At 44.4% G+C, this 117,263-nt stretch overlaps 1 protein-coding gene across 1 annotated transcript; it reads right to left on the bottom strand.

Annotated features, from left to right (window-relative positions):
* Positions 1–2,605: 2,605 nt before the first annotated feature.
* On the bottom strand, positions 2,606–48,558 carry NOLC1 (nucleolar and coiled-body phosphoprotein 1). Its single transcript, XM_040320409.1, has 15 exons — positions 48,365–48,558; positions 43,404–43,459; positions 37,746–37,867; positions 35,908–36,014; positions 34,096–34,261; positions 33,050–33,153; positions 29,627–29,804; positions 27,858–27,983; positions 27,345–27,608; positions 26,750–26,929; positions 24,822–24,938; positions 15,844–16,416; positions 13,609–13,712; positions 8,090–8,179; positions 2,606–3,348 (listed from the first exon to the last, which is right to left on the bottom strand). The coding sequence occupies exons 1-15, from the start codon at positions 48,473–48,475 to the stop codon at positions 3,190–3,192; spliced, it is 2,457 nt and encodes an 818-aa protein (XP_040176343.1). The 5' UTR covers positions 48,476–48,558; the 3' UTR covers positions 2,606–3,189.
* Positions 48,559–117,263: the final 68,705 nt, after the last annotated feature.

Raw genomic sequence — 117,263 nt, forward strand, 5'->3', positions numbered from 1 at the left:
AAATGCTGATCTCAACCAGGCAGGCCTTACTGCTACACGGGCAAGCAACAAAATCCTGATTAAACCAAAATTCTTTGGCATATAAGAATATGCAGCGCCAACCACTCTCAACACCTGTTCTGGTAGCATAGAGACCTTCAGCTGAAGGATGTCCATACCTTCCAACTTTTGGACTTCAGAATGAGGGACACTCGACCAAGGAGGTGATCTGAGCTGTGGGAAAATGTTGGTGTGGCCAAACGTACCAGTAGGAGGGGTTGAGTGTGGTTAAAAAAAATGTGGTCTTCCTTGTACCTATATGGGGGGCAGCAGAGCAGGGTCACAAGGACAGGGGGTCAATAGTGCAGGGTACAGCAGAATGGAGGACAGGAGTCAGTAGGGCAGGGTAGAGGGGTCAGCAGCCATTCCTCCGCCTAGCAAAAATTCCCCTCCCTGCCAAATTGACCATTCCTGGCCAAATAGCGCCCCCTTCCACCTCAACCCAAATACAAATGATTCTCATACTAGCACAATAGTGGATCAGTTTGTACACTGTATGATTACCATCTCCCATCCACATTTTAAGGACATAGATGGTGCTAATCAGTGTACAAACCAATCTATGGATCCGGTGTTACCTGCCATATCGGGGAATCACTGGAATGACACTAGCGGGATAGCACAGCCTGAATTACCAGGACCCCCCCCCCCCCCCCATAGATTTGGCCATGCCATGACTCCTCGCAGCCTCCCCTCCTGTCCGTGTACAGGAAAGCATCACAGCCAGGGAAGAGGCAGGTCACTCTACAGTGCACCGTGTATGTATGAGGTAGCCGGCATCCCTCACCACTGACTGCCTGTCAAATATACAGACACCCTGCATGTGTTACTAGTGCATGCTAGCAGATAAGCCAATGGATCAAAGGGCTGGAACTTGTTCCGGTACTGGGCTTTACTCTGGGACAAAGCCTTGATTCACTGTTAAATCAAAGGACAGTCCTGGCGAATTCGGGACGATTGGTATACATTGTCTCCTCAAAGCATAATTCCACACATACCCTTGTCAGTAATAATGGAATGCAATCAGTTACCCGACGGGAAGAAATTCCTACTCCAGAAGTTGCATATTGTCATCACCACCTGGGTACCTTTTTATCTAAATCCTGCTATGGACATGAATGCTTAGAGCTTCATGAATAATAGCTGATCATTTTAATCCCCCTGCCAGTGGTAGGTGGTTTGTCTCATTCATGTAAACTGATACTTTGCTACAGCATGTGAAAAACAAAAAGACTTGCTGGCTAGATCCCCAAATGTAGATAGATGAAAGGAACCCTAAAAACTAATCTAATACAGCAATTACATCTAAGAATTGCTAAGTTGCAATATAATTCTGCTTTGGGTCAAGGGCAGCAGAAGCTGTGCATAGTGACCAGTCATCTTCTGGGTTTTATTGTTAAAGCTTACTTGAACAAGCTGAAGATTGGTTACAATGCATAACTGCATCATATTCTGTATGCCACAGTTTTAGTAGATCCCCCCCCCCCCCAAGCTTGAGTGTTGTGCAGGCCTTCTTCAGAGTAGACGTTCATGTGAGCTTTTGCTCTCTCTCTGGTGTCCAGCTTAGCCAATACCCTGGGGCTACTCCTGGAGTACAATGTGGAATATAGGGTAGTTATGTAGAGAAGTACAAAGCAACCCAGGTGTAGACCTCCTCTATTAAAGTCCTTGTGGCGGGAGGGAGCATCCCCTCCAGGTGGAGAAGGGGGAGTAAATTGGTGCCATGTAATGCCTTGTCATCCAGCTGTGTTTAAAGCCGAGTGGTTGCATTTCAGCACCAAGTTTGAAAAGTTTACACTGCAAAATGAATACATTCCAAACATAGTAACATACAGACTGTCTACAACACTGGACTCTACATAGGATCCACAGTGGTCGTTTGTGTCTAGAGGGATAAACCGCTGTCCTAGACCTGTATGGTACCCTGCAGCTGACTACATGTATTGCATAAAGTGCCATGGTGAGCGGCTGTGCAGGATCCAATACCCAAAGCAACATTACAGGTTGCCCCAGGGTTTTTACAAAGGCTGCTCTGATCCAGATGCATTACTTTTACTGTAGTATTAGAAGACAATGAAGAGTTATTTGAAGAATTTAAAGATTTAAAAAAAAAATAGTTAAACTAAAATGTATTTCTCTGTAAGAGAAGAGGTTTATCATCTTGGGACACTAGAAAATGCCTAAGACTTCCCAGAGTAGGGCTATAGGGTAGATGCCCAGGAAGTTTGTCCTCAAAAGCTTTGACAGTCACCTGACGATACAAGCCAAGAACCCCTGTGTCCTGTACAATTAAAGAAAAAAAAAACCTCACAAACTTTTTTCACAGTTGTTTGAGGTATCACAACTCAGCCCATCTCAAGCCAGCACCTTTGTGTACATTGTTAATAAAAAAAAATTAAAAATCAGAATGCTGCTTTGGTCTATTTGGCTAAAACAAAAATTGGCAATACCGTGCAAAGTACATCCGGCTCTCACATAGAGATGAAAGGCATAGAGGTGTACAGACGGGCAGATATGGGCACAGCAGATTTACTAGAAGAAATAAAGCACAACCGCAATTAAGAAATAAATAGAGAGGTCAATACTTTGACTTTACTGGTGCTCAAGCAACAGAGCAAATCAGAACACTGATCTGCTTCATATACTTAATCTGGGTCAAAGACATAAGTACAGTATCCAGTGATTGTAGATCAGCAAGAAGAATTTTCAAAAAGGTTTACAATGGCAGCTACCATACTTCCTCCGAACAAGTCACCTTTAATATAAAAAGTAGTATCAAAGGACATTCATTATCTATACCGACTACGTTTACGCCATCTGACAGGTCCACTTTAAAGATGGTTAACCTCTTTTGAATCTAAACATCAGAACAAAATGTTTAAAAATCAAGTTGTAAAAACAAGGCAATTTAAATCTCAATATCTGCAAAAAGAAAAACAAAGCATTTTCCTAAAACATAATTTTTTCTTGAATGACAAAAAAAAATTCTGTTTTTCTTAGAGATACACAGAAAATTATCATTCGGTCATCGACAACTCCCGGGCAGATAAACGTCCATGCTGACGAACTTAAGAACTGGACAAAAAGTTCTAAAGTTCAGGCATTTGGAAAGAAGTTCACGGTTTGAAAAATAAAAAATAATAATAATGTTCATTCACTGTCAAACTTTATGGAGTTCACAGTTGTAGAAATGGCACCACCGCAATAACTTCCTCGCTTTTTCTTAGTCTTTTCATGACGGAAAGATTTTCCTTTAGTGAATTTTAAAACATTATTGGCTCTCTCGCCCCAGTCTCCTTGTGATCCTCTCTGGAATAGAAATAAAAAATATAAATATAAAAAAATAAAAGTGCAAAATTCATTGCATAACATTTGAAAACTTAAAAAGGGTCATTAAGGGTTGACACAAACATTTACATCCAGAAAACAAAATGTTCAGCCTTTTCAATACCAGTACACATTTGTGGACATCTGACCATCACACATATACAAGCTTATTGGGCATCATTTATAAAACCATGGGCATCAATAGAGAGTTGATCCCTCTTTGCAGTTATAACCGCTTCCCCTATTCTAGGGGGGTTTTGCCACAAGATTTTCGCCTATGGCTGGGTTAATGTGTGCCCAGCCTAAAGAGCATTTGTGAGGTCAAGTACTGATGTTGGACAAAAAGACTGGCTCATAATCAACATTCCAATTCATCCCCAAAAGTGTTCATTGCGGTTGAAGTCAGGGCTCTTTGCAAGCCATTTGGGTTCTTCTGCACCAAACTGTCTTTGTGGACCTGACTTTTTGCACCTGGCCAGTTGCAGTTGATCCTGGGACAAAAAAAAGACATTCTCCAAAATGTCTATGCATGATGTATAAATACTTAACTGGAAAAAAACGATTGCAATTTGTAGGGGTGTCCCACAAGCTAATGGACACACAGTAGGTGTGTTGGTCTGGTGTCCACAAACTATTGCCCTTGTGGTGTACATGCAAAAAAGATCAGCTTGATGTAAATCATATCAAGGTCTAAGTTTTAAAAACCTATTATATAGTTCTACAAAAACATGAGACCATCCACATATACTACCCATGTAGAATTAGACGAAAATATAGAAACATCTACGTATACTTATTTTTGTTTCCTGCTTTACTGCTTGCACTTCCAATACAAGCCTAAGTAGGCCGACTCAAAAACAATGCCGTTTCTGTGTGGCCGATCTCTTAAGACCACAGAGGGCCAGCACTGGACCACTGATCTGTACACTTACAAAAACTAGGAAGAGCAAGCATGAAAATGGAAATTAGAATTTACTTTAAAGTATTACTAAACCCAGGACTCTGCATTCACCATATCTGGTCTCCTTTAGAACAGCAATTGTTTTAAATATAAACTGCTAAACACCTTTTCACATCAGCAGTGTATATAGCAGTCTTGTGACTATCAGTGTCCAGCTGATCACTGATAGTCTGGACAGTGCTAATTGGTCCTGTGCTGATCACATGCACCCTCAAAAGGAAAAACAAACCTCCAACAATACACCAAACTGAGCATGTACAGAGTGACTCCATAGACTGTACTATCAAGAAATGGGACTGCGGAAGGAGGAGAGTATCAGAGGAGACAGGATCAAACAGCCTTTTTACATAACGTGGATTAACCCCTTAGGTGCCACAGTAAGTTTAACAAGCATGCTTTACTGCATATACAGACTGATTTTACCGTTCTGGGTTTAGTAACACTTTAAAAAAAAAAAAAAACTTAAATATTTATTATGCCAAATAGGTTTACTATGTGTACACAATAAAAGGGTTATTTAGCACCCTCTTTATAAGTTCATGATTTTCTCCATATAGTTAGCTTAGGGGAAAGATGTTCAATTTCAGACCATCACATAAAAAAAAACACCCAATTGTGACTGGAGGTGAACTGCAGGTTATATGCAACCTTCATATTAGGGAAAGGACTTTATACAGGGGCCCATTCACATTTATGTGTTGCAGTAATGCATGACTGTGCCATGCAGTGTTCTACATGTATATCTAAAAAATTAAATAAAAATTCTGTGCTTCAGCCTAGGTTCACACTGACAGTGGGATTGAAATTGTGCGAGTTCAGATTTCATTCCAGCACGTCAGTCTGACTTCAGGGGCAATTTTTAGAGACATCTGTGCAGGTTCCTCAAAAGAATTAAAGAAAAAAAAAAAAAAAAAACACACGCTCTCCAAAGTCACCAAAAGTAGTACAGAAACTACTTTTGGGAATCAGTGCAGCGTCAGCACCAATTCAGGCGGTGCCAATTTGACATATCAAATCGCATCAATGTGAACCTAGGCTTAAGATGTGCTGCATCCAAGTCATAATGAACCAATGTCAGTGTGGTTACCCAACTGCTTAACAGAACTCTGCCCATCTCCTACTCATCTGTCTCTCCATTATTAATTGATCTTTCCTACCAAAACAATTCTCGTACGTGTTTATGTCAATAGGAATGGCCCCATCAGCAGTTGATCCTGGAATTTTGGAAGCCTGGTGACATCACATGCAGGGCCGGTGCAAGGATTTTTGCCAACTCAGGCAAAGGTGCATTTTGCCGCCCCCCCCCGGCACGCACACGCTCACACACACACACACACACCATGCAGCGGTGGTGGTGGCAGCGGTGGTATTAAGGGGGGTGGCACTGGCAGCGGTGGTGTTGAGGGGGGGGGGGGGGGGGAGCAGTGGTATTGAAGGGGGGTGTCAGCAGTAGTGGGTGGATGGGATGATCAGTAAGAGGCAGAGGTGGTGAAGGTTGGAATCGATTGCACTAGCAATTTGTCACTTACTTAGTTCAGGCAATCGATTCCTCCTCCGAATTCTAGGGATGCCTTTTCCTCATGGATTGCCAGGAGAGAGCTCCTCCCCCTTCACCTGATTGGTGTCAGCTGACTTTTTTTTCAGTGACCGCCCTTGCCTCCCTACATTCTCTCTGGATAGGAGCGGTCCACGAGCACTGTCTCAGCTCTGCCTTCTCTCCTCAGTCCCCTCATCCTCAACACTATCAGCGGACAAACCCCCCCCCCCCTCCTCCTGCGGCAGAGCTAACTGGCAGGCTCCTCATGCTGGCAGATGGACGGGCTGGGGGGGGGGGGTCCGAGGGCACCTCACACTGACTCGTCCTGGCTCCTTCAGATGCCGCCCACAGCAGCAACCGGGCCCACAGACACACTCTACCGGGCGGGCGACTGTCCCGGTCAATATTCCACCCTGTTCCCTGGCGGCAGGCAAGTACCCATGTTGCCTTGCACTAGTGCCAGCCCTAATCACATGAGTAATAAGGCCTCATGCACACAGAGCTTATTTTTCTTTTTAGGCTTGTAAACACACTGATGTTAGCCTATGTGGCCACACACAGGCGTATGTGAAGAGGAGAGTTTACAGGCAGAAAAAGAAAGCACCAAAGGCGCATTCTGAGAGGAGCCTTTGAGCACAAAAATGCAGGTACATGTCTAAACACTTGTTGAAATGTATTTCAATGACTACAATTATAGATCACCACCAGTAAAATGCATTTAAGCTCAAACACTAAACGCACACATTGTAACATGAGGCTTTTTTTTTCCTGCCAAATTCTGGCAAAAATGCTGCCTATTTTCATAAGTCTCAGTGCACGAGGTTCCTTGCTACAGGAAGATGATAAAATGACTAAGCATGCTCTAGAAATGTTTTTAAAATGGTGCCATTCAGGCTGTGCGCTGACCTGCATTTTTGTACAGTCAGTTAAGCTGTGTTGAAAGGAAATATAATTCTGTACGTTAAAGATCTGACTAGACAATCTAACAATAGCTAAATGTATCTAAGCCTCCCGTTCACATGTCAAATCACGTCATATTGGAGCCCATCGCCAGAAATAAGAGTGCCCCAATTGTTGCGGCGCAACACCGATTTCCAAAAGTAGTTACTGCACTACTTTTGGTGACTTCTGGGGCGATTTCAACAAACATCTGTGCATTAACCTGCACAGATGTCTTAAGTCATCCCCAAAGTCAGACTAAACTGTGGCTTTGAAAATCGTACGAGTTCAGATGAAGCCACACAATTTCAAAGTCGTGTTCAGTGTGAACAGGGGCTACATCTGCTTTAAAGCAGGAAAATGTTTTTTGGTAGGCATCAAAGTTGTTTGCACAACTCCTGTATTTAAGTGCAGAAGTATAAACTAAATGCAGGAATATAGCCCAAGAATACAAAATGCAAATTCCGGTCATTGGAGAAAATTCCCCACAGTCAACTGCGGGTTTCATGCAAAATGCATAAAAAACGCACTACATGCTTTTCTGCAGTGTGTACATTGAAGTCTATTGAACCCATTAAAGAAAGAAAAAAAAAAAAACCTGCGTTGCATTTAAAAAAAAAAGTCCCTGACCCTTGCCAAAATGCAGCAGCTGGGAAGAGAGAAGGAAAAAAAAAAAAAAAAAAAAAAGCGTAGATGTGAATGTGTCCTGAAGGAAAACCACATTAAATGGTTTGTAGTTTCTGCTAAACGCAGTAAAAAACACATTGTATGAACCAGGCCTAAATGCCTCCGCTATTTAGGGCCAGTTCCCACTGGTGTGATGTCCGACATCAGATGCGATTTGCACCGCACTGTAAATCACATGCGATCTCTGTGCGATGCGATTTTAGCCATACAGCTTTCATGGCTGAATTTGCATTGCATTCGGACCAAACTCACACAGGACCTTTTTCTGGTCCACAGCAGACTTGGATTGCATGGGTGATCCGATATGCAAACTGATTTTTTTTTTTGGGGGGGGGGGGGTCATTAACTTTTAATTGACTCTCCCAGCAGTTACCATAGGGCAGTGTGAACTGCCACCAGGAGACGTGATGCAGGAACCAGCAGTGGATTCGCAGGGTTCCCGCACCGCTGCAGTGTGAACTAAGCCTTACAGACCCAACAGTCTGCTAGGATGAATGTTCAAATATAAGAACGCAGCAAATGAAATACCATGTGGGAAGAGCAGAACTATTTTGTGCCACAAAGCACCTTCCTTGTAAATGCTACACACTGTACTTTACCTTTGCTTCAAATGAATTATTACAAACTCGAGGGTCAACTTCAACTTCCTCTTCAACTACTCTTCGGAATGGAACATTTTTCTGACCATCCTATATCGTATCAAAAACAAAAATTCAAATATAAAAACAGGAAATACATTAGCAGTCACTTTCAAGGTTACCTTTAAATTCCAGAAATATCAAATGGCACAGAAGTATTTAGAAACACTAAAAATAGTTCAAGTGACATTTTAAGGAGAATGCAGTCTCATCGTAGTAGTGTAGGTATAGTAAGTAGCAACAATTAATCCAGAGAGCCACGTAGACACATTCCAGAAAGATCGCACAAAGCAGCATGAGAAGGGCTATGCATTGCTTTTCCACAAAGCTTACCAGCCGCAGGACATTTGTGAAGGACCCACTTAATGCCCCAACCATAAGGTTTTCATATAGGGAATGGCAAGAAGCCTGCATGTTTTTATTTTTCCACACACAGTAATGAAGATTCTGCATTCTATAAGACGGGAAAAGTCTCCAACTGAAACAGTGCAGTAACTTTTCTTTATTAAATACGATCAATGTAAATGTTACTGTTAATGGGCGTTCTCTTGGGGTTTAAAGCAGAACCAAGTTGCCTCTAATGGGGACTTATCTATGCCCGACTTACTGTTCTTGTACAAATTTTAGTCTCCTTTACCCCAGATACTACACACAAAACTCTTCTTCCAGTTCAGTCACTGAGTGCCGGCTCTCATACAGTAAAAGGATCTCGTCATTCGCCCATTCACAAAAAGCCATATACTCTTCACAGAAGCAAGGCACTGTTTAACCACTTAAGGACCAAGCCTCTGAGATTTGGCATTTATAAGTTAAAAACATTTTTTTTTGCTAGAAAATTGTATATGTTGGAACCCTCAAACACCCTAGAAAATAAAATGGCTGGTGTTGCAATACTTTGTCACACCGTATTTGCGCAGCTTGTTGAATGGCGACAAACTTTTACCCTTAAAAATATCTCCAGAGGCAACGTTAAAAAAAAAAAAAAAAAAAAAATTCTACAGGTTGCACATTTGGAGTTACAAGAGGGTGTCTAGGGCTAGAATTATTGCTCTCGCTCTACCGATCGTGGCGATACCTCACGTGTTTGAACAGTTATCATATGTGGGCGCTGATCGTGTATGCGTTTGCTTCTGCACGCAAGTTCAACGGGACAGGTCGAATTTATAAAAAAAAAAAAAAAATTGTGTCACCTTTATTCCTTTTACAAGGAATGTAAATATGCCTTGTAATGGGAAAAAAAGCATTACAGGACCTCTTAAATGTGAGATATGTGGTCAAAAAGACCTCAGAACTTATTTACACTTAAATGCAATAAAAAAAAATTGAAAGATAATTTTTTTTAATACATCTTTAAAGCGGAAGTAAACCCATCTATTTGATAGTTTAAAAAAAACAGTTAAAGGAGTGGTTCACCCTAAAAACTACTTTTTTTTATTACAATGGCCCCCCACATTACAATACGATTAAGGCTGCTATTATTTTTTTGAAGCTGTACATACCTTTGTACAGCATATTCACCCGTTGCGAGTCCCGCGGGAGTGGGCGTTCCTCACATGTCTGTGATTGACATTTTGACCAAAAACGAGCTCCCCCCGTCGCGTAAGCCGCGTCACGATTGGTGAAAGGAGCCGAACGGCGATGCGCATGCGCAGTATAGCGCCGACTCGCCTCCTTTCGCCAACCGTGACGCGGCTTACGCGACGGGGGGAGCTCGTTTTTGGTCAAAATGTCAGACATGTGAGGAACGCCCACTCCCGCGGGACTCGCAACGGGTGAATATGCTGTACAAAAGGTATGTACAGCTTCAAAAAAATAATAATAGCCTTAATCGTATTGTAATGTGGGGGGCCATTGTAATAAAAAAAAAGTAGTTTTTAGGGTGAACCACCCCTTTAACATTCCCGGCATGCCGGAAATGCTAGATGTCACATTTGCTTGTGCTCTCATCCAAACTGTCAAACCATCCAATGGCTGGTTTCATAACTGATCACATGTGCATCATTGTGGCAGTTGCAGATTAAACAGAGGCCAAGATGGCAGCTTCCTTGGCTGAAAACAATAGGAGGGTTTGCTTCCACTTTAAGCGCTGCGGACGGAAGGGATGTTTTGACGTCGCTCCCGCCCTGCAATGGTATGGAGACAAGTGGGGGCCATTTTACCCTCCATACCAAGCTAGGGAGAGGACCCAATCGCTTCTGCCGCTACCGACAGCGCCGGAGGGCACTGGAGAGCGACCCTCTCCGTCAGCCGATAAGTGATTTTGTGGCAAATCCACCGCAGAGACCACTTTTATCTAAAAGCGCACACTGAAGAGGATAGACCCGGTTTAGGCAGCTAGCTGTTACCATAACAATGATATCCTTCTTCATAGAACTGTCGTATAACGACGGCGGGCAGTCCGGAAGTGGTTAAACAGACAAGTGGAGAGGCAGGTAAACCCAGGGCCGATCCGCCCTATAGGCTCACTATGCAAGCCGCTTAGGGCCCCGCAAAGCTGCGAAGGGCCCCCCAAATTACTAGAGGCCCCGCCTGTTGAGAAGTCATTTTCGCCCCCTCACCCCGCTTCTCAACTCGCTGGCTGCATGGGAGAAGAGGTAAGAAGTCAGCACCCCCTGCTTCTCAATTTAATGCAAGATGTCATTTCCGACAGCAGAACACCCCCTCCCCTCGCATCTCAACTTTCTTTAATGTGACATGTCACTGTCGTCAGCGCCCCCCGCTTCTCATTTTTAATGTGCCATGTCATTTTGCTTAGGGCCCCAGGGAGGTCAGGATCGGCACTGGGTAAACCACAGGATATCCCCTTGTTCATTCACAGAGTGCTTTATAATCTGAAAATACAAGGCTGTATGTGAACAAGGAAGGGGAGAGGACAGGACAAGTGAATGATAGATATTACTGCCTTTACTGTGCGAGTGTCACACTCAGTCACAGTGCCGAGGGGGGGTGTTAGATGCAGTGACTGGGATGAATGAAATTAAGATATGTTCACTAAAACGCAGCAAGCTGCGCATAGGACTGTTGTCATAATAGGCAACCTATTTGATTTGTGCCTAGTTCCACTTTAATGTCATACGTATTGGTTTTTGCCACTCTGAATTCCATAAGGTTTCTGCATTTTCTTTAAATTCTGCTCTCTATGCGTTAAACTGACCTAAAAGGTGTAAAAATTCAGTACATGCATTTCAGTACCAACAACTGAAGGGATATTGTCAGAATCATACAGTTGTTTGTTTTATCTTCACTCGAAAGATTGAAAAAAAAAAAAAAAAAAATGGTAACTACATACATGTAATATAGTGAAAAGGACAAAAAACAAAAAAAAGAAATAAAAAATCCGGACGTAGGTAGCATAATCGAAACCCTTAGCCTAATATTTGTTTTATAAATATATCCCCATTTTCTTTGCTGGACATGTTTTTCTTGGCTTTAAAATGAAAAATACCTATTTTGGCAATGTTATTATAGGAAGTACGCCATCTAGTGCCCAATTTGAATATTTACACACTTAAGGAGTTGTAAAGGAAAAAGTTTTCACCTTAATGCATTCTATGCATGCTGCCGTCAAGCACATCCAGTGACGCGGCGCGCCGAGGCAGAGTGATACAGTGAGCGGCTATGGCCGCTCGATGTATATCACGAGAGTGCGCCCGCACGGACTACACACAATGCGAGCTCTCTCGCATGAATGTGTGTAGTTCGAGCGGGGAGGACCAGAGACAGCCGCCTGGGGACCCCAGAAGACGTGGATCGGGGGCCACTGTGTGCAAAACGAACTGCACAGTGGAGGCAAGTAGAACATGTTTGTTATTTTAAACAAAAACATTTTTTCCTTTAGTGACCCTTAAAATCAATGAAAAACCATTTGTCCAGGACACAAAATAGCCTAATGTCTTTTGCCCAGTCACACAACAAAATATACATGGATGTTCACTGGGAAAATTATGAAGCTTTTTTTTTATATAAATAAATTTTTTAGATCAAAGGGGCTCCTGAAAATGGCTACTGGTTCACTTCTGCAGTTCCTAGGCCCTGGAGGAAAAGCAACAAGGATGCACTTTGATCTTCAAGGATCTCCACGTGAAACAATGATCACATTTCTTATGAAATCTTAGAAGATGAAAATGAAATACATAAATCTCATAACATGTCGCAAAACTTACCAGTTCTTAAATGTAGTGGCGGCTTCGGCTTTATTATTATTATGGCCTTTGGTTCCTTTACTTTTCACCTAGTAACTCTGCCAGTAACACTTCCTGTTCTAGGGCGACAACTCGCTTTACTGTATCCATGGAGTAGCAGTATTGTCACCCAGGGACAGGACAAAAAAAAAAACCCACACACCTCTCGCTCTTATGCATATAGGAAGTGCTCTATGGCAGTAATCTCCAAACTGCGACCCTTTGCTTGCCTTTATCTAGCCCTTGGAGCGCCATTCCTCCCACTGACACCAACAACGGGGCACCATTCCTCCTACTGACACCAGTGATGGGGCACCATTCCTCCCACTGACACCAGTGATGGGGCATTATTTTGCCTACCACCGACGGGACACTATTCTGCCTACCCACCTCAACAATGGTGCATTTTTTCTACTTCCACTGGCCACAGTCCGGCCCCCAAACACAAAGACACACTTTGCCATTGAAAAGATTTAGGGAGCTACAAGGTAATGTGGTATGCTAATGGCCATCCACCATACTTGCTGCACCCCCAAAATTGCAAAAAAAAAAAAAAAAAAATCCCTAAATAGCTTCCTTTACCTTAGTGCAGTCCTCCTTTACTTACCTCAATCTTCGATTTTGCTTTTAAATGTCCTTATTTCTTTTGAGAAATGCTCACTTCCTGTTCTTCTGTCTAACTCACCACCGTAATGCAAGGCTTTCTTCCTGGTGTGGAGAAAGCCTCTTGAGGGGGGGGGGGGGGGGGGGAGGCAGGCAAGAGTGTCAGGACACCCACTAACACAGCTCCTTTCTCTATCTGCAAAGTAGAGTGCGTCCTGACTTACCTGCTCACCCCCTCAAAAGGCTTTCTCCACACCAGGTAGAAAGCCTTGCATTACTGTGTGTAATTTCAGACAGAAGAACAGGAAGTGAGGGTTTCTCAGAAGAAATAAGGACATTTAAAAGCAAAATGGAAGGATGAGGCAAGTGAAGGAGGACTGCACTAAGGTAAAGGAAGCTATTTAGGGGGGGGGGGGGGGAATTCCTTTACAACCCCTTTAATTGTGTTAATTTATCCAAACCTATGCTTTTATAGTTACAACTAGCAGAACACCATTCATTCCAGTCACATTTAAGCGTGCCCATGACTGCATCAAAAACACAATGAAGACCATGTACACAATTGTAGGTTTTATTCAATGGCTACAGCAACATGGTAAAAATAAAACCTTTAATATAAAGGTGTATACATTCATCTCCCAAAGTCCACACTCATGATGGTAGTCAATCTTCTGTTGATTGCCCTCATTTTCTCACCTTCTTGTTAGCCTTGGGGAACGTGTTTGGAGTTTTCACGTGAATGCTCTTATTGTCTGGTGTCAGCCCCTGATCACCTTCCCTTTTCCTTTTTCCAGAATTACCTGAAAACATGTGAAGTATTGTTATAGGAATGCCACAATTCGCACAATGCTACTAAATTGTTTAGACTTTTTGTAGCTGCAAACTATTTCAAGTAGAACTAAAAGGCAAAACGTTTTTTCAATTTAGAGTAATGGAAGTTTATAACCCACTTTTTTTGCCCATTTATGTCCCATTTGGGAGATTTCCCTTTACTTCTTGCCTTATACTCAAAAGGTCAGGTGGGAGGGAATTACCCAAAAATGGTGTCCCTATTGGAAGATTTCCCCTTCATTACTGTTCTGGGGATAACCCCAAAACTTGGGATTTTCTTTCACTTTTGGGTGCTCGTTTATGAAGCAGTGAACAGCGGTGGTCCAGAGAATCGCCACCGATCACAGTCCATAAATGGTTTATGAACCAAAGACAATCCGGGTAGAACATGTTCTCCCGCTGATCATCTCTGCACACTGAGAATCCTCAACAGACACAGAAAAGGCCAGTTTATGAAGCTTTTCACTGGCAATTCAGAATTCACCCTCCCTGATTCACCAGCTCAGAGGTGGAGAATCGGGGGAGTGAAGAGAAATGCTGGAGGATCCGAGGAGGGAAAAAGGGATTATTAACTTCCTTCTACCGCAATCAGAACCCGGCCAATGCTTTTTTTTTTTTTTTTAGTTTAACTACTTGAAGACCAGGCCTATTCTGACACTTCTCACATGCTTTTTTTTTTTAAATTACTTTTTTTACGTAAAGCAGTATTTGCACAGCAGTTTTTCCAAACGCAATTTAAAAAAAATATATATATAATATCCGATTGTTTGGTAAAATATAAAAAAGTTATGCCATGTAAATAGATACCAAAGAGGTCACACTTTAAAACTGTGCATGCCCGTGGAATAGCGACAAACTATATAAATTATATTATCCATAGGCAATGCCTTTACAAATCACCACTTTAGATTTACACAGGTGGTCTGGTGCTAGAATTATTGCTCGATTCTTATAAAGGCATATAAAACATCCCTTAAGATAGAAATAGGCTGTGACTAGACCTCTTTACAGAAAGATCTGGGGTCTATTGGTCCCCCTCCCACCGCATGTAAAAGCAATCAGCCATTTTGATGCAGCTGCAGACATCATCCCAGTATAACCAAAGTTGGGCAACGCACCAGTACGTTGCCTGGCATTAAAGCGGGGGTTCACCCAAAAAAAAAAAAATTCTAAGATAACATCCAGCATACTAACGACATGTAAAGTATGCTGATGTTTTTTTTTTTCTCCGTACATACCGTGTAAATGTTATTTTCGCCGGGCTTCCGGGGTTCTGATTACTGCGGGACTGGGTGTTCCTATCGAAAGCTTAGCTGACTGACGTTCGGTGAAAATCTTCCCATGTCACATACACCGCGCGTCACCAGTTTTCCGTTAATGGCCGACCTGCGAGCCGGGCTAAATAGCGCCTGCGCAGTCAGCTCTACACGGCGGGCGCAGGCGCCGTATAGCAGGTCGGCTATTTACGGAAAACTGGTGATGAGCGGTGTATGCGACATGGGAAGATTTTTACCAGACGTCAATCAGCTAAGCTTTCAATAGGAACGCCTAGTCCCGCAGTAATCAGAACCCAGAAGCCCGGTGAAAACAACAATTACATGTACGGAGAAAAAAATAAATAAAAAATACCAGCATACTTTACATGTCGTTAGCATGCTGGATGTAATCTTAGAAAACATTTTTTGGGTGAACCCCCGCTTTAAGTGGTTAAAAAAGTGGAGTTGTGCCCTGTTATTTGGATAGTTTAACGTGGGTATATTTAACCCATACTACTAAAAAAAAAAAGTAACGGCAAAAAGAATTGGCACACACTTATATATATATATATATATAATTTTTTTATCAAAGAAAAACAGGGCATATATTTGTGTGTTTTTGCATTAGGATTTTTCAAAAACTGCTACACAAATACCATGTGATATAAAAAAAATTGCAATGCTCGCCATTTTATTCTCTAGGGTCTCTGCTAAATATATATATCTATATTTTGGGGTTCCACATACATTTCTAGCAAGAAATAGTTAGTTACTTGCAAACAAAAAGTGACAGAAAAAAAAGACTTGGTCCTTAAGTGGGAAATACTATTAGAAACTGACATACCATTCACATTGACTTCTTCCTCACTGGAGGAGCTTTCCTCTGAACTCTCTTCACCCTTCTTGGCTGAAGGTTTTGGTGTGGACTTTGCACTCTTGGGAGTGGTGGCGGGTTTAGCTGCTGATGGGGACTTTGAGGTAGCAGATTTCTTAGATGTATCCTCTTCTGAGCTGCTCTCTTCAGAGCTACTTTCTTTTTTCTTTGGGACGGACTTGACTCCATTTTTCACAGCTGCTTGTTTAGGTTTTTCTTCTTCATCGCTGGAGTCTGATGAAGAGCTACTACTGGCTTTTGTTTTATTCACAGGAACTGGTTTCTTGGCAGATGGTGCAGCTGCCGGTGACTTAACCGTTTTAGTGTTTTTTTCCTCTTCGCTGCTTGAGTCAGAATCGGAGCTGCTGCTCTGTTTAGCTACCTTGTTTTTAACTGCTCCTGTAGACTTGGGGGTCAAAGCTTTAGTTGGTGTCTTTTTAGCAGCCTCCACCTGCTTGCCCGATGCCGGTTTTGCTGCAGCAGCTTGTTTTGGAGTGGGCTTACTGGCAGCCTTCTTAGTGGAATCTTCCTCACTGTCAGAGTCTGGGGGAATAAAAGACATAATGAGAAAACAGATCAGGTAAACAATTGAGCCTCATGCACACTGCATGTTTTTACAGCAGTTTTTTTTTCTGCAGCCAGTAAAATCCCCAGCATGTTATGTGTCCATGCACACATAGGCTGTAATCAGCGTTTTTTGGCAGAGGCATTTTCTGGCTTGAACCAGCGAGTTTTAAGGAAGAGTTTTTCAGCTGTAAAAATAGGATTTTTGTACTCACCGTAAAATCCATTTCTCTGAGTTCATAGACGGACACAGCATTCTTTGACATTAGGGTTATATCCGCTTTCACTAGGAGAGTTTAGGCAGAAAAAAAGCACTTAAAGTGTTAAAACAAGCCTCAGTGCAGCTCCTCCCAGGGGGCGTGGCCCCCCGATATAACCCACACCCTGCTCTAGCAGCCTCAGTTCGTAACAAGCAGTACAAACAAAGGAGGGGGGGGGTGCTGTGTCCGTCTATGAACTCAGAGAAATGGATTTTACGGTGAGTACAAAAATCCTATTTTCTCTTTCGTTCATAGACGGACACAGCATTCTTTGACATTAGGGACGTCCCAAAGCAGTGTCAAAAAAATTAGAGGGGTGGGAAAACAACACAGCAAAACAGGTTACATCCCAAACGAAACCGGAGTTACTCAACGGAGAAACTCCTAGCATAAAACGCCGCCTGTAACATCTGCGGCCAAAGGAGGCATCAGAAGATGCACACACATCCACCTCGTAAGACCTTGAAAAAGTGTGGATCAACGACCAGGTCGCTGCCATATACCCCTGTAACACAGAGGCATGATGCCAGAAAAAACCCAAGAGGCTCCGATCGCCCTGGTCGAATGCGCCGTAACCCAAAAGGGAGGCGCCAGCCCCTTCAGGGCATAGGCCTGAAGCACAAACCATCGGATCCACCCAGAAAAGGTGGCCGACGAGACTACCAGGCCCCCTTGTAGGACCAGCCAGCGACACGAACAGTGAGTCCGACTTCCGGAACGGAATCATAGCAGATAAGTACACTCGTAGGGCCCGAATCACATACAGAGGATGTAAAGAGGCCGCCTCCTTGCCTTTCGGCCGAGGACATAAGGATGTAAGAACAATGTCCACATCAACGTGAAAAGCCGAAAACGACCTTGGGGAGAAAAGACGGCTGCGGCCGCAGCACCATCTCATCCTCATGGATGACCCAGTAGGGAGCCTTGCAACACAAGGCTGCCAGAACAGACAGACACTCGTCTGATCGCAGTAATTTGCTACCAGAAAAATTACAGTGGAGATGCCCACACTGAACCATGGCCAGGTGACAACGCAGACCTTCCTGGGCTTGAACCCAGAGACAAATGCATGAAGGGCAGGTACTCTAGCGCCGAGCTAAACCTGCTCCCTTTTTGTGACAGTCAAAAAAAAAAAACAAAAAAAAAAAAAAACTCCCGAATGTCCACAAAGGGAGCATCCAGAAGAACCGAAAGGACTAAATTCAAGCCCCATGGGGGTAGTGGAGGGGCCACATGCCAGACCCCCAGACCAGACGTACGCACCAAGGAGTGCGACGCCAAGGCGCAATGAAAGTAACCGCCGGAGCAGAAAAACTGACTCCTAACTGTACTGAAGGCGAGAGCCTGATCCACTCCCAGCTGTAAAAAACAGCAGAATCCTGGACACCACGTATGTACGAGAGTGCCATTTCATCTCCTCACGCACAGAGATGCAGGCCCTCCACATAGGATGTAAAATCCTACGTGAGGTAGACTTCCGTGCAGGCAGCACGGTAGAGACCACCGAGCCCAATAGGCCTCGGACCTTCAGCCCCAGGCTCCCAACAGCCACGCCGCTAAGCCAGTGGCTGTAAAAACAGGGTGGAAAATCGGACCCTGTAACAGAAGATCAACCCCCAGGGGAAGACGCTAGGGGGCGTCTGCCACAAGACGCACCAGGTCCGCGTACCAGGAACGACGCGGCCAATCTGGGGCAATCAGGATTGACAGAATTCCATCGGCTTCCACTCTGCGCAGCAGGCGAGGAAGAAGCTACCGAGGAGGGAAGGTTTAAAGTAGGCGACAGTGACCCCAAGGAGCCACCAACGCACCTGACGCGTCAGCCCACGGGTCCCTTGACCAGGCCAAAACATGGCACCTTCCGGTTGAGGCGGGACGCTAGCAGGTCCACGCCTGGAGTGCCCCACTTTCGGCACAGACACTGAAAACCCCTATGGGTGGAGAGACCACTCTCCTTGGTCTAATGCAGTCCGACTTAGGAGTCGGCTCGCCAATTCTGTACTCCCGGAATGTACGCGGCCGATAGAGCCGGAAACGGACCTTGCGGCCCACCGAAGGATGTGCGCGACCTCGTCGCTGCAACAGAACTGTGTGCCTCCCTGATGGTCGACATACGCCACAGCGTTGTCGGACAGGGTCCCGAATGGTCGGCCCTGTAGATCCAGGGACCACCAGGCAAGGCAAAGCTTGATCCAGAACACCGCTTGGTAGGTGGGGACTCCACCGGAGTCCAGCGCCCCAGGGCTGACTGGGGTCCCAAAAACCCCTCCCCAACCGGAGAGGCTGGCCTCCGCCGCGACCACTGTCCAGTGACATGGCAGAAAACGACTTCCCGGCCCGAAGCACCGGAAACGTCAGCCACCACACCAGGGACCAGTTGACACAACTGAACCTGGTAATCCAGAGATGACGGAAGCTTGTCTGACAGCAGTTCCCTCTGTAGCACCCTGGTGTGGAATTGGGCATACGGAACCGCCTCGAAAGAGGCCACCGTCAGACCCAGAACCCTCATGCAGAATCGCAGAGATGACCACTACTAGGTCGACAACTGCTGCTCAGCAGATTGCAGAGCCTGAATCCTTTCCGTTAGGAGAAAAAAACTCCCGCCCCGGCGGAATCCAGGACTAGTCCCAGGAATTCCAGTCCCTGAGACGGGACCAACACTGACTTCTGGACAAAACAGAAGTCAGCCAAACTCTTGGAGAGTCTGACATGTGACAGACACGGCTCCACTAATTCAGAGCTCGAAGAAGCGTGTGGGAGAATTTCGTACAGACATCCCACAATAACAAACCCCCGCTGCCACAGCCGGGCCAGTATCGGGATGAGCACCTCGGTGAAAACCTGTGGTGTCGACACCAAGCCGAGCGGGAGGGCCACAAAATGAAAATGGTCCTCCCTGACCGCAAAGCCCAGAATATCTGGTGCTTTGAGCATATGGGAACATGCAGGTATGCGTTCATGACATCCAAAGACGCCAGAAAAAAAAAACCCCATCCTGAAATTTTGCACTTTGACAAAAAACAAACAAGGGCCTGAGGCCCAGGATTGGACGGACCCCGTCCTCCTTGGGGGACTACAAAAACAGATTGGAGAAAAAAACCCCGAGCCTGTTCCACGAGGGAACTGGCACAATCACTCCCCTGACCAGAAGATCCTGGACAGCCCCTGACAGAGCCACCCAGCGAGCCAGAGGATGGAGGGGAAAAAAAAAAAAAAAAAAAAAACCTGTCTGGTAGACAAGAGAGAAAACCAATCTCGTACCCAGATGAAACTACTCCGCAACCCCAACGGTCAGAGAGGAGAGACCTCAATCGAGCCGCGAATTCGCAGAGCCAGCCCCCCACCCCAGATGTGAGTGGAGGCAAACCTCCAAACGGAAGCAGGCTTGCGGCACCAGGGGCGCCTGTGTCCTCAGTGGACGTCCTAGCTCCCTGAAAATTTTTTCCTGCCGCACTTGGCGGGCGAAAACAAAACCGCATGGGGAATAGTAAATGAGGGCCCTTGCCTACAGTGAGGCACCCAGCCTTTGGACAGATGGCGGGAGCAGAGTGCTCACACCGCCCGTGGCATCTTTTATGATGACAATCAGAGACACCCCTGCGTACACCCCCACAGGGCAATACCACCAGGGACTACAGAAAAGACCGTCCGCAGACCAACCCCCAGCCATACAAGGCAGGGCAGAAAACATGGCGCAGGCGGAGGCCCTGGATAGCAAGGGGAGCATATACAGGGTCGACACACAGACAAATATCTGACCTAGTACCAACTAGTCGGTCAGGACCACGCAGGTCACAGAAGCATTCTGCGCCTCCAGCTCCCCGTCCGGGAAATGTCTGAGACACCAGAGTCCCGGCCAAAACCGGACTCACCGCCGCCCCCCCCCCCGCTATGAATATGGGGGTGACCATGGTGTGTCTGCCCGGTTACGAACTGGGGACCTTTCGCGTGTGTCCACAGCACCCCCATCAGCAGGGTCCCCAAAAGCGGGAGCCCCTTCCACAGGTAACGTGGCAGCCGTGTATCAAAACAAGCTACCCAGCAGGGGGGGGGGGGGGGGGGGACAGACCGCAAAGTATTTTGTACCCTGCGACTGAACCCAATCCTTGCACAACATATTCCATACATGGAAGCAAGGAAAAAACACATATTGCGATGCGGGGCAGCACGGAACCCAAAAGGGACTGACACCACCGCCTAATCCACCATAGCTTTGGTAACCCGCACCGCAGTGTCAACAGCCCCAACAACAGCACCATCAAGTGCTGACCCTGAAACAGGGCCATCCTCACAGTCCAAGTGGACTTCAGCCAGCAGCTACTGACAAAAAAACGGAACCAGAGCCGGACGCCTCAGCGAGGCCTGATTCCCTGTCAGAGAAAATAATAACATCCCAGAGGGAGGCAGAGGGGGGAATGAATTATAACTCCCACATTCCTCCAACACCCCCATCCTGACCCAAACGCCCCAGGGACTGCCAGCACAGCATCCCTGGAGGCTGCAGGAATAGGGACACCAAGGGTTAACATCCCCTAGTACTGGCAGGCTCCACAGGACATCCCCTCAGCCGCCACAGAGAACAGGGAAACCCCCCCCAAAGGACTCACCGTCCGACCAGACCGCCGCTGCCGAGAGCCAAAAACGCTGCCTGTGCTGCGCCATTCAAAGGAAAGAATGCAGAGCCGTACGCGCCGTCATCCTAGGCACAAGAGCTGTTCAAGATGGCCGCCGATATGTCTGCGGGCTCCGAGAAAATGGCCGCCGCAATTACAACTGCGCCATATAACACCGCCGTCAGCGGCAAAATGGCGCCCGAAAACGGCGTTTTTTTCAAAAAAACACACAGCCAAGCCCAGTGACACACGCAGTACACAGGCCCACAGGACCCCCTCCGCACATATGTGGCACATAAAAACACAGCACCCACAGCAGTAGCAGCCCCCAGGTCAGACTGAGCCCCCCAAGCGGGGCCCCCACCTCACGGCCATCACCCAGAAACTGGGAAGGAGGGAGAGGAAAAAAGGGAGAGAGGAAAGCAGGGCAAACCCTCAGTCGACCTCCCCAGGGGAAAATTCCAGCCAGACCACTTACCTGAGCAAGAGGCCACTACTTACCCGTCCTGCGACTACCCGGCTGAAGGTATCCCAGACAGATCCAACGTCCGCTAAACGGCATGGCTGTCGGCCAGACACACTGTGACAAGGCCATAAAAGACCGGTCATATGTGTGCCCTAGAACCGAAGTTCCCCGGCCGCCCCTGGAGCAATGGGGCCTGTCGTGGACGTCCCAAAGCTGAGCTGAGGGCCGGCACACGCTCGATGGCCGAACCTGGGGGGACTACAAGAGTCGAGGACCCAGCCTGTCACCCAGTCGGCTGTTGATAGAAGAATCACAGGATTCCAAAAATGCAGGAACAAAATAATAAAAAGCGAGAAAATCGCAAGAAAAAAATCTCCAGAGTACAGGAACTCCAGAGTGCCTGACTCTCCTGACGGTTAGGCAGGAAAAAACTGAGGCTGCTAGAGCAGGGTGTGGGTTATATCGGGGGGGGGCCACGCCCCCTGGGAGGAGCTGCACTGAGGCTTGTTTTAAGACTTTAAGTGCTTTTTTTCTGCCTAAACTCTCCTAGTGAAAGCGGATATAACCCTAATGTCAAAGAATGCTGTGTCCGTCTATGAACGAAAGAGAAAACGCTCTAACTCTGATAAAAGCTTAAAAAAAAAAAAAAAAAAAAAAAGGAGACAAATTGTATTTGGGTACTAGACCGTGCAAGCGTCAGTTGAAGTAACGCAGTGCCTCATAACTGCCAGAAGATTTTTCACCTTAATGCAAAGGACGCACTAGGGTAAACAAACACAAGGGTTTACAACCCCTTTAACCACTAAAGACCCAGACCTTTATGCAGGTAAAGGACCTGGCCAGTTTTTGCGATTCGGCACTGCGGCGCTTTAACCGACAATTGTGCGGTCGTGCGATGTGGCTCCCAAACAAAATTGGCGTCCTTTTTTCCCCCACAAATAGAGTTTTCTTTTAGTGGTATTTGATCACCTCTGCGGTTTTTATTTTTTGCGCTATAAACAAAAATAGAGCGACAATTTTGAAAAAAAAAATGCAATATTTTTTTACTTTTTGCTATAATAAATATCCCCCAAAAATATATATTAAAAAAACGACTTTTTTCCCCCCCTCAGTTTAGGCCGATACGTATTCTATTTTTGGTAAAAAAAATAAGCGTTTATCAATTGCTTTGCGCAAAATTTATAGCGTTTACAAAATAGGAGATAGTTTATTGCATTTTTAATAATTATTTTATTCTTACTACTAATGGCGGCAATCGGCTTTTTTTTTCGTGACTGACATTATGGAGGACACATTGGACAATTTTGACACATTTTTGGGACCATTGTCATTTTCACAGCAAAAAAATATATAAAAATGCATGGTTTACTGTGAAAATGACAATTGCGGTTTAGGAGTTAACCACTAGGGGCGCTGTAGGGGTTACGTGTGACCTCATATGTTTTTCCAACTGTAGGGGGGCAGGGCTGGACGTGTGATGTCATTAATCGTGTTTCCCTATATTAGGGAACACACGATCAATGAAGCTGCCACTGTGAAGAACGGGGAAGCCGAGTTTACACACAGCTCTCCCCGTTCTTCAGCTCCGGGGACCGATCGCGGGACTCCGGCGGCGATTGGGTCCGCGGGTCACGGAGCTTCGGAACGGGTCGACTGGGCACTAAGAGGACGTACAGGTACGTGCTTGTGCCCAGCCCTGCCATTCTGCCGACGTACATCTGCAGGAGGCGGTCCTTAAGTGGTTAAACATTTCTCTACAAATTTGTTATTTATGGCATTAAGGTTTGAACATGCACTACAGACCAGGGTAATATTTGACGTCAAATTTAAATTTAGTTTTAGTCATACTCTTGACTAAAATGCCATTTCAGTTTTAGTCGACTAATATAGTATCAATTTACTCAACGAAATCAACACCTACAGACTGGTGATCCTAAAAAAGATAAAAATATAAAAATTCTCATGCAGTCACCCATTAACCACTGTGGTGTTGGCGGCTCATTGTTAGCCACTTGCCGTCGCCGCACCGTCATATTACGTCCACAAGGTGGCTCTCCTAGGCGAGACCACGTAAATGGACGTCCTGCCTTTTAGCCGCCACTAGGGACTCCCGTGCGTGTGCCCGGCGGGCGCGATCGCCGCCGGGCACATGCGATCGCTCGGTACAGAGCGGGGAACGGGAGCTGTGTGTGTAAACACACAGCTCTCGTTCCTGTCAGCAGGGGAAATGCTGATTTTCTGTTCATACAATGTATGAACAGAAGATCAGTGTTTCCCCTAGTGAGGCCACCCCCCCCCCCCACAGTAAGAACACACCCAGGCATACTTAACCCCTTCCCCGCCCCCTAGTGTTAACCCCTTCACTGCCAGTGGCATTTTTATAGTAATCTAATGCATTTTTATAGCACTGATCGCTATAAAAATGCCAATGGTCCCAAAAATGTGTCAAAAATGTCCGAAGTGTCCGCCATGATGTCGCAATACCGAAAAAAAAATCGCTGATCGCCGCCATTACTAGTAAAAAAAAAATATTAATAAAAATGCCATAAAAATACCCCCTATTTTGTAAACGCTATAACTTTTGCACAAAACAATCAATAAACGCTTATTGCGATTTTTTTTTACGAAAAATATGTAGAAGAATACGTATCGGCCTAAACTGAGGAAAAAAAATGTTTTTTTATATATTTTTGGGGGATATTTATTACAGCAAAAAGTAAAAAATATTCATTTTTTTCAAAATTGTCGTTCTATTTTTGTTTATAGCGCAAAAAATAAAAAACGCAGAGGTGATCAAATACCACCAAAAGAAAGCTCTATTTGTGGGAAAAAAAGGACGCCAATTTTGTTTGGGAGCCACGTCGCACGACCGCGCAATTGTCTGTTAAAGCGACGCAGTCCCGAATCGCAAAAAGTACTCTGGTCTTTGGGCAGCAATATGGTCCGGGGGGTAAGTGGTTAAGGAGCCAGATTAAATTCTGACAAATCGGGATAGGTTAGTATAAAAGGGATTCTGATATTCTTGATTTAATCCCAACATACCAGAACTGCTGCTGTCCTTTTTGGTGGCGGGGGCTGCTTTTGCAGCAGGCTTTGAAGGTGGAGTTTTCACTGCTGGTTTAGCTGGTGTCTTTTTCTCCTCTTCATCATCACTGGAGTCTGCATGGAGAATAGAAAGTTTTTTTGTATAACCACCACAGTACATTAAAGCGGGGGTTCACCCAAAAAAAAAAAAATTCTAACATTACATTGAGCCGAGTTGTGAGAATGACATTATGCTGACCTTTTTAATTTTATTGCCGTACATACCGTTTTATCTATATTTTCACCGCGGCTTCCGGGTATATAAACTGCGGGACTGGGCGTTCCTATTCACATGCCAATTGATTGACATGCTTCCGACCGGTGCATACAGCGCGTCACGAGTTGCCGGACTGTGAGTCGGCTCTATACGGCGCCTGCGCACCGACGTTCGGCTTCTTTCTTGCTTCCGACCGGCTGTATGAGCCGGTCGGAAGCATGTCAATCAATTAGCATGTGAATAGGAACGCCCAGTGTGGTCTTTGGCCCTATTCACACCTAGCTTTGCGCTATAGCGTTAAAAAATAGCGCCTGCAATCCGTCCTCAAACAGCTGCTCCATTGTCTCCAGTGTGAAAGCCAAGAGGGCTTTTACACTGGAGCATTGTGCTAGCAAGACAGTAAAAAAAGTCCTGCAAGCCACATCTTTGGAGCGGTGTATACACCGCTGCTGCCCATTGAAATCAATGGGACAGCACCGCTATACTGCCCACAATGCGCTGTTTGAGCAGTGCATTGCGGGCGGTTTTAACCCTTTGTCTGCCACTAGCGGGGGGGGGGGGGGTAAAACCGCCCTGCTACCAGCCGAAATGCGCCGCAAATCCGCCCATAGCGTCGGCGGTAAAAATAGCGGAGTATTACCGCCGACACTGAGCGGCTCAGTGTGAAAGAAGTCTAAAAGCTAGAATGCCAAACATTCTATTCTAGCTGCCAGAGTTAACGCTAGATCCAATTAGGCAAACCCTGTAAGAAACATTCCATCCAAGTAAAGAACATACCACTGATATGAAGTGCAGAGGAGGAATACATTGTAAGGGAGGGGCAGACAAAAAAAAAAAAAAAGTTTATATTGTGTTTGTGTACACAAATTCATTTTAGAGCCGGTTCACACTGGGGCGACCTGGGATCCGACTTCAAGTCACGCGGTCGAGAAAATGAATGGAAGTGAATGGGAGCAGTCTTAGTCCCCATTCACACCTAGGCGTTTTGTCGCCTGTAGTGTGACGCCGCTGCCGCCAGAGGGCTGGAAACACATTGCCCTCTATGGACATGGTTCACATCTCCACGCCGAACGCCTGCCGCCTGAAAAAAGGTCCCGGACCTTTTTCAGGCGGCTTTCGGGAACCATCTCCATAGAGGGGCACATCTAGGCGGACAATCGCGGTACAAAACGCCGCGATTTCGTCCACCTAGATGTGAATGGAGCCTCAATGTACACTACTGAAGTCGCTCCGACTTCAGAAAAGATTTCTGTACTACTTCAACCCGACCTGTACCCATTGATTTCAATGGAAGTCGCCTCCAAGTCGGATCCTCAGTCACAGTGAGGAAACTTTACAGGAAGTCGCCCCAGTGTGAACCTGTTCTAAGGCAAGCTCCTCTCTCCCACAGGGGAACTCCACGCCAAATTTTAAATAAAAAAACTGGCATGGGTTTCCCTCCAGGAGCATACCAGGCCTTTAGGTCTGGTATGGATTTCAAGGGGAACCCCCTATGTTGAAAAAAACGCTGTGGGGGGGGTCCCCCCAAATGCATACCAGAGACTTATCCGAGCACGCAGACTGGCCGGTCAGGAAAGGGGGTGGGGACGGGCGAGCGCCCCCCCCCCCTCCTGAACCGTACCAGGCGGCATGCCCTCAACATGGGGGGGTGCGCCACACACAATCTTACCAGAACTGTCAGAACTACTGGCATCCTTTTTGGCTGCAGCAGCAGCTTTGGGAGTTTTGGATGGCGTCTCTTTCGCAGCAGCAGCTTTGGCTGGCGTCACTTTGGCAGCAGGTTTTGCTGGTGGCGTTTTTGCTGTGGGCTTAGCCGGGGCCTTTTTCACCTCTTCATCATCACTTGAGCCTGGGTAAAAAAAAAAAAAAAAAGTTACTACATTACATTCTGTTCACTTTATGAAAGCCTTAGGTGTTTAGATACTGAAGTTGAATGCCAAACTTTTTGCCACATACATGCAATAGGTCCTGTGCACAACAGCACTTTAACCCATACCTGGTAAAATCCAGCACACATGAGAAATTCCTTATTGGCTCAGTACAGACAAGTTGTTTACTGACATGATCTACAGTTTTAGACATAAGCTGCAAAACATTTTACAGCTAAATTACTGAGCATTTAGTCTAAACTGCAAGTTGGGAACAGATTGACAAATGATTTCCAGTGTTTTGTATTTCTTAGTAATCAGTGTTCAGTTTTTGTGTAACATCAGCACCATTTGTTTAGCAATGTGATAAGATACTTTGAGTCTGATGCCACTCACCAGAGCTGTCAGAAGAGCTGGAATCCTTTTTTGCTTGCACAGATTTAACAGCACCCTTAGCAGGTACAGTTTTTTTCACTGTAGTAGTCTTGCCAGCTGGTGTTTTCACTACTGGTTTAGCGGTCTCATCTTCATCATCACTAGAGTCTGAATCACTGGACTCTGCCTTGGCTTTATTTGCAACAGGTTTAGATAATGCAGGGGACTTGGCTTTATTTGCAACAGGTTTAGATAATGCAGGCGCCTTTCCTGGAGTGGTCATGGCTACGAATAGAATAAAAAAAAATGTTTTAAATAAAGTACAGATCATACAATAAGAAAGGAAAATTTAGCTGGGAAGAGTGCTTGCAATGATTTAGACAATTCTAGTCAACACACACACACACACAGTGCCTGCCACCTGTAGGCAGCAAGTCTTGCCAGTCAATCAAAAAATGTGTTATTATATGGGCGTGTAGCAACCAAATGAAACAGACAGGTAACTGATTAAATCCATGGAACAAAGAAAAATACCTTTCTTTGCTGACTGTTCCTCCTCACTATCTGAGGAATCACTGCTGCTTTCTGCCTTCTTAGCTTTTGCCTTGGGAGTAGCTTCTTTCTTGTGGAATGCAGGCGGAGGTACAGCACTGTATGCACCTACAAATTGTTACACAGCAATAAGTGATTTCCATGCTGAACACAAGAATCACACGTACCTTGTCATAATAGTCACATATAATCTAGCTATAACTATCCAGCAATACAGCTGAATGCTGCAAATCCTGTTTTTACAAACATTTTAGAAGCTAAATGTTTGTGTGACATGGGAGATGCATGCATGTAACTTTCTCTACACTGCAGGTTTACAGCTTATTTTGTGCAGGGGGGTAATGACTAAAGTGATATACTTTATCAATTGTTCCCACAAAAGACTGTGCGTCAACACCAGTCCACTGAAGCCACTAATCTTCATTGCCCAGCCAGTCATAGCTCTTATGTCACCATGCACAATGCAACACCAGCTGTCCCATATTGGATGTGAAGATGCAGAGGATTAACCCACAACCTAGTATGTAGGAGCACATTGGTTGCATGGGTAGCAAGAAATAAGTATATGGCCTTATCCTCTAGGCAAAATGAGTAGTTAACCACTTAAGGACAGAGGTGTTTTTCAGATTTGATGTTTACAAGACAGTTTTTTTTGCTAGAAAATTACTTAAAACCCCCAAACATTATATATATATTTTAACACCCTAGAGAATAAAATAGCGGTCATTGCAATACTTTTCGTCACACCGTATTTGGGCAGCGGTCTTGCAAGCGCACTTTGAGAAAAAAAAAAAAAACACTTTTGAATTAAAAAATAAGACAATAAATTTGGCCCAATTTTTTTATATATTGTGAAAGATAATGTTACGCCGCGTAAAATGATACCCAACATGTCACGCTTAAAAATTGCGCCCGCTCGTGGCATGACGTCAAAATGCACTAGCTTTTGACCCTTAAAAATCTCGATAGGCGGCGTTTAAAAAATTCTATAGGTTTCATTTTTTGAGCTACAGAGGTCTAGTGCTAGAATTATTGCTCTCGCTCTAACGATCGCGGCGATACCTCACTTGTGTGGTTTGAACACAGTTTTCATATGTGGGCACCACTCGCGTATGCGAGCACGTCGGGGCGCTTAAAAATTTTTTTTTTTGTTTTATTTTTTACACCGAAATAAAAAAAATGTATCACTTTTATTCCTATTACAAGGAATGTACACATCCCTTGTAATAGAAAAAAGTATGACAGGTCCTCTTAAATATGAGATCTGGGGTCAAAAGCTAGTGCATTGTTGGTTCACTTACATTTTCCTTCGACTTCCCTTCCAAATTTTTTTTAATTTGTTTTCTTTGTCTGAATTTCTCATTTCTTTTCTTGTTCCTCCTCAGTAAGGTTTTCAGTAAGCTGTTCTAAATGACTTTCCACCGCTCAGATGATGGTGGAAAGCTTACCGAGGACAAACAGGAAGTGAGAAATTCAAACAAAGAAAAAAAAAAAATTTTAGAAAGGAAATCGAAGGAAAAGGTAAGTGAACCAACAATGCACTAGCTTAAAGGAACCAATTTAGAAAATAAAAGATGAACCATTACAACCCCTTTAACCCTTTCAGTTAAAAAAAGGGGGGGGGGAGCTTTCTTATACCCCGGGTTTCAACGTAGCTCACAAGCCCTGAACAGTATTGTACAAAAAATGGTGTGTGCATTTTTTTTTTTGCTTTGACATCTAAGCAGTCATCATAGGCCATAATTTCTCACCTTGCTTTGGTTTAGGTTTTGCTGCAGGTTTCTCATCCTCAGAACTGTCTGAAGAGTCATCACTGCTGGAGCCTTTTTTCTTGCTGCCTGCCACCTTCACTGCAGGTTTGGACACTGCAGGGGATTTCACTGCAGGAGCAGGAGCAGCAGCAGCTTTGGCAGGAGTTTTTATAACGGACTGCAAAATAAATTTTAAACAAGTTACATTTTTATTAAGCCACACCAAGCATAGTGGTTACAATAAACTTGAACTGAAATATACATCTACCGATTATGACCTTTGCTTCTGAAAATGTTAACTGGTGGCCTTTTAAGTTTAAGCCGATTGTTAATGACTATAGACATAAATCTGGAAAAGCAACGCATTCAGTAGTGCCAAATTCACTCCTAATCTGCAATGCTTGCTTCAAGTTAGTCACTCGGTATACAAATTTTTGTAGAAGCATGTCAGAGCAATCAACGTCCCTCAGTAAAGTTTTAAGTCATCTTACACTGTGCAGCCTAAAAACCTCAGTGTTTTCAGGCATACAAGCATATTTTTAAACACTGAACTAAATGCAGACCACATTTATGCATGTTCTTAAGTGCATGAAATGGAAACTGACTTACCAGTAAATCCCATATCTTGGAGGACAAAACATCCCCAAGTGCATCCTCATAACTCCACCCACCGCATACGACTCCAGTAATTTAGCTAGCAAAAAGGGGGAGGTGGAACTTGTGTCCTGTACTCCAAGATAGGAAATTTGATTAACCACTAAATTCCCTATTATCTTAACCATACAGTACAGCAAGTAACAGACCATGGAATGAACCCAAGTAATAAACAGGTCAGCAACATCACAAACAGGCCCACAAAACAGTAAACGGACCCATAACAAAAGATTCTAACTAGCACTTGTAGTTAGAAATTTGCATTAGCAGAGGCCTGAAGATGGCAATCTTGCAAAACTGAAAACGGATGCTTGATACTGGAAAACCCAAAAAAACACCAGATCTGGTGAAATGAACCCTGACAGGAAAGGAAGGAACCAGTTCCTTGAAGGCATAAGCTCTGGAAATGAAATGTTCCGACCACATACCGGCAGTGCAGTAAAATCTCATCGATGTGTTTTGGGGTAGGATTCAAGGGGAAGAGGGACAATATCCATACCGAGATGAAACTACCACCTTGTGAAAGAAGGAGGGTCTGGATTTCAGGATCACCTTGTCCTCATGCAAGGCAAGAAAGGCTTTTTACAAGAAAAAGCCACCAACTCAAAGAGACACCTAAAAAAGGAGGTAGAAGCCACTGAAAAGGCCACCTTAAACCCAAGATCCTCAAATGGGATAAATGATAAGGGAGGTTTTTGAACAACCGTTACGTACCAGATTCAGATCCCAGGGAGACAGGAAGTCAGAACAAGGAGAATGCATAGCCAAAAGGTTTCTGGAATAGAATGGACAAAGCAGAAATCTGCAGATACTGGTTCAGACCAAGCTGGGAGGAGGAGGGCCAGTTTCTGAGAAATAAAATATTTTTGGGGTTGAGGTGCCTGCTCTTGCAGCAACCAAAGAAGGCCATCGAGATGCAACAGTAGATACGATAAGGGGTAGATTTTTCCACCTTGGGCAAGGTGGGAATGAGGGTCAACAATGACCCTATTCTTTCAAATCTGGGTTTCAAACAGGTGGAACAGAGGGTCGCATGACAGGAGGTCTGGCCTGTGTGGAAGGCTTGTCCACCAGGAGTCTGTATATCAAGTTCTCCTGGGCCAATTTGGAGTGACTAGGATCACCAGAATCCAGTCTTACTATATCTTGTGCAGCAGTCGAGGAAGAATCTTCACTGGAGGGAATGCATACACTAGTCTGAATGTGAATAATACCTGGCCAATATGTCCAGTTTCTTGTTGGCTCTGTAGCCTGCAATGTCCACATCTGATGATCTCCTTTACTGACAATCAGTAAGATCTCAGGGTGGAGGGACTACTCCACTAATTCCAGGCATAGATTTTTTTTAATCAAAGTCCCCTTGCCACGTTTCCACTCCTGGCATGTAGACAGTTGTATTGTGGTTGAGCACCATGGAGGAGATCAGGTTTGCTATAAAGGTTGTGTTTGGAACAGAGAAAAGGGAACCACCTCAAGAAAGAAGACCACCATGAGGCCCAGAACACTCAAACAGAAGAGTTGAGGGGTGCCCGTTTGACCAGAGAGGCCAACAGTTGGACCTCCGAGAACAGAGAAGCAACCTTTTTCCTGGTGAAGAAAAATTTTGGCCTGGATTATTTCCAAGATTAGCCCCCACAACTTCATAAAAAAGGGGTGCAGGGCAGTGTTCTAGAAGTTAATTAGCCATCCGAAAGTTTGAAGAGACTGGATTGTCTTTTGAATGTTGAAGGAAAGGAGCCTGGTTGAGTAATCTCAGTAATGGAGTAATCTCAGGTAGGTTGTCAAGGTATTACATGATAGATCTTAGCAGGGTCAGGAGTGGAGCAAGCACTTTTAGGGCGATTCCTAGTGTAGTGGAGAAGCCGAACGGCAAGGCAAAAAAAGTGTAGAAAGCAATGGTGTAAGGAAAACATGGGATTGTGAGGACAGGCATCTTGAAAGTCCACTGATGCCAGAAATCCCCCTGAACAGAGAAGCGATAACAGATCATGCAAACTACATGTACATTGAATCAAGGAGTGGAGATAGAATTTCTATTTTGTAGCCAAGGGAAAGGACAGACTGAACGCAGAGGTCTGGGATGTCCGACAGGTCCGAGGCTTGCAACAAAAAGGATGGATTAGCCTTTGAGAGAAAAGGTAGTAGCAGCTGTAGCATACTTAACGTGTGCCCTAAACAAACTTTACAGGTCAGTTTGCTGCTGTTGGGTCTGGTTCCCAAGACATACATCATGGGCAACCAATCTAGAAACTTAATGACCCCTAAAACAATGAATAAGCAGTTGGATCTTAATAAGCGTCAGTTGGTGTAGTGAAGTAAAGAATGTTAAGAAAACTGGGGTTGTTCCCAGCAAAGAACACATGCGCACACATCCAAGGCTGTTCACTTCACTGGGTTTATGTCAGGGTTTACATCCACTTTAAAACACCTTAGAAGCAATCAAGCGACTGTAGCTGCCAAATCTCTTCTAAAATAGAAAAAATTATTTGCGACGTTTGCTTATATACCAATACCGCCACTTCTGCAGTAGTTAAAATCAGATTTAAAAAAAAACACCACACTTGTTAGCCACTTTTGCAAGATTGACCAAACAGATGAAAGCAATATAGCACGAACAAATTATACATTCATGTTTGCAATCAAAAGTCGGTCAAAAATAGCTAAACTTGCTAGAAATGCGTCTTGTGTATAGAAAAATTAGAGCCAATGTGGACCTGTTACGGATGCAAACTGCTGATTAATAGGGGGGGGAAAAAAGCACCATTCTACCTTTGCCGCTGCACTGTCATCCGACTCTTCACTGCTACTAGTATCCGATTTCCGTGTTTTTGCTGCTGGAGTTGTTTTTGCTGCTGGAGTTGTTTTTGCTGTAGCTGAAAAAGGAAAAACATTTTAAAAGATAAAAGAAAAGAAAAGTGAAATAGCCACCCCCATGAAAGAACTTTCTGAAAAACATTAATACATTTCTTTAGCTATATATGCACCGTCTAATGCCTTTACGGTACCAGCCAACTCCTGGCTACTGCAAATTATTCTTTGCATTAATTTGTCCTAAAAGCGATAGTCTATTTTTAAAACATGTTATACTAACCTGCTCTGTGCAGTGGTTTTGCATAGAGCATCCTGCCCCCTTTCTCCTGTTGAGTGCCCCCACAGTGTCTGTTAAATAAAAAAGCAGTCAATCTGTACTTTATATCAGTGTCTCCCGACGCTCACGCAACTCCAGCTGACGTCAACCGGGGAGGAGAAAGCAGAGAAGTCACGTGAGCGCCAAGAGACGCTCTGATAAGGTATAGATCCACAGCTTTTTTTATACAACACAGGCACAATGTTATTTTAAAGAGGGGATGGTATGTTTCTATTGTAGTTATGATGGCAGCAGGAGGGGAGAGCTGGGGAGTGGACAGAGCCGACAGGGAGGGTGGAAGGGAAGCAGAGGAGAGCTGCAAATGATGGAGGCACAGAAACAGACTACGTGTCAGGGCTCAGCAGCCATGATAAACCCGTAGTCAGTTTACAGGAGGAGGGCAGGATCAGATAGAAAGGGGCCAAACTACACACCACAAGCACTGTGCCATTATTCATTCTTTAAGGGAACAGAACTTATTTTTTTATTTTTAGGGTAACACTTTAAAAGCAGTCACATGAAAATGTACTTAACACCCAAATATTTTCTGAACTTGCTCAGCATTCCAACTATTTACATTCCAATACTGCCCCCACTACAGTGCATGTGATGGCAGGAGTAAAAGGGTTAAGGAACAGTTTTCACAGGTACGGTCACACTTGTAGGAAAAAAAATTATAATTTCTTACATGGCTGTGCTGGGGACTTTGCCACAGGGGACTTGGCAGGAAGAGCCTGTTTTTTCTTGGGAGGTTCATCTTCTGAACTGCTGGAGTCTGAACTTGAATCTTTTGCCGCTTTCTTTTGAGGTGGAGCCTTCACATTTGCCACCTTTGCCAGGGGTGTAGTCTTTTGCTGTGTGAAGATAAAATTAAATAAGCTTAAGTGCACAACATCAGTGTATAATAATGCTACCATACAAGCAGATTAAAACATAAGTACCGTATATACTCGAGTATAAGCCGACCCGAATACAAGCCGATGCACCTAATTTTACTACAAAAAAAAAAAAAAAAAAACTGGGAAAACTTACTAACTCGAGTAGAAGCCTAGGGTGTCCATCTGCATGTCTCACTGTGTCCATCACTAGATTTACATTTAACATGGGAGTATATAGAAGTGTTGCCCGGCTTTGAGGGGAGGGGGAAAAAAAAAAAAAAACGTAGGTCCCCAGACAGCAAACTTTGCACACTTGTAGAGGAGAACTGGGGCTATATGTGTGCCAAGTTTCGGGTCCAGGGGACACATGACCGGCCGGTTCCGGGTACCCAAATTTCAGGAGATCAGGCACAAAATGGTGACTCTAGTATAAGCCGTGGGGGGGGGGGGGGGGGAGTCATTTTCAGTGTTTACTTCCTCCTCAACTGAACAAGCTGTAGTTAGAAGTGGATTGGCTTTCATGCACAGCTGCATCAGATTCTTAATGCTCAAGTTTTAGTAAATCTCCCCCCAAGGGTCCATTCACACTTCGGCACTGCAGTACTTTAAAGGGGTTGTAAAAAGGTACAATTTTTTCCCCTAAATAGCTTCCTTTACCTTAGTGCAGTCCCCCTTCACTTACCTCATCCTTCCATTTTGCTTTTACATGTCCTTATTTCTTCTGAGAAATCCTCACTTCCTGTTCTTCGGTCTGTAACTCCACACAGTAATGCGAGGCTATCTCCCTGGTGTGGCGTGTCGTGCTTGCCCCCTCCCTTGGACTACAGGAGAGTCAGGATGCTCTCTACGTTGCAGATAAAGGAGCTGTGTGTTAGTGGGTGTCCTGACTCTCCTGTAGTCCAAGGGAGGGGGCGAGCACCGACACTCCACACCAGGGAGAAAGCCTCGCATTACTGTGTGAAGTTACAGACAGAAGAACAGGAAGTGAGGATTTCTCAGAAGAAATAAGGACATTTAAAAGCGAAGGATGAGGCAAGTGAAGGAGGACTGCAGTAAAGGTAAAATGAAGCCATTTAGGAAAAAAACAAAAATTATATATATATATATATATATATATATATATATATATATATATATATATATATATATATATATATATATATATATAACCTTTACAACCCCTTTAAAATACACACTGGGGTTGATTTACTAAAAACTTGTGTTAAAAAAAAAAAATCTGGTGCAACTGTGCATGGTAACCAATCAGCTTTTAACGTCGGCTTGTTCATATAAGCTTTGACAAAAAAAAAAAAACCAGACAAACCTGGAAGTTGATTGGTTTCTATGCAGAGCTGCATCAGATTTTGTAAATTAACCTTAGTGTCTTAGTGTGTTAATGCAGCTCATTTAATATGAATGGGTTTCCGATGCACCACAATGCAGGCCAAAATGGACTTGACTAATTTTTCCATGCCAGGGGCACCAAAAGTGCACAGTGCGGTGTGAGCGAGTTGCCTACTACCAGCTCAATGAGAAAAAAAAAAAAAAAGAAGGAGGTAGAAGACTGCATTTAAACCCCCTAGTCCCATGCAGTAACGGCTCATTAAAGAAAAGCTTCTTACAGGAAGTGGATTTTTGGTTTCCTCTTCAGAGTCAGAATCTTCACTGCTGCTTTCAGCTTTCTTTTTTGCAGGCACTTTAGTCACTGGCTTTTTGGCTGCTGCCGGTACTAAAAAAAACAAAAAAACAAAAATTAGCAAAAAAAAAAAAAATAATAATATATATACACACATAAATCACATTTAGTAAATCCATCCTATACATTAACCACTTCCATACAGGGCACTTACGCACCTTCCCGCCCAAGCCAATTTTCAGCACTGTCACACTTTGAATGGCAATTGCGCGGTCATGCTACACTGTACCCAAACAAAATTGGCGTCCTTTTTTCCCCACAAATAGAGCTATTCTTTGGTGGTATTTGATCACCTCTGCCATTTTTTTTTGTGCAACAACTAGTTTATTTTTTTTCTGTTCATTTTTTTGTAAATAAGTAAGTTTTCTCTTTCAATTACGGGCACTCATGGGCACCGATGAGATGGCACTGATGGACATCGATGAGGTGGCACCGATTGGCGGCGCTGGTATGCTGTACTGATGGGCACTCATGGGCGGCACCGATGGGCACTCATGGGCGGCACCGATGGGCACTCATGGGCGGCACCGATGGGCACTCATGGGCGGCACCGATGGGCACTCATGGGCGGCACCGATGGGCACTCATGGGCGGCACCGATGGGCACTCATGGGCGGCACCGATGGGCACTCATGGGCGGCACCGATGGGCACTCATGGGCGGCACCGATGGGCACTCATGGGCGGCACCGATGGGCACTCATGGGCGGCACCGATGGGCACTCATGGGCGGCACCGATGGGCACTCATGGGCGGCACCGATGGGCACTCATGGGCGGCACCGATGGGCACTCATGGGCGGCACCGATGGGCACTCGTGTGCCAATCAGTGCCTATTTGTGGGCACTGATAGGCTTTTTTTTTTTTTTTTTTTTTAAGGTTTTTTTTAATGCCCAGAGAGACTTTACCGAGATCGGTGTTGCGGGGTGTCAGACTGACACCCTGCAACAACGATCGCCGCGATGCGCGCCCCCGGGGGCGCGCAGCGACTCAGAATCCTGAGGACGTCACAACGTCCAGTCAGGATTCTACAACCACTTTGCCGACGTCAATATGTCATTGGCGGGCGGCAAGTGGTTAACATCTCACCATGTTTTGTGGGATGTGCGTATGCATCTATGTGGCCTCACGAAAGTGGATCTGTGAGGCCGCATATATGCACTACAGCGTTTGTGTTGGGATCACACTGCATAGCGCGCTTTCAGTACAGAGACAAACTATTTTTTTTTATTCAATTTGCAGATTTTTTCCATAGTCACATACGGCACACCTCCCTAGTACTTTAAGAAAGAGTTTTTGAAGGATAGGAAACCAACTAAACCCTGCATATATCATGGTCACACTGGAATTACACGTCTTCTCTAAGGTCCCTTTCACACCTGCGGACCATATGTCTGCCTTTTCATCCATCCGTTTACAGATAATAAAAAAAGGGGGGGGGGGGGGACATGCCTGTATCCCTATGGGATGAACATCCGCTGACACTAGGGTCCGCTATGCTCGGATTCTGCAGATGGGGAAAATCCTATTTTTCCATCCGTCAACGAATCGGATTAACACGCACAGACGGTCCGTGTTCATCCGATCCCCCTATAGGGGAGAGCGGAGATCTGACAGGGTGGTCCCTGTCCCGTCATCTGCCGTCTCAGCAGGGGTTAATGGGGCAGATCATCACGGATCCGTCCAGTGTGAAAGGGCCCTTAATGACACATACTACTCATTCATACTTGCTTTTGTTACCATTTCTCTATATATAAAAGCATACTTGTTTTTTTAGCAGGTGGCTCTTCATCTTCACTAGAACTGTCTTCACTGCTGGATTCCTTAGCAGGCTTTTTAGTGGGCAGGCTATTAGCAAGCAGTTTCCTTTTCTTAGGAGCAGGGGATCTGAATGCAAGGGTGGAAAAGACATTAAAAAATATACAATACATGTAGCCAAGAAATTGCATATTGGAAAGACACCATTAAGACTAGGCACTGGATAGCTCCAAAAGTTCCCTGGGTAAAGGCAAGATTTTCTAGGTCTATAATCTAATTATAGGATGGATGGTGAGTATTTATATCTGAGTGTTTTAGACATCGAACCTCTTTAAACACTTCAGCCCCAGAAGGATTTACCCCCTTAATGACCAGGCCATTTTGTGAGATATGGCACTGCTTCGCTTTAACTGACAATTGCGCTGTCATGCGACGTCAGACAGATTATTAGAACCAGAATACAAGTCTTATATACAGTTAAAGAGGAGGTCCTTACCTCCTCCTACTCATATTACTCTAGCAATACATCTGTAACCAGAAACAAACATGAGCTAATTAACCAATCCCTTAAAGCAGCTGATGTGACTCCCTAACTACAATTGCAGGGTCAATTAGCACAGACAATGGGTGAAAGTCTTAGAAGTTATACTAGACTCATTTACATTATGACAGACAGGTGGCTGGAGTTTACATTAGCATCTAACAGTATGCGTCCCAACATTATGAATCAGTCACTTTCGAATATGGCATATACACATGGTTCCCAGAGTCTGTGTGTCTTGGGGGGGACATGGACCCGAATCCAAAGTAACACCACCTCAAGGGTCCCCCAGGCATACAGCCCGAAAAGAGCACCATTGCCCCAAACGTCGGGCCCATGATCGGTAGGCAAGAGGTTAGCATTCAGTCCTAGAGGTCGACCGATATGGTTTTTTTTCTGGCCGATGCCAATATTTGGAAACCGGGGCGGTCGATGGCCGATATATGATGCCGATTTTTGCGGACGATATCTCTCCCCCCCACCCACCATCTCATAAAATCTAACAGTTAAAAAATAAAAGCGTGATGCCAGGCATCGCATGCGATTTGCACCACATTGGAGAGCACATCACATCGCATTCGCACCAAGATGGTGCAGGACCCTTTTTTGGTCCACACTGAAATCAGATCGCATTCACACCCATCCAATCCGATTCCTGCACCATGTCATCATTTGCACACTGATCTGGGAGTGTTCGCTTTACATTGACAGCTGCAGTGGTTCTCAGATCTCAGTGTGAACCACTGTGCGATTCAGGTGCGATGTGGGACCTGCACTGAATTTGCACGGTTCTCGCATCGCACTAGTGTGAACCGCGCTATAAATCTGACTGCCCATAGGAGTAGAGTGGGGCTGTGTCTGCTCAGCAGAAACTGAGCAGACAAGGGCTTGTCATCCGCCTGCACTCGGCAGACCTCTCTAGTCTAGAGACCCCATGGTGTACATTCAGCAGCTGCAGGCTGCATATTCAGAGAACAGACCGTCACATAGAATGAGGCATCTAATCCATGCCCTACCTTCCACGGAGGATTGTCATACATGCCATTCCAGAACCTGTACCTGCTGGTCCCGCCCCCTGGTTTGTGCGAGGCAGCAGCTGAAATTCACAGTGCACAGGGCTGTGCTGCTTCGCACCGTGCACGCTGTGTCAGCTGTGCTGAGCGAGGTACATATGGGAGCTGCGTCGTTATGCTAATCAGCCTAATAAGCATAATAATCGGCCAATGCCGATTTCCTAAAAAAGCCCAAATGTCAGCCAATATAATCGGTCGTCCTCTATTTAGTCCCCTCCAAAAGCCTCTGTACCGGCTAGGTCTGGTCACATTTCTCCCCCATCAAAGTTAGACTAACAAGGTCCCAGACCCCCACCTGGTCTGGACATGCGCAAGGCTGGATTCACACCCATGCATTTTGTGTGCTTTTTGCAGATTTGCACTACAGAACGTGTTCCATAGGAAACCATGTTAAATGTGCTGTAGTGCAAATCTGCAAAATGCACTAAAACTGCATAGGTGCGAATCCAGCCTTAGTCGGGCAAAGTGAACTCAGTCAGTCCGCATGATCTCCAATCTTGGCTGCAAGGAATAGTTAAGGTGTGTGTGTGTGTGTGTGTGTGTGTGGTCATTTAACTCTGTCCGGCTGCCAGTGCTTCAGCTGGGTGGTATTTAACATTCCGGGGCTCGGTGTGCTGCTGGACAGTGGGGCCAATCACCCCAGCTTTTTGAAGCTGTAGAAACACTGCAGGTTCTAGGGCAGTGGCGCTCTGCCCTGTTGCCAGTGATTTAGCTGGGAGTAGCAGCTTCACTACATCAGCTTGTCGCTGGAGAGAGGGACCGACTGGCCCGGCTCTCTGGATCTCCACAGTTGTTGCCAGTGCTGGGCAGAGGTTGGTAGAACTCTGCCCTGTTGCCAGCACTTCTGCTGGGGACTCCACATCATACGCTTCGGCTAACCGTTTGGGCAGGAGGCTAGATTCCATTGGGGAGGTGAGCTAGCCGCTTCCTTTTCCATTCCCTTATCTGGCTGCTGGGATGACATGTCTATGGTACGGTCTGCACAGATCTTTGCTGGAGAGGAAAGACTGCTTTCTCCGCCCTGGCCGACTGTTGGGGAGGGACAACGAACGCCTCCTCTCCCCTTCTCCCCCTGTATCTTCTGCTGGGAAGCGGTTGCCATCTTCTCACCCTGAGCCTCCAGAACTGCTACAGGTGTGGGGCAGAGATCTTGGACCCTCTGTCCAGAGACCAGCGCTTCAGCTGGGGAAGTTCCTTGTAACTCCACAGATACTGCTGTTGGTGCTGGGCAGAGCTCAGTGAAGTTTAGCCCCGATACCAGCTCTTCTCATCAGGTTGTTCTTCCTTAGCATAAAAGTCCATCAAATCCCGTCTCTGCAACTGGTGTCTTGGGATTGAGGTTCACCATCTGTCTGTGGAACCCAGAAAATGCCATCGGTGCTGGGCAGAGGTTAGCAGCGCTCTGCCCTTTTGACAGCACTTCAGCTTTGGGGATGGCAATCTCCAGATTTTTCACTGCCGATTCTCTAGCATACTGCTGGACATGCACATTCCTCCATCCAAGATCATCCAATGCAGAAACAGGATCATCAAGGTCAGTCAGCACTTATCCGCCATAAGACCTCCGCGGCCATAGCTGCGGGGCAAGGTTGGCAAAACACACCGTTACTCTGCCACATTGCAGACTCTTCAGCCAGGATTTCAGAGTTGTCAACTGGTATTTTCTGATAGTCCCAGGCAAAGGGAGCCCTACCCTGCTGCTGAGCAGGGTCTAGCAGCAGTCTGTAGACGAACTCCAGCTCCCATTCCTGAACGACTAGAAACTCCAAATCTTCCTGTGCCCAGTGCACTTCTGAGACATTCAGTCTTAGCTCTCTGTGCTCCATCATTTCCTCCAAACCCCACTCTGTGGGGCCGTTATCCACTGTCCACAGGCACACACCACTGGAGGGCTCTATAGCTCTCATCCAACCGCATTTCTGCCTGGATCAGCCTGCTTAACTCAGCTGTCCACTCCCGGGTCGGTTGTTCCCACAATAACAGCATTCGTACTTCATACTGCAACCAGTACCTTACATGGAGGGGAGACCTTTTCCCTGGTGGTGGTGTTCAAGAGCTGGCGCTTTCTTCCAGAGTTGTAGGCGGACAGAATCATACCATCCTAGCATGACCTGCACAGATACTGGTCTCTTGTGCTGTATCCGCATCTCTCTCAACCATGACGATGTATCTGTACCTCTCTTCTCCTGCTATCCGGACCTTGTATCCAGGTGATGGTTTGGATGTGTTCACAGCTGCCAGCCAATTGTGATGGACCCCGTACTCAAGATAAGTCTGTCCGCCGTTAAATGCTTCCTCTGTCCAGGAATCACACCATCCAAAAGACCCCTTAGCTTGGGGTTCGTTACATTGGTGGCAGCAGTGGGATTTGCTCTCCAGTTACTGGGACTCTCCAAACCACCAGTGAATGACCAGCTATGCAGCCTGCAGATGAGCTACACTGAAACACTTGAGCCGTGGAGGGACTGGTGGGACAAAGAACAAGGCCACCCTGATCAGTGAGCTAGCCAAGATGGATCAGAGGGATTGTGATGCAGGACCCCGGTCAGTTGAAGACTTGTTTCAGAAACGAGTTTAAGAGCGGTTGGCATTATATGGTGCCAACCCTTTAGAGACCGACATACAGAATGCCATTAGAGACATCCAGCTGCAAGATGAGCGGCAACATGAGTGGGGAATGGCAGAAATACAGGTGAGATTCCTGTTTGAACGTGCATTCACAGCATGCCTGGTTTTTGTTCCGAGCTATCACAACTGGGTTTGAACGGCACATAGCTGTAGTTCCAATCCCAAACCATCGGATGACTGAACCATCAGACGTTGCGATCTGATTCAATAGCCGCAGAGGAGTGTCAGGAGAGTGGAACCGAGCGAGCAGGGACTTGTTACATTAGTAAATCCACCCAATGACATTTTTCCTTACTTATTTTTGATGCTCTAGAACGGCCTTTAGGGGTTCCGCAAGAAGACAGCAATTTCTGACAATCGCAAGTTGCCACTAAACCAATGGTCTTTTTAGCTGTCTGTAAGGGGGGGTGGGGGTATTTTCTAGGGTTGTCCCAATACCACTTTTTTGACACCGAGTACCGATACTTTTTTTTTTTAAGTACTCGCCGATACCGATACCCATCACCTAGGAAGAGAAGGTAAATGGGTGGTTTGGGGGAGTTGGATGAGGCTGGGGTGAAGATGGGCAGACTGGGAGGAAAAAAAAAAAAAAAAAAAAAAAAAAAAAAGGAAGAAGGAGGGGAGTCACAATCCTGGCTACTGCTCTCTATTCAGATAAAACAAAAACATATAGCTGCTACTTAAACATGATTGAACACATTCAGCTGGTGCAAACACCCAGTGTATGTTTCCCACCAAAAATAAGTATAAAATATATGTGCTGCGCTGCGGTGTCAAATTCTAATTATACTCTTGCAAATGCTTAGTATCGGCACTGATACCAGTATCGGTGCAACCTTAGTATTTTCACCAACTACAAAACGTAAAAAATGCAGGCGAATAGTTCTAAAGCTTCTTCGTGTACAGGGCCACACAAATCTATAAGCCAGTGTACTATATTAATTCTCTCAAAACAAGTTACGGTGAAAACTAGGAGACAGAAAAAAGGTTATTATTGTTACAGCGCAACGCCAGACTTTTTTACCCTGCTACAAATAGGGCATGGAGTGGTCAGAACCGCTCTGTCTCCTTAGGCTGGATTCACACGTATGCATTTTTAGTGCTTTTTGCAGATTTGCACTACAGTCCATTTAACATTGTTTCCTATGGAACATGTTCTGTAGTGGAAATCTGCAAAAGCACAAACAAAATGCATAGGTGTGAATCCAGCCTTACAAGGGAAATCTGCCCCAGAATCTCTGCAACTGGCGCACACACCTTATAACACAGATGGGTAGAGTACGAATGTAACAAGGTTTCTACTGTTATCTATACTATCCCCCCCCCAATTCTTATTTGGGTATTATGGTGACAGGAAGTAAAATCCAACAACACATATGAAGTAAGCCAAAACATCTAGTTAAACATATACATAACCACTCACTTTATCCAATCGCTGTATATATCCACAAGACTGGCAGGGCTGTTGTCCTTATCTTTCTGTTGAAAGAAAATAAAAATTGGTTATAAATACAGTACAAACACTAGCAGATCAAGGCCACTTTGAGGCATCCCTCTGAAAACCTAATGGTAAACGTATGTGCCACCATAACCCTGGCATATTCGTTTTAATATAGAAAAATTAACTGTAGTAGCTTTAAACAAACACTAGACCTAAACCCTAACGGTATAACGTTAAGATTGATGGGGCACTGGGCAAAAATGCCTGAAACAAATTATGTATTTTTACTTTTTTTTCATCCTTTGTTGCATCTCATGGCTGCAGAGAAAACAAATTTAAAATCGCTGGCTCTAGTGTAATGCCGTTTAACACAGCCACCTGTACCCTTCAGTGTCATGTGACTGGAAGACGATGCAGGGAAGCTGCTCAGGCAGGAACTACATGGCAGAATCAACAGTTATGTTAAAGTTGCAGGATTAAGACCAAAAAAAAAAAAAAAAAGTAAAACAATTTTTGAAATGACATTAAACTTTTTAAATAATTTATGGGATTTTACAGACTGGGTTTACTAAAGATCAGGGAACTACCATGTTCTATCACGCACAGAACAAAAGTCGTTTTTTTGCAATAAGATGTACTACAACCCCAATTCCAAAAAAAACAAACAAAAAAAAAAACACACCCACGTTTGAATGCTGTATATTAAAAAAAAAAAAAGAGAAAGCAACGATTTGCAAATCTCTTAAACCCATATTTTATTCACAATGGAAAACATATCAAATGCTTAAACAGTTGGGTCAGGGCCACGTTTACCACATTGTCCATATTTTTTTTTTTAAACATTCTGTAAATGACTGGGAACTGAGACCAGACAAGTTGCTAAAGCTTTGGGGGAGAAACGTTGTCCCATTTTTGCCAAATAATGGATTTCAAATGCTCATCCAGGATCTTCGTTGTAGTCTTCATTTCAAATGCAAATATTTTCCATTGGTGAAAGGTCTGGACAGCAGGCAGGCCAATTAAGCACCAGGACTCTTCTACTACGGAGCCATGCTATTGTCATATGCAGTTTAGCATTGTCCTGCTAAAATATGCAAGGCCTTCTCTAAAAAATACATCTAGATGGGAGCATACAGTTGTGCTCATAGGTTTACATACCCTGGCAAAAAAATGATTTCTTGGACATTTTTCAGAGAATATGAATGATAAACACAAAAACATTTCACTCATGTTCAGTGTTTGGCTGAGGGTCAGGACGCACTCTACTTTGCAGATGGAGAAAGGCGCTGTGTGTTAGTGGGTGTCCTGACACTCTTGCTTGCCCCCACCCCCTTAAGAGACTTTCTCTACACCAGGGAGAAAGCCTTGCATTACTGTGTGTAGTTACAGACAGAAGAACAGGAAGTGAGGATTTCTCAGAAGAAATAAGGACATTTATAAGTAAAATCGAAGGATGAGGCAAGTGAAGGAGGAGAATATATATATATATATATATATATATATATATATATATATATATATATATATATATATATATATATACACACACACACACCTTTACAACCCCTTTAAGCATGGACATATCTTTCAGCACTGATGGTGCCTTTCCAGATGTACAAGTCAATATGAATGCACCCTAGAGCCGCATGATTCTGGCTAAAATGAGAATCACAAATTTTCTTTGCTAAAAAAATATATATAGTGTTTAAGGGTTCTAGATTTTCTAGCAAAAAACACAGATTTTATCTGTGAGCAACAGAAAAAGGGTTTCGTCTTTAAGTGGCTAACCTGACCTCATTCAGACCGAAGCTCATCCCTTTGATCTAAAAGAGCAGTCCTTTGCTTGCCTTTATACTGTTCCATCCACTAACCCCCCTAACAATGGGGTATAATTCCTGTTGCCAACACCAACAATGTCCTCCCACTGACACCATCGAAAGGCCACACTATCAATAATGGGGCAACATTCCCTCCATTGAAACCAATGATGGGGCAACATTCCTTCCATTGAAACCAATGATGGGGCAACATTCCTTCCATTGAAACCAATGATGGGGCAACATTCCTTCCATTGAAACCAATGATGGGGCAACATTCCTTCCATTGAAAGGAATGATGGGGCAACATTCCTTCCATTGAAACCAATGATGGGGCAACATTCCTTCCATTGAAACCAATGATGGGGCAAAATTCCTTCCATTGAAACCAATGATGGGGCAAAATTCCTTCCACCGACACCAATGATGGGGCAAAATTCCTTCCACCGAAACCATAGATAAGGTGTTTACTCTCACTGGATTCTTGTACAATGTCTACTCCCACTAGTCTGAAAGGACAGTAAACAGTCCCTTTGTTTAGAAAGTTTGATCTAAAACCCAAAATGATACTTTGTTTATAGCCATCTCCCAGCACTGACAAAGTTGATAAACATTTGCCACAGCTGTGAGCGAGTAGAGAATGGCTCTGCACTGTATGAATCGTGGAAATACTAGATTAACCACTTAAGCCCCGGGCCATTTGGCTGGCCAAAGACTGGGCCACTTTTTGCGATTCTGCACTGCGTCGCTTTAACCGACAATTGCTCGGTCGTGCGACGTGGCTCCCAATCAAAATTTATGTGCTTTTTCCCACAAATAGGAGCTTTCTTTTGGTGGCATTTGATCACCTCTGCGGTTTTTATGCTATAAACAAAAATAGAGCAACAATTTTGAAAAATTCAATATATTTTACTTTTTGCTATAATAATTATCCCCCCCAAAAAAAACAAATGTTTTCCTCAGTTTAGGCTGATGAGTATTCTAAATATAATTGGAAAAAAAAAGAAAAAAAAAAAAAAAAGCAATAAGCGTTTATTGATTGGTTTGCGCAAAAGTTATAGCGTCTACAAGATCAGAGAGAGCATTATATGGCATTTTTATATAAAAAATAAATACTAAAAAAAATGTACACTAGTAAATGGCGGCAACATTATGGCAGACACTGTTGCTGTAAAATGACACTGGCAGTGAAGGGGCTAACCTGTAAGTGGCGCTGAAGGGGTTAAGCGTTTCCTAGGGAGTGCCTCTAACTGTAGGGGGGGGATGGACAATGATCACCGCTCCCGATTACAGGGAGCGGTGATCAGTTTCCTGTCACTAGGAAGAACGGGGAAATGCTTGTTTACATCAGCATTTTCCCGTTCTTCCTCTCCGTGAGACATTCACAGGTACCCCTTCGGACATCAAGTCCACGGGATCCGCGGTCGGACTCACAGAGCTCACGCCCACAATGCCGCTTCTTAAAAAGGGACGCACCTGTACGCCCATCTGCCCACAGGAGTCATTGTGTCTACTTATATATACTCTGACTCTTCAAGATACTCTTTTCATACCTAATCGTGTAACTGACCTGTTGGCAATTAACCCAATTAGTTACAAAAAGTTTTTCCTTGTTAGTATCACTTCCCAGCAATTTAAAAAGTACCTTATATTTTCTAAAAAGGGTACATTGTGTTTGGCGATCACATAGTACAGCCAGACAATAATAGCACACTGGTACCATGTGAATAGCTGTGGCCAATCACAGCTGTCCCAACAGTACATAATAACTATGAAGGGATGCTTCATACCCAAATACTAACCTGAGTCTCATCACGATCCAGCGACGTGACCAGGTGTCTCTGCTCTCCGGGAACCAATTGGCAGTTACCTTTTAGGCGCATCGTTATGCTCCATAACAATGCATCACATTTGACCACGCAAAGTCATCAGAGTCTCAACGATGCAGCATATTGTGACGCACTGTGGTGAGTTACACAGTTTAAAAATCCAGACATGCTGCATTTATGTAGCACACCTCACCTCGTTTTTTTATGAGGTTAAGAGGGCATATAGAACAATTGTTTTCCCCATGTGCCCTTGCTCTGAGCCTGTGCTGATCAATGTAACGGATGATCTGAACAGATATGGTATGAATAAGCCCCAGGAGGGGAATCCCTCTTCCATTGGGAGATTTCTTCTTACTTCCGACCATGTCCCTGCAGCGACCAGAAAGTGAAGGGAAACGACCTCAATTATATGGAAAAGTAATAACCTGGCATGGTGTTTAAAGCACAGTTTCGCCTTGGGGGAAAGAAAAATTAAAGTGGCTGTAAACCCTTTACCTGCACGGTCTATGAGATATTTGCAAAAATTGCAGCACTGATGTCTATGGAGCATGCCCAAAGTCACTCCGGGTATCATGTCGGCATCGGAGGAGGGGAACGAAGGCCGTTGCAGGGGCTTCGGTCTCAGGTAATTCATAATGAGCTAGTATGCTATGCATACTAGCGCATTATGCCTTTGTCTTGCAGGTTGTCGGTTTAATATTTTTTTGAACAAGAGGGTTTACTTCCTCTTTAAAAGCCAGCAGCTACAAATGCTGTAGCTGCTGACTTCTACTATATGGACACTTACCTGTCCAGGGGGCCCGCAATGTCGGCAACCCAGCCGATCTTCAGATCGGGTGCAGCTGCCACCATTCCATGTAAGGGAACCCAGCAGGGAAGCCTTTCGGCTTTACGCCCAGTTCCCTACTGATGTGCGGGGATGAGGCTGCACTGATCAGCACTAATGGGGCTGCACTGATTATCAGTGTAAATGTCCCCGATCACAGATATCAGCTTTCCTTTCCTCACATGGTGACAGCACTGAGGAAAGGAAATAGACAACTAGCATTTGTTTACATGTGATGAGCTGCGATTGGCTCAATCACAGAGCGTAGCCGATGGTTCTGGAAGGCCATCAATAGATGCCCCCCGAGAACTGGCCAGCCACGCTCTGGCCATCTATCGTGCGGTCAGCAAGTGGAAGGCGCAGGACTCAGACGCTAGTGGAACCTCTTGAGTCTACCACCTATGGGGTGGCAAGCCGAGTACATAAAGGAGATGGTGACCACGTGTTCCAGCCCTCCCCTCCAACACTTACCAGTCCTGTGGCCTTGCTGAACTCTTTGGCGGCGCCTACGAACTGGTTGTCCCGCAGGAATCGCAGTATATGAGGGAATAAATCGCTGGGTACTACAGGTTTGTCCGTCATGATTCCGGCCTCACACGCTGCACTTCGTCAATCACGTGGAAAAGAGAACTCGAACGCTCGTCGCCTACGTATTACGTCAGAAGCAGGCGACCCTGAGCCGACCAGAAGGGGAGGGGCTGGGTATGGGTGGAGTAAGATGGAGTCTGGTTACTGCCCGTCATAGCTGGCTATGCAGACTGCTGCGAGTATAATGTGGGAGACCCCGTACATACAGTATTAGACTATGTAGGGCTCCACCATTCATTAGGCAAGCAAGCTTCATTACTGAGGAATAAAAAGTCACCGCTCTTTACACTGAGCTCAGCAGTCAGAACAAAAGGCTCCATTCATACCACATGCATTGGACTGCATTGTCCATTGTGATAACAAGCTGCAAATAGAACTAGAGAGGGATAAGAACATTTATCGTGCTTTTTTGGCTGTGCTCCCATTAGGGAGATTACTTCTCTCTATTTCTCCTTTCTACTATTATGAAAGTAAAAGAAAATCCCACGTTTTGGGTTTCCCCCAGAACATCAATAGAGGGGAAATGACTAGTTCTGGTGACATCCCTCGCTTTGGAGGGATTTTCTTTCACTTCCTGTTTTGGCTATGGGGACAGGAAATGAGGGGGAATCTATTTTTAGCGCTGTACCGCCTGAAAAACTCCTCAGTGTGAAAGGGGTCTAAGGAAAGGAAATTCATATATTATGGCTCCTCCTGTAAACAAAAACCTGGTGCATCATGGCAGCATACACTGGATTGTGGCTCCGTCCCCACAACCTGATAGGACTGGTTAACTATAAATCAAAGATCGACTCGGCTTACAGCATTCTCCTTTTTTTTCCCTTCTCCTGGAGTCGCGAGGTATCCCTTACCGTTTGTTGTCCCAGCCAGGTTCAGCCTTTCTTGGGTGAAAGTCCTTCCTGTACAGTCTCTAAATTGGCTATATGGTTGGAGCCCAATTCTAGTGGTGCAGGCCTGTCAAAGAAAGCTCTAAACAAGCTTTGTTGTAAGTGACAGCGTTTCCATATGCTTTTTATGTCTTTTCTCTGTTTCATGGGTGTTTGCCACTTCCAAGATGGTGGCAGCAATACAAGTACACTCTGAGCATGAGCGGTAGGAAGTGATGTGACCTCTGTAACCAGTTTGCTGGCTAGAGCTTTTTCAGGATGGCGATCTGAGCACGCTCAGGCACTGATATCATCACTAATGGTAAAATGTAACGGTTTTAAATGGTTTTATGGCATTTTTGGGCAACAAATGGTGGAGCTCTCTACTCATGCATGCTGGATGCTTATGTGGTCATTGTTTGCAGGTATGTTTTCACTTTTTATGGCATTCACCTGGGCTTTTCCTATCTTTCTCAGTGTTGCTTTGGCATCACTGTGCTCCTTATGACTTACTACTTGGCCTGTTCCTATCTTCTTCGCAATGCTTGCTCTGGGATCACTGTGCTGGGCTTGGTTTCCACTAGTGTGACTTGGGACTGCAAAGTCACATGACAAGTTGTACCCCATGATTTCCAATGAGTACCGTTCTTATCTGTGCGACTTTAGGGTAGTCCCTGCACGACTTTGTCTCACTTTGAACGCACAAGCATATACAGGGCCAGTGCTACCACTAGGGAAACTAGACAGCCGCCTAGGGCACCGGCTACTGGTGTTCCTATTCTCTTCTCTTTGCAGCAAGCAACTAAGTCTAAGCATCATCAGGCAGCCACCGTTCCATTCGCACGCAGTGGCAGAGAACTGTGTCTGTGTCCCGACTCCCGAATGAACGGAAGCAAGCAAACATTCATTGATGGCCGCTGGTGAAGCTGCATTTGATGCCCACTGGTGAGGCTGCATTTGATGGGTGTTTCGTTAAAAAGGTGGGGTATACATGGGCAGGGCTAAGAGGGTGGAGTCAGGGGTGGGGCCAAGGGGATTGGTGGCAAAATGAGGTTTCGCCTAGGGTGTCATAAATACTTACACCAGCCCTGGGAATATACTAGGGGTGCGCATCTTCACCGGTCTCACGATTCGATTACAATTATCTGGTCAACGATTCGATTCCGCGATCACGATTACCGACGAGCTCTCACTACCGTTTGGGCCGCCTAGGTGGCCCTTCCTCCCCGCAATCTTCTGAGACACATCACAGGTCCCAGAAGATTGCCCAGCTATGCAGGACAGCGCAGTGAGACATGTGCACCTGGCTGTGAAGCTGCAAGCTGTCACAGCCGGATGCCCACAGTAGTATTAGGCGGAGGCCCTGGAAAGCAAGGGAAGCGTATCCAGGGCTGACTTACAGACAAACTTTAGACCTTGCACTAACTGGTCGGCCAGGTCAACACAGGTGAACGGCTTTTTGGGGCTTCCCTGGATGACATCATAAAGGATGCCACAGGCGATAAGAGCACTCTGCTCCCGCAGTCTGGGAAGGGTATGGAGCCTCGCCGTAGGCAAGGGCCCTCATTTACTACCCCCAAGCGGTCTTTTCGCTCGCCAAATGCGACAGGAAAACTTTTTTAGGGTGCTAAGGCGTCCACTGAAGGACAAAAGCGCACCTGGTACCGCAAGCCCAACAAGCCTGCCTCCGCCGAATTTGCGGCTCGGTGGACGTCTCTTTTTTCCAACCGTTGGGTTTGCGAAGTAGTTTCCTCGGGGTACAAGATAGAATTTCTCTCTTGTCCGCCAAACAGATTTTTTCCCTCCAACCTCTGGCTTCCTTCGGGTCGCCTGAAGGATCTGTCAGGGGCTGTCCAGGATCTTCTGGTCAGAGGAGTGATTGTGCCAGGTTCCCTCACAGGAACGTTTTCAGGGGTTTTACTCCAATCTGTTTTAAATCCCCAAGAAGGACGGGGTCCATCCAGTCCTGGACCTCAAGGCCCTCAATTGCTTTGTCAAAATACAAAAGTTCAGGATGGAGTCGATACGCTCAGTAGGGGTGTCAAATATAATCGGTGCATCGCGATTAGGGTGTCCCCGATGCGACACCGATGCATGCGACCGTATTAATCGATGTTTGGACCCGTCCCCGCCCCTCCCGGGAGAGCGCTCCGTTCACTAAGACAATGCCTTGTTTGTATAAGGCACGCTAATGTGACTGCCTGGCCCGCCTGTCTCCTCTTACGTCTCTCCTGGCGTCAGCCCCGCCCACTGACTGTAACGAACAGATCAGTAGAAAGGTGGGAGGTGCACTGCTGACGCTGAGAGACATGAGAGCATGGTGGAGAGAGGCGGGCCGGGCAGTTAGTCACATGACCTGATTGTACGGCGCCTACTCTGCTCAGAGGTCCAGATAGTGATGTCGGCGTGTCCACCTGTACATGCTCCAGTTGAAGTCCACTTGGACGAAACGCGTCGGGCTTGCTATACCTGCACCCCATATTGCTTTTATCCATTTTTATGCTGAAGTGATCACTTTTATGTAATTTGGTTTTATTACAATAAAACCTATCCTCTTTTATCTGCACCATCCGGAGCATTGTTTTTTTCTTTCTCCTGCATGACCTGCTGGGATACAAAGTTTTTCATACTCCACGTTTGTGCGCACCTTCCATCAGTGGACACCACTGTTTACACCATCGTTTGTCGCTTCTCAACAAGCTGACTCGCGCACATCCTCCGGTGGGCCGAAAGCTACTTTTCAGCTCTGTCGGCGGTGTACATTCCGGGGGTGCTGAATTGGCAAGCTGACTATCTAAGTAGCCAAAAGCTAGACCAAGGAGAATGGTCGCTACACCCGGAGGTGTTTCAGACTCTGTGCCAGAAATGGGGCACTCCAGACGTGGACCTTCTAGCGTCCCGTCTACCAATCGTGTCAGAACGCGGTGAAGTAGAACGCGGTGAAGTAAAACACAACGATGTGTTGAGAAAAGTTCAATGATTCCGAGCATGTTTTTTAACCATCAGATAATTTTAAAACAGGTTCTAAGTTTTTTTCACCGATGGGGGGAACAACTGATGGGGCCCACACACGATCGGTTCGTCTGATGAAAATGGTCCATCAGACCGTTTTCATCAGACGAACCGATCATGTGTACACGGCATTAGATCTAGATCTTAGATCTAGATCTGAAGTGCTCCCACATATTGCAGCATCTTCCAGTTGCTGGCAGACCAGCAATAACCAGCCTATGGCTGAGTGAGTCTAATGGGAGTGGTTTCATAATTAACCGCTTCAGCTCCGGACCATTTTGCTGGCCAAAGACCAGGCCACTTTTTGCGATTTGGCACGGCGTCGCTTTAACTGACAATTGTCGTGCGACGGCGCTCCCAAACAAAATTTACGTCATTTTTTCCCCACAAATAGAGCTTTCTTTTGGTGGTATTTGATGACACCTGCGGTTTTTATTTTTTGCACTATAAACAAAAAAATAGAGCAATAATTTTGAAAACAATTCAATATTTTTTACTTTTTGCTATATCCCCCAACAATATATAAAAAAAACATATTTTTTTCCTCAGTTTAGGCCGATGCGTATTCTTCTACATATTTTTGGTAAAAAAAAATCACAATAAGCGTTTATTGATTGGTTTGCGCAAAGGTTATAGCATCTACAATATAGGGGGGTAGTTTTATGGCATTTTTTATTAATACATTTTGTTTTTACTAGTAATGGCGGCGATCAGCTATTTTTATTGTGTCTGTGACTTTTTAGCATACACAACGGACAGTTTTGACACATTTTTGGGAACATTGTTATTTTTACAGCGACAGTGCTATACAAATGCACTGATCGCTGTAAAAATGACACTGGCAGTGAAGGGGTTAACCACTAGGTGGCGCTGAAGGGGTTAAGTCAGTACTAGGGAGTGATTCTTACTGTAAGGGGGCATGGCTACACGTGACACATCACTGATGACCGTTGCCGATCACAGGGAACAGCCATCAGTGACATGTCACTAGGCAGAATAGGGGAATGCCTTGTTTACAAAGGCATCTCCCTGTTCTGCCTTTGCCGACCGCAATCGCGGGCCGCCCGGGAACATTGCATTCCCGGGACCCGCGAACACGCTCACGAGGGCACCTACAGGTACGCCCATTTGCCTGCCCGTGCCATTGTGTCGACGTACATCTGCGTGCGGCGGTCGGCAAGTGGTTATCAACCAGCTGCTGTACCTGCAGTACTCTGAGGAAAGTGGCAGGGTCTGCATCCCTTTAGACATGATTTCCTATTTGGAGTATCTTGCCAAAAATGAAATTTTTTGTTGCAGTAGATGCCAACAAATCTGACTTGTATCTTGGTACAGATTTCTGGGAAAATCAGTGAACCAGTCGCACAAGCAGGAAATTGAAAATTACAGCTCTGCAGATTGAAAAGTGGAGTAACCCTTTAAAGAAGCCCTTCTGGAAGAAGTGAAGAGACAAGGTGGTAACTGCTTTGTAAGAGCTGAAATTGGCGGAAGACTCTGTGGCTGATGTGTCAGTAGATATCAATTGATATTTTTCAAGAGCGGTGTTCACGGCAAGAGGGACAATATGGCTGAAGTCATCGTTGGTGTACCTGACCTTAAAAAAAAAAAAAAACTAGCGTAAGATACCAGACCATGGATCCAATCTATTTGGGAGTAGACGGGATACAGCCATCTCAAGCGTGACCACTAGCAGGTCCGGGCGAATATCATATGACATAAAAAGAAAATTCAGAAAGTTCCAGCATACAGATGACAACTCCCAAGTAGATACAAGGAGGCAAAATCTTACAGACCGGGAAAAAAATTAGTAAAGAAACTGGAGAAGTACCCAATCTTCATTATTGAAGCCTTAAATATCGATGGCACCTGTCTTGGGAGGACAGCGGAAGTCCTTTTTAGGGTGCACTAATCCAGGGGGTGCCTGTGGGAAACTTTGCACGCGCGCGCACACCTGGATGGAAAATATTCAGGATCACTGGGCCATATGGGCTGTATTGGCTTGACGTTGGTGGAAGTTTAAGGCCTCGTACACACGATAGGTTAACCAGAGGACAACGGTCTGATGGACCGTTTTCATCGGACAAAACCGATCGTGTGTGGGCCCCATAGGTTATTTAACCATCGGTTAAAAAAAAGCCAACTTGCTTTAAATTTAACCTATGGATTCCTAACCGATAGGTCAAAACCGATCGTTAGTAGGCACAACCAGGGCTGTGGAGTCGGAGTCGGGGGAAATTTTGGGTACCTGGAGTCGGAGTCGGCAAACAATGCTCCGACTCCGACTCCTACTAAATTTTAGATTGGAATTAAAAAAAAAATTACAACAGGAGTTTTATAAAGCACTAAAAGAAGTTGAAAAGTATGATCGCTCATCAAAACTTACTATTGAAGAAGCCATCCTTGTTTATCCAGAGATCGTTAGTGATGTGGCCAGAATAGTTACTGCAATGCCACCCACCCAAGTCAGTGTCGAAAGATTATTTTCATCCCTAAAAATAATAAAGTCTGACTTAAGAGCCTCTATGAAAGAGGATCTGGCAGAGGCAATTCTCTTCCTTAGAACTCTACATTGAATTGATTTGCATTTGCTAAGCCTATAACTACATTTCAAGATTAATATAAACCATTTCTAGGTTTTACAGATTTTGTTTTTGGTTCATTATAGATAAGCTTTGTTTTTGTTCTAAAACAACCAAATAATGTGGTTTGTATTTTTGAACTGGTAAAGATCCTGTTCCTGATGTTTATGCCTGCTGCTACTATCCAGCCACTTGATTGATTAATATTGTTTTTTAATAAAACTTTGTTTTCATTGTGTTTGTATTTTGCTTAAACTGTGCAATACAGTAGACTGTTGGCTTCCCAGCCAGTAGTCCTGTGGTAGTAGGTTGCGTTTCTTTCCCTCAAGGAATGTATAAAATACATTTGCATATTAATACAGAGGAGTCGGAAGTACATAAAACTGAGGAGTCGGAGTCGGAACATTTATCTACCGACTCCACAGCCCTGGGCACAACCATCAGTTAAAAATCCACGCATGCTCAGAATCAAGTCGAAGCATGCTTGGAAGCATTGAACTTTTTTCAGCACGTCGTGTTTTACATCACCGCGTTCTGACAAGATCGGTTATTTAACCGATGGTGTGTGGGCGCGACGGACCATCAGTCAGCTTCATCGGTTAACCTATGACAACGGTCCTTCAGACCGTTCTCATCGGATGGACTGATCGTGTGTACGAGGCTTAAGGGATGTCCACCTTTCTGGTACAATAATTTTTATTGAAAAAGTATAACTTCATGATAAACAGTCACCCACCGCATAAATCAATGAGCATAACGGTCATATAACATTGATAGGTGGGATATACAACTTTTAATTTCTTCCAGTCAGCCAGGCTACCAAAGTTGTTGAAGTAAAAAATCTTGTCCAGTTTGTAGCCGGAGTAAATAAAAAATAAGCAATCAATCAGGAAGGTTCCAGTTGCCCAGAGGAGATGAGAATTTGGTTCACCTCTGTTCCTAATAAAAAAAACAATAATAAATAAATCGGGTCATTTGTGCTTAGTGCTAAAGTTGAAAAAAAATAAAACTCAACAAGCACAGGAAGGTTGGCATCATACGGTGCCATCGCATGACGTACAGTGCCATCGCACTGTACACCATGCAATGCCACTGTATGGCATGCTATCAGGGCTCAGCCCTTCCTTCTCTGAGCTGGCTGCTCAGCTGTTGGCTAATTGCCAGCTCCTATCTCTCCACAGTGACTCACCTGTTGATGATCTGCTCGCCAGCCCTGCCTACTTAAAGCCTTCCAGCTCAGATGATCTCTGCCTTCGCCTTTGCCAACATCACAGAGACTTTCTCCTGTATTCCTGCTGTGGACTTGCTCGGCTGGCGTTCCTTCTGGCTACTGATCCTGCTTGTTGAACTACTACATTTATCGCTGGCTCTCTGACATTGGCTTAGCCCACTACCCGATCCGTTTACTGAACTCTGGCTATGTTTTGACGACACTTACTCTGTTTACCTTTTTATTATTATTATTATTAAACAAGTGTGATTTAACTTTACTTCTGTCTCGGTCTGATTCATAGTTTCTAACACATGCCTAGTCATGCTAATTCTTTTGCTTCAATCTATTCCCAGTGACTTGACTCAGACCAAGCATGCAGATTGGGAAAGGATTATGACTTCACTTGCTGCATTCTTGCTTGGTCTCCCTGATGCAGAAGGTGATGAAGTCAGAGACAGCCATGTCCGCGGGGCGAGAACTCACCCAGAGTTTGGAGGTCTGGTCATGTGAGCATGTTAAAAGTTTTGTAATCCAGCAGCAGAAGTTACAGGAGCTCACCACACCTCCTCTCAGGATCTGGAATGTGATCTGCAGGAGAAGAGCAGATTTATATCAAACATTAGACATTGTCCTGGCTTCCTGAAATCTCTGTATTCATATCTTCCCACAACAAAGACTGAGCTCATCACATGGCTGGAGGTCCCCTGAGCCCCCCCCAATCCTCACACCATGACCCCCCAACACTATGACAGCCTGACCAGTGACGAGGGACAAGCTGTTACTCCGTCTGTGACCTGTTATGGAAGGGGGCGGCGTCGCAGCTTAATTTCTATTGTAGATACACGGCTGGCTCCGCCTCTATTTTATTCCCCCTCGGGGAACGGGGAAGCCGTAATGGCGGTGGAGACACCGCTATACCCGATGTAAGGGTGCTCCAATGGGTGGGAAGCCTGATGTAAGGGGGCTCCAATGGGGGGGAAGCCTGATGTAAGGGGGCTCCAATAGGGGGACATCTGATGTAAGGGGGCTCCAATAGGGGGACATCTGATGTAAGGGGGCTCCAATAGGGGGACATCTGATGTAAGGGGGCTCCAATAGGGGGACATCTGATGTAAGGGGGCTCCAAAGGGGGGGGACCTGATGTAAGGGGGCTCCAATGGGGGGGGGACATCTGATGTAATGGGAGGGACACCTGATGCAAGGGGGGCTCCAATGGGGGGACACCTGATGTAAGAAGGGACTCTGCCGGGGACGCCTGATGTAAGGAGGGACTCTGCCGGGGACGCCTGATGCAAGGATAGGGTGGGCGGCGCTGCAGCTTAATTTCTATTGTAGTCACACGGCCGGCTCTGCCTCTATTGGAACAGGGAAATCATAATGGCGGCAGAGACACCACTATACCCGATGTAAGGGGGCTCCAATGGGGGGATGACTAATGTAAGGGGGGCTCCGATGGGGACTGATGTAAGGGGGCTCCAATGGGGGGGGGAAGCCTGTTGTAAGGAGTCTGCAATAGGGGGACACCTGATTAAGGGGGGCTCTGATGTAAGGCAGGACTCCACTGGGAACGGGGGACTCCGCTGGGGATGCCTGATGCAAGGGGGGACTCCGCTGGGGACGCCTGATGCAATGAGGGACTCTGCTCGGGCACCTGCTGCAATGAGGGGACTCTGCTGGGGGCACCTGATGTAAGGACGGACTCTGCTGGGGGCACCTGATGTAAGGACGGACTCTGCTAGGGGCACCTGATGGCATCTGGTGGCAGGCGACGTGGCAGATGACACGCTCAAGGGTCCCACTGATTCTGCATTATGGTGAGGTAAATGATTTCATTCTATATTACAATGTAATAATGGAAATAATACGCTTCAATCATCCTGACACCATAACAACCATGGTGCCGGATGATTGAAGTATCTTTATCTGCTGATTTGACTCTGGAATACTCTGGAATACACATTTCTATTGTGGTGTAGGATCTGGTCTCTCTGTGTCTCTCTCTCTCTCTGTCTGTTTGTCTGTCTGTGTCTCTCTCTCTCTGTGTGTTTGTGTGTGTGTGTGTGTGTCTCTGTCTCTCTGTCTCTGTCTCTCTCTCTCTCTGTGTGTCTCTCTCTCTCTGTCTGTCTCTCTCTCTCTCTCTCTCTCTCTCTCTCCCCCCCCTTTGAGCCACACCCACCATTCACATAAACCATACCCATTTTAACATCCGCACACTTTCCTTTTGCTGTGCTACGCCCACAAATGCATGCCCCACTCCCTAATTATAATAAGACTCCGCCTACAGCCAAAAAAAGTGCCCCTATAATTTTTTTTACAATGTTGCCAACTATGCATCCGCAGTGAAGAGCTCTGGTCATACCATGCTCCCTCCTCACTCCATGCCATTTATAGAAAGCCTTGTGTTTAGGTTTTTTTTGTTTTTGTTTTTTTATCTAAAGATTACAAGGCACTCTGTGATTGGAGAAGAAATCATGTGGATATCATCCTTCCTTGCTAATCTTCCAAGCCCATAACCCATCATATTCTGTGGAAAAAAAACACAAGACTGTTTGTGAATGGGCATGAAGTGAGGCACCCGGAAATCCAGGGGAGCCAGCTTGTAGTAATGATTTTCTACAGCAGCACTGCATACTTATTACCCTTTTCCTACATAGCTGGATCAGGATATCATTTTTTTTCCCCCCAGGGTTGGGCTTTAAAAAAAATGCCTGGAGCAGGACTTTGATAGATGGCAATAATCATGGGGGGCAACTCAACAAGTGCTCCGTGCTGAAATCACTGCCAGCCATACTTCTGCAGTTTGTCATGTGCAACAAGTATGACAGAGTAATGAGAGTGACACTATACAGGCAGCGGGGAGAAGCCACCATTCCTGTAAGCAATAGGGATGATTTCATCTCGGTGCTTATTGACTGAGCAGCAGCGGCCAGCTAGATGCCCTAGAGACCAAGCAAAAGAGCAATTAGTATCAGCTCTGAGGTTTTACTGCACACAACCAGCTCCTTCTCCCCCCCGCCCCCCCATTCTTACATTTAATACAGGATTGACCAGGGCAAAGCACAGACATCAGAGGAAACAAGACCCGGTTGTAACATCTGTATAAATATAATACTCCTGCACGTCTACTCGTGAAAATAAAAAATATATTATTGTGCTAGCTGCTGCTTACACCTACAGTATGTACACAAGCCAATAGATGACTATAAACAGTGTCGCACTGCCACATAGCTATAGTGAAACTCAGATAAACTTATCTTGCACCAAAACAATACCATAATGGGATCAAATTGAATATATATCAGCCCTCATAGTGAAGTAAACATAATCAACAGTGCAAATATACAAATTAGTGTCACACTTTAATGGTGTAAATGAATAAAGTCTGAAAAACCTGAATACACCTTGTAAGGGGTTAGCTCGGTAGCGGGGTGTGTGACCCCCTGGATGGGTTCACTACACACTGAATTTATACAGACAGGCAGTCGAAGACGGTTGAAAACAAAGATTTGGGTTTATTCTTCCATCTTGCTGGAAACAAGTGCAAGCATCCAAACAGCATAAACAAAATCAAACATAAAATAAACCCTGGCCACTTGGGGCGTCTACCTTCACCACACAGGAACCTATCTAGGGGGTCTGGCACAGCCTAGTGCTGGGCAGACACTGCTGGTCATACAGCAGTAAAACAATAGTCTCTTGATTTTTATCACACAGAAAAATCAATCACCATCTCACCTCCTCAGAAGACTTTCATCACACTGCTCTCCTTGCTCACAAAGCCTCAGGATGCAGAAAATCAGTGGTAATCCTCTGGATTACTTGGAGGCCTTAATTGCCTCATTCTGAACAGCTGAAGTTTTCCAACGCCCTCAGACCTTTTCTGGCTACATCTGCAGCCGACGCCTAATAACAATTGGTGTATTGTCCAAACAAGGCAGAAATGTATGTCCCGTCTGTGACAACACCCACAGATTTACCTGACTTCCTGTCACAACCTTCATATTCTTCCTTTCTTTATCTACTGTGTAACCACAAATCCAGTGCTGTGTGTGTGTATATACTGTAATGCTCGTTTTCAACCACTGTAATGAGAATCAATTTGACCCCACTAATGACTACAAAATCAAACAAATGTTCTCCTTTAGAAAACCAGCCCCTAAATTAAAGCGGAGGTCCACCCGATTGTATTTATTTTATTTTTTTAAAGCCAGCAGCTACAAATACTGCAGCTGCTGACTTTTAAAAAATTGACACTTGCCTGTCCAGCGCACCCGCGATGTCCGCAGCAATCACTCGTCTCTCGGCTGCCCCCGCTGCCATCCTCGGTGAGGGAATCAGGAAGTGAAGAGATGCGGCTTCACTGCTCAGTTCCCTACTGCGCATGCAGAGTCTATGCCCGGAAGTGGGTGCAAATCGAAATGGCTGCGCAATCGAACTGGTCCCCCCCTGTCTTCAATCTCCCAGAAGACAGCGGGGGGGGGGGGAAGTTGCGTATTATACAGTTATCTGTACCCCCTCCCCCTGAAAGGTGCCAGATATGACACCGGAGGGGGGTCCAAAAAGCGGAAGTTCCATTTTTGGGTGGAACTCCGCTTTAAGCTTGGGAAAATTGTTCAGTTTTATTTTTCCATTCAACCAGCGGGATGTATCAACACAACAATGCATGATGTCACCTGCTGCGCTTTTTGTATTCGGACAGGGTGACTCCACCCCCCGCCCCAGAATTCACTGATCGTCAGTGCTTACCATTGGCTGCCAGCTCTGATTGAATGCTTGGTTTCTAGCAAGACCGTTCAACAGAAGTTGGTCGTTGGATCAGCTTCTTTTGAACAGACAGCAGTACACATGTGCCAAAATTCATCCAGTTCCTGCTGAACCGGAACGTGTCTACTGAGCTTTACTTTATGTAGGGGAGCATTGCTGGTTGATAGAACCAATTTTTTGACAATAAGGTTATTACTGACTCAGCTTTTTAGCGAGCCGGTGGGAAACTAAACCAGCAGCTCCTGTCCACTCCTCAGCCCAGTGCTCCTTTAAGTGCTGGAGGGGCAGAGAAAAGAGTCGGTGACTGACAGTCACCAGCTCTCTGCTCACTGAAGACTAAGGGCTGAGCCATCAGCGGTGTTGGATCGCTCAGTTCAGTCTTGATGCCGGCAGGGGACAGCTGCAACATGGATCAGTGCTGCATCCACCTAGGTGAATGGTTGTTTTTTTGCAAACCCTTACTTCTCTTTAAATATGGTTCCATCCTAATGAGCAGAAGGAATGGCTCTACTAAAGATGAACCTGCATTTGCAGTCTGTAGAAGAAAGGGGGGTCAGTAAGATCCACAGTGGGATTGCTTTACTAAAGGGAAGAAGGCTGTTCACTTTGCAAGGGAAGTTGCAGTGAATGTGGTGAAGTTTCACGTTGGAAAAATTACCCAACTACATGCAAGGAAAATTAAAAAAAAAAAAAAACGGCTTACAAATTTGTATGTCACTTCATAAAAGTTTTACATTAATAGAACAAGAATGATGTCTCATTACATTCGGATCCAAACCCAAATGCCTGCTGTGGATAACATAAATAGTTACTTTACATGAACCTGAAGTCCCAAACGTCAAAATAAAATTTTATCCAGTTATGACTGAGAGCGCTGATCAAAGTGTTCTGGCGGGAGGGCCACCCCCTGTCAGAACACAATAGCTCAGTGGGGGGAGATCGCTCTACTAACATTGTATAGTTAGTACAGTGGCCCCTGAGCTCTTCAATTTTTTTCGTCCAGCCCCTTGGGTTGAGCGGAAAAATAAATAAATAGTGTGGACTAGTCTTTAGACCCCAGTGTTTTTTCCTGAAAGTCCTATTGTTTTAGGACAGGAACAATAACTTGGTAAGCCAGTATGTGCAATTTCATACATCAGGATCAGATAAGTAACCTATTCCACAGAGAATGCAGTTCAGTTGACCCCCCTCAAATGTCTTAATGCATTTAAAGCACTTAGATTTTTGTGGTCTTGGTATAGTTCAATGCATAAAGACTTTAAGTGGCTATATAGTCATTGTGCTGTAAGGTCCAACTGTCCATAAGTGCACTTTAATTATCAACAATCACTTCCAAGTTCCACGGGGAAATAGATTAATAAACAAGAAAAAAGTCCAATCTCACCCCATCAATAGCTGGATAACTGGAAAAGAATGGTTAAGAACGAATACTTGTTCTATTAATATAGAACGTTTATGAAGTGACATCTTACTTTGTAAGTTATCTATGGATTAAACTTTATCCACGTCTGTGACAGCTAGTATTACCAAGAACAATTTGTGTCCATGGAGCACACGCATAATGAAAAACTTTCTCTAAAGGTGCATTAAGGACACAACTAACTAATCTTCCATATCTGACTTTTGGAATTTGATTTTTACCTGCAGTGTTGATTTGTATTGGGGGAGTGTCCAAGATCTACACTGAAATATTATACATTGTGGATATTACAACACGCTCCCCTTTCTTCTACAGACTGTGGGGTTGATTTACTAAACCTGTAGAGTGCACAATCTGGTGCAGCTCTGCATGGTAACCACTCGGGTTCTAACTTCAGCTTGTTCAACCTGACAAAAAAAAAACTGAAAGCTGATTGGTTTCTATGCAGAGCTTCACAAGATTTTGTACTCTCCAGTTTTAGTAAATCAACCCCTATATGCACACATGCAGGTTCATTTTTTTTCGGTACAGCAGAAAGTTGGAACCATTCCTTGAGCTCACTAGGAGGGAACCACGTGTTATTGAACTGATAATCTGATCCCCCTAGAGCAGGGGTCTCCAAACTTTTCAAAGGGCCAGTTTATTGTTCTTCAGCCTTTAGGAGGGCCGGATTGTGACCAGCGGGGGCAGAAAAAGCCCCAGGCCGAGCATTGGTGAGAATAAATAAATATGTCCTCATAGTTTGCGATCAGTAGGAAAATGAGTAGTGCCCCTATTAGTAGGAGTAATTGTATCTCATCATTGGTATCAGTGGAATAAAAAGTCCTTGTTGGAGTCATTTGGAAGAATAGTGCCTCGTATCGGTGGGAGGAATAAGGCCCTGAGCAAAGGGCTGCATTTGGCCCTTGGGGCGCAGTTTGGAGACCCCTGCCCTAGAGTAATATGAGTTTTGCAATGCTCAATTTGTTAATTGAAACATCATTTCAAGTTAGCACATCAGTGCTTTAGATCTTTACAATATTGGCTAATATTGAGCTTATGGGGAGTGTTTTTTTTCTCTTTTATGAATATTTGAGCATTTCTGTTTCAATACATTTTTGTTCAGAGGATTATACATAAACAATGCACGAAAGTATAAATGAACTTGAATGAAATATGAACTTGAATAATGATGATGATGAACTTGAATAAATGAATTAAATGAAAACGCATATAGAAATACACATCATGGCACTGGGTACATAATTGAAATCAAGGTACAAGTGCATTGAGGTTTCAAGCATGGTGTGAGTGAGCAAGTTCCCCATCACAACGTAATTTGTAACTTTTGGAAGTGGGCATATTGTAGCCCAATCTTTACTGGGTGTCTGACAGCTAAGTTAGGGCACAATGTTATTATTATTATTATTATTATTATTATTATTATTATCTCAGTTTTAAAAAGATTGAGTTTGAGGAATTTGCGTGACATCCATACTATGTCACTCAGTAAGTTTGATACATGAGAAGATTGGGGGGGGGGGGGGGTTGAGGAGTCGAGAGATAGATCTGGTTGTCGTCAGTATAGAGGTGTTATTGGAAGACATGGGAGATTATCAACTGGCCCAGGGTAGAGGTATAGTGAGAGAATAGAAGGGGCCCAACTGTAGAGGATCAAAACAGTCGTTGTCAGTGAGGTAAGAGCTAATACAGTTGTGGACAAGGCCTTCAAGAAGCTTGGAGGCAAACAGGAGCAGGGGGGTGGGTCTTAAGTTATTCAGACAAGAGGAGTCCAGTGAGTTTTTTTTTTAGGTATGGGGTTACCAGTGCATGTTTGGGGGGGAGGCTGGAGTAGAAGGAGAGGTTGAAGATGTGGGTTAGAGAGTTTAGGATAGAGCAGAAGGTGACAGGTGGTGGTGAGGTGGGCTGTGCAAAAGAGTTTGGCAACTTTCTCAGTGGAAACAGGGTTGAAGGAGGAAAGTATAGTGTTGGCCCTTGTGTGTTGGTTGGGGAGGAAGCTGGGTGCTGGAAGTCTCATCATGAATTTTGTAAAAAAAAATATTGAAATGATTGTCAATGTCCTGGACAGTAAGATAGATAGTTGGTGGGTGGAGGCAAAGGGGGGGGGGGTGAATTAAGGATATAAAAGAGCTGGATGAGATGATTTTGATGAGTGGTGTAGTAGGTTTGTTTAGCAGTGTGTCAGAAGTTGTATTTGAGAAGCGTAGATTTATAAGGGGTGAAGTCTTGTAGAGATTTAGTTTTATGCCACGCTCGCTAGTGTCTTTTAAGACTTCTGGTGTTGTCTGTTTGCCAGGGTTGTAGCAGGCGAGGCCTGGTTCTGCGTTGAGAAAAATGAATGTGTCCAGGGAGGATGACAGTATGTTGTTGTAGATGGAAGTGGTCAGGTCTGGGCAGGACAGGGGCTGCGATTTTTATCATAAATGAAGTCAGTAGCAGAATGAAGAAGGGAAGGGTTGAGGTGGTGAAGGTTCCTGCAGGAAACTGTTTGCAGGCTGGCGGCATGTGAGGTAAGAGATGGGGAGAGTGTGAATACGAGGTTGAAAGTGTTGCCATTGGCGTGAGTGGTGGTTTGTGTCCATTGTGTTAGGTTAAATGATAAGTTTATGTTAAGTAGTTGAGAAGTGGTTAATGTGTTGGCATTGATTGAAATGTTAGTCACCAAGGATGATGGCGGGTACTTCATGGGAAAGAAAGTAGGGTTGCTTGGGGAGAAATCGTCAAAGTGTTACACTGGGCCCGGAAGCTGGTAAATTATAGTGTTGAGCAGAATATGCCATATTCGATTTCGCGATATATCTCGAATATATATTCGAATATTCGAGATATATTCGCTAAATTCGAATATTCGTGATATTTTATCGAAATTAATTGATTGCGATTTTTCGCTATTGCGAATGCGAAAATAATTGCGATTTTTTTAATAACTGCGGTAGGAGCGCTCTGATTGGCTTAGAATATTCGTGATATTTTATCGAAATATCGCAACATGCGAATGCGATATTAATTGCGGAATTTCGAGATATGCTGGAGGAGCGCTCTGATTGGCTCAGAATATTCGTGATATTTTATCGAAATATCGCAACATGCGAATGCGATATTAATTGCGGAATTTCGAGATATGCTGGAGGAGCGCTCTGATTGGCTCAGAATATTCGTGATATTTTATCGAAATATCGCAACATGCGAATGCGATATTTATTGCGCAATTTCGAGATATGCTGGAGGAGCGCTCTGATTGGCTCAGAATATTCCTGATATTTTATCGAAATATCGCAACATGCGAATGCGAAATTGATTGCAGATATTTCGAAAACTGCTGTAGCAGCACTCTGAAATCGAATATGTATGATATTTTAACCAAAATACATATTGCGATTGCGATTTTTCGATCGCGCATGCGCAATTGCGCGAACAACACGCGACCATTTCCTGGAGCCTTGCCAGTTTCCAACTTATGATCGCAGCGCAATCACACAGCAACATGGTTGGAAGCAATTTCACTAAGTCTGAGGAAAAGTTGCTGATTTGTGTAAGTATTTTGACCACTGTTATTTCATCATCTTCAACTGCATTTAAGTCTAGTTTAAAAGTTAGTATATATGATCAGATATTAGTATTTCACAAAAAATGTGTCTCCTGCTTTTACAAAACTACAAGTCCCAGCATGCCTGGACAGCTGCAGACACCCTGGTTGGCAAATGTGTATTTAGGCACTTTTCCTTGTTATTTAGCATAATGAATTTAACATTTTATTGGACATAGGACGTATGCGAACGTCCTGACTTCAGTGTCCTCAAGGCCCAAGGACGTTCGAATACATATTGCCCTTTAGATGTTGCAGAACTACAACTTCCAGCATGCCTGGGAATGCTGGCACTTCTAGTATTGTAAGTTCTGCAGGCCCCCATTTTTCAGGCCTTTATGCACGGGTCTCTAAACTGTGGCACCCTAGATGCAGCAAAAGTAAAATTCTTAGCATGCACTGACAGACCGTGGCTGATGGGAGTAGTAGTTTTGCAACAGCTGGAGGTGGACTGGTCTTGAAACCCAGAGTTAGGTAACAAACCCGTAGTGTTTTGCAACCATTCTGCCTCCAGCTGGTTATTTTCTGTTGAAAAGCCTGTGGCGTGCAAAACACAACCCAAAAACTCCACCCGGTGCAAGGAAAAATTTGCACACACCTAAAGAGTGACATCACAAAAAACTGCGACGGTTGCATACGTCAGTGGTCCTCCGAAAAGGTCCCGTCTCTGACCCCCCGGGGCGTTAGGCTCCTGACAGGGAAAAGAGTTACTGTGGTCCATACAGCCGAAGCCATATGGACCCATCTCGGTCCAAGCAGCGCAATCAACACGCGAACAACACGCGACCATTTCCTGGACCCTTGCCAGTTTCCAACTTTATGATCGCAACGCAATCGCAGAGCAAGATGGTTGGAAGTAATTTCACTGTATCTGAGGAAAAGTTGCTGATTTGTGTAAGTATTTTGACCACTGTTATTTCCTTATCTTCAACTGCATTTTAGTCTAGTTTAAAAGTTAGTATATATTCATAATTATGCAAATGATAATGGCTGCTATATTTATGTAAAAAAGGTGGCGACGGAAATGGCAGTATATAAAATCTGTCATGTTACCCCTGTCATTGATTAATAAGGCGAGAATGCTTCCAATTGTTGAATAGCATACATTTATGTCATATATCCATAAGGCTGTCAACAAAAGTATTACAATATACTTTGTTCTTCATCTTGCAGAAGTTCCTGGAAACAGGATACGATGAGCTGCGGAGGCAGCAAGAAAAACAGGGAGTTATAAGCTCCCTGATTGAGGAACTAGGCGAAGAACACACTCGCATGGCGATCCTCAAAAAGTGGTCCGACCTGAAGAGGCGCCAGATGAACCGGGTCAGGCGTATCCGGAATAAATATCATCCTGGTAAGTTATTGGTCACAGTTATGTTTTTTTTTCCCTAAAGTGTATTTTGTGCGTGTACTCGAGAGAGGAGCCGGACTGCAGGAGTTGGGAGTAGGCAGGCCTCCCCCAGAGGTAATCTGCCACCTTTCTCCATGCCCCGGGTGGCAATGGCGGGTGTGAGGGGGTCCTCCCACACAGACCGTCCTACCTGCTCCGCTTCGAAGCCCCACGGGGCAGAGGGACTCCCTATAAGGGAGTGAGAGGATTTGCCCGCTCAACCAGCCCCGTTAGTCCTTCGCCTCTCTTTTTAGAGACCGCATGGTCAGAGTGCGTGCATGTTAACCCAATTGCGAGTGCGTGTGTAAGTGTGGTGGTTTTTGTGGGAGGGAGGTGGGCATACTAAGCGCAGGCTTACCTCGCATAGCACACCCACCGGGGGCCGAGCTGAGACCACCAAACTCAATTCACATGTAGCCGAGAGCGGGATCCGAACCCCTAGCTGCAGAGGTGAATGGCTTGTCAGCGCAGTGGCAATCGCGTTGAGCCAGCCCGGGTCCCTTGGGGACAGTTATGTAAGGTCATATGTAATTAATGTAAGGTCAGATGTTGTTAACCAAGACGCCATGTTGTTGTAACATATATCACCACCAGCCAAGGTATTCATAGTACTGTTGGAAAAAAACATGGGACAGCAGACAGGAACACAGAAGTTATGTGGGAACATACTTTTCCCATTGCTTTGCATGGGACTTTAAACAAAAAGCCCGACCCTCACCAATGGGGTTAGTTAAGGGATAAATTAACGATCCTATACTTTAAGTGGACGTATAGATAACATGTGACCAAGTGTTATCGAAATATCTACAGCTGTTATGAAATAACATGTATTTCCCATAGAGTTGAATGGGACTTTAAAGAAAAACCCTGACCAAGGCAAATGGGGGTGGGTATGGGTTAAACCACCAATCCTATATTTGTGGCTGACATATAAGTAACCTGTGTGCCAAGTTTCATGTAAATATCTTTAGCCGTTTGGACGTGATGGTGGAACATACATACATACATGCACACACACGTTGAGTTTTATATATATAGATTCCCACTAAATTCCTGTGTTAGGCGTGGGGTTGTTATAGTAATCCTGTGTACTCCATCAAGTACTTTTTTTTAACATGAGATCGTCTGAACAAAACAAAGGAGACAAAAACAGCTCATTTTACCATGGTGGCAGCCCAGCTCACGCTCAGTCCCCTGTAGTGCCCACAAGACCCTTTAATATAACATTGTCCCATTGGTTAACTGTCTATATAAATTAATTTGTATTCATATACAATACAGTAGAGTACACAGAATTTGCATACGTCATTAGAAAACATTTTTATAATATATGAACATTGTGTTATTATAGGAGCTCCGCTACCAACTGTGCGCCCCAAGCGCACAAGGCGACAGGCCGCAGAGGAGGAGCAGGAGGAGGATGTGGAAGAGGAGGAGAGGGATGAGGAGGAGCAGCCAGGGCCATCCACATCACCACCCCCAGTTCCTGTGGAGGAGCAAGAGGAGGAGCTGCACCCCCCCCCGAAACTTCTGGTGGAGTAGTGGGTGACGAGGAAGAGGAGCAGGATGAGACGGTTAATTATACCGTCAATCAGGAGGGTAAATATGTGCACATATATTAATAAAATTTCAACAATAAAATGTAGCTCTAAAAATGGACAGCATTTAAAGCAGGGCTGTGGAGTCGGTAGATAAATTTTTCGACTCCGACTCCTCAGTTTTATGTACTTCAGACTCCGACTCCCCGACTCCCCGACTCCCCGACTCCGACTCCTCTGTATTAATATGCGAATGTATTTTATAGATTCCTTGAGGGAAAGAAACGCAAACTACCACAGGACTACTGGCTGGGAAGCCAACAGTCTACTGTATTGCACAGTTTAAGCAAAAGACAAACACAATGAAAACAATCAAGTGACTGGATAGTAGCAGCAGGCTTAAACATCAGGAACATGATCTTTAACAGTTCAAAAATACAGACCACATTATTTGGCTGTTTTAGAACCAAAACAAAGCTTATCTATAATGAACCCAAAAAAAAAAATGAAAAACCTAGAAATGGTTTATATTAATCTTGAAATGTAGTTCTAGGCTTAGCAAATGCAAATAAATGCAATGTAGAGTTCTAAGGAAGAGAATTGCCTCTGCCAGATCCTCTTTCATAGAGTCTCTTAAGTCAGACTTTATTATTTTTATGGCTGAAAATAATCTTTCGTAACGGTCTTTGAAATCCAAATGTTTTTTTCTTATATCCTAACAGTTCTAAAAAAGCTAGAGGTGAAACAAGCTGCCATGAAAAACCTGACGAAGAGAGTAATGGCAAATGAGCAGCAGATACTGTTTTTGATGCGCCAAAATCAACAACTGGTGCAACAACTGGCGAAAAACATGGATGAGGTGACAGAGCTTCAGAAGTTAATGTCCTAATTTTTTTTTTTTTTTTTTAATAAAAAATGTTAAATTTTGCAAAGGTTTCATTTCTTATTGAAATTGTTAGTTTTTTAAACACATCTAACTTCACATCTAACACATCAACATCAACATCAACATCAACACATCTAGCTTAATAATAACCGAAAACATTTTATACTATTACTAGCTGAATACCCGGCGTTGCCCGGTCTTCCTATCTTAACCTTTTGGGGAGGAAAATCATAGTAATATAAATATACCCATCTTTTATATAAGGGTGTTGGTAAGGGTTAATTTAACTGTTATATATTTTTATTTGGCATATAAGTAATATGTATAGCGGGTATTATTGAAATATCTCCAGGCGTACAGAAGTTATGTGGGAACATACATTTTCCATTGATTTGCATGGGACTTTAAAGGAAAACCCCGACCCTCACAAATGGGGGTAGTTAAGGGATAAATTAACTATCAGTGGTATCAGTGAACAGCAGTGGTAATAGGAGTATATATAGAGTGGGAATTAACTTTTTACATAGGTGTCTTGACAGAGCAGCAGCAGCAGTAGTAGTAGTAGTAGTAGATACAGAGTCATATCACTTGGGCAGGAGGTGCCATGATGAACAGCAGTGGTAATAGGAGTATATAGAGTGGGAAATTACTTTTGACATAGTTGTCTTGACTGAGCAGCAGCAGCAGCAGCAGCAGCAGTAGTAGTATTAGCAGTAGTAGTTGATACAGAGTCATATCACTTGGGCAGGAGTTGCCATGATGAACAGCAGTAGGAATAAGAGTATATAGAGTGTGAAACAACTGCTGACATAGGTGTATTGACTGGGCGGCAGCAGCAACAGCAGAAGCAGCAGTAGTAGTATTAACAGTAGTAGTTGATACAGAGTCATATCACATGGGCAGGAGTTGCCATGATGTACAGCAGTCTTAATAAGAGTATATAGAGTGTGAAATAACTGCTGACATAGGTGTATTGACTGGGCGGCAGCAGCAGCAGAAGCATCAGTAGTAGTATTAACAGTAGTAGTTGATACAGAGTCATATCACATGGGCAGGAGTTGCCATGATGTACAGCAGTCTTAATAAGAGTATATAGAGTGTGAAATAACTGCTGACATAGGTGTATTGACTGGGCGGCAGCAGCAGCAGAAGCAGCAGTAGTAGTATTAACAGTAGTAGTTGATACAGAGTCATATCACATGGGCAGGAGTTGCCATGATGTACAGCAGTCTTAATAAGAGTATATAGAGTGTGAAATAACTGCTGACATAGGTGTATTGACTGGGCGGCAGCAGCAGCAGAAGCAGCAGTAGTAGTATTAACAGTAGTAGTTGATACAGAGTCATATCACATGGGCAGGAGTTGCCATGATGTACAGCAGTCTTAATAAGAGTATATAGAGTGTGAAATAACTGCTGACATAGGTGTATTGACTGGGCGGCAGCAGCAGCAGAAGCAGCAGTAGTAGTATTAACAGTAGTAGTTGATACAGAGTCATATCACATGGGCAGGAGGTGCCATGATGAACAGCAGTAGGAATAAGAGTATATAGAGTGTTAAACAACTGCTGACATAGGTGTATTGACTGGGCGGCAGCAGCAGCTGAAGCAGCAGTAGTAGTATTAACAGTAGTAGTTGATACAGAGTCATATCACATGGGCAGGAGTTGCCATGATGTACAGCAGTCTTAATAAGAGTATATAGAGTGTGAAACAACTGCTGACATAGGTGTATTGACTGGGCGGCAGCAGCAGCAGAAGCAGCAGTAGTAGTATTAACAGTAGTACTTGATACAGAGTCATATCACATGGGCAGGAGGTGCCATGATGAACAGCAGTAGGAATAAGAGTATATAGAGTGTTAAACAACTGCTGACATAGGTGTATTGACTGGGCGGCAGCAGCAGCTGAAGCAGCAGTAGTAGTATTAACAGTAGTAGTTGATACAGAGTCATATCACATGGGCAGGAGTTGCCATGATGTACAGCAGTCTTAATAAGAGTATATAGAGTGTGAAATAACTGCTGACATAGGTGTATTGACTGGGCGGCAGCAGCAGCAGAAGCAGCAGTAGTAGTATTAACAGTAGTAGTTGATACAGAGTCATATCACATGGGCAGGAGTTGCCATGATGTACAGCAGTCTTAATAAGAGTATATAGAGTGTGAAATAACTGCTGACATAGGTGTATTGACTGGGCGGCAGCAGCAGCAGAAGCAGCAGTAGTAGTATTAACAGTAGTAGTTGATACAGAGTCATATCACATGGGCAGGAGTTGCCATGATGTACAGCAGTCTTAATAAGAGTATATAGAGTGTGAAATAACTGCTGACATAGGTGTATTGACTGGGCGGCAGCAGCAGCAGAAGCAGCAGTAGTAGTATTAACAGTAGTAGTTGATACAGAGTCATATCACATGGGCAGGAGTTGCCATGATGTACAGCAGTCTTAATAAGAGTATATAGAGTGTGAAATAACTGCTGACATAGGTGTATTGACTGGGCGGCAGCAGCAGCTGAAGCAGCAGTAGTAGTATTAACAGTAGTAGTTGATACAGAGTCATATCACATGGGCAGGAGTTGCCATGATGTACAGCAGTCTTAATAAGAGTATATAGAGTGTGAAACAACTGCTGACATAGGTGTATTGACTGGGCGGCAGCAGCAGCAGAAGCAGCAGTAGTAGTATTAACAGTAGTACTTGATACAGAGTCATATCACATGGGCAGGAGGTGCCATGATGAACAGCAGTAGGAATAAGAGTATATAGAGTGTTAAACAACTGCTGACATAGGTGTATTGACTGGGCGGCAGCAGCAGCTGAAGCAGCAGTAGTAGTATTAACAGTAGTAGTTGATACAGAGTCATATCACATGGGCAGGAGTTGCCATGATGTACAGCAGTCTTAATAAGAGTATATAGAGTGTGAAACAACTGCTGACATAGGTGTATTGACTGGGCGGCAGCAGCAGCAGAAGCAGCAGTAGTAGTATTAACAGTAGTACTTGATACAGAGTCATATCACATGGGCAGGAGGTGCCATGATGAACAGCAGTAGGAATAAGAGTATATAGAGTGTTAAACAACTGCTGACATAGGTGTATTGACTGGGCGGCAGCAGCAGCTGAAGCAGCAGTAGTAGTATTAACAGTAGTAGTTGATACAGAGTCATATCACATGGGCAGGAGTTGCCATGATGTACAGCAGTCTTAATAAGAGTATATAGGGTGTGAAATAACTGCTGACATAATTGTCTTGACTGATCCAAAGGAGTCATGGGAGAAAATCATGTGGTCAGATGAGACTATAATATAATTTTTTGATCATAATTTCACTAACCGTGTTCGGAGGAAGAATAATGATGAGTACCATGCCAAGAACGCCATCCCTAATGTGAAGCATGGGGGTGGTAGCATCATGCTTTGGTGGTGTTTTTCTGCACATGGGACAGGGTGACTGCACTGTATTAAGGAGAGGATGACCGGGGCCATGTATTGCAAGATTTTGGGCAACAACCTCCTTCCCTGAGTTAGAGCTTTGAAGATGGGTCGAGGCTGGGTCTTCCAACATGAGAATGACCCAAAGCACACAGCCAGGATAACCAAGGATTGGCTCTGTAAGGAGCATATCAAGGTTCTGGCGTGGCCTAGCCAGTCTCCAGACCTAAACCCAATAGAGAATCTTTGGAGGGAGCTCAAACTCCGTGTTTCTCAGCGATAGCCCAGAAACATGACTGATGTAGAGAAGATCTGTGTGGAGGAGTGGGCCAAAATCCCTCCTCCAGTGTGTGCAAAGCTGGTGTAAAACTACAAGAAATGTTTGACCGCTGTAATTGCAAAGAAAGCCTACTGTACCAAATATTAACATTGATTTTCTCTGATGTTGAAATAGTTATATTCAGCACTGTAAATACATCAGGTCCGGGGCTTCATCAGGGAATGCATGGCAAGGGACCCTTCAGCGCCCTGAACCGACGACGGGTGCCAGAAAGTCACCGCCGATCCAGGACTCATTCATCTTTATGAATGTGAGTCTGTCCACGGAGTCTGTGGACAGACGGGTCCTCTTGTCCGTGACCACCCCACCTGCCGCGCTGAATGTCCGCTCAGATAGTACGCTGGAGGGGGGGCAAGACAATAACTCCAGCGCATACTGAGCGAGCTCGCGGCAGGTGTCCAATCTGGCAACCCAGTACTCCATGGGGTCGTCGGTGCTCATACTGTCAGAAGCACCGACGGACGCCATGTAGTCTGCCACCATGTGGGCCAGCCGCTGGTGGTGACTGCTGCTGCTGGTGGTGGTACTGGGTCGCTCGGTTTGGAAGAACATCCTCATCTCTTCCATTAGGTCCCCTGCTCGGCTGCAGCTGGGTGCAGCCACCTGCTGGGTGAGATGAGGGGGGACAACTGGAGGCCGGGGAGTTGCCTGCTCCAACCGTCTGACAATGGCTGCCTGCAGTTCCTCCATCCGGTGCTGCCTCCGGCTGGCTGGGATGAACTGCTCCAGTTTCCCCTTGCACCTGGGATCCAAAAGGGTGGCCATCCAGAAATCATCCCTCGTCTTGATGGTCTTAACCCGGGGGTCCCTCCTGAGGCATCTCAGCATGTGGGCAGCCATGGGGAAGAGCACAGCCCGCTGTGACTCCTCAATGCTGGCCAGGTGAATGAGGTGCGACTCTTCATCCCTGAGGCGCTGCTGGTCAAACTCAGACATGCCCAACCCCCGGACTATCGGTGCCCCCAACACCGGCTCTCCCTCCTGACCAGGCCCTGACTCCGGGACGACACCAGCAACCACCTCCTCCTCCTCTTCATCATCATCCTCCTCCTCCTCCTCCTCCTCGTCCTGGCCCTGGTCTCGGTGGAGCATTGCTGACTCCTCCTGCTCCACCAAGGCACTCTCCCCAGCCTCGAGCAGGCGATCTAGTGTCCTCTCCAGCATGAACAGTATTGGCAGCACGCTATTGAGGCCAATTTGCTCACTGCTGACCATCTTGGTCGCCTGCTCGAAGGAGGACAACACTTGGCAGACCTGGTTTATCTGCCCCCACTGCGCACAGGCGATGAAAGGGAGTTGTGGTGAAGCCCTCTCAGTGCCTAGTTCCATCAGGTACTCCCTCACCGCCCTTTGCTGCTCCCACAACCTCTTCAGCATGTGGAGGGTGGAGTTCCACCGCGTCACACTGTCCACAATCAGCCTGTGAAGGGGCAGATTGTACTTCCGCTGCAATTTGGACAGGGACGCGGTAGCGGTTGGGGAGCGCCTGAAGTGGCTGGCAATCCTACGCGCCTTTGCCACAATGTCACTCAACCCTGGATAAGTGCGCAGGAACTTCTGCACCACCAGGTTGAGGACATGTGCCAGACAGGGCACGTGCGTCAGACTGCCAGCATGGAGGGCGGCGAGTAGGTTGCTGCCGTTATCGCAGACAACCATACCTGGCTGGAGCCTTCGGGGTGTCAGCCACTTCTGGACCTGAGCTTGAAGTGCTTTCAGCACTTCTTCTCCAGTGTGTCTCCGGTCCCCTAAACTAACAAGCTGGAGCACGGCCTGACAGCGCACGTGCCCCACACTTGAGTAGCTACGGGGGCGCTTGCTGGGAGGCTCAGCAGCTGCGGAGACAGTGGCTTGAGGGAGACCAGCAGTTCTCCCCTGGACACCCCGGGGCGGCACCACAAGATCGGTTGCCGACGATCCCTCACCGACGCCTCGGAGGGAAACCCAATGGGCCGTGAAGCTGATGTAGCGTCCCTGCCCATGCCTGCTGGTCCAGCCATCCATTGTCAGATGAACCCTGTCGCTGACAGCGTGATCCAGCGACAGGGTTACATTCTGCACAATGTGCTGGTGTAGGGCAGGGACACCAGTCCTGGCAAAGAAATGGCGGCTGGGGACACGCCATTGGGGTTGGGCCTGCTCCAACATCTGCCTGAAGGGGTTGCTGTCAACTATGTTGAAGGGCAGCAGATGTTGGGCAATAACCCTTGCCAGGAGCCCATTGAGGGAACGCACACGTCGGTCTCCAGGGGGGAAGGGAGTGGTGCGGTCAAAGGCGTCTGAAATCGACGCCTGGCGCCGGACGGCAGTGCGGGACACAGACGTGGAGGGTGCTGTGGAAGTAGAGGTCTGGCTGCCGGTACCAGTACCTCTACTAGAGGGAGCGGGGGGGCATGACCTGCTGGAAACAGATGAAGATGTGGCAGGGGCTGCTGTACCCTGCTCACTTGTGGTGGTGGCGCTGCTACCACCACCACGCTTCATCTCGTCATACAACGCCCAGTGGTTTATCCTCAGGTGCTGGTTCAGGGCTGTGGTACCCACCCGAGCCAAACACTTCCCTCTCTTCACCCTCACTTTACAAATCCGGCAGATGGCCACGGTAGGGTTGTCTGCCACCAGGGTAAAGAAATTCCAGACAGGTGACTTCAGCACCGCCCTCCTGTCAGATGGGGTGACGCTTACTTGCACCTGCTGGGACTCGGTGCGCACAGGTGGAGCTGCCTGCTGCTGCTGCTGCTGCTGCTGCTCCTCCTCCTGACACCTCCTGCTGCCATCACCAGTGGAGACCCTGACGATGGTCTCCCTGGTGGTGACCTGGCGCACCGTTTCACCAGGGTGCCTACCTTCCCCGTCGTCACTGACGTAGTGAGCCGACGCGTCAGATGGCAACCATGATGGGTCACCCTCTTCGCCCCCAGAGATGTCAGACCAAGGGCTGAGATGTGTTGGTCTGAGGGAACCACGTGACATGGAGCCTCTAGCCTGGCTCCGCTGTCCCCTCACCCACGCCTGGGTCTGACTAGGTGCTGCTGTTTCCTGCACCAAAACAGCAGCACCAGTTTGAAGGGATGTCTCTGGGATACTGCCAGCAGGTATCCCATCCTCCTCATCCATCCCTTCAAAAAGGTCCTGACCATCAGGACAGAGCTGGAGGTCTGCCTGATGCATGGCCTCCCCCAAGAGATCCCTCTCACTGTCGCTGTCGAACAGTAAGATGCTGGACTCTTGGGGGCTGGGGGGGGGTAGTACAGGCAACGGTGTAATGGTGGTACTACTGTGAGTCGGGACCGACGACTCAGTGGCACTGCTGTGCCCCATGTAGTCCACCACTACTTGAGCCTGAGATGGCAATATCGGGCGGCTGCCCGATGGGAAGACCTCCCGGATCAGGCGTACTCCCCTTGCACCCGATCCTCTACCACTAGTAGGGGCACGAGAGGTACCCCGTGCTGGCAGCGATCCAGCACTGGGAGTAACTCCCCTACCCCTGCTGCCACGGCCACGGATGCCGCTCATTATTGCTGATATGTGTGTGGGGGGGGTAAACTTTATTGGGGGGGGAAAATGTGAACAAAATGTGTTTTTTTTACAAGACAGGCACGCAGACAAAGACGTACACAGACAGCTACTAAACTATAAGAAAAGTAGTACACCAGACAAGGACTACAAAATTAAAGAAAAAAAAAAAAGCACTAAACAAACACTAACTTTTTTTTTTTTTTTTTTTTTTAAACACAAAACACAGACACTAAACACACACTAAGCTAAGCTAGATGAAATAAATGTACACTAACAGTGTGTACACTTACTACACAAAATTTAACTAAACTGAACACAAAACTTAGCTTTTATAAAAGCTCTTTAGGGAAAACTAAACAAAATGTGAACTGAGATGCCTATCAAATATCACTGAACAGCGAACCTGCAAGATCTAACAGTAACACAAGATGAACAAAACTTAGCTTTTAGAAAAGCTCTTTTATAAAGCTCAGCAAAATGTGTTCTGAAATCTCTTGCAAATATCACTGAACAGGGAGGATTGCAGGATCAAACAGTAACACAAATGAAAAAAACAGCACAAAACAGCACAAAACGTAGCTTTGAAAAAAGCTCTTGGGTCTATTGCTTTGAAAAAAGCAGTTGATATACTGGAAAAGATCCACTGGAATCACTAAATAGCAATGCTGGTGATGATCTAAATCAATCAAGAACAAAGACACAGGAAACCAGGAACACAGAAACAGCCTCCACACTCTATAGCCAGCTTCTGAATCTGCAATGAAATGGTGCTGGGAGTGAGCTTATATAATGTCCATGCAGGCAGGTTCCTATTGGTTGCTAACCTGTGACGAGTGTGGAAGGAGAACTCTGATTGGCTCTGATGCAAAAGGGCGGAGCAAATAATCGCGCAATATTCCTATTGCCGAATATTCGCATTGCGAATATTCGGCAATATAAAATGATCGCTTCAGCTACTCGGCCCAATGGCTCTAATCATACCAGCAATGCTTTCAGACGTCTATGGAGATCACTAGGATGTGATCTGTTTTAAAAATGAAACTGTAAAAATCGCTCTGATGCGGAAGATCGGGGCGAGGAAAATAATCGCGCGATATTGCGTTTGCCGAATAATCGCATTGCGATCTTTCTGGAAAATTCAATGAACGCTTCAGCTACTCGGCCCAGGGTCTCTAATGATACCAGCAATGCTTTTAGACGTCGATGGAGATATCTAGGATGTGATCTGATTAAAAAAAAAAATTGTAAAAAATCGAATATTCGGAATTGCGAATATTCACCGCGAATTTCGAAATATAGCGCGATTCGAGTCGAATATTCGCAATGCGAATATTCGTGAGCAACACTAGTAAATTACTGCAAATCCACAGACCAACTGGAGAAAAAAAGACGAATGCAGTGCACTTCAAAAGAACAGAGGGAAAGAGGGAGGTGTATAAAGAACCTGGAAGGTGCTTTGTGGTTAGAGTCAAACTCCTCCTCCTTTTTGTCTGTTGGGTCTGGGTGAGTGAGTCCAGAGGAGGCCACCATGGAAGAGGGCAGCTGGAGGGGCAGCATTGGATTGCTGGAGCCAGGTTTTGGTAAAAGCAAGTGGATTGAGGGAGTTGGAAAGGAAAAGGTTGTTCACAGAGGCAAGTTTGTTAGAGACTGAGCAGGCATTCCAGAAGCCTCACATAAGGGGGGTGGACTCGTGGAATCAGGGGGATTGAGAAAAGAGAGTGGGAGCTATTGTTACTGTCAGAGAAGGTAGACAATTTTGGGGGTGAGAATTATCTGGAGGGCCAGGGTTTGGAGCCATATTATATGGGGGCAGGTGCTGCAGTAAATTGGAAGTGCTGACCAATTCTTCAGCCACAGAATCCTACGCATGTGTACTAACATGAGCGCCAGGTGTGACGTCTGTGCAATCATCACCCTGAAACTTAACTGTGAGACCCTCGTTCGTAAGACCTTTCACTGATGGAAGGCTGCCTTCTAGTTCTGGAACATACAGCACTTTCTTTACAAGGATTTTTTGCTTGTCTTGTGTAATGCAGTTCAGGAAGCCCTGACCTTTACCTTCGAAAGTGATGCTTTTCCCGTTTGCTAGGAAAACTTTGTCTTTTGTACTATAATCATTATTTGTGAAGAAGGTCTCATCACTAGTAATGTGACTTGTTGCACCTGAGTCTATGCACCAGCCACGTGGCTTGCTGCTCTGGGTTACTTTAAAGGTGCCACTTCATGATGTGTCTGTAGTTTCCTTTGTGGCTACTTTGACTTTTTGTGGATAGCTGACCTTTTTCCAGCAAAAACAGGCTCTGCTTTCTTTGTTGTGCTTTAGGCCTTTGTACATCTTAAGAGCTTTGTCCTCGTGTCGCATATTTTTTTTCCTTCTGTCCTATTCATCGATTAATTTCTCTTTGCCTTATTCCAGTGTCGGCTCCTGCTCGAGTCTGGTTTCTAAAGCGTTAATAAGAGCAGGATGTGTCTCTGGAAGGCTTCAGAGGAGCTGGGGAACAATGATTATCTTTTGATGTCCTCTCCGATGGCACGTAGTTGCTTTATGATCTCTAGCATAGCATTCACGTGGTCACATATTTATTGGCCTTCTTCTAGTCTCATTTTGTACAATTTTCTTCGCAAAAACAGTTTGCTGTTTAGACTTGAACACTCATGCCATTTTTGTAATGAGGTCCACATACCTTTGGCCATTTTCTCTGTTCTTATGTGGATAAGCTGGTCATCCTCCACTAGTATGTTTATAATTGCTTTTGCCTGCCTATCTTTCCTATCCCAATCCTCCGTCTCTCCGTTTGTGGGTCTGTCTGTCTGTATTCAGCACTTGCCACAAGTCATCCTTGGTGAGAAACACTTCCAGTTTAAACTTCCACAGCTAGCAATTGGCATTGTTCTGCTTTGCTATTGCAAACTTTACATCTGAACCACTTGCCCTCTTTCAGTAGCTTACATACAGTACTCACTGTAGACTTGTTTGGTAGACACCATTTGCTTTATCATATGCTGCAAACAGTGAGATGATATTTCCTCTCTTGTTGCCATTTAAAGTCCCACCTATAAGGGTTTTCTTCTTCACTCGGATGTAATGTAGGCTGAGTTCACATATGTGCGTATTGGATGCGTTTTTTCACCGCTTCCAATTTGCGTGACATGCGAGCATAACAGGCTGTCAATTAAGCCAGTTCACAAAGGTCCAGGGGGGCCTCTGGTTCTGATTCCAAAATAGTTTTTGGGTCCAGTTTAGGTGTGAATTCAGGCAAATTCTGACCTGAACTGGTGAACAGAATAGGATGCCGGCAACCGCAAGTTACTATCAGTAATACTTTAAGATGGCAGCATAGGAGCAGAGCAATGAAGAAGAACTTTGGGCTGGAATGAAGACAATGTTGGACTGCATGGACTAGTAGGTATGTGTTTTTTTATTTTATTTACATGCAGAGACAATTAGGGAATAGACATAGGTAGGGTGACATTTATCTTTAGGTTCAGGTTGCAGGATGTGACAGGAACACCACATTTCTGGCACGATCAACAGGTATTTTCTGTATTTGCTAAACATGCTTTTAGCTTGAAAAATGAAACCCACTGCAATCACCACATCTAATGGCTGGTGTTTTATTTTTTATTTTTTTTTTACAGTATTTCTGTTTCTTTAATGTTTGTATGTATTATTAGAAGACGCAACCACAAAAAACAAAAACAAAAAAAACCTTCCAAAATGAGCAAACCAATTTTTGTTGGCTGCTTTATAAATGGCACCACCTCTGTAGGAGCCCACGTACAAGCCCTTATGCCTATTTAAATGATGTACACACTATAATCCCAATATTGCCTACTTGCTCATTTCTGCATAGCCTGCTCTCTAGCTTTTCTTTCATAAATACCTTTCCATATACCGTAATTACTTTGTTTATTTGCATCAGGCTGTTTTCCTGAATAACCAAGCGTTTATTGCTGCAACAAAAAATAACTTTTTACTTTGCCGATGTAATCACAGAATTGCTAAGCTTTCTTGCCTGTAGTAAATTATATGTTTATTATGCTCTTTTTATCCATATTGTGTTTTGTTAGACTCAGTTATGGTAGATAAAAAGCAGTAATTAGAGGACCTACACAGTTACTCAAAAAATGAAAAAGTGCTAACCAGGGGCAAGTGTAATCTGCTCGGCTCTGTAACGTTCGTTGTATAGCTCGGGGATTTTGAAGCACTTGTAATTTCTGTACAGCAGCAGGAACCGAACCTGCGATAAAATGACTGGCAGTTATTGATATCTCAACAAGAATCGAGACGCACTAAAGTGCGGTTGATTCTCACCACGATTCTTTTGTGCTGGGCTTGTTGCAAACCTATTTAGCAAAGTGGTCCCCCTTGACATTAAAATTATAATGTTTAAATTCCAGTTTTAAAGGAAAGCTTAAAGAGAATGAAAACATGCCTTGCTTACCAGCAGTGATCAGCAAGCCATCTAACACTTTTAGAGAGTTCCGAACTGCTGGAAAGGAATTAATTATAGTAAACATTTTAAGTTAAGTGCTAACCATTTAAAGAAATGCTATGCAATATTGCAATTTGAGGTAAGTGATATATGCTGCATGTAGGTCTCTTAATTTATAATCTTCTTTAGAATTTGGCTTTCTTAATTTTTCAAATGATTATTTATTTATTCAGTAACAGAATGCAAACAGACACATGCATGTGTGTTTGAGCTTTGGGGTGCGCACCCTAATGCAGGGATCCTCAAACCTCCAGCTGTTGTAGAGCTACACATCCCATGAGGCATTGTAACACACTGACATTCACAGACATGACTAGGCATGATGTGAATTGTAGTTCCTGAACAACTGGAGGGCCGTAGTTTGAAGACCCATGCCCTAATGCAATAGGCTGCACACACCTATTCTCAACATACTTGCGTTGGAGCACAGCACAACACAAGTATGCAAGTGTTTGGGCTGCAAATGGAGTGGTAAGTGAGGTACCCCAAGGTCCTGTCTTGGGACCAATTCTATTCAATTTATTCATAAATGATATAAAGGATGGGATAAATAGCTTAATCTCAGTTTTTTGCGGATGACAAAAAAATAAGCAGGACAATAACTTCACATCAAGACATAGAAATTTTATTGTGAATAAAATAAATGGGTGGGCAACTACATTGCAAATGAGGTTTATTGTGGAGAAATGTAAAGTAATGCACTTGGGGGGCTAAAAACATAAACGCAAACTGCTCACTTGGGGGAGAGCCACTGGGGGAAGCAAGGATGGAGAAAGATTTGGGGGTCCTGGTAGAAGACTGAGCAATAGCATGCAATGTCAAGCTGCAGCAAACAAAGCCAGCAGAATATTGGCAAGCATACAAAAGATGTTTTACTCCAGAGATAAAATGATAATCCTGCAACTTTATAAAACTCTGGTTAGGCCACATCTGGAGTATTCCATCCAGTTCTGATCACCATTCCTCAGAAGGGATGTTCTGGAGCTGGAAAGAGTCCAGAGAAGGGGATCTAAATTAATTATTTACGAGGAACGACTACAGGTACTACATTTTGTTGGAGAAGAGATGCTTGAGAGGGGACATGATAGAAATTTACAAATACCTCAAAGGTGATTCCAGCGTAGGAACAAACGTTTCAGTCTCAGGAAGAATAAGAGGGCACAGGGCCACACAATGAGGTTGGAGGAGAAGCAGTTTAACTTTAGGCTGCGTAGGTTTTTTTTTACTGTCAGGGTGATAAGGATGTGGAACTCTCTTCCACAATTGGTGGTGTCAGTGGGGAGTATTGTTTTTTTTTTTTTAAAAGACTCTTGGGCGTGCATCTTAAGGAACACACCATACAGAGATATGATTATCGACACTGACATGCATATACAGGTTGAACATCACATACAAAATATGTGGTCTAATAGATAAAACTCCCATTAGAACTCAGAGGGGATGGGTTGTGCTTTGATATCGGATTAACATTTAAGGTCTAGAGAGTTTTTCTTATAGCAGCCAGATTTAAATTTCCAGTAGTCAGATCAGTTAAGACATCATTATTGTTTTGGCTACTATCGGTTACTATGATTTTCACACTATCACAACTTCTGCTTTAATTTGCACCATATAATTTGCATATAAACAAAGCATTTATATTTCTTTCCTTGGGAAGGGGGGGGGGTGTGATTGTGAGCAAATTGTGCTTGTGCTGGTAATCTCAGAAGCAAACAATAGTGATGGTATTTTGTTACTTTTGATTTAAACTCTCTTGAGTCTGTTCGAATGTCTCCAGAGATGTGAGATCATCAATTATATGGTGAATGTGCCTTTGGGCAGCTTTGCTACAGTCTCCAAATTAATTTTCTTTATGCATTTTTACTAAATTAGCTTGGATATTATGCCTACAGTAGTTCCCTATCCCTACACTTGAGGGCAGCATTTCCCAGAATTTGGAGGTTTTCTTACGCATTCCTTTGCACAGGGAGAAAAATGTGTTTGGACTAGTCCTCTTCATAGGTGACTATCTGCTAGATATTGCCTGGTTAATACATTGAGTACTACATTGCATCTTTATAGCATTATGATATTTAATAACCAAAATGGTGATATGTTGTCTTCAACTATACGATAGTTGTTACCAGAGAAACCAGAATGCATTAGGTTTTGCATAAATACTGCATATCAATTACCTTGAATTCTATTGAGCAACAGACGGGCTTCAATACTAGAGAATACAATTGATAAAATATGGCTGTATGATATTATTGATTCCAATTGTTACAAAGTTTTATGTAGTATAGGCATAACATTTTACAACAAACTTCTGCATGTTGTTAATATAAGAAAAGATCTTCGTTACAGATAACTGTATTTACAGAGATTCATTTTCACTGATTTGTCTAAAGAAGTTGTAAACCTCCCTTTACACTTTAGGGGATATTTACAGTATACTGCGCTGATGATGTCATCGGCGCATGCGCTCTGAAGAAATGGACACCGCGCCAGAGTGAAATCACACAGGTCTGGCCAGTCACAGAGCCGAAGGCCCCTGGAAGGAAGAGGGGCAAAGATGGACATGGCCATTTGCAATCTCTGCCCCACCCCCTCCGTCAGGAGGGGGTGGGGCAAAGCCACGGCTCTGTGTGAATGGACACATGCCTGCTTAGGTGCCCCCACAGCAAGCTGCTTGCAGTGGGGGCACCCGGCAGGAGGGAGGAGTGAGGAGCGCCAGCGTGGGACCCAAGAATAGGATCTAGCCTGCTCTGTGCAAAACAATTACACAGAGCAGGCAAGTATAACATGTTTGTTATTTAAAAGAAAAAAAAGGCTTTAAAGCGGAGGTCCGTCTAATTTTTATTTTTTTTTAAAAGCCAGCAGCTACAAATACTGCAGCTGCTGACTTTTAAAATATGGACAGCGCGCCCGTGATGTCGACACCCGAGGCCGACGTGTGCCTCGGTCCTCGGGTGCTGCCGCCCCCATCTTCACTAAGGTAAAGAAATTAAGCCTTGCAACTTCACTTCCTGGTTCTCTACTGCGCATGCGCGAGTCACGCTGCGCAATCAAAATGGTTCCTCCTGTCTTCTATCTCCCAGCAGTGGGGGGACAGGAAGTGGTGTAGATTATTCGCAGATTCTGCGGATATCTATGCCCGGAAGTGGGTGCAAATACCTACACTTTGCACTTGCAATGCAATGTAGATTTGCTCGTAAGCAACCCCCGATGACCTCAGCTATCTACTGCTACAAATCCATTGCTGTGGTAGAGGAGACCATAAGCAAGGGTACTGGCTTCAAGGTTCTTCAAAGCTCTTTAGCTTAACCCCCCTGGCGGTATTCCCGAGCGTGACTCGGGGTGGGTTTTTCATGTTACGATCGGTAACCCCGAGTCACGCTCGGGGTAGACATGCAGAGCCTGCAGCGTGCGCTGGCTTACCTTCTCCTGGATCCAGCGATGTCACCACGCTGTGTGAGCGAGCGGGACCTCGCTCGATTCACACAGCGTCCTCCTGTGCCGCCGATCTCCGTTCCCTGCGACGTTACGACGCACGGGAGCGGAGATCGGCGCCAAATTCAAAAAAGTAAACAAACACTATACATACAGTATACTGTAATCTTATAGATTACAGTACTGTATGTAAAAAAAACACACACCCCTTGTCCCTAGTGGTCTGCCCAGTGTCCTACATGTCATTTTATATAATAAAAACCTTTCTTTCTGCCTGAAAACTGTAGATTGTCCATAGCAACCAAAAGTGTCTTTTTATGTCAAAAATGGTTTTAGATCAGCTAGAAAACAGCGATAATAAATTATAATCACTTGCAGAATTGTGCGATAGCGATTTGTGGGGAAATTCGTCATAAAAAAAAAAAAATAATGACAGCAACAATTCTGCAACTGAGAAAATTTCGGTGATTTTGATTTGATTACATTATTGAATAATTTTTATTTTAATTATATTATTACTTGCTATAATTATTTATAATTATTTATTATATTATAATTTAAAATTTTGTTTTTAAAAAAATGTCATACCCGGGATGCCTATTAGATTCTTGTTTGGTCAGATTTAAGTGAGTTATTCCTAAAAATCACAGGCCTACAGTATAAAACACCAAATTTCCTTGCAAATTATTGTACCGCTTTCAGCATGTTTTTTCAGACAGAATCATACCGCCAGGGAGGTTAAAGACCTATGCAGCTCTGCTATGCCCTTGAACCCTTTGGTTATGTGATGAACAGGAAAGTCATAAGACAGAGTTAGCTTATTGTGCTCTGCTTGAATTGTTTCTAAAGCCAAACTTTTTATTTATTTATGGATAAGTAAGGAATCATTAGGAACATTTAGATGGTCTTCGTGAAGTAATTGCACAAGTTCAAAGTACATAACTGATCTATCTTTTACCACCAAATCCAATATCCGAGCAAAATATGTAGCCCCCCCCCCCCCCCAGGGGTCGACCGATATATCGGCAGGCCGATATTTGGCCATTTTGGAGAAATCGGCATCGGCCGATTTTTATCCAAATTAGGCCGATATTTAACATGGCCGCTAGTGGTGCAAACGGATCACCGTTGATCCGTGATCCGAAGGGGTCACCCCCTTCGGATCGGCACACTGTGTCCCGTGGATTGCCATCTTGGTACACCCAGCGCGACGGCCCTCCTCTCTGTCTTGCACCCACAGAGGAGGAGGGGCTCACGCTCATGGGACACACACACCGCTCTCTGGTGTCTGTACTGAGGGGGGTGTCTGTACTACAGGGGGCAGGGGGGGGTGTCTGTACTGAGTAGAGGGGTGGTCTGTACTGAGGAAGGGGGGGGGGTCTGCACCGAGGGGGGGTGTCTATTAGGGCTGCTGAATACAATCGCAGCATCGGGATTCGATGCCAATTAGTGCCACCTGCCAGTCAGTGCCAACCAGTGTCACCTGTTAGTGCCATCTGCCAGTGCCAACCAGTGGCATCTGCCAATCAGTGCCACTTGCCAATGCTAACAAGTGCCACCTGCCAGTGTCAATTAGTGCCACCTGCCAATGTCAATTAGTTGCACCTGCCAGTGCCAATAATTGCCACCTGCCAATCAGTGCCATCTGCTAGTACCATCTTTCAGTGCCATGCAGTGCAACCTGCCCGTGCCAATAATTGCCACCTGCCAATCAGTGCCATCTGCTAGTACCATCTTTCAGTGCCATGCAGTGCAACCTGCCCGTGCCAATAAGTGCCACCTGCCAATCAGTGCCATCTTCCAGTGCCAATTAGTGCCATCCAATGCAACCTGCCAATACGTGCCACGAGCCAGTGCCACCTGCCAAAAAAAAATAAAAAAATTGGCTGCAAAAATCGGCATCATATATCGGCCATCGTCCGCCCCGATTTCTAAATATCGGCATCGGCCAGAGAAAAAAACATATCGGTCGACCTCTAACCCCCACCTCCCCCCCCCCTTTCAGTAGGAACATGGGCCCCATCCAGCCTTAGACCTGTCCACAGATGATTTCATACAGTTGCTCTGAAGCTGAACTAATGTTTTCATAATTGTAAGTAATAGGAAACCCTGTCAGGGAAAATCCACTCTGATTTACTAAATGCAACTAGACTGTTCACTTTGCAAGTGCATTTGCACTCTGCAAGTCAACTTGCTTAGTAAATAAGGAAAAGCTCTGCTGACTTCTATCCAATCATGTGCAAGCAAAGATGCTGTTTTTATTTGTTTTCCTTGCATGTAATTGGGTATTCTTTGCAATGTGACGCATCAGCTCATTTACTAAGCTCCAGAGCAAATTCCCCCGCAGAGTACTTTTAATACTCTGTTTGCCTTTTAATAAATCCACCTGTAGCGCCCTGCTCCCAATGAGTGGGTGCTATGAATTAAATTATAGTTGCCTGAGCAGTAGTTTTGGCTCAGGATGATTATTCTAAATTGTTGGTTCTGTCCAGTTCAGCTGGGTTGCACAAGTTTCCCCCTTGACTGTAGGTGTCGCTATCACCACAGGTCACGGTTGTAAAAGGAGCAGGCTCGACATATTGGGTATCTCTCTCACTCGGAAGAGGCTCAGGGGGCGTGGTCAACCCACTGTGCATTCTGGGGAGGGGTTCTTAAGGGACAGATGACTTTTAGCGGGGTTCGTCCTCCAATCCTGACCTGAGGGCCCTCCTGGCCTCAGGGATGTTAAGCTGTCGGTAGCCTCTGGGCCGGCTGGCCCGAGGCCTAGCAACTAAGAGTAGGCCCAGGAGTTTCTGGGGCCTACTGATCCAGGGATGGTCTTTCGCTACCTTGTCTGTGGAAGGAAGCTGAACCTGTGGGATTCAATTGATGGACGTACCCTGGCGAATTTACCTCGGGCTGAAAGATTCTTGGCACCGTGAGTCATGTAACTTTTGTTGGGACTATATTGAGTGTGCAGTCGGTTGCATGATCTTGTGGCAGAAGATCATGGGACGGTCTGACGACAATCATTAAGTCTGTGGCAGAGACTTTGTCGAGCTTCGCATCAGCTGCTAGGCCGGTGAGAGTAGGCTTATTTGTTGGTTTCTACAATCCAGTGTGGAGCTGAGTTAATCCTCTGGATCAAAGTGAAAGTGCCCGAGTCTTTCCCTGTCCCTCTACCCCTCTGTTGGAGAACGTTGTTAATAAAACCCTTGAAAGAGACTTTGTATTGGTGCGTACATTCTTAAGGACAACCCCTGCAACGAGCGTATGGAACAGTAAGGTAAGGACAGGCCCAAATCTAAACCGGCAGCTCCTTCGGGGGTAGTACTACACACCCATTTGAATTGTCACTGAAACATCAATAAAAGAAGTATTGGGTCAGGGGGATATTTATGATTTTTACAAGAAACTTTTGCATTTTTCCTAGGAACACAAAAGAAAATAAATTAAAGCGGGAGTTCACCCATTTATTAAATTTTTTTTTTCTCCCCTTAGATTCCTGCTCGTTCGGTCTAGGGGAATCGGCTATTTGTATTAAAATATGAGCAGTACTTACCCGTTTTCGAGATGCATCTTCTTCCGTCGCTTCCGGGTATGGGTCTTCGGGAGCGGGCGTTCCTTCTTGATTGTCAGTCTTCCGAGAGGCTTCCGACAGTCGCATCCATCGCGTCACTCGTAGCCGAAAGAAGCCGAACGTCGGTGCGGCTCTATACTGCGCCTGCGCACCGACGTTCGGCTTCTTTCGGAAAATCGTGACGCGATGGATGCGACCGTCGGAAGCCTCTCGGAAGACTGTCAATCAAGAAGGAACGCCCATTCCCGCAGCCCATACCCGGAAGCGACGGAGAGGATGCATCTCGTAAACGGGTAAGTACTGCACATATTTTAAAACAAATAGCCGATTCCCCTAGAGAAAACGAGCAGGAATCTAAGGGGAAAAAGTGCCCTCTAAGGGTGAACCCCCGCTTTAAATAAATCATATACCTGTACAAGCATAATGAAGGTATCAATAGACATTTATTAATGACTTGTTTCTGTTGTAGAATAATATAATTGGATGAAAGCAGGGGTCTGTGGAAATAGATTGCGTGGTAATATTTTGTTGGTGTAATCTTTCTGCATATATAGACAGTATATACCCTGCCCTATTGAAAAAGTGTGGCTTTTTTATGTACTTCTTCTGCAGTACATATAGCAAGTTTATAATGTCTTTTTTTTTGCAAAGCATATAAGTTTATTCATTAACCAGGCATGCATTAAAAAAAATACTTCCCTAAAATCTGTGTTTTCTTTTATGGCATCATAAATTTATTGATCTAGCTGATATAGTATATGTACATAGTGCCTGACTAGAACTGGAAATTTCCACCTGTCCGTCTGCATTCCATCTCAGCATTTGTTAGGTGTGTATGTGTTGCTGAATGGAGCCCATCGATCAGAAATGCCCTTCGCACAACCAGAAATCTTAAACATGATAACAATTCTGTAACAATAAACTTTACAAGACATACCTTTTAAAGTCATGAAGAACATGCTTGGGAATAGATCTGGCATTTGTCATGTAGGTCCCATCCCCCTATGTAAGTTAAAAGCAAATTTATACTCACTGGGTCACTATGAGTATAATAATAATGACAATTTATAATAAGGAAATATCTTATTTCTTTTCAGTATGGAACATTATTTGTGAAATTTACTATGGCTGTTATTTGCAGTGGAGTTTGGTAGCATAGCACAAAGAAAAGGCTCAATCGCAAGCTATTTTATATGTGTTATTTGACATAAGGATCATTATTTTCCGTGATGTGATTTGTAATTTTCAATAGTTTAGTATAATGAGCCAATAATGCGGGGTCGGCAAGCCGTCGATTGCGATTGAGTCGTCTACAGTGGGCAGCTTACGGGTCGATCGGGAACACAGTCCTTCCCCATCCTCCACTGCTCACCTTTTCACTGCAAAGCGAAGAGCGGGAAGTATCAGACTACTAGAGGGCGGGAGCTGCTGGAATTCACTTTGCACATTAACCAGCAGGTGATTCGTTGCTAGGACCGCCCAGCATCCCATCGCCAGCTTGTTAATGTGAAAAGTTGACTCCGGTAGCTCCCGCCCCCGCCATCCAGTACTGTCATACTTCCTGCTCCCTGCTCTGCTATACACCAGTGTAAGGTAGTAGAGTGCTACCTACGCACTGGTGTAAAGGGGACAGAGGGGTGTATGTAGGGGACAAAGAACATCGTATTGGGAGGGGGGGTCAGGTCAGAGGACACTAAAGTGGGGGTGGCAGGGATTTTAGGGGAAAAGACTAGAGTTGGGGGTAGGGAGGGGTGAAGGGGAAATTAGACACTACATAGGCGGGTGTGTGTAAAGGGCACAGAGGACATCACATTGGGGGGGCAAGGAACACTACAATGGTGGGGGTTGAAGGGGACAAAACACTGCATTGGGGGGGCTTTGAGAACACTACAGTGGGGGGGGGGGGGCAGATGACAAAGGACATTGCTTTGGGCGGGGGGGAGAGGGGACTACAGTGGGGGGAGGGGACACTACAGTTGTGGGGGTGAGGTGAAGGGGGACAGAAGACACTGCTTTGGGGGGGCACTGCAATAGTAGGAGGGGCAAAGGACCCTACTCCAGCGTGGAGGAGGCAGAGGACACTGCTATAGGGGACAGAGGAAACTGAAGTGGGGGGTGATGTGAAGCGGGGCAGGACACTGCTATGGCGAGGCAGAGGACACTACTGTATCAGTGGCAGAGGTCCCTACTGTAGCTGTTGACTTTTAATAAGGACACTTAGTCGCCCGTGATGTCGGTCCTCTAAAGGCGATCGCTTGTTCCTGGTGCCTCCATCCTTAGTAAGGGCTTCACTGCCCGTTTCCTACTGCACAAATAGTCTATTAAATTGCTGAAAAAAAGTGTTAAAAAAAAATTGTGACGAAGTTCAAAATAACAGTTTCACACGTGAAATCCTCAGCCCAATAATCCGCAGTGTCATAAAAACCACAACACCCAAAGGGATGTGAAACGGTGCAAATAAGAAAAGTCCTCCACCATTGAAATCACTGCCGCTTGCCAGATCTCCTGTTACAGAGATTGTATGCGCCTATGGCTTATTCCCCAGCCTCGGGTTTCTGTGCTATGATAGTAAGATGTCCCAGAAATTCCAAACAAGATGTCCTCAATAGTACTGGTATTCAGTTACTCTTAATGCAGAGATAAGAAGGCTTTCATAGTGTGATACTTTTAAAAACCATTTATTAACCACTTGCCGCCCGCCAATGACAAATTGGCGTCGGCAAAGTGGTTGTAGAATCCTGACTGGACGTCATATGACGTCCTCAGGATTCTGAGCCGCTGCGCGCCCCCGGGGGCGCGCATCGCAGCAATCGTTGTTGCAGGGTGTCAGTCTGACACCCTGCAACACCGATCTCGGTAAAGAGTTTCTCACGGAGACTCTTTACCACGTGATCAGCCGTGTCCAACCACGGCTGATCACGATGTAAACAGGAAGAGCCGTTGATGGCTCTCCTGACAGGGGGGGTTCGCGCTGATTGTTTATCAGCGCAGCCCCCCCTCGGATCGCCACATGGACCACCAGGGAAGCCCACCAAGGAAGGAAAAAAATAAAGTGCAAAAAAAAAGTCTGAAAAAAAAGTCTGGGAAAAAAAAAAAGATGCCAATCAGTGCCCACAAATGGGCACTGACTGGTAACATACGTAAATCAGTGCCCACCCACAGTGCCCATCAGTGCCACCCCACAGTTCCCATCTGTGCCAACCATAAGTGCCACCCCACAGTGTCCATCAGTGCCCACCCACAGTGCCCATCAGTGCCACCCCACAGTGCCCATCTGTGCCAACCATAAGTGCCACCTCACAGTGCCCATCTGTGCCACCCATATGTGCCGCCTATGAGTGCCCATCTGTGCCGCCCATGAGTGCCCATCAGTGCCGCCTATGTGTGCCCATCAGTGCCGCCTATGTGTGCCCATCAGTGCCGCCTATGTGTGCCCATCAGTGCCGCATACCAGCGCCGCCAATCAGTGCCACCTCATCTGTGCCCGTCAGTACTACCTCATCGATGTCCATCAGTGCCATCTCATCTGTGCCCATCAGTGCCACCATATCAGTGCCCGTAATTGAAAGAGAAAACTTACTTATTTAAAAAAAAAAATACAGAAAAAAATAAAAACGTAATTTTTTTTCAAAATTTTCAGTATTTTTTAGTTGTTGAGCAAAAAAAAAATTGCAGAGGTGATCAAATACCACCAAAAGAAAGCTCTATTTGTGGGGAAAAAAGGACGCCAATTTTGTTTGGGTACAGTGTAGCATGATCGCGCAATTGCCATTCAAATTGCGACAGTGCTAAAAGCTGAAAATTGGCTTGGGCGGGAAGGTGCGTAAGTGCCCTGTATGGAAGTGGTTAAAGGATAACAATATTGCACTTACAATTAGGTTGCAAGTATATTAGCGTGTCAAAAAATATTCAAGCTGGCCGGCTCTCGATCGCTGCCCAGTGCTTCTGGGGCTAGCATGGTTTTGCATGCCGCTCCTCCCAAAAGTAGTCCACAGAGACAAACTGTGCAAAAAGGGTCATGAGCCTGAATGATAGAGTTAATGGTAAAGGGAATAAAATTCAACAGGGACCCCATCCGGGGAGCCTTGCCAGACTGCATATGACCTAGAGCTATCTGAACTTCCTATAGGGTGATGGCACTCCAGCCTCTCACGCTGATCAAGGGTAAGGGAGGGAACTAAGACCTGGTCCAGGTACTGAGCTCAAAAGCAGTGTAATCGGCCTTGGAAGAATACAAGGTAGCGTAAAACCGTAAAAAAATGGCGATTGATGTCGTCCAAAGACGACAGCAACCTCCCAGCATAATCTCATACCCTCCCTATGTGAGTGATGGGGAACTGACTCCAAGCCAGTTAAGCTAGCAGGCGACCATTATTGCCCGCATACTCAAACACCCTCTGGACAGTAGAAAAGAAGAAACTTCTTAGTCATCTCTACTCGTATTAATGAAACCTCTCTTAAGGCACGTTGTCATGCGTCATAGCCAGCTCGATCAGGATTCCGAACATAAGTGGCCTCCTTCTGTCGAAGATCACTCTCCAACCGATCAAGGGAGCGCCTAGTGTCACGTTTAACTGCTGCGATTGGGGTAATATATTCTCCCAGAGCCAGGCCTTGAAAGTATCCCAAACCACTAGGGGACTAACTGTCTTCTCATTAGACAACCAAAATCCACACAAGGCTTAGGGGATGCCTTCCTGAACCTTAGATTCCGAGAGCCAGTACCCAGACAGCCTCCAGAATCGGGAACCCCCCAGACACATCTGACTGCAGGGACAATAGAAGTGGGGCATGATCTGAGACGTCTCTAGCCAGGCCGCCTGCACTCTCTGCAGCACCAAGGAGGAGGCATAAGCTAGGTTAATGCAGGAGAAGGCGCAATATGTGGCAGAGTGGCATAAGTTGTCAGAAGGGTGGAAATGCCACCACACGTCCTCAAGGGCTAAAGAGGTTGCCCACTGGGAAAGGCTGGAAGTCCAGGCGGCAAAGGTATGGAGTCTGTCTAGGCCCTGATTAGGCACAAAGTTGAAATCACCAGCAATAAATACATTAGGAACCCTATATTGTGTAACCAGATGCATAATAGAATACAGTAATGATATAGCAGCAGGAGGAAGCAAGTACAGATCCACTATCACAAAAGCGGTGTCAGCTATATAAGTGTTGAAAAGTACATATTTGCTGCCCAGATCTGTCTTGCCCTCCACTAGGCAGAACTGCAGCGATCTATGAACGAGAACACTCACCCTGGCATAATTAGAATAGGTAGCATGATAGTGACATAAAATACGGGACACCATCAGATGGGTTTCTTGGAAAATGCATGGCGGCCTTCACTGAATCAAAAGATCTGCGCATTTTCTGAGTTTAAGTCTTATAGTCTTGGAAAATCAGCAACTTGGAGTTGTGGCAAGACATGTCTCCCACCGCCCTGGCAGCCTGAAGGACCTCGTTCCGGTCATGAAAATTCAGCATCCGTAGTATAAGGGTACGCGGAGGGAACCCTCTGGGCTGGGCCAGGCCAGGCCTTGGTGACACAAGGTGAGCCAGCTCCACCGTGTAGTATGGAGAAAATTGAGCCAGGGGCAGAAGGGACCGTATCAACCCCCCCACAAACTGTATGATTCTTCCCCTCCGCCAGCCCGACAATCCTAAGATTGTTTCTTCTGCTACGGTTCTTGGCATCCTCCGCCTGATACGCCAAGGCCTGCAACTTAGTCTGCAAGGAGCAAATAAATGTAGAATGCTCCATCACAGTATCCTCCACGTGGCAAACTTGCTGCTCCGCAAAGGGTGAGCTGGGCCCTCTTCTTATCCAGATCTTGCCTAATGAGACCCATATCGAGCTGCACAGCATTGATCTTGGTGACTAGCGTGGTTTGACAGAAGGTAATAGCCGCCATGACCTCCAGAATGCCTGGTGGCGGAGTAGCAGCTGCCTCCTCTGGCTCTGTCTGAGACACCATATTAGAATGGTGCAGAGGTATGGGTGCCACTGGAGACACAGGGCCTGGTGGGTAGCCACACACGGAGGGAACCGAGCATCTTACCCCCCTTTCTGACAGGCGGAGGCTTTGGTAGGCATGCAGGGTTAAGCTGACTGTGCCCAGAAATTGGGCTTCACGCAGAGGAGAAGTTAGGAATAACAGATCCAGTAGAGCTCCGGAAAGCACGTTCTCTCATTAGGCCATCTTGGACACGCCCCCTTGGATACATTTTATATCTGGACCTAAAAAAGTACAAGTGCAGCACTTAAATATCAATAAAATATCACAATGGTCCATGTGACGGATCTCGGATACCACGGCTGGGCTCCTCCGCCAGACCTTTGTCTCCTGTTCTCCAAACGCACCCGCAGCCGACAGGCTCACCATAAGCAACCCTTAACCGCCAATCACGAGGAACATCACACAGATGTTGAGGGTTAAACATGCAGAGCATAAACTATTTACTAGGTACAAAACATACACTTTTTTTTTTTTTTTTTTTTTTTTTTTTCTTTTTTTTTTTTTTTTCCACTTCAGACTAACCCCAGCAAGAGACTTGCTCATGATTTTATTCATAATTCTGTCTCTCCTTCCGGTTTTGCATCATTTGTGGTTTATATGCTATGTTTTTATGCATGTTGTTCTGCTTTGTATATCTTATTTCCCCTTTTTTTTTTTTTTTTTTTTTTATTAATTATGCCTACCATTTCATTGTCCCTCTACTTGGGACTAAGGCGTTTAACACAAAGACCGAGTTACAACATGTATTTATCCTCAGTGGGCCAAAAAAAAAAAAAAAAAAAAACATATATATAATCATCCCCTCTCCCCAACCCCCCCCCCCCACCCCCCCGACCATCTCACGACTCCACCTGAAGAAACTATTCCCTTTATTCCGACTGTTTCTCTAATCCTCTTTCAGGTTTTCTGCAAAACTCCAAGATTTTTTGAATTCTAACCAAGAAACCCAGCTGCCCTTGCACTCCTGCTTGTTTTTATCTGTACCAAATTTTAATTTCTCCCTCCTATATGTATCCTCGACCGAGTCGATCCACTCCCACATTTGTGGGGTATCCGACTCCCTCCATTTTTGCGGGATCAAGCGTTTCGCTGCGTTCAACAGGTGGGGGATCAGTGAAGCTTTATATTCTTTAACTGACACCTCCCCCCCATGAAAAAGAACTACCCATGGGTTATCTTCTACTTCTTTTTTTGTTATGGTTTTTATCAGGGACAATATTTTTTTCCAATACATTTTTATCTTTGGGCAATTCCACCACAAATGTGCCATTGTTCCCCTGTGCCCACATCCTCTCCAGCATTCCTCTGACTCTCCTTCTCTGAATTTTCCCATTTTGTCTGGGGTGGCGTACCATCCCGTTAGGCATTTAAAGTTCATTTCCGCGGTTCTTACATCAACCGCCGAGGTGTGAGTTAAATTCAAGATTCTTCCTATAGTTATCTTTCCTCTTGGGACATTCAGGTCTCTTTCCCACTTTTGAATGTATTCTAACGTATCCGTCTCGTCCATTTTTTGCAAATATTTATATATTTTAGAAATATTCCCTTTTGAGCTTTTGGTGCTACACATTTGTTCCAATATCGTGTACTCCTCCCGTGACCGTATAGGATGTGGAAGATGATTGACGAATGATGATAACTGCAGGTACCTCCACTCGTCAAGCATCATAAAATCTATCATTTGTTTAATTTCGTGAAATGTCATTATTTTACCTTGTAGTGTTATATCTTTTAACTGAACTCTATTTCCTATCCAATTACCACCTACTTCCCTTGTCCCTGGTGCAAAATATTTATTTTCTTTTAGATCTATGAAAGGCGAGTTGTATTTTGTTTTTAATTGTTTGTGTACTCTCTCCCAGATCCTCAAAGCGTTGTGTGTGATTGCATGTGCTGACGTGTGTATATATCTAAATTTTGGTGGGTTCCAAATCAATCTCCCTAACTGTGCTCTAGCTAGTGAACATTCAATACTTATCCATCTTTTATCCTGTGACTCTTTAGCCCATTCTATAACCCTTGAGAGAACCGAAGCGTTATAATACATTCTAATGTCTGGAACCGCTAGGCCCCCCTTATCTTTGGCCCGTTTTAAGGTTTGAGCCGAGATCCTATGTCTTTTGTTGTTCCAAATATAATTCATAATAAGAGAATTGAGTATTTTAACATATGGTGGAGGTAGATAAATTGGTAGCATTTGGAATTTGTATATGATTTTAGGAATTAAAATCATTTTCGCAACATTAATCCTTCCGAACCACGAAATAGGTCTATTATAAATATTTTTGATTTCCTTTTTTATTTCGTCGAGCAGAGGGATATAATTTATTCTATAAATTTTTTTTAGGGTATTTGCCAATTTAATGCCCAGATAATTTATCTCTTTCTGCCAAGAGAAGCTATATTTTTTCCGCAGGTATTGTTCTTCCTCTTTGTGGATATTGACATTCAAAATTTCCGTTTTCGCTGTGTTCATTTTGAAGTTGGAGACCTCCCCATATTGTCTTAAGGTAGCTATTAAATTTGGAAGGGTGACTCTTGGGCTACATATAAAAAACAAAACGTCATCGGCAAAAGCAGCCAGTTTATGCTCCTCTTCTCCTACTTCTACTCCATATATTTCTGGGTTTTGTCTGACCATTGCCAATAAGGGTTCTAATGTTAACACAAAAAGGAGGGGGGACAAAGGGCATCCCTGCCTAGTCCCGTTTCTCATCTCAAAAGGGGCTGATAGGGATCCGTTTATTTTTATCCTAGCACATGGGTGCTGGTAAAGAGTTTTGATCCACCCTAACATCCTTGGGCCTAGTCCTATAGTTTCTAGTGTTTGTATCAGGAACCCCCAGTCTACCCTGTCGAACGCTTTCTCAGCGTCTACTGACAGGAGCAGACCGGGGGTCCCGCTTTCCCTCAGCTGTTGGAGAAGGAGCAGAGCCCTGACCCCGTTATCTTTACCCTCCCTTCCCGGGATAAATCCAACCTGGTCTGGATGGACCATGTCCGTCATCACTCCCTTCATTCGAACAGCCAGAATTTTCGCGTACAACTTAGTATCCGCGTTCAGGAGCGAGATAGGTCGGAAGCCTGAACAGGTCGTATTATCCTTCCCCTCCTTTTTTATCACTGTAATCGTTGCTGTTAATGCCTCTCTACTCATCTCGTAGTCTGATCCCAGTCCATTAAAGTATTGACAGAGTCTAGGCACTAAGATAGTGCTAAATCTCTGTAGATACACAGACGAAAAGCCATCAGGCCCAGGACTTTTCCCCTTGGGAATAGTTTTTAGTACCTCACTTATTTCCTGCTCCGTTATAGATTCCTCCATTCCTACTATCTCATGCTCTTCTAGCTTCGGGAGATTGGCTTGCTGTAATACTTCCCTGGTCTTATCTCTTTTTTCCCTTGGGTCCCTGATCTTTTGTTGGACACCATATAATTCTCCATAGTAGCTTCGGAAGGCTTCCGCGATTTTATTTGTAGCGTAGACTAAATCTCCATTCCCATTCCTGATTTTTTCAATAAAATTCCTAGTTTTCTTTTTTCTTACCATTCTAGCCAGATTTTTACTAGGTTTGTTTCCCCAGACATATCTTTCTCTCTCTGTCCTGTCTATATATTTCCTAGTTTCTTGTTCCGCCAAGGCTCTATATTCGTCTCTTGTTATAATTAGCTTATGGAGTATTTCCCTGTTTTGCCCCTGAGATTTATGTTTCTGTTCTAGTCTGAGAATCTCCTCCCTTAATGTTTTTAATTTATTCGTTCTTATTTTGTTTTTCCTTATCCCTTCTGCAATAAAGATCCCTCTAATATAGGCTTTATGAGCGTCCCAAAGGGAAGCTCTTGAGATACCCTCCTTATCATTCTCCTGGAAGTAAAGTTCCAGCTCTTTCTGTATCCTCTCAACCACATCCTCGTCTCCCAACAGACTCTCATCCAGTCTCCATTCTGGTGGAGAAGCTCTTGGTATAGAGGTAACTATTTTCATGGTTATAGGAGCGTGGTCGGAAATCGGCATGATCTCGCACCTTACTTCAATCACACTCTCCAAAAGTCTATGGTCAACGAGGACGTAATCGATCCTCGAGTACGTCCCGTGAACAGGTGAAAAATACGTGTAATCCCTAACCTTGGGATTAAAGATTCGCCAAACATCCACCATTTGGTTTTGTGTCATTTGTCTTGTCAATATCTTTAGCTGTTCACGATTAGTCCCCTGCACACCGGACGTACTATCAAGGTTTGGGCACATGCAGAAATTGAGATCACCCATTAATACTACGTGGCCCTCTTCAAATTCTTTTAATTTTCTCAGAATTTTACTTATATATTTAACCGCATTTACGTTAGGAGCATAGACATTTGCCAAGGTATATACCTCCCCACCTAGTTTTATTTTTAAAAACAGGAATCTCCCCTCGGGATCTGTCTGTCTGTCCACCAATGTGAATCTTACTCTACTAGCAAACCCTATTGCAACCCCGCGGGATCGGGATGAAATTGTGTCTCCATAATACCACACTGGGTATTCTGGTGAATACAACTTTATGTTGGACTCCAATGTAATATGGGTCTCTTGTAAATAAGCAATATCCGTTTTATATTGTGTTAACTCACTGAGAATGTTATGTCTCTTACTATGAGAGTTTAAGCCTTTTACATTGTAAGAGAGGAACTTAAACTCTGTCATATAACTTTTTTTTTTTTTTTGCGCTTTAAGGAATTTTCCTGTGGAGTCGTTCAGATGGTCCCCCTCCCTCCCCCCTCCCTCTCCCCAGCCACCCCCCCCCCCCCGATTTCCTCCCACCCCTCCCCCTACCTACCCTCCCCCCCTCCCTCCCTCCCCCACCTCGGCCCGCTCTTGGCCTGGGAGCCGCTGGTAGAAGACTCTTCGCCTTCATCCTTGGCTCCTCGATCGTGGTGGTGCTCAAGAAAATCCCCTGACCCCCCCCCCGTCTCCTCCCCCCCAGATCCCCATCTAAGCTGTGCCCGACTAATCCACCCAATCTGGGAGTTCAGGTATTGTTATGTCCATTCTAAAGCAGAATTCGGTCAAATCCTCCGGGAACCTTAATCGTGCTGTTTTACCTCCTTTTATGCCTATGAGGCACGCCGGAAAGCCCCAATGATATTTTATATTTTGTGCCCGCATGCGGTCTAAAAGGGGTTTCAAGTGTCTTCTTCTAGCCAACGTTTCTTTAGACAGATCTGAAAATATTTGTAGCTCAATATCTCTATGTCTCAGGGGAGGTTTTCCTCTGAGCCTTCCCCAGATTTCTGCTTTGTCGACATAGTTCCTAAAACGGACCACCACATCCCTTGGGCCGTATCTTTCTATCTGTTGGGGATTCCCCACTCGGTGTACCCTCTCGATCTTGAGGGACTTAGATTCAGCTGCTCTCTCTAATAGAGGATTAAAGATTGTGTTCATGGTGTCTCTGAGGTCCTCATCCTTTTCTTCTACAATCCCTCTGATTCTAAGGTTCTGTCGCCTATTGCGATTTTCCTGATCCTCAATCCTATATACCGCCAGTCTCTGGTTTTCAGTCAGGGTCTTTATTTGTTTTTTCAAGAGGCTTATTTCCTGTTCCTGCTCCTCAATTCTCCTTTCCGTCTCTACCACTCTGTCGCTGAGCCCCCCCAAGTCTACTCTTATCTTATTGATTTCTGTCTTGATGATGTTTTCCATGGAATTTTCCATCCTCAATAGCATTGCATTCATCTCTGCCTTTGTGGGGGGGGGGGCATATCTTGGGCCATCTCCTGTACATTATATTGCTCTTCTTCAGTTTCAACTGTGATATTTCACCTCTAGAGCTCTCGGCGCTACCTGTTCCTACCCCCTTTTTTGTAACAGTCTTTTTTTCAGTTTTTTTTGCAGAGCCTGGGCTTTTGAGGGTCCCTTCTGGCGTCATGTATTGCTGTATGGAAAAAATGGATGGAGTACAGCGCTCAGGATGTTTGCACAAAGCAATCAGCAAAGGGTTAAAAAATAAATAAAAATAATAATAGTAAAAGTAATGATAATAAAATTTAAGGAAACAATTAATTTAAAAAGTCACAAACCACATAAGGGATATACAATATGACTGTTCATATTCAAAAGTCCATAATAGGTGCAGTCCCAACAAATTGCCAACAGAAGGCTGTGATTGATGATAATGAGGAACTGTTGAGGTTGAAAGCAGTAATTCAGGGCTGCTATCCGGGAGCGAAGCCAGCTCGGTGTATACAGGAGAAAAACAAAAGAGAGAAGCGCCTCTGAGTATACTGGTTTAATTATAAAACATAGAAATATATCCAGCACTTACATCATAGTAGTATGGTGCAGTCGTGGGAGCTGGTATGCATGTGTAGTAGACAGTCCGCAAAGCGCGAGAGCTAGACAGCCGGAGGGAGCCGGGAAGAGAGACGGCTAAATCCTCGTTGTTGTGCCGCTGCTAGGCAGTGAGTTCATCAGCTGTTGCGTGACGTCAGAACGGACGGAGGCTGAAGGGGACCACAACGCGTTTCAGAGCCAGCGCATGGAGAAGACCAGCGCGCTCCTTTTTCAAGTGTAGTGGACGAAGGACAAGGCTCATTTTTAAAAACAGTCATGTGATCGATGCCAACCAATAGGATTGCAAGAATAACGGGTAAATGGAAATAAATGAAGCTGCTTGATTAAAACTGACAGCGAGACAAAAATATATACTCAATCAAAAGGGAAATATTGTAAAATGACCTACAGCTGTAATAGGTATATGTAAAAGGAATTAACTGTAAAATATATGTATAATACAGGTAGCTATGTCCATATATACATATAGAGAAAGAGGCATATTGGCAAATAGAGGCGACGTGTTATAAACATTGGACACTAGGGGGCCACCAAAATAAAAATATATATATATATATGTGAACGACGCCTCCAATTAGAAATATATATTATAATTGGAATGCCTATAAAGTGCATTGCTACGGTTAGTGGCAATACAACTCGCAAAGCCATGATAGGGCAAATATAAGTATGACATAAAATATGAATTTAAAAGTTTTTTAGAAAGTGGTCATATCAAAAATTAGATCATATCAAAAAATAGAATACAATACAAGGACAAGTAAGAACAATCAATGGACATATCAGGCCAGAATGTAAATGGAGACTGATACGTAATGAAGTGTAGAGAAATATATATATAAATATAAATATAAATACTTTACATGTAAAGTAAAGTATATGCATATGTATAAGACATATGTACATAAAAATAACAGTATAAAACTGTGAAGGGAAGGGACACTGAATCTTGGAATAAAAAGGGGGAGGGGGGAGGGAAAAAAAGGGGGGGGGGAGGGATACATGCATAAACACACATGTGCATGCATCCATTTACACGTGTAGTTATGTGCTAACACAATAACGTTAAAATATAAAGAATATGTATATGAATATTTAAAGAATGGCATTAACGTCTAATTCTTCGTTAAGGCCAAGAGGAGAGAGACAATCAAGAGTGAATATCCAGAAAGTCTCACGTTCGCACAGTCTGGAAAAACGCTCAGCCTCAGAGAGGCCCCTGGGTATGGATTCAATTACCCATACCCGTAGGCCCTCCGTAGATTGATCGTGGTGCTCCAGGAAATGGCGGGGCACACTGTGTTCGTCACATCCAGCCTCAACGAAGCGTCGGTGCGCACCAAAACGCTGTCTCAAAGGATTAATGGTGCGACCAACATAGAGTAGTTTACAAGGGCATGTGATGCAGTAAACTACATAGTCGCTGGAACAATTATGAAAGTTGTCCAGTGAGTATGATTTACCTCTATGGAAAAAGTCTTTTTGGCCATGAGTGACGAATGGACAGGTTTTACACCTGGGTTTGTTACACCTGTACATTCCTTTGAGTGGGATCAGGCAGGTGGAATCTAACGGTTTAAGACTTTTTAACCTACTGGGTGCTATCTTGTTTTTAAGGGTAGGGGCCCTTCTGTACGTAACTTTGGGTTTATCGCATAAAGTGGTAGCCAAGTGAGGGTCTTGTTTAAGTATGTTCCAATGTTTTGTAAGAATTTGTTCCATTTTTTTGTATTGTCCATGGAAACCGGTGATAAAACGCACAGCAGGTTTTTCAGGTGATTTAACAGTTTTGGGTTTTTTTCCGGGGAGAAAGATGTTGTAAGCATGATCTATCAAGGGTTCAGGGTACCCTTTTTCAAGGAATTTTTGTTTTAAGTGAGCGCTTTGGAGGATATAATCGCTGTCTTTAGTACAATTTTGGCGTAATCGGCAGAATTGGCCTTTGGGTATGTTTTTAACCCAAAGTGGGTGGTGACAACTATCGTAATGCAGGTAAGAATTTCCTGCAGTTGGTTTAGTGTAGTTGCGGACAAATATGTTGTTCTGTTCGTGACATAGTTCTAAATCAAGAAAGGCCAAAGACTCCTGGTTCCACACAAAAGAGAAGGAGAGTCCCAACTGATTGGCGTTACAGTGATCAACAAAGCTATTCACCAAACTGGAGGGACCATCCCAGATGATGACAATGTCATCGATGTATCGGCCATAAAATATGATGTGTCTTGAGAAAGGATTTTCATTCCATATAGCCGAGTTCTCCCACAGACCCATGGTCAGATTTGCATAGGATGGGGCGAAATTAGCCCCCATAGCTGTCCCATGGGTCTGTAGGTAGAAGTCGCCCTCAAAATGAAAATAATTATGGTTAAGACAAAAGGAGGTGGCATCTAAAATGAAAGCCATCTGTTTTGAGTTAAGCAAAGGGTCAGAGAATAAGAATTCCTGTATGGCACGAAGGCCAATATTATGGGGAATGGAGGTGTATAGGGAGTTGACATCCAAAGACAACCAGGAATAATTCTCCTGCCAAGCATAGGGGGACAAGAGTTCCATGAGATGTATAGAGTCACGTATGTAGGATGGGAGTTTCTGAGCAAGGGGCTGCAGGAAAGAATCTATGTATAATGAAAAGCCACTGGTTACACTATTCATAGAGGCAACAATAGGCCTACCGGGTGGGTGTAATGAATCCTTATGTACCTTTGGTAGATGGTAGAAATATGGTGTACTATAGAAGTCTTTTCGTAGAAAGGCTGCTTCTTTCTTATCAATGACTAGATCAGCTGTGGCTTGTGAGATAAGAGTATCGGCTTCTTCACGAAAGAGGGGAAGGGGATCAGTTGTTAGTTTTTTATAGGTATTGGTATCGGCTAGTAATCTCAAGGCTTCAAGTACATAAGACTGTCTGTCCTGGATTACAATGCCTCCACCCTTATCAGCTGGTTTGATTATGAGATCAGGATTATTGAGGAAACGTTTGAGGGACGCTCTCTCTCCTGATTTAAGGTTAAACTTATGGTGTTTGCTTAGGAGGGCTGACTGTTGGCATAGCTGTTGGAATTCAGCAAACACTACTCTGTAAAAGGATTCTAAATAAGGTCCCTTAGATTTTGTTGGGAAAAATAATGATTTAGGTTTGAAGGATGTATGTATAATCGGAGGTGAAGTGACCAGATGTTGAGTAAATAAATGAAGGTCAAGCTCAGAATTAAACTCACCAGAATCTGCGAGCAATGGGCTCATGTGCGACGTGTCATGAAGTGAAAGATTTAATGTGGTCTCATTGTAGGTGGAAATAGGTGAAGACTCTTTCAATAATGGTATCTCCTTAAGAGATTGTATATGATAAAATCTCTTAAGGGTGAGATTCCTAATAAATTTATTAAGATCTTTAAATAATTGGAATGGATTGGGTTGGATAGTCGGGGAGAAAGTGAGTCCCCTACTCAATAGTGCGGAATCTTCAGGAGACAATGTGTGAGAGGACAAGTTAAATAGCTTTATAGTTTTTGCTGTTTGGCGCTCAGAGTGATGTTTTCTACGTCCTCCCCTGCATCCTCTTCTATGTGTTTTCTTTTTAGCCGGTGTTTGGAGTGGGGACCCTTTTCTAAAAAAGGCGAGAATGACAGTGAGTTGGAGTATGATGGTATTTCATCTCTATTGAAGTCACCTAAAATTAAGTCGAATGGAGTAGATAAGGGGACATCTGGAGCAACAGAACTAGTACCTATATTTGAAGTATGAGAGGTGGAACTGGATTCAATACAAAGATTGGTGGTGCATGGTACAACAGTATTGGTGGAAGAAATATTAGGTATTGAAATTACAGGGGACACTGTTTCACCGAGTATGGGAGTAGAGGTGGAAGTAGAAGATGGTGCTACGGATTGAGTTGATGGTCTATTTCTCTGTCTGTGTATAGGTTGGGCCCTTTGGGGTAACGGGCGGGCTCTACAAGGTGTAGTAGAAGTACTATGCACAGGTTTATCTGTGTGTTTTAAAGCTACACGTGGGATTATTTTGGAATACGGTAAAATAGACATAAGAGCTGGTATGGGGGAATTGTTCTTCCATGAGAAGATCTTATTTTGGCGATAATCATCCAAATCCCTGTGGAATTTACCCAATTTAGTTTTAATGAGAAGATTCTCATGAGTTTTGGTATTCTTTTTTAGGGTCTCCAGCCAAGTTGGTGGAAGCTTTTGTTGGAGTGATGTAATTTCTAACGATACCATCTGTGTGTGATGTACTAGCTCATCATATTTAATGTGTCTTTGACTAATGAGGACTCCTATTAATTTATTGGTGCAGAACTCAGCTATTCCTTCCCACTCTGCATTGTGGGAGCTATCTAAAAAGGAACAAGTCTTCAGAATTCTCAAACCTCTGGGGGAGATTTTATGTTCTAGATATTTTTTGAGGAAAAACTCATCCCACCATTGTGTGTTAGTGGAATTGATGAGTCTTTCTAGTTTTTTGAATTTACCACAGAGGGAGTATCTATCAGGACGGGAGAGTTTGGAAGAGTCACAAAAGAGGTCAGAAGGCAAGCTAGTATATAGGGTGTCTAAGACATCATATTTATAGTATTCTATTTCATTGATTAGTTCCATCTGGTCAGAATGTAATGTGTATTTAGGACTGGGATTTGGGGATGATGAATCTAAAATTATAGACAGCTGGAAAGTTTGGTCAGCAAAGACGCGGAGATGCTGTTTAAAATAAGCAATGTACTGGAATATCAAAAACTGAGAGGGTTATATCTATATATAAAATAGTCATCAACTAAACATGATGACTGAAAAAAATTGGTTACTAATAAGATGATAGTCTGGCAATCAGACCTAGCAGCTATACGAGACTTCAAGGAGAAACAGAAAAAATGGATGGAGTACAGCGCTCAGGATGTTTGCACAAAGCAATCAGCAAAGGGTTAAAAAATAAATAAAAATAATAATAGTAAAAGTAATGATAATAAAATTTAAGGAAACAATTAATTTAAAAAGTCACAAACCACATAAGGGATATACAATATGACTGTTCATATTCAAAAGTCCATAATAGGTGCAGTCCCAACAAATTGCCAACAGAAGGCTGTGATTGATGATAATGAGGAACTGTTGAGGTTGAAAGCAGTAATTCAGGGCTGCTATCCGGGAGCGAAGCCAGCTCGGTGTATACAGGAGAAAAACAAAAGAGAGAAGCGCCTCTGAGTATACTGGTTTAATTATAAAACATAGAAATATATCCAGCACTTACATCATAGTAGTATGGTGCAGTCGTGGGAGCTGGTATGCATGTGTAGTAGACAGTCCGCAAAGCGTGAGAGCTAGACAGCCGGAGGGAGCCGGGAAGAGAGACGGCTAAATCCTCGTTGTTGTGCCGCTGCTAGGCAGTGAGTTCATCAGCTGTTGCGTGACGTCAGAACGGACGGAGGCTGAAGGGGACCACAACGCGTTTCAGAGCCAGCGCATGGAGAAGACCAGCGCGCTCCTTTTTCAAGTGTAGTGGACGAAGGACAAGGCTCATTTTTAAAAACAGTCATGTGATCGATGCCAACCAATAGGATTGCAAGAATAACGGGTAAATGGAAATAAATGAAGCTGCTTGATTAAAACTGACAGCGAGACAAAAATATATACTCAATCAAAAGGGAAATATTGTAAAATGACCTACAGCTGTAATAGGTATATGTAAAAGGAATTAACTGTAAAATATATGTATAATACAGGTAGCTATGTCCATATATACATATAGAGAAAGAGGCATATTGGCAAATAGAGGCGACGTGTTATAAACATTGGACACTAGGGGGCCACCAAAATAAAAATATATATATATATATGTGAACGACGCCTCCAATTAGAAATATATATTATAATTGGAATGCCTATAAAGTGCATTGCTACGGTTAGTGGCAATACAACTCGCAAAGCCATGATAGGGCAAATATAAGTATGACATAAAATATGAATTTAAAAGTTTTTTAGAAAGTGGTCATATCAAAAATTAGATCATATCAAAAAATAGAATACAATACAAGGACAAGTAAGAACAATCAATGGACATATCAGGCCAGAATGTAAATGGAGACTGATACGTAATGAAGTGTAGAGAAATATATATATAAATATAAATATAAATACTTTACATGTAAAGTAAAGTATATGCATATGTATAAGACATATGTACATAAAAATAACAGTATAAAACTGTGAAGGGAAGGGACACTGAATCTTGGAATAAAAAGGGGGAGGGGGGAGGGAAAAAAAAGGGGGGGGGGGGAGGGATACATGCATAAACACACATGTGCATGCATCCATTTACACGTGTAGTTATGTGCTAACACAATAACGTTAAAATATAAAGAATATGTATATGAATATTTAAAGAATGGCATTAACGTCTAATTCTTCGTTAAGGCCAAGAGGAGAGAGACAATCAAGAGTGAATATCCAGAAAGTCTCACGTTCGCACAGTCTGGAAAAACGCTCAGCCTCAGAGAGGCCCCTGGGTATGGATTCAATTACCCATACCCGTAGGCCCTCCGTAGATTGATCGTGGTGCTCCAGGAAATGGCGGGGCACACTGTGTTCGTCACATCCAGTCACATCCAGCCTCAACGAAGCGTCTTTGGCCTTTCTTGATTTAGAACTATGTCACGAACAGAACAACATATTTGTCCGCAACTACACTAAACCAACTGCAGGAAATTCTTACCTGCATTACGATAGTTGTCACCACCCACTTTGGGTTAAAAACATACCCAAAGGCCAATTCTGCCGATTACGCCAAAATTGTACTAAAGACAGCGATTATATCCTCCAAAGCGCTCACTTAAAACAAAAATTCCTTGAAAAAGGGTACCCTGAACCCTTGATAGATCATGCTTACAACATCTTTCTCCCCGGAAAAAAACCCAAAACTGTTAAATCACCTGAAAAACCTGCTGTGCGTTTTATCACCGGTTTCCATGGACAATACAAAAAAATGGAACAAATTCTTACAAAACATTGGAACATACTTAAACAAGACCCTCACTTGGCTACCACTTTATGCGATAAACCCAAAGTTACGTACAGAAGGGCCCCTACCCTTAAAAACAAGATAGCACCCAGTAGGTTAAAAAGTCTTAAACCGTTAGATTCCACCTGCCTGATCCCACTCAAAGGAATGTACAGGTGTAACAAACCCAGGTGTAAAACCTGTCCATTCGTCACTCATGGCCAAAAAGACTTTTTCCATAGAGGTAAATCATACTCACTGGACAACTTTCATAATTGTTCCAGCGACTATGTAGTTTACTGCATCACATGCCCTTGTAAACTACTCTATGTTGGTCGCACCATTAATCCTTTGAGACAGCGTTTTGGTGCGCACCGACGCTTCGTTGAGGCTGGATGTGACGAACACAGTGTGCCCCGCCATTTCCTGGAGCACCACGATCAATCTACGGAGGGCCTACGGGTATGGGTAATTGAATCCATACCCAGGGGCCTCTCTGAGGCTGAGCGTTTTTCCAGACTGTGCGAACGTGAGACTTTCTGGATATTCACTCTTGATTGTCTCTCTCCTCTTGGCCTTAACGAAGAATTAGACGTTAATGCCATTCTTTAAATATTCATATACATATTCTTTATATTTTAACGTTATTGTGTTAGCACATAACTACACGTGTAAATGGATGCATGCACATGTGTGTTTATGCATGTATCCCTCCCCCCCCCCCTTTTTTTCCCTCCCCCCTCCCCCTTTTTATTCCAAGATTCAGTGTCCCTTCCCTTCACAGTTTTATACTGTTATTTTTATGTACATATGTCTTATACATATGCATATACTTTACTTTACATGTAAAGTATTTATATTTATATATATATTTCTCTACACTTCATTACGTATCAGTCTCCATTTACATTCTGGCCTGATATGTCCATTGATTGTTCTTACTTGTCCTTGTATTGTATTCTATTTTTTGATATGATCTAATTTTTGATATGACCACTTTCTAAAAAACTTTTAAATTCATATTTTATGTCATACTTATATTTGCCCTATCATGGCTTTGCGAGTTGTATTGCCACTAACCGTAGCAATGCACTTTATAGGCATTCCAATTATAATATATATTTCTAATTGGAGGCGTCGTTCACATATATATATATATATTTTTATTTTGGTGGCCCCCTAGTGTCCAATGTTTATAACACGTCGCCTCTATTTGCCAATATGCCTCTTTCTCTATATGTATATATGGACATAGCTACCTGTATTATACATATATTTTACAGTTAATTCCTTTTACATATACCTATTACAGCTGTAGGTCATTTTACAATATTTCCCTTTTGATTAAGTATATATTTTTGTCTCGCTGTCAGTTTTAATCAAGCAGCTTCATTTATTTCCATTTACCCGTTATTCTTGCAATCCTATTGGTTGGCATCGATCACATGACTGTTTTTAAAAATGAGCCTTGTCCTTCGTCCACTACACTTGAAAAAGGAGCGCGCTGGTCTTCTCCATGCGCTGGCTCTGAAACGCGTTGTGGTCCCCTTCAGCCTCCGTCCGTTCTGACGTCACGCAACAGCTGATGAACTCACTGCCTAGCAGCGGCACAACAACGAGGATTTAGCCGTCTCTCTTCCCGGCTCCCTCCGGCTGTCTAGCTCTCACGCTTTGCGGACTGTCTACTACACATGCATACCAGCTCCCACGACTGCACCATACTACTATGATGTAAGTGCTGGATATATTTCTATGTTTTATAATTAAACCAGTATACTCAGAGGCGCTTCTCTCTTTTGTTTTTCTATTGCTGTATGGAGCTATTCCCCAGTTTATTCTTCGTTGGTTTTGTAGTACCCCCTCTCGTTGATCTATTCATTTTGTTGGCGGGTCTAATTCTCTTCCCCAGTTTGGAAGTGAAGCTACTAGGAGGGATACAGGGCAGAGTGGCGAGAGAGAGATAACCCCCCGCGACTAGTCAGATCTGTTTTTCCAGGCGACCTTGTCTATTCACCTTAGAATTACAGGCTCCCTTACTGCTTTTGGGCTGCGTTTTCCTCAATTTACCAATTTGCCCTTTTATAGTAATACTACCTTCAGTATTTACCAGAGTTATCTTCCTGTGTTACTTCAGCCCGATTTTCCTATATATTCCTGGGGCAGGGTAGTCGCCTATGTCAGATGAGGTTCTTATTATTTCTTTTCACAGTCCCTCTTTCATCAGCCCTATGATTTTACTCACTTCTCTCAGTCACTTGTGGGTTTTGTATCTTTAGTGTACCTGTAATAATAACCCATTCACCGATAGGGGTTTTTCCTCCGGGTGCTGATGCTACATTGCCCTGGCCTGTTGGAAAAATGATAATTCAACTATAGAGAAGACTCCAGCGGGAAATCAAAATTTAGATCCACTCCCAAGTTGTCTCCCTGCTTATCTCCCAAGACGGGTATGCTTCACTCCAGGCTACTTCTTATAGTTCTATTCGATAGAAACAGGGGGCCAGACTCTTAATATATCATAGGCAGTCAGCAGTATGAAGATAACACGGAAAGAGAAAATATATCGCATTAAGCGGATTGCTATATTAGTCCAGATATGCATCCAGTTCCTTTTCAATTTCACTTACAATACAGCTCTGACAGGTAATGTCCCCTTTAGTAGTCCAGAGACTAGATGTAATTATTTTTCCTTTTTTTTTTTTTTTTTTTTTTTCCCCTCCCTTACCCTTACACAGAGGTCCCTTTTGTGCTGAGGGGGGTCACACCCCTGGGGGGGGGAATACAATTACTGTACTTTCCTTTCGGCAAGGGGGGCCCTACCATAGATACCAGTTCACCTCCTGTAGTCTGTTCGACCAGCCCCTATAAACACTTGTAAATTACAGTCCCATTTTATCACTAATCACAAAAAAAAAAAAAGAAAAAGAAAAAAAAAAAAAAAAAAAAGAAGCAAGGAATCAGTGGGAATCAGTATGCGCAGAGATCCAAATTTTCCTTAACATCATCTGCTCATTTATGTCCCTCTTTTATAGTCAACCATATTGTGAGAGAAAGCATGATCTGTAGAGGCAAAAACTGAACACCCTCACGTGCGTCACATCCGCATGACGCTCCCAATACACAAATCTTAATAGGAAATTACTGTTCATTCATTAAATGCATCTTATGAGAACCGACCATAGTTTTAGCAGATAGGTATCTGCATCATTTGCATTAAAGATTTGCCTTTTTCATTTAAGGTATATAGTCTATACTCCAGGGACAATAAGAATACAGGGGGGTCTGGGGGGGGGGGAGACCCGACCTAACTCGGCTCTGCTGAGCGCCTCACCGGACCCATGGGTTTCCTCCAACCGCTGCTGCAGACCATGAGCGTCCAGGCTATCTCAATAGGGACCGCGCTGTGCTTATACAGCATGTCCCCCTTAGAATCTTCTGCTCAGCAATCTCCCAGCCGTGTAGGACTCCCTCTGACCGTGCAGCTGTTCAAATTTCCCGCACAGCGCGGCGCCTCACGTGGGGACGCCGAGTCACTGGGATATGTCGGGTCCTGGGCAGGGATGGATCACCCGGCCTCTCACTCCGGTGTCTGCGGGGTCTCGGAAGACCGCGTTGGAGCCTCGTTGCGGCGGGTGTCTCCTGGAGCCATGGAGCCATCCGGCACCTCCCACCTCACTCACGTCACGTCCTCCCCATCGGCCGTCACGAGGGAAAACATACACTTTTAAACACACTTAGGGAAACTCCCCTTAGCCTTGTCATAGATGGGGTAGGGGACAAAGAAGAACCAATGGAAACTCGACACGCACATAGAGACCTCATCACGTGATCTCAATGCCATTTTGTCCCGAAGTCTCTCATTCTCTGCTGGGCCATAGTCTTTGGGTAGGAGACAAGCCCACAGCCCCCTCCAAAACACACAGTGACAGTGGGTTCTGTAACAGTCCATAAGACAGCAAAGTCCACAGGAGATGGTCTGAAAAATGGCTTCTGAAATATAGTGCAGCTACAAAGCACATATGTGAAATATCCACCACCGACACCCTCCTCTAGACCCTCATTACAAAGGTCAGAAAACGCATAGGCAGCAGTCAGGTATAGAGCTGATCTTGATGCAGGTTTAGCAGACAATCCTAGTTCTCAGAATCTCGATTACCCACCTTACTGATTTTATAGTAATATGCTGTCAGGACCTGAAACACTTGCTGGTAGTACTGTGGTTCCCAGAGCTGAAGAGTGCTGTTGTGGTGGCCACCGGAGAGGAATCTTTTAATATCGGAACCCGTCTGTGGAAATTGTTTCAAGTGGCAGCTGTACACACTAGCCGAGCGTCGGACGGCATCGGCCAGTTCAATAGAAACTGGTCAACATTCGGCCCATGTGTACAGAAGCTGGCCGCTTGGCCGGCTTCTGTTGAAGGGGCATGATCAAAAAAGATCTGTCCATCGGGTCCCGATCAGCGCTCTCAACCAATGACTAAAGTTGACCAAAGTGTTCTAGAGGGGGGGTGTCCGTCTGCCAGAACACAATAGAACAGCAGGGGAGATTGCTGTACTAATGTCGCATAGTTAGTACATCAGCTTCTCCTGAGCCATTTTTTTTTCGTTTAACCCTGCTGGGTTGAACAAAAAAAAAAGCTACTAGTGTCTACGGGCTTAAGTTTATAAATGGGAGGAGTATTCCAACATTCCATGTGGTCTCATAAATCAGTGTCATCTGTATCTAGCCTTTGATTTGTGTTGTTAAAATGGCTTAGAGCCTCAGGGCCTTATTATATTGCACTTCCAGTATTAGAATTTGATCAAAGGAAACTGCATGTAGAACTGACCAGCCCAGTTAAATTAATGGTCAAGTAAAATTGTGTCATGCCTTGCAGCTACCAAGCTGGATTATCAAGTTGATCATTTGATCGTCATCTTGGTGTGGCTCATCATGTCTAGCTTGCGGAACCTATTTATGTATAGAGTTTCAGCAGAGAGAAAAAGGTCAACTGAGTACACCCTCTTTGAAGAGGAAGTAAATACAAAATGTATTATGGTGGCTGTAAACATTTAGGGCCAAATCCTCAAAAGAGATACAACGGAGTAACTGCTGTTACTCTGTCGTATACCTGGTCCTAACTATGGAACTGATCCACAGAATCAGTTTCCCATAGTTAGGACGAAGATCCGACATGTGTAATTGAATTACACTGTCGGATCTTAGGATGCAGTACCGCATCCGCCGCTGGGGGCATTTCGCGTCGAAATGCCGCCTCGGGTATGCAAATTAGGACTTACGGAGATCCAAGAAGCTTTTCAGCTTCGTTTTTTCTCCGTAAGTTTTATTTTGCAAACGCAAAATTAGGGCTGCTTTTACAAGGTGTAAACTGTTTACACCTTGTAAAAACAGACCTTTCTTGCTAGCGACGCGATTTTTTTTTTAATTTAAAATTTTTTTTTTTTTTGGCGCCGTATCTTTTTTTTTTTTTACCCGACGCAACTTTATTGTCCCGTCGCGATCCACAAAGCCCGGCGTAACGTAATTTCGCGCTATGCACGTCGGGAAAATGACGTCACGAGCATGCGCAGTGCGGCCGGCGCGGGAGCGCGCCTCATTTAAATGGGAATCGCCCCCTGGAGAAGAGGAACGCCTTGCGCCGGCCGAATTTAAGTTACACCGCTCAAAATTTCTAGGTAAGTGCTTTGTGGATCGGGCACTTAGGTAGAAATTTTGCGGCGGTGTAACTTAAATAGGAAAAATTACGTTACGCCCGCTGGCTGAGGATTTGCCCCTTAATGCCTAAAATGCAAGAATAATCCAACTGTCCTCAGCCATCAGCTGCATGAATCCACCAAAAAAAAATATTGAATGTTTTGGTGGGGGTTTTATCTCCCATTGGCATTTGGGAATTTCATTGCCAAGCTCTCCCTGGCATACCAATGACTCTCTCCCACCCACCTTGGAGTCTTTTATGTCTCCAGGCTACAAAATAAGTTTACATCTGCCTGCTGTGGAATTTTTTATAATATAAACTGAAATTCAAAAAGGGAGCGATGGATCCATTCATAGTAGCTACAACAGGTATGCAGGTCTTGGAATTCAAGCAACGAGATCTTACTATTGTAGTAATTTAAAGATAATAAAAAAGCTTGTTTACCTACCCGGCAACTACTCAGACATCAGTTCTTGTGCAATTCTGTGAGCTGACATTCAAGCTGTGGATGGTCCTTCTGATACCTGGTTCAACAAACTTTGAGAAATTGGAGGAGCCAGGCAGAAAAAAGCCAGCAGAACAGTGACTGCGGTCAATCAGCTATAGCCACTGCTAGGGTATTCTCACAGATGTGGGTGCAGGCTGTCAGAAAATAATAGCCAGCAGTGGAAGATTCATCCATCCACACTGTTTAGCATGGATTGGGGTAAAACATTGCCTATAGAACCACTTTAAATTACTCAGCTTACGTATTTAGACTGTTACATTTACATGAGCTATAGCTTGCAAAATACAGCACAATGTTATGTGTGCACAAAAGACCACAATTTCCATTCATGGCTGGTCCCCCTGTACTCCATCCTACAACTTCAGTCACCCTTCCTTTGTAGCTTATAATTTACTTTATTATATCCCATTAATTGATCTACCAGTGTAATAATAACAAATACACGCATGCATTTATTTTCAGTACAAGCTGTTATGAATGTCTCCAGACCTTAGTTTAAATGTTGTACAAATATGAATTAAATACACAGGTAGTAAGATTTCCATATAAATCATGTTATCTATGAAAGTAATTTAATTGGTGCATCACTCTTCCTATTTAAAACCAAATGTGTATTATGTCCAGGGTCCCTCCACACTGCAGCAGGCATGCCAACTAGCATAGAGAAGCCTTCAGGGACGGCAAAAGTTATAAGGCACTCGATCAACACAGACATTAGATCACTTTGCCAATAGAAGTGAGCTGTAGAAAGAATGAGCAGAATTAATTATAGTGTGCATGTGTTGGGGAATATCAAGGCATTATGGTTTCAAACTCATTCACCATCAGGTTATTTTACTGCAACAGAGATAAGCTTCCAAGGCATGATGTGTGTGTGTGTGTGTATATGTATATGTATATGTATATATATATATGTATATATATATATATATATATATATATATATATATATATATAGCTGGAACAGTTCTTAGATAATTAAAGACTTGCTAAAATGATTTCAAATATACCCTTATTTGGACAATACTGAAAGTACAGAACACACTGAAAAAAAACAGGGCTGCATAGTTTTCTCTACTCCATCATGAAGATAATTTTACCACTGTGGCTAGTGCAGTTCTAAATTATTTAAAAAAATAATGTTTAGTCCACCCAAGTGGATACAAAGATATCATAAATTACTTAAAGCACTAGAAAAGGAATAACGAAAGAAAAAAGACTATAAATAGATATGCCAAACAGATGACTTTATGATAACCCACCTAATATTGAGTAGGCTCCCCTTTTACCAGCAAAACAACCCCTTTTGCTTCCAAAACGGCCCTGAGCTGTCGAGGCATGGATGCCTCTAGACCTCTGAAGGTATGCTGTTTACCTGGCACCACTAGCAGATTCTTTAAGTCCTGTTGCAAGATGGAGCATTAATGGATTAGACTTGCTTATCCAGCACATCCCAGTTTGCGAGAAGCCATGTGGGGGACACAGCAAACATGTGGAAGAAGGTGCTCTTATCAGATGAGACCAAATTATATGTGTTGGGGAAAACTAACACTGCACATCACCCTGAACACACCATTCACACCGTGAAACATGGTGGTGGCAGCATCATGTTGTGGGAATGCTTATCTTTAGCAGGGAAAAAGAAGCTGGTCAGAGTTGATGGGAAGATGGATGGAATCAAATACAGGGCAATCTTAGAAGAAAACCTATCAGAGTCTGCAAAAGACTTGAGACTGGGGCAGAGGTTCACCATCCAGCAGGACAACAACCCTAAACATACAGTCAGAGCTACAATGGAATGGTTTAGATCAAGGCATATTCATGTGTTAGAATGGCCCAGACCTAAATCCAATTGAGAATCTGTGGCAAGATTTGAAAATTGCTGTTCGCAGACACTCTCCATCCAATCTGACAGAGCTTGAGCTATTTTGCAAAGAAGAATGGGCAAACATTTTACTCGCTAGATGTGCAAAGCTGGTAGAGACATACCCAAAAAGACTTGTAGCTATAATCTCAGCAAAAGATGGTTCCACAAAGTATTCACTCAGGGGGACTGAATGCAAATGCACTCCACACTTTTCACATATTTATTTGTAACAATTTTTAAAAAACATTCATAATTTTCCTTCCATTTCACAATTATGCGCCACTTTTTGTTGGGCTATCACATAAAATCCCAATAAAATATGTTTTTGGTTGTAACATGACAAAATGTGGAAAATTTCAAAGGGTATGCATACCCTTTCAAGGCACTGTAGTGGCAGTATGGTGTCAGGTTAGGGCAATATAAACTACTTACACTAGGCATCTGGGCAAGGCTATCACCATTCTTTGTGATTTCAGTCTAGAAAAGGCACTGCGTTGTCATCCTACAACAGGAATTTAGGTAATGAGCTAGTTTCTGCCAGGACCAACAGGTATTTCTTGGAGGGTCTTTAAAGGGACAAATAATAAATAATATCTATGTATTGCAGAGATGTACAGAGGGTGTTTTTTGTTTTTTAGCTCTGACTGAGGCTGGGTTCACACTTGTACGACAAACGCTCTGACATTGGGAGCTCATGTCGCATGACGTGTAAAAATTAATGGTTCCCTATGAGAGCCGTCTTAACTGGTCCAACACAAGTCGGTCCAACTTTGAAAAAGGTTCCTGTACTACTTTTGTCCGACTTTGGTCCTACCTCAGCCCATTGAATATCATTGAAGTCGGATCAAAGTAGGATCCTTGTCCTTACCATCCGACTTGTGACATCAGACGTAATTACAGCAGCAGCAAAAGGAAATTATGTCACACTGGGATTGTTTTGATAGTCAAATGACAAGTCTTACTAGCACAAAGTCGGATCAAAGTAGTATCCTGTTCATTTAAGTCGGATGGATGTAGGACCGATGTAAGACTGATGTTGCAGAGCAAAGTAGGATGACCATTGTATGACTGTCGTGTAGTATCAGTGTGAACCCAGCCTTATTCTTAAAAAAAGTACAACTGTTTCAGAAAAGATATGCGTTGTCTCAAAATCACATAAAGACATTATTTTATAAACATAGCATGCCTAATCATCCTTAGTTTTTCATTCTCATGTATGGATTATATCAGTAACACTGACTTTTTGACGATTCCTGTTAATTTTATACAATCATTATTGGTTTCTCAAACTTCTCTGGCTGTTTTTAATTCTCGCATACTATCA

Source organism: Rana temporaria, chromosome 8 (genome assembly GCF_905171775.1).
Source record: "Rana temporaria chromosome 8, aRanTem1.1, whole genome shotgun sequence".
NCBI classification, from domain to species: Eukaryota; Metazoa; Chordata; class Amphibia; order Anura; family Ranidae; genus Rana; species Rana temporaria.

Excerpts from the sequence above, each read along its gene's own strand:
- NOLC1 (XM_040320409.1), bottom strand. The coding sequence starts at position 48,475 with ATGACGGACAAACCTGTAGTACCCAGCGATTTATTCCCTCATATACTG. Across the intron at positions 33,154-34,095 it reads AAAGTCCCCAGCACAGCCAT|CTACAGCAAAAACAACTCCA; the intron begins GTAAGAAATTAT and ends TTCCTTTTTCAG. Across the intron at positions 3,349-8,089 it reads ATAATTCATTTGAAGCAAAG|AGAGGATCACAAGGAGACTG; the intron begins GTAAAGTACAGT and ends TTTCTATTCCAG.